At 40.3% G+C, this 144,179-nt stretch overlaps 4 protein-coding genes across 14 annotated transcripts; 3 read left to right on the forward strand and 1 right to left on the reverse strand.

Moving 5' to 3' along the window:
* The first annotated feature begins 468 nt into the window (after positions 1-468).
* On the forward strand, positions 469-71,655 carry tead1b (TEA domain family member 1b). Of its 7 annotated transcripts, XM_049604189.1 has the most exons (15): positions 471-730; positions 1,206-1,347; positions 18,835-19,087; positions 48,244-48,308; positions 51,639-51,701; positions 51,792-51,854; positions 54,797-54,808; positions 57,375-57,506; positions 57,796-57,842; positions 57,941-57,999; positions 59,615-59,739; positions 61,916-62,089; positions 65,776-65,916; positions 66,050-66,202; positions 68,319-71,655. In XM_049604189.1, the coding sequence occupies exons 3-15, from the start codon at positions 18,931-18,933 to the stop codon at positions 68,430-68,432; spliced, it is 1,305 nt and encodes a 434-aa protein (XP_049460146.1). In that variant the 5' UTR covers positions 471-730; positions 1,206-1,347; positions 18,835-18,930; the 3' UTR covers positions 68,433-71,655. The 7 variants fall into 7 exon arrangements, with proteins under 7 accessions (XP_049460129.1, XP_049460123.1, XP_049460136.1 ...); XM_049604172.1 differs by having other exon boundaries at positions 469-730; positions 18,772-19,087; positions 51,639-51,854; XM_049604166.1 differs by having other exon boundaries at positions 470-730; positions 51,639-51,854.
* A 4,668-nt stretch (positions 71,656-76,323) lies between these two features.
* rassf10b (Ras association domain family member 10b) lies at positions 76,324-79,168 on the forward strand. The gene has a single exon (XM_049604228.1). It carries the CDS (start codon positions 77,255-77,257, stop codon positions 78,590-78,592), a length of 1,338 nt encoding a protein of 445 aa, XP_049460185.1. The 5' UTR covers positions 76,324-77,254; the 3' UTR covers positions 78,593-79,168.
* A 27,591-nt stretch (positions 79,169-106,759) lies between these two features.
* Positions 106,760-107,876, forward strand: arntl1b (aryl hydrocarbon receptor nuclear translocator-like 1b; the record flags this gene model as incomplete). Its single annotated transcript, XM_049562568.1, has 4 exons — positions 106,760-106,859; positions 106,988-107,234; positions 107,406-107,512; positions 107,752-107,876. Coding segments are annotated over 4 exons (579 nt in total), but the record flags the coding sequence as incomplete, so codon positions are not given.
* Positions 107,877-110,885: 3,009 nt separating this feature from the next.
* btbd10b (BTB (POZ) domain containing 10b) lies at positions 110,886-119,721 on the reverse strand. Of its 5 annotated transcripts, none has more exons than XM_049560142.1 (9): positions 119,550-119,721; positions 118,904-119,051; positions 116,584-116,780; positions 115,920-116,235; positions 115,669-115,771; positions 115,065-115,185; positions 114,591-114,788; positions 114,390-114,500; positions 110,886-111,949 (listed from the first exon to the last, which is right to left on the reverse strand). In XM_049560142.1, the coding sequence occupies exons 2-9, from the start codon at positions 119,002-119,004 to the stop codon at positions 111,618-111,620; spliced, it is 1,479 nt and encodes a 492-aa protein (XP_049416099.1). In that variant the 5' UTR covers positions 119,005-119,051; positions 119,550-119,721; the 3' UTR covers positions 110,886-111,617. The 5 variants fall into 5 exon arrangements, with proteins under 5 accessions (XP_049416099.1, XP_049416116.1, XP_049416108.1 ...); XM_049560159.1 differs by having other exon boundaries at positions 116,584-116,777; positions 119,550-119,716; XM_049560151.1 differs by having other exon boundaries at positions 119,471-119,563.
* Between the last annotated feature and the right edge of the window lie 24,458 nt (positions 119,722-144,179).

Raw genomic sequence — 144,179 nt, forward strand, 5'->3', positions numbered from 1 at the left:
ACTTATTTTTGTATATTGTTTATATTTCTAGATTCTCATATGTTTTATTTTGATCTGTTTTGTCTTCTCGTATTTTACTTTTTTAAAATATTTTTTATTTGTATTTTTTTTTATTTTTCTATCTATCTAGACATCTAGACATATCTCAGATTGTGAGTACTTTAAGTATATTTTAATGTCGATCATTTCAGTTGTAACTGAGTATTTCTACGCCACAGAGTTGCTACTTTTACTTTTAATAGTTTAAATATATGTTAATGTTGATAATTTCAGTTGTAACTACAGCGTAGTGTTGCTACTTTGACTCAGTGTAAAGATGTGAACACCTCCTCCACCCCTGTCAGAGAGGGACTTTGTTCTGCACTGATAAGTGTGTTCGGATCGATGCTGTAAAATCTGAGCTCGGCGGTGTCCCTGAAGGCGTCAGTTCTCGGGATGTTTTGTACCCTCCCTGTCCCTCCTGGTGCTGCCCGCTGCCCAGGCTGGCTGCTGGGCTCGGGATGACGCCACCTCTCGCTCCGCCCCGGCGCAAACTCGCTCTTTGCGTTCATTTCATTCCTCTTCTCATTCCGAGCATTCTTCGCATCTCTGTCAGTGCGCGAAGCGATTCACCTACACCTTCCTGGCTGGCCCAGAAACACCAGAATAACTTGACATAGTGAAAAAAAATACCCCGTAACATCCCATTACTCAGAAAAGGGACATTTGTATATGAGATATCAATAACGAGGTAAGTTTCAATGGTAGTTGCAGGTATCCAAACTGGTTGTAGACTTCTGCTCGTGGAGGTTTTAGTTGACGTCTTTGGGAAATATTGGACTATTTATTTAAGGAAAAAAATGTCGGCTTATTTTAGGTGTTTACTCTTTCTCCCATGTCGTGAAGTAACGTTAGGTCGACTGTTTCCATCGCTCAGATACATGGCCGATTCCGGTCGCTGTTTGCAACAGGGTGCTCACTTTGAACACTCACTGTTGTAGCTTTGACATAGCAGCGAAAATCTTTGACATTTTTCACATTTTTTGTGAAGAAGCCCGACCATACGCCCCTATAAAGAGCCTCGCAGGCCGGCTGCTCCCGTGTCGGAGCCCCACAAAGTCCCAGCGGCATCGGGATGAAGTGAAAAAAAAAATACACGGTACGAATAACGAATTTTTTGGACAAGATGACGATTGAAAACGTTGCTGTTCTCCTCTCCTCCGTAGTTGGCTCAGCCGGGAGTTGTTGGGAGATTTCACCGGAGCATTTACGGACCACCTCGGAGGAGAAGAAGAAGAAAGCACGGTGGAGAGACTTGTTGCTTCAACACGCTGCTTTTGCTTTTTTAAGTCGCCGTCGAAGTTTTGTGTAAGTACATGTTTTAATGTTTGTTTGTCAGCGCTTTCGGCACTGTGTATGTGTGTGTATGTGTGTGTGTGTGTGTGCTCCATGTTGTTACTGTAACTCTAAACGGAACCCAGTGAACTGGAGGGAAAGGTTAGCTTAAACTCCTTGTATTGTTTGCTGCATTAAAGCTCCTGTCTGAGCAACTTACACCCCAAAACTTACACTTTAAAGAAAACAATGGTGTATATTGCTTTATTAAGCATGTGTTTGCATCACTTTAGTACTTTAAAATCATATAAAAATAGCTAAAGTCTGATTGAAGGTGGAAATGTAGCATTAATTTGTGTTTGTGCAGCTTTTATTTGAGGTTTCCTTCATTGTTTCCCTTTTCCTTCCTCCACTTTGGGAAGTGCCTGCTCAGCTAAAACTCCCTCCAACTGTATGCCCAGCTGTGTGTCACTAAATTTCACTGCTGACAATGATTTCATAACTTTTTTTGAGGACTCTGGGAAAATTACACAGGCTGTTATGCAAAGGCAAAGGGAGGGATGAGAGTAAGTCCCAAAGCTTTCATTAGCAACAGTAAAGTTGGCTTAAAAAGTGGGTGTACACCCTGTTGCACCAAACACTGAAGGATCTAGTCTTTGTGCCAGACTTTTTGGTTAGTCTCCACTTGTTTGTTTTTTTTGTACCCCTGACACCTCACTGGATATTTGCTGCTTTGAACAAACAGCCTGGTCAGGTCATCAGGCCACAGTTTACACATCTCAGATATGCTGCTGTGATTCAATCAAGGTGTCTCTCGTTAATTTAGCTGTGAGTTATGAAATCCATTCTCCTGTGAGCTCTACACTTGTGCCATTCGTAAGTCAGCTGTAGTCACACACATCTTGACATCTCATGGCTTCACTTGTGTTCAGGAAAATAATACCTCTCTTAAAAACAAGATTGTGAAACTTTGTGTTTTGTGTTATTGCAAGCGTAGCAGACGAAGTGACACAACTGAGCACAAGCTTGAACAAAATCCACTTTCCATCCCTACTACTACTACTGCTGCTACTACAAGTTTTTGGCTACAGTACCTACAGTCTCCCACCCCTTTTTGTTTTTAATGTGTAAGCAGCTGGTTATGGCAAGTGCACACGTTCTCTGCTTTTATAGTGTAAAACGTGCTTTTTCTTACAGATAACTGCTGCTTATGAGACAGAAAAAGACAATGTTTTTATATTTAATTAACGTGAAAGGGCTCTTATCATTTCCAGGAAACAGTCTGAGTTGCAGTCAGGCGTAACCCCAGACATGTCACAGTGTAAATCTGCTGGCTTGGGAGAAGAAAAAAAAAATTAGGGGTAGAAATAGATGCTTTGTTTTCAGCTTATGCAACCAGTGGACTTGTTGGACGAAAGCCTGCATAACATTTGTGCAAGAATAGGATGTTGTCTTTGTTTGACTGTATGAGACTTTACCTTTGGAACCAGGAGTTTCTTAACTCCCTCTGCTTTTTGATGCCGCACATTAAGCATCATATGTAATTTGTTAAAGAGAATTCGACATAGATATGTTAGCAGCTATGATGAAACTGAGCCTGTGTGTTTGTGTGTATTATGATACGGCTATACTTTTAAATAATTTGGAATCAGTCATGGCAAAAAATCCCAGCCCTTTACACTGACTTGTATTTATTTTTTAATGACATGCACAAGCGAAATTTAAGCAGACACAGACTGTGGATGTATTGCATCATAGGCTACACAGACGATAACTTTACTACAGTGTTGGTTCAGGTTTTGCTGCCTTGGTGAGCTCTGTGTGGACACAATAATGTGCTAATGTGAAGCACAGACTGAACTGTGTTACTAACTGGAGCAGGATATTGTTTGAGGGTTGCTGACTTTAAGAAAACCATATTTTGGCCAAACATTTATCGCACGTCTTTGCTCATTTTATGCTTCGCAAGAAAGCATGGCAAATATCAGTGCATGCTTGCGTTTGTCTCGTGAGCCTGGCATCATGTGTGCAGTCACATTAGTCTACTTATTTTATACACTTTCATGTATTTGAAATTATTTAAACTCTTATTTCAGTGCAGGCTTTGCATACACTGACAGAACACGGCTATTATGACACCAGGGAATATACTCAGTGTTGTAAATAAACACTGATACTGCCAGTGAGGCTAAATCTATGAATGACACCGAAGAGACAATCCAGACTGTCCCTTTAGCTCCTGAAATTGTCATTAGCTTAATTTTTTAGAATAACCACAAATGGTTCCTGGCTGTCTTTAATTATAGCACATTAGGAGGTGCAGTCTGTGTATGAGCGTCATAACTCACTGCTGAGGAGAAGCACCTGTGTCGTCCGTGCCCTGTGCAACAGGTGCCTTAGAGCAGTGATGTATTCATACTCTCAGGATGGAGTCTCGTTAGAAAATATCATTTTAATTCCACTTGTAGTAGTTTAAAAATTATTATTTTTACTGGAGTTTGGATGGCTACATGCAAATATACATTTTATACAAAAGTGTAATAATTGAAATGGTAACTGCCGTTGGGTTATCAATTAATTTGGCACACTCTAATGTGAAGCAGTCTTATTTCTTATTTAGCAGGTGTTTTTTGTGCACAGATGAGACATCTTTATTTCCCTGTCTTCAATTTTGGTTTGTCGGTTGCACCTTTGTCAACACTTAAATTAGTTGTTATGTTTTTGATGAGATGTTTTCACGTCTCAAATTATATTTGTTACTGTCGACAGTTAAAAGCTTTTGTAGTTCTCAGCTTTTGCATTGTTTTTTGGGCTGCACTCTTTACCATTCGGGTATGAACGGGATATTGATTTTAGAAATAAAGCCCTCACCCGACTGAAAATACAAACGTACGTGCAACAAGGCATGTTTTCTATTTGTAGTGAGGGGCCTGTGAAATTCCTCATGGGAATGTGAGCGCATTATGTGTCCCACGTTTTAATTGAAATGATAATACACGATATATTTTTTTTTTTGTTATGAAAATTCCAGGCTAGAAAAAAAAAGATCTGTGATCTGTAATTGAAGCTGGACACAGAGTCATTAATTGTGTAATTAGATGTGATGTGTGGCAGGGATAGAATCACATCAAAACATCAGTGTTCTCTGCGGTCAAAGCACGCTTTAAAAAGAGGACACTCCTGCAGGCTTCCAGACCGTGTGTGCCCTGAGGTAAACCCTGGTCTAGAAAGGGAATTTTAGAGTATGCGCTGCTGCTCAGCAGTTTGAGCAGGGCCCACTGAGGCCAGCGGAGAGTGCCACCAAAAAGGAAAAGCTGGCTCAAAGCCACTGACGTCATCTTAGTAAATCTGCTTCAGTACTGCAGCCATAAAATGACTGCCAGCTACCGAATGCACTTTGGCCCTGTCAACCACCTTAGTAAGTGCAACACAGTTTTTTTTCCTCTTTGTGCATACTTATGGAAGACAGGCTGTATTTTCATCTGCTCCTGTTTTTGCTCAAGTTATAGCAGCGTCCGTTCATTCAAAAGGAACAAGTCATGTTTTAGCCTCTCTAGTTCTACATAAAGCACCGAATGATTAAACTTCTCTGACCCTTTTGAAGGCTTACCACTTTAATATTACAGCCTTGTAATTTCTACCATATGGCAATCAAAGTCGTTCTTGGAAAACAGCATTTAGACAGCGTAATGTCTTAACCACTCATAACTGACATGTAGCTCCTCAGAAGTTATTAAGAAGCCGGGACGTGTATTTTTCTACCTATTCCTCTTTGGAATAAAAAGACAAATAAATGAGCTGCCTCATGATCACACACAGATGAAAAAAAGCAATATGTACTCCATGAATCATTAGATGAGTCAGTTTCTGAAACCACTATAAACATTTTGAGTTCTTAACCACAATGAAAGCAGGAAATCTCAGCTTCAACAACTTCCTTTCTCAGTGCTGGCCATGGTGGTGTTCAGCTTTCCACTAGTGAAAGGAAACCCATGGAACAAAGACACACAGTCACTTCATTTACTGAAACTGTGTATAATTTGTGGCTTGTATTCAAATGTGGGTTATTCAGTCTCTCTGGCACAGTGTTCCCCAGTCGTTGCTTGTAATAAATTTCCACAAGACCTTTCATCAGTGGTCGCTGTATTGTTATCATGGCTGACACAGATCAGGCAGGCTCTCTCTCTGCCCTGAAGGTGCCCTGGATTCAGTGGAGGCACAGATAGACTGGAGGGTAAGCTCCCAACATTAATATGCAGGCTGTGCCCGGTAAATTAGTTTGGAATCTGAGCCGGGACACAGCGATGGAGAGCTGCATTGTCCAAACTTTTCTGTCTCTGTTTAGTCTGTTTAATGGACCCAAATAGACATTTTCAACAAGGAGTCTTGTTGGTTTGTAATTACATCATCAACAAAGGTTAGCTGTGCTGACAACAAACAATACATCTTCATTATCCCATGTTTTTTTTTTTAAAATAATTTGTTTAGTCAAATTAATAGATAAGCTGTTGATATTGTATATTTTGTCAAAAAGCTTTTTTTTTTGCTTTTTTTTTTTGGAAGTGTTATGTTCGACATCATGGCTGGAAAACAGTGTAGTAAGCAGTAGAAAGCAGCATGAAGGCCAGTGTAAATGCCACGATGGTTACTTTTTTTTTATATCAGTGACTTTATTCACTCTCTCTCAATCTTGGTTCAGACTTAATTTTGAATGATATTCGATTGCTGCTTGAACGGAGAAGGATGGTGTTTTTGTGGTGGCACGTTATTGTATCGCATCGGCAAAGGGGCTAAAATTAGCACGTCCACCTGGGTGTTGTATTTCCATCTCTGCTGATTGGTGCTGGAGCCAGTAAATATCCATGACTACCCTAGAGTCATTTATACCAGAAGTGAATGCCAATTGTTACCTTTCTCATTAAATACAAAAGCCAGACGTGAGTGTTTTTTTTTTTTTGTGTGTGTGTGTGCAGTGGGATCGTGTCTATATTTCGCGACTTCCTGTCTGTGGCCCTCAGTCTATTTGTTCCTATTAAAGATGTAAATCACCAGGTCACAAATATATATTTTAATTTTCTAAAAAGTCTAAATAATTTTCTAGAACAGCTGGGCACTGTAGTTTTTAGCAGAAGTTCCTTTAACAGGAGTAAGTGACATATCTGTTGGAGACTATTTTCAGCTGCGGATTGATACACACTTGGTGCTTTCATGAATACGCAACACAGCAGAATGTTGCACATAAGTCAAAACTACAGTGCCCATGTTCATAAAAGGAATATATCATCCAGCGATGTGACCCATTCATGCGTTTTTACCAGTTTTAGCACAATAATAGATAGGGATGCACCGAAATGAAAATTTGTGGCCGAAGCCGAATATTATTAAACGCTTGGCCGAATACTGAGTACCGAATACCGAATATCATTGTTTAGTTTTTCATTAGTTTTTGCAGATGAACCCCCTCCAGATTAGTGTTGTCACGGTACCAAAATTGGGACCCACTGTGCGATACCAGTGAAAATATCATGATTCCGAGTAGTATCACGATACCACAGCGAAAATGAGGCAGATGTGCCTTTTGTCATTTATGAAAAGATAAATCACTTTTCTATAATACATCAATGATATTTCAATGGAATAAATTACTTACTGACTTATTCATACTTCAAAAACAGCATCAATGAGTGATGAACATAGGGGGGATCAAAATAAAATAAATAAATAAAATAAGAATCAACCAGCCACCCTCCTGCCCTGACAAGTCCCTTCTTAAGTAATGAACAGTCCCTAAAGTGCAGTGAGGTTTGTGGGCCGTGAATGGCTCGTTTCTCCTCTGACACGTCACATACCTGTGTTCGGCGGGCTCGGCCATTCAGGTACTTTTGGGCAGTCATGACGCCAAGAAGAGGATATTATTGAATCTGTAGGCTGCTCGCACAGCGTGCTTAATGATTTAAGCCTATTCTGCTCGCTCAAAACTATTTTTAGTCGCAAATGCGAGTGCTGTGACGGGCGGACCGCCACACTGCCGACATTTTATTCCGCCCGTCACGACACGCCGTTTGATTGCGTTATCAAAACACGGCGCTATTATTCGGCCTTGCTTTTAACTTATTCCACCGAATACCGAATGTGTGTTTTTTGCAATATTCCGCCGAATATATTCGATTACCAAATATTTGGTGCATCCCTAATAATAGAGTTTTATGGCACAGCAGGATAAGCAGTGATGTTGATAGGTTTTCAGTGTAGTGAGCCCCGGGAACCGCAGCTGGTCACTTGAGAGGTTTCCAGTAAAATTTGTGTTTCTGACAAATTGTAGTTTTAAACTCATTTGTTGTTATATGGCTCTAATAGCGGTCGTATTCAAGCATGTTGAAAATGTACCGGAAAATAAAAAAATAACTTTAAGCACCTTTGTAAAACCATAGGCTGTATATGTATCTTTACATTAAGTCTTCTTTGTACAAACCATCATACAAATGTCACATCTTGAGCTGAATTCAGAGAGCACCAAAATCATCCCCCACTGACATTGCAAGAAAAAGACGGCGCACCAGCTTCAAATTGCAGGAGATGGCGATGGGTGGATCGACGGCCAGTTATCAGATCTGTGCAGAGCGCTGAACTAAAAACACCAACACATCACCGACAGTATGATAATAACATCCAAAACACACGTTTCACTCTCAGTACTTTCTGTGACATAGGCAATAGTTTCAAAATAAGTAAGGTCATGTGACGCCAGTGTCCTCGATGTAGCTTTATCAAGGAAAATAATTTTTGATTTAGCTTTAGTTTGGTAGAGTGTAGTGTACTGCTGGTGAATGGTGAGTGGTGAAAAGGGTGGCTTAAATACCAGAAAGTCACAGTATTTTGATTTCTTTTTACATAGCTGACCTGATCAAAATTTCTAAGTATTTTGAAACTGTGCATGGCTAAAAAGTTTAAAAGGCAAACAACCCGCACTGAATTGGTATACTGTGTGCAGACATTATTCATTTCCATGGTATTTTGTGTTCACAGTCTTCATTTATTAGTGACATTTCCCTTGGTTATTCTGTTTATACTTGTGAAAAGTTTTAATAGGCCCTTTAGTGAGATTTATAAAATTTATTATGTAGCATAACTTAGTCTCAACTGTCTACACCAACATTTAAGGTCAAACAATTTTGTTTAGTCTGTGCTTCAGGTACAAATAAACAGATGAATGGCCAAAAAAAGCTCAACTTCCTAGAGCTAGGCAATATGTTGTTTTAGCATCAAATGAACCTGTTGACTATCATATCTCAGAATATATTCATTCCCAAAATACAGTCACACTATGTGTAATTGGGACGTAATAATTAAAAAAACTACAATCATTTGAATCAGTTGATTTTGGCAGTTTCAGCTGCCTGCGTAGCACCTCTTAGGAGGCTGTTTTATGACTGATGAGTCCAGTGTGAGAAAAATAAAGGAGAGAGAAAAGATGGATGCTGAGAGACAGAAAAGACAGAAGTATATGAGGGGATAAATGATGGCTACAGAAGAAGAAGAAAAGAGATGAAAGTCGGTGTGAATTGGCAGAGCCAAATGCAAATGGTGGCCTTCATGCTCATCACTGTGATTTGTTTTTTCATGCCCATCCGCACGCGTCCTGAATGAGCCAGCGGCCAGCTCTCGGCCTGCTCTGCTCTCATAACTGTCAGGAGATCCTTTATCTGACGGACCTTTATTTACAGCTTTAATTTCCTGAGCTTTATGTGTTCCGCTCGCACTCCACACCACGGTGACATGGGCGTATGCTGTCTGGAATGCACTGCAAATTTTTGATAGGCAAATGTCTTCTGAGCTTTCATTACATTTCATGTTTGAATGGTGAATTGTGTTTTTTTTCTATTTTGGCAGGACGAGGATGAATCCTCAGAAGGAGAAATTTTTGTGTCTTCGAATTACAGTCAATCTTCCCTCTGTTGTTCAGAGTGAAAGACCTTTAGCCGACATATCTGATGTTGTCCAGGTCATGTTGTTGCTACCTGTTTCTCAGTCTGCAGCAGGTAGAGAGGGCTGCTTTGACAGAACCTGTAAATCAATCCTATTCTCTGGCAAACAAAGATTGATCCCACAGTGGCCTGATGGTTGTTGGGCGGTGGGATCCAGGCCTCAGATTTGAGTGGGATGATATCAGACAGATTCACGGCATCTCAGCCTGCAGGTTCAAAGAGGCATGAAATAAACACTAGGCCATTGCCAATAACAGAGGTGGCATAAGTAAGCTTTCTAGCCTCTCCAGTGGACCTGCGGAAATTGGTATTGAAAACCTTGTTTATTCATTCATCTGTACTCCAAACCTGTAGATTTATTCATGAAACCTAAAGGAAAAATCCAATACAGAATCAATAGTTTTGTCCTGACATTCTTGTGTAGTTTGGTGACATACTGTAGTCCGTTTGGAGATGTTTTCGACATGTTTGTGGTAATTAAAAATTTCCAAGCCATACACCCCTTTATATTTTCTTAAATGAAATTGCAGCAGGTTAAGTGTGTGCTCCAGTTTTTTTAAATTAAAGTCCAGGGCTCACATTCACCTGTTTAGTTGATTTTTATTTATTTGAACACTGGCTGCATGCCTCAACTTAACCTTGTGTGGTAAAGCTCTCTAAATAAATTCAAAGGGTATTTCCATAGATTTTTGATTAATTTTATTTTGCCCTGTAACAGCATCTCAAGGTCCTCAAAGACCTGCTGTCAAAGACTTCATTCCACAAACATGCTTCTCCTGAGGTAATTAATTTGTTCAAAATCTAAATGGAATTTCAGTCATTGCAAATGTTCATAGTTCGTTACTTGTATTTCAAAATGGAATATTTTTAATAATTATGCAAAGGCTGGGATATGTCTTTACAACAAGCTGAAAATGTTGAGTTTTGAAATCACATGGTAATTATAGTTTTACACACTGTGGCCTTAACTACTGTGGGCCATTATGGGGTGCACAAAAGTCATTCACAGAATCATTATTGCACCCTCTGAGATAACGGCACAAAAGCTCCACATGGAAAATTACATTTGAGACCTCTCATCTGCTATTTCATTACCTTGCTCTGTCTGATGGGTGAAATGGGTTCTCTTAATTTAAGGAGCTGGATTCCAGCTTGGTGAGTGGTTTATGTAATCTCACGGTAAGTGTAATTTCCCATAATGCCATGTCACAGCTACTACTCTGCTTAGCTACTACATTCACTTATTGCATTGCAGGCCATCTCCATCCTGCATCTCACAAATAAGACCATTTCTATGGTGTTCGCCCTGCGAAGACAGAAGTATGCAATTATCTGTAAGCCACAAGTGTTTCTATGGATGACATTCATACTTTCTTTTGACGGACGTAATTAGTCCGCAGATTCTGAGGCACTAAGAGACCGTCTGCATTGACAACCCCGCACGTTAGATACATGTTGCACACGGCAAAAGCATCCAATTGATGTCATGGGATTCTAAGAAACAAATCCTTTTTTGAGGATGGGGATGACATTTATCCTGTGTTATTTCACTGTCTGTACGGGGACAAGTCAACAAACCCCATCCTCATTTGACATGAGAAGATAAAGACAACAGGGTTACCAGTTTAATACATCAGTCGGTTGATGTTCTGTTTACTGGTATGTAAAAGAAAGTACGCACTCACCATTTTCTCTGCACACATAAATAACCCTACCCCACATCCTTTTCCTCCCTCACTGCAAACACTCATTTCCTCCTCCACATCCCACATTATATTGGTAATAATTTGACATTTTATAAACAACGTTGTAGTTTTGATAGCACAGCATTGAGGAACAAGAGTTGAATGAATGAAAAAGGGTGGAATAATAAGTAACAGTAAAATCCAAACAGGAAAATATCTTGAACCCATGTACACTATATAAGAACTGGTTCTAAAGTACAAAGCACAGTGAGTTAGTTAATGTCATCATGAAGGAATATTAATTATTAATTTGAACATATAATGTCAACACATGTAACCTTTCGTAGCAGAAGTTCTCATCATGTTACGAACAATTTATGATTCCATAAGTTAAATGATTATCAAATGCTTCAATGACTTATTCATGACTGCTAAATTGTTGCGCTCATATTTTATTCTTGTTCATATAAACGATTAGTTTGCACATTCTCCAGAAATCTGTTATTCGCAGCCACCGAGCTAAAGTTAAAGTTAGTTTTTATCAAACTGAGGACACTTTGTGATTTTGTTGAAAATTAATTTTCAGTGTTTATGAAAGGATCAAGATAGCTTGAAAGAAAAAGGAGCCAGAAACATTATTTGGACATCTTTTGAGGCATTGTGCTGCTTGAATAAAAAACAGCTACCAGTTTGATCTAAAGGAAAGAGTAGATGTGAGGTGATGTGTGACACACAGCTGGGTTGTTCTTGGACAAAATGTAAAAGTGATAGTTTGAGAACGTCTGTGTGGCTTGCAGGTTAAACTTTTATTACTTCACTTGTGACTGAAACTTCAGATTTAGCTGTAAAGCTTGAATTTCTTGGGTCTTCAGGCTTGTTGCCCTATTTACACAAAGATTGTGCTAAAGGGCCGCTACAGGTCCCTTCTTAATGCAGCTTTTGCATTTTTACTCAGAACCAAACAATGGTGGCATCATGCAGCTCCAATGTGTGAACTCAAACAGTATATCCCCTTTTCCATACACAAAAACCCACTAACACCTGCTAACATCTGCCTTAATAATGCAGTGGCAAAGGTTTTAATTGGCATTCACACCTGGGTCAAATGACTCCGTAGTAGTCACAGGTATTTATCGCCTACGCCTCTGATTGGTATTGATGGGAACTCAACACCTGGGTGAACGTACTAATTTTAGCTACTTGACTAGCGAGATGCAATGAGGTGCCACCACAAAATATTGTCCATCTACACCCAAGTAGTACTCAAACATTGATCCAAATTTATCTGCACCGAGTTTGAAAGAGACTGATTAAGTAAGAGATATATAAAAAAAGACGTAATCACAGTTTTCAATGGACTCTATGCTCCTCTGTACTGTTTACCGACCTATGCTGGCCATGACTTTGAACGTGACACACCAAAAAAAAAAACATACACTGAAAGGCTTATTGGTCTGCTCCTGAGCTATGTATGCAGCGCTGATCTACTGGCAATGGGAAAGGAGTCTGTAGGCTTTTTTTAGTGGGTTTACAGAGGTTAAAAAAAAACAGCTAACACGTGCTACTTTTGGCGCAAAAGGGAGGAATAAGCTGGCATCCCGGAAGCAAAAAAGGTGTGACAACAGTGTCAGCCTCTGGTGTGACATATGACATGTGTCGGCAGTGCTTAATAAACCATAACAATGGCATAACATGGCAATAACCATCCTTTACTGTTCGCAGATGATCTCGTCCTCTTCTCGGAGGGTAAGGAGCTTCCGTATCCCATAGTAATTACAATTTGCGGACATGTTTTGCGATGTTCTTATTCTTTGAGTTAGCTGCTCGCTGCTGCTAGCTGCTTTCAAAAACCTCCATGTCACACCTGTCCCGTCCATGGCCCTGTCCTGCCGCCTGTCCTTTTTACGCTGGCATTGATTCGGTGTTGTACTGCCCCCGCTATTGGCTTGAAGACAAGACAACTCTGTCCCCCCATTCAGCGATTTTGCCTTTTATAAAGAATGGTGAGGCAGAAAAATGGAGCAAAATTCCCACATTGAACAGGCACTTTAAAAGGGTAACTGATACCCCATCAGGTACATTTGAAATTATATGACGAAGCACAGTTGTTGCTTTGGAGAGAGTGAGGTGGAAGTTGAAAGTCATTTTATCCAGTGTTGTCAGGCTTGTTGTTTGTGCTGGTTGACTTGTTTTATTTTCCCTCAGATGATAATCAGCATCCTGAAGACACATTTGATCTCATGTTAGAGAAAAGCCCTCAGGAGAAACATTGTTTATCAGGTCATTTTTGTAAAAGAGAAGTATTAATGTTTATCTGTTGCATGTTGAGTGATTTGGGGCTCAGTGATCTAGCTACTTCAAGATTCTTGACATTTTACTTGCCTCGTTAGACGCTCTCTGAAACAGATTTTGGTTTAGGCACAATGGTTATATTGTGGTGTTGCACAGCCTTTGTAGCTCCAGCATTTATTGATAGGAGAGCTGGTGCAGTTTTATACAATAAAATGGAGAACCAGTGCTCATAGAAAATAAATGCTGTTTTTGAACGAGCTTAAGAAGGATACACATAATGTTTGCCAACTTTGGGATAAAAGTAGACTTATAGTTTTGAAGTTGTGGAAATGAGTTTGTGCTCAAGGGTGTTTTAGTAGAATAGACATTATAAAGCTTTATTCAAACATGCTGGCAGCAACCCTAGAGAAAGAAATGTCAGTGCAATGTGCGCAGCATTTTGAACAGTGCTTTAGCTGTTACAAGTATCAGTGGAATTTAATGTTTGGACTTGATGATGATAGAAACAAATATTTTCTTCAGAGCCCCATCTTGCTGTGAAAATGTAAGCTGGAAGTGATTATACGAGTGCAGTTCATCATTTGGTTGGGATGAGAGGAGCACATCTAGAAAGAGTCCCAGCCTGTTAGTGGTTGAAATGGGAATTTTTTTCCCCTCCCTCATCAGTTTGTGAGTTAGTTCTGCTGTGTCAGCAGTCGGCACACAAAAACGGAATTCAGTAAAAGCTCTCTCCGCTCTCTGGGAGTTTTTTTTTTCCCCCAACAGCTTGCTCCCATCCCCCCTTTCCCCCTCATGAACTGACATGCTGGAAGAAACATATGCTACTATTCCCACTTCCTGACAGCTTGTGCTGCTTGAATAGGATCCTGCTCAGGGAGGAAGCAGTTGTCTGGAAAGAAGGGAGAGATTGAGAAAAGAGAGAGACCTCAGTGAATTGTTAGCACAGGAAGTAAAACATAAAAGTATTTTGGATCTTGAATTAAGGCAGTAACAGTTTGACAGCTGACACAAACTCTGAGATGTCTTGAAATATTGAAAGTCCAATCTGTTTCTGTTTGTCTTGAGCTCGACTGCAGATAAAGTCGCTCTACTCACAGTCGGCATGTTACTGAATGTTAGCGTGACTTTGATTTGCATGTAAAAATGCAAAATGGAGGACAATGTCACTTGATTTTACACCAGATGTGTGTTAAGCTCACACATCCCATCACACACTGTGCACGCTGGAGTCGTTCAGCCACAGTGTTGTTGTGCACTCAGAAACATTTGACAGTGCTCACAGCCCTATTACGATCCAGATCACTAGGGAAGGGGAAACAGAATAAAACTAGAGACCATCTTGTGATGAGATCACGAAATGGCAATCCACAACTTAAAACGAATGTGAGCCAGGGGCGTAAAGTGGGGTGGCCAATGCCCCCTTCCCTACTTCCTTTACTTCTGGCCCCCTTGCTCAGACCACACCCATCTTCGAACTCTGCCTTCATTTTGATCTCAATGACACCTGTAAAGTTTCATGCCTGCATCTTGAGGCTATTGCAATGACAAAATCTGTCCACAGACAGATAGATATATAAAAATAAAAAACATGGGGCAAAATACTCACAACGGCTTCTGTGGTAGTTCCCTCTACAGTAGGTGTCTCATGCCATAATGACACACACTGACTCACAAACTGAAAACGATGCCAGCCATTGCAGCGCTGTTGCAGCTGGTAATCATTTACTTGACATTTATTGACAAGGAATTTAGAAATTTACATACACAAATAAAGAGGCATACTACGAAGGGAAAAGAAAGGGCCAGTGGGTGCTGTTTAAATCAAAACAACAAATATAACCAAAAAAGGACTATTTAAAATAAGAGCGACTACCAACTTTGTCTAAAGCAAACCAAAGGAGAGCTGAAACTTCACCATGTGACCTTACGAAACACAGTGGAAACAGCACCCCTGTACCTAGTGTTTCCAAACATGGGACTATTAATGGTGTGTGCGATCAGTGCTTCAACAGTGGAAACTATAAATAACCCAGTCTTCGGATAATCAACAAGTGTCTACCTGGTTTGACACAACACGGAGAGACATAGAGGCGGGCTGTTCAAATAAAATCTCAGCCGCAGAGAAAGTATTTATAACAGGTCCCCTGAATTGTTGCTCCTATTGGAGGGCTGGACAGGTACTGCTCCAATCAGGATCTCCAGATATCCAAGCAGGAAGTGGGATGGGCAGAGCCCTGCTGGAACCAAGCCTGAACAGGGAACACACATCCTACTTGGCATATGCAAAGAAAGCATTAAACACAAGAGAGGGTGCCAACAGCAACTCTAACACCCATATAGAATCATGTACTTACTGTTTCGAAGTGAATATAGACGTGAAACGAAAAATAACACTCCCTGTAGCACAGTGTGAGCGAAGCAGGAGCAGCTACACTAGACAGCTGCACTGGACAATGAAAAACACAGCCTAAATGAGTGTTGAGTATGAAGCCTGTCAGAGACTTCCCTCTTTAGTTTACTCATGGATGTCTTATCCACTTGTTGCTTTGCCTATTCCCTCTGGGAACTTGCCTTTCAGACGACGTGCCGTCATTGTATTCTGTCATGTTTTTGTGTTCAGTCGCTGTGCCCCGGAGCAAGCTTTTTCAAACATTCATTGCCCTGCATGCATTATTTATTTACCCATAATTAAGACAGTTTTGTCTTACATGCTTGGAATTTGCCGGTTTGTTTGCTGTTTCCTTTTTCTTGCATGGACACATTCAAGATGCTCATTTGCATTTGCAAGATAATCTGATGAAAAAACTGGAAAGTCCTCAGAGAAAACTTTTACATTCCTTCTATTTTTTCTAATAACTTTATAGCACTTAATCCCTTGTAAAGTCAAACTTGAGTTTCCACACATGCATGGCTGCAAAGGCCTGTGTCCCATAAAGAGGGTCTGAGCAGACTCTTTATATGCAGCCCAAAATGTATGACCATGCACAATGACTATGCGGACCATACATGTCAACACAAAACAAATTGACCCATGCGCAGACCCAGTGAACTATAAATAGAACTGTTGGCGTGTCTGCTGTGTCCAGTTTGGGGATTTATCCACCCTCTGAGCCAGCACACCTCTGCCTCTAAAAGTTGTGCAAGTATAAACGCACGATAATGAGTTATATTCTTCTCACGGCACACTCAACACAAAACATTTGAATTAAATTCTGATGTTTCTGTCTTATGTAATTCAACCACCCCAATAAACTCTGTCAAAGTCTCTTAAGTCCCGGGTCAGACTCTGTGGCAGCTTAAGCCTTTATGTGCAGAATGCTCTCCATTCATGAGGGCCACACAGTTTATACTGACCGCAACACTGCTGAATCTCATTTTACCACACACACACACACACACACACACACACACACACACACACACACACACACACACACACGGTTCTCTGGTGCCCAGCATTCATGAAGCTGTAGTGTGTTATAGTCATTTCCAATAAAATGTGGGATATTCTTCTGTTTAATGTTACTGGACATGCAACTCATTGGGCTCCAGATGCTGTCACCGCATAATGATGCAGTCTTTAGTTTATTAGCTGCAGATTCACCCAGGAGCTTGTTGGTCTTGTCAATAGCCACTGGTGAGATGAGACTTTCTCCAGCTGTGTGAGCAGCTTGGTAAGATGCACAAAGGGGGCTGGTTCTTGGATTGAGCCACAGTCTGCAAACGGTACTTTTCTTGTGATGCCTGCAGGTCTCCAGCCTTTTTTCCCCTTCTTCTTAAAAAAGAAAAAACCTCCTCTGGCTTCTCTGTGTGGCTCAAGTGTCTGACTTGTACTGGGGCTGCACAAACGATTTTTTCATTTTCAGATAATCTGCCCGTTATGTTCCTGTTTAATTGATTAATTGTTTTGCAGATAAAAAAAACAAAAACAGAAATGGTGAAATATGCTGTGTAATTCCTCAGAGCCTGAGGAATTGACATCTTTTCAACCAACCAACATTTCAGAAATGCAAAAGCCATTCAGTTCATCATGTTTGACAAAGAACAACATGAAATTCTCACATTTCAGAAGCATGAAAACAGAGTTTTTTTGGCTGTTTTGTTTAAAAAAATGATTAAAACAATTATTCAATTATCAAAATAGTTGCCAAGTAATCTTCTGTTGATTGATTTGCCAACGTGTTGCACCTGTAGTTTCTGTATGCCGTCATGGTGTGATGGCTGTGGCTGACTGGTGACATGAGCCATAACACTGCCTTTTTCCCTTCATTGTGAACATTGTGTTTTTCTGTCTTTTACACAGTCACAGATTTCCACACATGTACACCTAAGGTCACGACTACAGCTATGGTCTAACCTGTTGGGGAAGTCTTAAATGCTGCTCAGCAACTTTTAGGGTGACAAATCTGATGGGATACTTGTCACAGCTTGTTAAATTACAGAAATCTCAAAGCAACCACACAGGTGAATTGACCTGCTCCATGGTTTTTTAAACTGTACAGTGTTTCATGGATTCACCTAGTCTCTCAGGCAGGTGGTGCATTACTCAGAAAATCTTAAAGGTTTACGATGCAGGGTTGTCGGTTTCTTTATGTAGACACCTGCCAGCGAAAGTGAAAGTAAAAGCCTATCCCAGATTCACTCTCGTTTGGCGTTTTGCCTTGCTAGATTTGCATTTTTTCTGCGCTGTGTCTCTTGGATGCCTGCGGCTTATGGCCTGGCACCTGAGGTCTCATTTATAAACATAGCATACGCACAAAACAAGGCCTGAAAGAGACGTACGCCATTTCCCATGGCAAAGGTGTGAACTTTAAATACAGACTTGATGGGAGAAACTTTGTCCCATGTGTATGAACATTTTGGAGATGGGAGATTGGTGACAGATGGCGAGGTGGAAGCCTGATTGAAGTGCACACCATTTTTGGTTTTTGTCCATACGTATATTTTAGTACGGATCCTAAGCACTGTTATAAATGTAACCCTGGTTGCTACCTCTTTATAAAGCCCCGCCCTCACCTGAGCGCTGTGGGGGCACACGCCCATAAACATCTATAAGAAGAAACTAAGAAGGCAGAGGACAGATTGTCTGCAGATAAATACACTTCGACACAATTCTAGTGGGTGATAAGCGCTGATTTAGAGGGATTACTTCAGTATAAGTCCGGTCATTGTTTTTTAGGAAAATCCTTCATAGTCTATCTTTCAGCATTTCTCTGATCTCGACACAAGTTTTAAATGTAACTATTTAGTGCTCTGTCATTTAGTAAGAATGGATCAAAATATTAAAAGTCCATGGGAGAAAACGCTCAATTGTTTAAACCCATAACATCCAGCGTAAATCAAGTCAGCAACATTCTTGGCGATGTCCAAGCTTGTTTGGCTGCTTCAGCTCCATATTGTGCTCCAACTAACAGAACTAACAGCGTGTTCTGTTTTTTTTTTTTTCTTTTTTCTTTTCTTTTCCATCGTGTGTTTGTGTGTGTGTTTGGAAGCAGATGTCCGCTGTTCTGTTGTGGAGGGTGACCGTTTGGTTGTGCTTGTTTATTTGGGAATTCCAGGTCTCTCCCTAGTCTGCTCCAGGCGTCAGCTTGGAGAGCCCAACCGCCACAATTGATCCCAGCAGCTGGAGCGGTAGTGAGAGCCCTGCCGAGGACATGGAGAGGATGAGTGACTCGACAGACAAGCCCATGGACAACGATGCGGAGGGGGTGTGGAGCCCTGATATTGAACAGAGCTTCCAGGAGGCCCTGGCCATATATCCTCCTTGTGGACGCCGGAAGATCATCCTCTCTGATGAGGGAAAGATGTATGGTGAGTACAGATGTGTGTTCATGTGAGTTTTAACCCAAGCATTGTTTGTGTAGTTGCATGTTTTTTAAAAGGTGAAAACTGAGGGAGCTTAAAGGAATAGTTTAACATTTTGTGGAATACCTTTATTTGATTTCTTGCTGAGAGCTCAATGAGAAGATGGACTCATCAGTGCTGTTTTGCATGTTCACACTTCACAAGAGTTTGCTCAAAGTTCAGTTCACGCAAATTAAAATGAGTTCATGTACATAGTTCACATTTTTAGTTTAAGTTAACAATCCCCAAATTCAGCTAGTTTAATTTCTGATGCGATTTTTTGTTTTGTTTTTGAATTTTCAGCATTGACTTGCAGGTATTTCTCAAGATGTGTATGGGATGTTTCAACTCAATGTGTCATTCCAAATTCAGATTTGAATGTGGCTTCATTCAGACTTGTGTTTTTAAGACCCGGTGGGCACAATTTGGATAAGAAATTTGTTTTTTTTTCATTAGTCCTTCAAATGTTCACATGAACTGGCTTTGGCAGTACCAATGGCTGCAATGTCTGAATTGCCAGTTGCACTAGCCATGCAGGTGGCGTGTAAAAGTCTGTTCCCACCCTCAAACAGCGTTTCCTTCCTCTTAAAACGTGCAATGGATGTGCACCGGTATGCCAGTTGCCGTAAATTCAGCGCACGAGCGTCACTGACTGTCGTTAGAGTTAACGACTTCTACATTCATTCGTTGGAAACAGATACATTTAGTTCACTGTTCACCAAAAACATGACCAAGTTTATGCACATCACTGCTACTCATGTCACAACCAGCAGCTCATTAGCTTAGCTTAGCATAGCATAAGGACTAGGAACAGCTAGCCTGGCTCTGACCAAAGGAAACAAAATCAACCTAGCAGCACCTCTAAAGCTCCCTAATTAACATGTTGTAACTCATTATTTTTTTAATGGAATAAACAAAGTGTAAAAAAGACAAGTTGTGCTTTACAGGTGGTTGTGCACAGGACTGTTTTTTCTGCTTTCTTGCTGTAGTTTTTTTAAATCAGAAATACATAAGAGTGGTATCTATCACTTCATTTACATTGCGGCAAGAAATGTAATAAGCGTTTTTAAAAAATATTCTTTTAAATTAAAATAAAAGCATCAGTACGTGGCTGTGTCCAGTAAGGTAATATTCTAAGACTGTCAAATTCATCTGTGATGTGCTCTGTGATGGTGACCACTATACTGGTTCACAGAAGTGCAAGTTTATAAGTAAAGCAGCATGAACTATTAGTCAGTAGCAGATGGTACTGCGGCTGCCACCAGCTGTGCCCCCTCTCCTCCCTCCATTTCCCCCATTCCTGGCTGGGTGATGTCATGGAAAGAGGGAATATTTTCTCTCTGTGGTGTTGGACCGTCTCACAGCCAGTCAGTCAGTGTCAAGTGAAAGCAGAAAGCCCCTCAGAGCATTCGCTTGCAGCTGTCATGTGACCCGCTCCGGCCAAACGAAATGTAAATTGTAGGAGTTGCAGTGAAACCCCTCAGCTGCCACTACAAAGATGTGGGCTCAGACAACAGGACCCTCCCCACTGTCTCTTCCTCCAATTCCCTCGTCCCCACACAGAGCGAGGCTGCCAGAGAAGCTGTCCCTCTGCTTTGGATTAAAGCATGGCAGGTTTTTTTTGTGGAGTTATAAATGAGCAGTGCTAAGTGCAAGCCTTGCTGTTAGTCAGGGGACATCCTCAGTATGATGCAAATGTTCAGCTTCCTGGTAGACATTACATTTGTCAGATATTCTTTTTGACAGTTTATGAGCAAGTAGAAACTCTATTTGATTTACATTTACTGCATCAAATGGCAAAATGCAAGAATTTAAATATAGATTTTAGTTGCTTATCTTTAAAATTCTACAATCAAATTATAAAGAATTACTGTAACTGGCATTGATTTTAACATTAACGGAGGCAAAACACAATCCACTGAAATCTACTGTGTGAAAATGCCCTCAAGACTTAAATATATAATTCACAAACTGAAACGGTCAAGTCTTCTTTCTCAAAACAAGGATCGTTGCTCAAGAAACATTCAAACCCCCAATAACAAACCCAAAGACGTGTTTAGTTTTTGTGGTGTTGAATCTACCTTAAAATGTGCTGAAGAGACAACTGCAGTGTTGAATAGAGTTGGGTCCTGCCAGATGTGCTCTGTATCTGGTTACACATTGTCTCACCAGTAGCTGAATCACAGGGCTGTCTGTCCTACCGTTACTGAGTCAGAACTGTTTGACACAAGAGCAAAATGATTTTATTACATCTTCGAGTGTGCAAACTGAAAAGATAAGATAGTTTCATGATGCAAAATAATGACAGCTGCTGACTGCCGGTGTTCAGCTGTTGAATGTGACAAGGGAGGTACAATTTTTAATGTTTTTTATTATAGATTAAAGGCAGAATTATAGATGCATTTCCCTTTCTTAACATATCAGAGTTTTGCTGTGACTGTTACAGAAGACAGATTGGTATCAGTCTGATGTAATGGTGCTTTTTCTGGGGACCGGGGCTTTTTGTTCTGCCCTGCAACTGTTGCTGCAGCCCAGTGCCAATCCTATCATGCCATGAACTGTGACAATCCCCCAAAGCTAGGAAGGCATTAAAGGTTCCACGGGTCTTTTCTTGAAGGAAAAAAAATGCAGCCACAGTTTATTTTAAATATATTAAGTCCGTTTTTAGAGCACAATATAAAATTAGAGCAGGAACAGTACAGTGTGTTTTGGATAGTTTCATGGTCTCTAGCACTACAAATTGTGTCATTTAGAGGACAAGTTAGAAATGACTTAGCTGTAGGGAGCGGCCGGCTGTATGGATTACCTCTGTGTTAAAAACAAACTCAGTTAAGGGTGCTCAGATTAAGCCGCCGATTGTTAGCAGCCGCCGATTGTTAGCAGATGCTATTTGTGCTTAATAGTTTGATTGGTAGTCTCTATAAAGGCGGATCAGATGACGCAAAACAAGCGAGACAATTTCTCTACGTGACGCTAAGGTTGGGTAATGTTTACCAGTACCCTCTAAGGTACACTGATACCCATAGAGTACTTCATGTGATACCTTTTTCCTCTTCAGGTGTATAGTAAAGCTATACTGTCGAATATTTTGGTGACATTTCGGCACGCTAAACTGCTGAACTCAGTTAAAAACAAAGTGCTCGACTTCACCACACCACAGACTGTATGGGTTGTAGCTGCTGCTGTAGTAGGTTTATCACAAATTGCATTAAATCAAAGCATGCTAGTGCTAGCAAAATCATACAAATAGTATTTTTTTATAGATCTGGGTACGAAAAGGATCAAACTCAGGTAAGAATACAAAAATAAATAAATAAAGATTGCTACACAATAAATAGAAGGCTTCAAATAGACCCAATAGGCACAAAAATCCTGATCGGAGCACCCCTATACTCAGTGTTTTGAATCTTTTGAGGAATGCTTGGAATGTGGTTCAATTCCTTATTTTTCCTCCTATTCCTTAGACATATCTGTATACTGTTTTTGTTGTTAGAAAAGGTTATAAAATCTCTAATGGTGTTGCTTTTGACTCAGTTGTTCATTTTCTTATTTTTCTTTATGTCAAAATAAGCAACAGATGTTTAAATTTTCTCTAAAGGCATTCGCACATGTTCTGTTACATAGAAATGGTTTAATTTTTTTCCTATTTAACTCTAAAGTACCTCCCCTGTAAAGATTAAAAATGTAACATCTCTCACTGCAGCATGTGACTGATCAAATGCGTGAAAATATATACTAAAAGTCAGATTTCAGTATTTAATTGCAAAATAATTTTGGTGCGTGAGGCATTTTTGACATGGTTAGTGTTGTAGATTCAAGTACTTTGCTTCGTCACCACAGACACCAAGTCTGACAGGTGAGCCAATACAAATCTCACGCCTATCCTGTTCACTATGGGGTGCAGGACGATAAGATGTATTGTTGTAAGAAATTAAAAAAAAAAAAAAAAAAAAAGGCAGCCGAATGTATGAAGGCAGCTTTACTGTAGAGATCTCAACTGGAAAAAATATTAAATGAAATCCACACCCTGGCTGCATGCCCCCAGTAAAAACAAAGATGCTCTGTTTGCTGCATGAATGTGTATTCTTTTTAGGATGCCTCGGATTTCCATTTGCACAGGGCTCCTTGCTAACAGTGCAATTCTTTGCAATGCTGTCAGAGATGATAAGTAACCTATGAAGTGGTCCTTCATGCTGCTACAAGGGATTGATTTTTGTCTAAAACATCCAGCGATTTGTCTTTTAAGAGAGGAAGGGTTCAGCTAATCATGGCGAGGCTGATATGGGGCTGTAATCCAGGTCCATTGGGTTTAAAACAGCCGTAGACCGACACCACACAAAACCTCTCATGGCATCTGAGATGAAAGTTGGCTACAAGGAGACAGGTATTTTGTATTTGAGAGACCCTGGGGATGGCATAGTGTTCCATACACAGAGCTCATCACAAGAGGAGCCGCCCTGAGTGCCCTTAAGCCCTTTGTTATCCTGGGGTAGAGTGCAGTTAATTAGCAACAGTCTCTATAGCAACTGTGTTGCGGTACAAAACAATTTCTAATTTCTGCTTCTTAGCTTATTGTGGTGTTTACCTGAAGTGTTTTGGATGTGCTGAGACCAGTGTTGGCTGGCGTCGTGCCCATTCTCTGAGGCTAATTGTGACTGCAATGGAAGACACCACATCCGCATAGGCTGCACCAGCCGGCACTTGCCACAGCCCCAGAGTTAACTTGGGATAATATTTTTAAAAAAGTAAAGGGAAATAGAGGGCACTGGCCCCTAGCCGAAGGCCCAAGACTCCGCACTTGCATAATCCACCTGCTGTGCTAGGCTGCATTCATTTATCCCAGAAATAGAGTTGATAAATGAAACAACACGCTTCACTCAAATTGTATGTTTATTCATTGAGTTATGTATTTGCACTTGCCCCGCAAGCTAAATGACATTGGTGAATTTTTCTCAGTTACTGTTGAAAAAAAGGGAAGAACTGCTTTTTATTCTATCTACTGACAAATAAATATGTAAATACATACTCTACTTGAAGGTTATACCACACCCATGTTGTGTTTGTCTTGTTTTTGCTGCTGAAGAGGAGAGTCCGCCTGCTGTATATGATGCAGTCTGTTGCCTTTTCAAACACTTATGGCAGAGGCATGGAAATTTTAACGTACTTTTTATACTGTGTCACTATACCTGGTATTAACCTGGTTCTGACAAACAGCAGCATTATTACCATTAATTACATGTTATCCTGAAAATAAATGCTGGCGCCAAGTAAGTGTGATATCCCCATATGTTGTAATATTCACGTCGTATGTGGAGTGCTGGACAGTATGCATCTGTCCGCATGTGTTGTCGTTTGATGTAAAGCTTTTCCTATTACCACTCTGCTGTTTGCTCTGCCATCTCGTCAGTGATCCAGCCCAGACCCCTCCTGTGGGAACTAAGTGGCACTTGGTTTGCAGAGATGCCAAGGATGAGTTAGATATAATGAGCAGACCTGGCTTGCCCCCGATGGCCCAGCACTGTGCTCCTCTGGGGCTCGTCTCACCGGGCCGAGCATGCTCTGAGACAGAGCGAGTGGACCTGATCCTCCCCGCTGGGCAGATAATGAGGAATTCTGGGATCAGCTCAGGCTCTCCGAGTCACCTACATTCACGCAGAATGGAGTGTGAGGAACTTCATTGCAGGAGAGGCATCACACACCTCCAGAATAATCCCTCATTTGTTCCCCTGCCATTGTCAGTGCAAGACTACCGTGTTTTCACACACATGGTAGTGAAAAAAGTCCAATTATTTTATGTCTTCCTCAAAAGGAGTAACTGTCGCAAGTGTAAATAGTATTGATGCAGGTATGATGAGGTAGGGAAGAAGTCATTTTGAATATGATTTTTAAGGACTGGGTTGTGACAGACTGGTTATTTATTCAACCTGGGTCGCTATGGAGATGTCTTTCAACATGACACAGTGACAGGGATCGAACATGCAGCTACAGTTGAAGCGAATGGGTCAACAAGCACGAATCGACCTGGTTTTGTGACTCTTCTACCTAACAGGGTGGAACACACGTCTGACACTTCTCTACTCAGCAGGTGTTTCTATTACGGCAACACGGTCACCAGAAGAAAATGTTAGAATTGTACGTGTCTGCAAACCACGAATACGTCACATTGCACGTTTTACACTTATTACATCAGTATTTCTAAAGCAATGTATGGAGGGGATGGATGGCTGCCAAGCTGTAAACTACCGTGGACTACTGTTTGAAACCAGCAAACAACAAATATGGTTGTGTTTTGGCGAGTCATTGCTGTTTCTGTCTGCCTTTTTAGGCTCCAGCCGTGGGGTGTTGTAGTAACCCATGTTTCCGCCAGCTTGTTAGGTTCATGGGAGTTATGTAGTGACCTGATGGGAATAGTGCCACAAAAAGCCGTTATTTTTTACAGATACATTGCTGCTTTTCCTGCTGGGATTGCATCCCCCCAAACTAGGCATTTTAAGCCAAAACACGATCTCTTCCCATCCATAACCAAATGGTTTTCTGGCCTAAAGTGAACCACACAACAACCACAGTGTTTTGGTATATAAAATTCCAACGTATCTGTTATATAATTAGTTGCAAATGTAACATATCCATGGTTTGCAGAAATGTCCAAGGCCAACATTTTCTCTGGCCAGTGGGTTGTTTACAAATAGGACTTTGGTTTAATGCTATTGATGTTAATATGTTGTTTATGAGAAGAGACAGAGCCGATGAGCGAGAGCATGTCAGAGATAGAAACTAAACAGAAACTCAGTTTTGTTTGATCTGATTTATGTAATTCTGCCATTCAGCAGTGATGTGTATGGAAACTACAGACTTCCAGAGATTAACCAGTGACAGCCGTCTCATATGAATGGTCCACATCATTTGAAAGCATGTTCAACAGAGAGTGTCATACATAAAATATGAAAGGTGCATCAGTTTGTCTTCCTGTCTCTCCACTGGTGTAAAACACTCTTTAATTTGGGCTGATGCATTATTCAGGGCTCAAGGCGCACACAACAGCTGACCTGTGTGATTCAAATAATGTATGTTTTCATGGGATCTCTTCAGGTCTCTTTGGACAAACCTTTTTGTTGACAGTCCTTCTGCACCTGTTGTTTTGCACTGCAAATGAGTTGCACACATGGGTCTAAAATGCCCAGTGGACGCTAGTCAGGATGTTTGGACAACAGCCGACAGAAACAACCTGGTAATAGATGATTTGAGATCTGGTTGATTTCACTGTGCTTGTTTTGTTTGATTCCTACATAGTATCTTTAGCTTATGACCCATGTGTGTGTCTGTGGCTCTGAGAAAGTGCAATTAATGAGACTCAGCCCCAAAATGGATCTACATTTAGAAGCTTCCCTGTTGCTGAGCAGCAGAATTGATTTTGAAGTGCATATTATTTCATGGCAGTCTGTTCAGACGGCCAGATTTCAGCTCTTACTCATGTCCATGTTGTGGTGACCAAGCATAACATGTTGTGGCTCGTGTGAGATCCAGCCCACAGCCTCGCAGGGGTGCTTACCATATACAGTGGTGATGGAGGGGCTCAAGGTGTAAGCAGGGCTGATGCTGAGCAGACTGTGAAGAGATGTTATTGGGAAAGGATTTGATGTTACGAAAAAGATTACTCTCTGAGGCAGAAATTCTGTATTTTGCTTTGCATAGTGGATATGCTCTTCCCATGTTTATCATGTTGGGAAAATTTGCAGTACAAATCTGAAATGGCAAGTTTGTAGACTTAAAGAGGAACTATGCCCATTTTCAGTATTCATACATGTTATTCCTATGGTCCAAGACTGTCCAAAAATACCAGAAAACATGAACAACTCTCTTCCAAATCCAACAACTAGAGTGCTAGAAGTCAAATATGTGATGTCAGAGTATAAAGTCTTGAGCTGCTCCATAGACATAATTGGGAAGGATGTCATAGATGACACTAAGCACACCCAGGGGAATGTTCTGAGTATATGGGTTCATTTTCTGTTTCAGAACAACACATTCTCACTCCGATCTCGTCACATATTGACATATTGGAAATTCAAAATAAACCCACTGCGTTGGTACAACACCGCAAATTGATGTTTTTTTTTTTTTTTTTCCCAACAAAAGCACGTGGTTAGGTTTTGGAAAAAAGAACAGGGTTTTGCTGTAGAATCTGACAGGATGCGAACAGCGCTCTCTTGGGTAAAAGTCGGTGTTTGTTGGACTCATCCACCATTGCTCCCACCCGCCGCAGTTGGTGGACTTCCGCTGCGTTTTCCCCTCTAAAACTATAACAGCAACCGGCCGCGTATCATGCCAGCGTTAAAGGATGCCTTTTGTTGGTTTCTGATGCCGCAAGTCACTGCCCAAGTGCTGGATTTTTTAATGACCGGGCTCTTCAGAACTGAGAACACCACAATAGAATAAAGTTCATATGAGTATAAAAAAGAAAACAAATTCTGTGGATCCACAAAATCAGGCTCCCATAAATTGTCTACGGAGCAGCACCAGACTTTATACTTGATGAAGTTTGAGACTCACCTCTCCCGCTTTGGCCTTGACAGAGAGTAGTTCATGTTCACAAATATTAATTTAACTTTTCAAGGCCATGGAAATAAGGAATTGGAAATTTTCATTTTGACAGCGTTTCCCTCTAAGCCCTTTTATACAGAGATTGTGCTATATGACCGTTATGAATTCCCTTTGTGTGTGATTTTAGATGGCACATCGGCATTCTGAATGCAAAAGAGGCGTGACGGGTGTGAGCTGTAACACAGCAGCATTGGCCTCTAATGTGACATATAACACATGCATTGGCAGCACTTTATAAACAATAACAATGGTATAACATGGCAATAACAATAATTTAGCATCTCTGTTATATGGAGGCTGATCTCATCCTCTGCTCTGACAGGAAGGAGCTCTCAGACCTCTTTGCGTACATTTTCAGTGCTGTTATTCTTCTATTTCTTTTTTTTCCTGATCAGTTTTTATCAGCACTATTCATTCAAAACAGTTATATTACTGGTACTGAAGAGGTATCAAATGTTGTGAACAGTCTGTCTCCCACCCTTGACACACATACCTGCCCACAAACACCCACCCACATGATGTCCTTCTGAACACCCCTGCGGTCTCTTTTCAAATTAAACATATCACACTTAACTACTGGAGCAATGAGTCCTCAGGCACTGAGATTATTAGGTTGGAAATCTGTGATGCTGCATCTCTTCAAAGGCTGAGAGTTGAGGACTTAGCTGCTGTTCTGCTTCTTTGAGTTAGCCGCCAACTGCCTTTAGCTGCTTCATCGATCTCCCAGCACTGGGTTGCACACATAACTCGTCATCAGAATGTCACACCCGTCCCGTCCTGTCCATGGCAAGACAACTCTGTCCCTCCATTCTGCAATTGTACTTTTTATAAAGAATAACGGTATGACATTTCCGCCTTCAACAGGCAGCGTAAAAGGGCTTTATAATTGATACAGCATGTCCAGTCATCATCAAAATGCTGCTGAATGCAAATGTGTAGCCCAAATTAACATTTTTTGATTATGTTTCAGTACTTTAGATACATAGTCTGAGTATTTTTTTTACTGTATGTATTTCCAGAACTGCATTGCTGGAAAGAAGCAAGACAAAATGATCAGTGAGTCCATGTTTGTGATTTTCTGACCGTCTGTGTGGAAGTGTTTGCACTGAATGGTTGGATAGCAGGCCGTGGCTCTCTGCCTGCCTGAATCAGGAGTACACGGGGTGTGTCCCTGCTCTGAGGTCTGTGTGAGGCCCTCTGAGGCGGGCTTCTGGTTTCAGGTTGCACGTTCCCAATTGGCTGCTTTTGTTTGACTAAAACACAGTGAGACTCTGGGTTTCTTAAAGATGCAGTGTCACTTTAGTGCTCTCTTCAAGAAATCATCTGTTTCGTGCTGATTACATCATATTCCATTGATGAAACACTTTTATTCTGATGAGATCATCTCATACTGATGGGACCATTTTGTGTAATCAACATATGAATGGAATCTGAATGCCAGTGTTATTCTCTCATCTAGAGCACAGGGACTTCACTCCAGCGCTAACAGAGACAGTCATCTCTTTCTCTGCTGTTTGTGGAATAGAGAAAGGTCTCTCAACACTGAACAGCATCCCTGGAAACAAAGGAAGACTGTAACCATAGCCATAAAATTATCATACTCAGTGCTGTATTATCCTTGTAATGTAAGAATAAGTGCATGTTTATTATGTCGTGACTATCAGGGGTATTTCCATTAACTATTTTGAGCCTTGCCTCTTTCCAAACTTGGATTCAATTACAACTTTCAGCCGAGACTCCCTCAGCTTGTGCTCGTGGTTACAAAAGAACGTTAGACAGAAGAGCCCATCATGACCACAAAGTTTGACTTTTCATTTATACATATTGGTCACAGCCGACATGTCTTCCTTTGTGCTCAGATGCTGAATTGATCCTGAGAGATTGAAAATATTGATTTGACTCAGTGTCTTACTTTGTTGTGGAGAAGGGGGGCAGTGCACCTTCCTGACTGTTAGCGCCATGTTCACACATTGGACTCGCCACACAACCAGTTCCTCGGGAGACTCATAATTACAGCCGTCCTTTCAGATTAGTCCAGCAGCCTGTCCAACTGTGGCTTCACTCCCTGGTCGTTTATTTCATCCCTTTCCCTCTCCTGAGAGGCACACCTCAACACAATGGCCAGGCCAGCCTCTACAATAATGTATGTGATGATAAACACAGTGGCTTCTAATTGATAGAGTGATTCAGACAAGGGCTGCCTGTGCAAATTGGTCCCCTGTGAGTATATTGCACAGAGTTGGGACTAGCGGGTTTCAGCTCTGGCCTCGTTTGAGAGGTGTAGAGTGGGGAGAGAGGAAATAGAATGGGCTGGACCTGCTGAGTGATAAAGAGGCTGTCTTTACCTCCTCAGCCCCGTCTGAATACAGCCACAGTTCAGCAGAGGTTGGCTGCTGTAATCCTCTCAGTGTCTCCAGGAAGGCTCAGGTTAGTGACCTGCTGCTTTGTGATGTCTTGTAAGATTTTGAGAGAACACCTCACCTTTAAGCCCCCACTGTTCAACCAACACATTAGCTCAACTGCTCCTGACCCAGCCCCTGCAATAAAGCCTTTTATCCAGCTCAATAAGGTCATTTGAAGTTAAGTATTGATTTCTTTTGGTGTCCAGAGAAAAAAAAAATGGATTTTTAAAGAGCTGTTAATTACAGTTGCACACTGCATTATGTAGAGAACTCAAATGTGTTGCGGCTGGATTTTTAAATCCTGAATGGTACTTATTTACTTAAAGTCTAAGGCTATAACGTTTTTCTCCAATTGATACATGAAACAAACCTAAATATTTCCATCACATTTTTCGCATCATTTTACTTTTGACCAGCACTTCCTTAATTATGCCATCTCGTTGTGCCCTCTTTTTTGAGGTGGTTTTAGGGCACGCAACTGGAGAATTAGCGCCACCAACTATTTATCTTAGTTCACCTAACTCCTAATACGTGCAACAGTAGTGGATGGAAATCACGCATTAATTAGCATTTTCTTTTTCTAATTTTCTAGAAATTTGTGAATTCTTTTGTGATAACGACTGCGGTTAGGTTAAGGCATCAAAACTACTTAGTTAGGTTTAGAAAAAACATCATGATTTGGGTTAAAAAAGTTTGTTTGTAAGGTAACATCAGTGTGTGACGACACTGTGTGAATTTTATAACATCACATGAAATTGTGTGACATTACATTAAAGCATCATTGACTTTTGGTGTCACACAGGACACAAACTGTAGTCTCCTGGATGAAAGTCCTATTTTGTTTGATCCATTCATCTCCACTCCCTTCTGTCTTATGCAGACTTCTCTCTCTTTACACTACATCAGTTGCTCTCAGTGTCAAGTAATGCCATGGATGTTTACAGTGGAGTTACTTGACAGCCCAGGGTGTCTTATAACAACACCAAAGCCTGCCTTTGGCACAATACCACGCCAAAGGGGTGTGACAAAGCATCTGTATTTGACGCCCTGGGAATGAGAACTGGCTGAAATGATTTTTGTAAATTTATTTGCAGATTTGGGCTCTGTAGTACCATTTTATGTTTAGGAAACCGATACAAGTTGATTGAAAAAGCTCTTTGTTCACCAGACAGATGTTTTATTAGATGAAAAGACAGTGGCCTTCTGTGCAAATAAAAGCACATATGACAAAGAATAAAACCCCCCAGGCAGTGCTTCCATGGTCATGAACTAGAGTCAGGTTTTTAAAATCACAGTGTATGGAAAATGTATTGTCAAGAGTAAAAATAGATTCACACAAAATAGCAAACCCCACACAGTGTCTTTTTTTTTTCTATCCGTCTTCAGTTCAGAAATTCTCAGGCTGGATGGAGTGCTCTTAATTGTAGGCTTTCTTGTTTATATGTCCCTGCTTTTCTTGTCTAAATGAGGACTGAATAGAGTTGTTTCCTGTGGATATGGGAGGAACACCCATGTTCATGCGAGGCCAGAACTGAAAGAGCTTGTGAGAATTTTACGAGACATTAAAAACACTGCTATGTGTGTAAATTAGAGCATGTTAAGAGATTACCATAATAATCACCTTTCACTGAATCTAGAATGTGTGAATTCCTGACAAGTTAAAAGCCAAAATCATACTGTGTGTGTACATTGTACTGCCTGGGTATTACATTTACATGACTGGGGACTGAATCAAATACTTGATACATAAATGCAGAACCAGTTTTTATTTGCTTCAACTTTTCCGTTTTAGCCCACAGGCATTGGGTTTGTGTGTGTGTGCTTGTGTGTTTGTGTTTGTGTGCGTGCGAGAGAGAGGAAGAGGGATTTCCATTGTGTCTCACAGAATAGGTTAAGTGTTTGTGATCGTCGTGGCGTCACACGAGACATCTGGCCTTGAAGTCTTTCTTAGGGACCCACGCTTCCAGTGCGAGGGTCCGACAATACGGTAAAGCTCTTTTAACAAGCAGCTGGTGGACTGGAGTCAGATGTTATGATCAGCAGATATTATCTTATCTTTTGACTTCCATAAGACATTTCATTGCTAAAGGGCTCCCGAATGCTCTGTCGCTCTGACCTGCATTATCACTAAACGGAGAGAAAAGACTTGTAAACACGCTTAAAACAAACACATTGGCGCTACATTTCAGGAAACACCTGCAGGGTCTGGCCGGCTGCAGACCTTTTTATATTTAGTTGTAATTGTTAAGCTTACATGACCGACATGTTGTGTTCTCACCATAGCAGCAATGCTTTATTCATTCCCATGAATGAAACTGGTCGTCAATATAGCCTTTGGCCTCTCAGCCAGGGCCAACACAATGCTAAACTGATAGCATGGTGTGTCCACCCCCCTCTCCCCCCCAAAAAAAAGAGGGCACTGTCAATTTTCCTTCGAGCCACAAGTCACAGGTTCTTCTCCACTTGGCAAGCGGTGGTTTCCCATTGATGTTGCAAGTAAAAGGCTTCCTGCCCTTGCCTGCTATTCCCAAAACCTGGGACGAATGCCTTCATATTGTTGGTTTAGCCTATTGTGATGCTAATGTCTGCCTGAGACCCTTGAGTCATCTATCACGGATGACAGGAAAGCTGGGGCCATTGTGTTGGCCCACCACACACACACACACACACACACACACACACACACACACACACACACACACACAGAAACAAACACTTATTGGGCTCTGGTCTACATAACTTTAAAGTGAAAGAAACTGAATAGAAAGGTTCGACCAACAGACTGAGTCAAATTTTTATTAAAAATTGAGAAATGATCTTGCAGAAAGATTCCTGGTGTCATTATGAACAGTTTGAGGTGATTTGATGAGGGCTGAATATTATTATAAATATCAACTCATTTGTTGATCATATTTTGATAGATTTACTATTATTTTCTCTATAAATTAGGGATGTACTTTTTAAATAACTTCCATATTCCAGTACTCTTGTTAAATTATTATAGAGTGCTTGAGTACTCACAAAAAAATGTCTAATGTAAGAATAGGAATGCAAATAGGCCAACAACCAAAAACAAGTGCAATTTTAAACTAATTTATTGAACATCCAGGCGTCATTTAGCTTATTTATCCATACATTCAAAGTTAACATAAGAAAAATCAGCAAACTTTCTGTTGCTGCCATGTTAGACGCAGCACTGTAGGACTGTCGCTGTCCCTCTGCCCAGTTAGCACGAGCTACACAGCAGCAGAGGCTAACATCCGACACCAAGCCGTTTATTATTCCAGCAAACTCACATGGATACCGTAATGGCTCGACTCTAATGTTAGCCATGTGACAGTTAGCCCCATCACTGTGTGTGTGCGTGTTGCGGGCAAACTCCCAGTGCAGAGCTCACATTCCTGCAGCAGTAATCTCATGATATACAGAGAAAGCAACAGCGGGATAAGTGCAAGCAGTTCTACCAGGAAATAATATCTTACCCAACTAAATGGCAATATTTTTTTTTTGTAAAAGTCATGTTCACATGTGGGAGGTTGAGCAGTGAATACTCGGTACTTTCAATGAATACTGATATCCAAACTAAGTGCTTGAGCACTCGTACCCATCCCTGCTGTAAATAACTGTGAAAAATAGTGACAGATGCCTATCACGAGTTTTTGGAGCTCAAGGTAACATCTTGATGTTATAAAAAGTACAAAAACTCATCTTTGGGAGGCCTGAAACAGCAAATATTTGGTATTTTTCCTTGTAAAAATTGTTGACACTTATGTCAGTTGACTAAATGATTATTTGATTGTTTCAGCAGTACGTATCAGTTGCTCACTTTAAAATGAGTATTGTTGAGGATTTAGTGACATATAGTAGGGCTGCTACTAATGATTATTTTTATAGCTGTCTGATCTGCCAGACGCTTTCCTGATTTAATGTTCGGTCTATAAAATGCCTACCTAATTCCTAAATTATAAGGTGATGTTATCAGATGTCTTGTTTTGTCTTACCACAATCCAACCCCCAAAAATAGTCATAGTAATAGTTGTTTGACTCCCTGACGGAGGCTTGTATGCTGAAACGCATCAGAGTTTTTAAAGGTTTAAGATGACCAAGCCATAACAAAAAAGGCTTTTTATTTTTTCCAAAAAGAGTACCTTGGAGTTTCCTGAGTTTTCCCAAAATAGTTACTTTACAATAGGTATGTGTATCGGCAAGAATCTGGCGATACGATACGTAGCACGATACAGAAGTTATGATTCAATATATTGTGATACTGCAAGCTAGGTGATATACTGTGTTTTGTTATTTCTTAAATCTAATTTTATCAAGACAATGTCATAGTATAAAGAACACATCAACATATGCATTTTTTATGGAATCAGAACACTGGGGTCTGTATTTGTATTTATTACAGTCGCTGTAACATCCAATATTAGAGCACTTCTTTTTGTGCAATTAGAGCAAAGGAATTAACATTTGGCTATATCAATTAATCAGGTGAATCGTTGCAGCTTTAGTGTGCAGTGTCAAAATATTAAAAGAAATAACAGTGGATAACTTTATCTTTCCAAACTGTCCATGAATGATCTTAAACTATAGCTTAGCTAGAAAAAATTACATTAAATAACATGTGATAGTAAAGCATGGCTGTTACCAGGTCATAAATATTAGTCCAACCTGTTGCAATAAAACATTTCCATCACATGAACTGTTTAATCATTCTGTAATAAGTGTTGATTAGAAAATGAGGAGTTGAATGAAGGGTTAATGATAGATCAGTCCTTACAGTCTGGGCAGCGTCACATGTGTACTCTCTGTTCTGCGAGGCTGCCCTCTCAGGCCCTGCAGAGAGAGAGAGACAGCCGAGCGGTGGAAGCCACACACATGTAGGCAATCTGCCGACTGATTCTCGGCCAGGCCCAGCACCGTCTCATGGCAGAGTGCTGGGCCAGATGTGACTGTGGTTGTGCCTGCATTAGTAAAAAGTGCTGTTACAGGAAATGGATGCTTTTAAAAAGAGGAAAAGAAAAAAAACTGGAGCAGAGCAGTAAAGTATTGTTCTTGCAGCTCAAAGGACGAAAACCAAGCCAGTTAAATTGTTTAATATGCCATTACTTAAATTAGCCTCAGTGTTTATGTTGCACAGGTGCATAAAGGCTCTGCTCACGAATTCAATGACAGACCTTTGTGTTTGATTCAATGCTGCTTTACTGTTATCATGGAAATTTAGACTTTGCTAATGTAAAATTCATCTGTGCTATGTGATTTTCTTTTATTTTATTCTGTATTGATTTCACAAAGTCTGTTAATGCACAGATGAAATAGTGGGGTGAAGGGGGACATGCAGATTAAAGCTGGATTTAGTTTTTCTTATTCTGTGTCTGATGGCTGTGAAATGATCTTTTTAGCTATTCTAGCACATTTAATATGTCTATAAGCTAGAAGATGTTTCAAAAAATGCATATTATTTAAATTAATTTACAAGGATTGTAATCACAGCCCCTCATATCTTTCAATTTGATTTGATAAAGCTTTGTTAATATCCCTTTTACAGCTGCAAAGAGTAGTCACGCAACAGAAAATTAATCTGCAACTATTTGGATAATTATTTTAGTAAACATTTACTGGGTCCAGCTTAACATAAGTAAGAGTTAGCTGCATCTTTTTGTCATATAAGATGGTAAACGGAACATTTTTGGGTATTCAAATAAAAAAAGACTTTAAAATACATTTAATTTTTCACAGTTTTCTGATATCATATCAACCAAATGATTAACATAGGATGGAAACTTTGCCATAGTATTATTTAATGTTATTTACCACACAGAAACTTCAAATGTTTGTCCTGATGAGAGCTGTAATGATTAGTTGTCAACTAAATTAATTGCCAACTAATTTGATAATTGATGATCTTTTTGAGTATATTTTATTTAAAGAAAAAACATTACTATTCTCTGATTCCAGCATCTTAGATGTGAATATTTTCTGGTTTCTTTCCTTCTCTATGACATTGAATGAAATATTTTTGGGTTGTGGACATTTGAGTACATCACTTTAGGCTTTGGGAAACACTGACTGACATTTTTCACCATTTTCTGGCATTTTATAGATCAAACAACTAATCCATTAATTGAGAAAATAATCAAAACATGAATCAACAATGAAAATAATCAGAAGTTGCAGCTCTCATTCTGATTTGTGCACAGACATCTGTGATCAGACAAAAACACAAATACAGAATCCTTTCATGTGAAACATCCAAAACTGGTGAAAAAAAAGTAAGGCTTCACGTAGGGCCATATCGCTAATAGTAAGAGGGTGATTGAGAATACAGATTTTCAGGGCCTTAAAATATTTCCAGTGCAGCAACAATAGAGATCAATAACAGAACGTTACAAGTCAATCATTAAGGTTATATATTGGTGTCAGTCCCTCAGAACTGACAAGGCTCACAAGGCTTCATACAGGTTGTTGTAATCCACTGTAGGAATGTCAGGATGCACCAGTTTCTTCACTGGGAGAAACCTTAAGAAACCAGAGTGCACCACATATGTTGTGCTGAGATTAAACAGTGAGACTCTCACTATCTTTTAGTGGAAAACACTCATTCTTTTGTACATGTCTGTGTTACTGTGAGGCAGCTCACATCCACAGGGTGAACGAGGGAGAAAATTACAACAATGTAAGAAGAAGGCCTGTAGTGGCTCTAATAGCTCTTACAGTTGAACTGACTATTTCTTGAACACAGTTGTTCCAGGATTTGAGAGTATAAATGCATTTTACAAATAACTCCAGTGAATCACACCTTTATCAGCGGAGAAAATGATTGCACTTTTTCCATCTGGAGTTGGTAGTGAAGAAGGGGAGAAGTCAAGGATGAGAAAATCTTTTTGTTGTGCTTTGGATGGATGTCTTCAGAGTGGACCAGCTCAGTAAATGTCCAAATCGTGGTGCCATTATTTGGATTCCACCAGGTCTTTTGGTGGCCCCCAGTTGTGAATGATAATTGACATATGTGCAGTTAAATTGTAGAAAGACAGTCTGAATGGGATTGCTGTGTATGAAGTAAAGTCATTTACAGTTGGTAAATATTGGACGTATGTGGCAACCTGTTTATGAGCTTACGTAGCCGCTCTGTTACTCAGTTACTATCAGGTAGAGAGAGACTAGGGTTGTATTCCAGAAAGCAGGTTTAGTGAAACTCTGAGTTAGTTAATCCTGAGCTGAAGGAAACTCTGGGTTTTACATTGAAGATCAAGATTAAGTTAATTGTCCCACAGAGTGAGAAATTGCACATACTGTAGGCAAATCAACATTATACCCAGCGTAGCAATAAGAAACACAAAAAGACAAATAAATAAATGACACCATACACTCAAAATACCTCTATAAAAATGCAAATCCGCAAATTGTCATAATCCAAATTCAGTTCTGTCTTTATCTGCCATTGTTTAAAACCTCTGCATGTCTCTTTTTTCTGCAGACAGTTCGGTTTGTTAGCGCAGCTCCACTTAAATGTTTATTTCACATAGGCCTAATGTGTAATTTCAGTTTAAACTGTAAAAATCAGTATGAACTTTTAGCACGTTGGATCAATGAATAATATCTCTGTCATTCATGATGTGATTGGTCGCACTGATGGAACATACTGTAATTCCTTCAACATTGGAGACTATATGTCACTATTTCTGAGTGAGCAGGATTGTGGTGCAGCTGCAGAGTGTGGTTTGAAATTGAGAATTTTAAAAGTCTGAACATGTTTTAACAGCATAGCAGTGACTATGTTCAAGTTGAAGCTACTGCATTTGTTAAAGTAGCTGAAATAAAGTCAGTTATTGCATCTGAACCAAAGATCCAAATAGATGTCTTAAAGTTAGAATCTACTGTCACCAACCACAATAACCAGCCACATTATTCCTGGATCAGACTGTGACCTCACAATCAATTCTCTACGTCTTTGATTGATATGTTTTTTTAAATCTTCTACTTTGTTCATCTTCAGCTGCTGGTCCCTGTGTTTTGTCTGCATCAGATTAAAGCTGAACAAATAGCCTATATCTAAATCTTAATGAAGGCTAGGGCTTAATGATGAATTAATGGAACAGTGAATTAAATGTTATTGTGTTAACTCATTGACACTTTGCCCCGCTCTGACTTAGACTCTTTTTAAAGATAAATGAGCACAGTCTGCATATACGTGCATTAAAAGTCTGTCTCTACATCCACTGGTTTACAATGAAGACAGTGCCTTTTATTTACCTGTTACCATGGTGAATCATCGTATTGGCGCTCCATTGATGATGGCTCTTTCATTCACGGCGCACAAGTTTAATTCAGAGTTGATTTGAACAAATTCTGATCAGCAGTTCTGCAACAGAAATCTGAGAGTTGATCAACTCAGAGTTCAGGGTTAGACGTCAGAGAAAATCTAATAAATTTTTGACTAAATACCCCAATATCGATATTGTGACAATATTGAAGGGTTGAGTATTAGTGCCTTCACAAAATATTCACACAATAAGATTTTTAATAAATGGGCCGATGATATGCTGCAAATTTGGTTTAGTTAAATATAAAGGGCGTCCACAGGTCCTTAGTAGCAAAAACATAAGTAAACACAAGTGATTTGTTCAAAAATCTGTCCTAAATTTGTTTAAAAGGTGTCTTGAACGGGTTTTAAAAACCATGTAATTTTTAAAAAGCATTAAATTAAATGTCTGATACATTCTACATACTTTTGGTACCTGGTCTAAAATTTCAGTTTTTCACCAATTTTGAGATGTGGTTTAACAGAAAAAACTTTGTTCCAAATAATTAAACTTGCTTTAACAAGGAGAAATTCTCAATAAAAGAACCTGTTAACTAGTTTGGTATAATTTTTCATTAGAATTATTTAATAGTAAATAACAGTAATGAAACACCATTGTTTTTCTGAATATTCCAAATGATGTGAGGAATACTGTCAGTGGAGTCAACTTGCCGAAGTGTCACACTGGTGTGACCGGCATTCAGGGAGCCATTTTGTTACAGTTGTACAAAAAGACCAATTGTCACAATTGTACAGTTAAGTTCACAAAAAGTTGTTTTAGACTCTGGAGGTCTTTCGGGAGGTTATGGGAAATTATTTCTGGGTGTGGTATCTCTGAGGTTGGTCCACAATACACTCCATTGTTATTCACAACAGAGGGAGCCTGTCCCAGGTTCCTTGGAGGAAGGATGCTGAGGGCCAAATTGGATTTCTGACTGAATGAGGAACCAGCTACTTGGGGACAGTCTAGAGAGGGTTGAGCCACCATTTCTTTGTGGGGCTGCTGCTGGAGTGCCTTTCACAAGTCGCAGATCCTCCAGAGTCATTGAGATTCAGAGGAGAGTTCAGTCTGGCCAGGTGGAGGGTTCCTCCAGCTGCTTAACAGCACGGGTCTGCTCAGGGGTCACACTATAAATATTTAATCCTTTTCCTGCTGCTTTGAGTGACAGGAACACCCCAGAAAGAGTTAATTTTCACAGCCCTCTCCAGGGCTCGCTGCAACTGCAGGACTTCACTTAACATTCACAAATGGGCTCAGTTGTAATGCAAACTAATGCAAGAAAAAACCATCGAGGCAAAAAGTAGACAGGACGGACTGTAAGATCTCTCTTCACATTCAAAGTTTAGATGTTCAGTTTTGCACTGTTTTGTTTTTCCTGAAAAACCTATAAAAACCTAAGAGATGTTTCTAAGTTTACTGTCCCAAAAGCTAAGAAGGGAATTAAAAGAAGATGTATTTCTGTTGTTGGGGTTAGATTTTGGAATGATGCTGACTTAAATTTACGAATGTGTAACTCATTGTTGATTTTTAAACAAATGGTTGTTAAGGCTTTTTTGAGAGTTATAAATTGGAATAGTTTTTTTCTTTTTTCATATAAATGATGTTTGATGGGTAGCTTAATTTAGGATTTATGTAGGGTAGGCAAATTATGCTTCAGCCTATACCTTTTCAGTCATTACCATCATATATTAATTAGCATTTTTTGTGTGTTACCTAGAATGTTTATATTTATGATTATTGTTGTTGTTGTGAAAATCTGTGTATGTTCCTATGTTGTATGTGATGATGATGACTGAATAAAACATACTACTACTACTACTACTACATACTACTACCTATTGAAATTATACCAATGACATATTGCATTGCATGAACGTGTAATCTTTAAGCCAATCACAAAGTGTAAAAAGTCAGTTTAAGTCAGGTTTTGCTGACGGACACTATAGACAATGTAATCTAGCTAAAGTTAATGAAAATGTTATAAAATAAAAAGGCATTAATGCTTTAATATTTTTTTGCAGGAAAACTTAATCTAACATACTGACTGACCATTTTTCATGTGATGAATCTGACATTAAATACAGTTATTCAATAGCTGTGTTAAAGGTACAGTTCAGCCCAAAATCAAAAATACACATTTTCCTTCTTACCTATAGAGCTAAAGGAACTATTTTCTTTCTACCGGACTACACCTGCTAACTGTATCACTGCACATAAGGAAGCGTGCATCTACTCATGGATGGCAGGCTCGTGCTTGTGACAGCGCCAGATGTAAACATTGATTGCATCCCCCTCAGTTGAGCTGTAATGTTAGCTAGCTTAGTGGTGCTGGGTGAGCTAGCAGTAGATGCATGCTTCCTTCTGAGCAGGGATACAGTTGGTGGGAGTAGTTTGGTAGAAAAAAATAGTTCCTACATGAAACTGCTCACAACAAGGTCTGTAGATTATCTTGAGGAACCGGGTCATGATTTCTGGAAAGAGACATTGCTGTTGAATCTATGCTTTTGGTGCTTAAACAGCACAAGCCAAGCATCTAGTTCCATTATGTCTGAGAAAAGGCAGACATCTCTATGGTCGATATTGCCAAAGCTCAGCAACTCAGTCTGGACTGATAAGTAGCACTACAGATAGGAAAATTATGTATTTGTGATTTTGGGGTGAACTGTGCCTTTAAGCGGTTAAAGACTTGAAGTAAAACTCAAAAGATCTGAAAACTTTGCTGCTTCCATCGTACTCTATAAGGTTACACAAATTTACTTTTTATATCACATTAGAGTTCTCTCTACTAAACTCAGTATCCACTGATGGTGTTTGTGGCTCCACCTGGCTGCAGGTTCAGGATCCCTTCCTATTAAACAATCAGGATTTCTGATGTTTTGTTGACACCAAAATCTCCAACAAACGAACAGTGAGATGTTAAATTAATCAGCAGTGCTGGTGACCGTTATTATGAGCATTTTCATATGTACAGCCGTTACTGCAGAGTTAAGGAGAGATCTTAATTTTCAGACAAGGATTTGATAAAATGACAAGTGCACAAACTTTCTTTAATGCATGTGAACTCATGGAAGTAAAGTAAGAAGACTTCCATCAAACAAAAATGTCAGAACCTGAAATGTCTCTGCATCATAGAACTTTGAACCAAACATATATGACAAACCTGTGAGAATAAAATTGGTCCTGATCTGGTTTTCTTTTTTTGGAAACCGTTAAAGTTTGATTACTAGTTTGGGAAAGCAGATTTAGATTTAAAGTTACTATTGTAAATTATAAAATCAGCATATCAAGATTTTATGTGCCACAAAGACAAAAACAACAAAAAACTACCCTGTTTTATTTGTGGAAGACAATTTCTTTATTAGTTGGTGGGAAAATGTTGCACCTCATGAATTTCAGGTGGGATAAGCAGAGGTGTGTCTTCAGCATTTTTAGTCCTGTGTGTGGACAGTCACAATTTTTTCACCAATTGTTGTTTTGCAGTGCAAACACAGGCAAGAAAAAAAGAAATGCAGGCCAGCCAGGACCCACTGAGCTTTTTTTTTTCCAGCCTGGTGAAAAGAATGAATTATTCAACAGTAAGCAAGCTTTCAGCTGGCCATTTGTGTGCTTTGATCTAGGAATCAGGAGTTTGCATGAATGCCTGTATTGTCATCTTATGTTTCCACAGTGTGTGTGAATGATTGAAAATAGTGCAGGCCCCCGCTTCATCTGGTAAAGTTTACACTGCAGGCGCTGTGGACAGGCAGGCTGGCATTGTAAATCCCCAGATGTTGTTTATTTGTCCTGTGAGGTCACGTGGCTGGGTTCAGTCAGGCTGGCCTTGCCTACATGTTCAGTGTGAAAACAGCTTCGGGGTCAACCTTTAACAAACTGCAGCTTAACGACAAAGCCAACCCCCCTCCCCCCTCTGTGCTCAGTGGAACAACAAAATGTGTAGGTGTGGCACGCAGCCAGGTGCTGCAGGTATCAAAGATCTCACGTTGTTGACAAGTTTTTACACTGTTTTTATTTAAAGCCTCAGAGCTTTGATGAAAGATTTTTACCTTTTACTGGGCAGGAGCCTTTAGAATACTACATCAGCCTGAAAAATTGCTATACTAAAGACAATTTTAGTAACTTCTCCATGATTAGAATTAGCATATTTTTTGAAGTGGTTTAAATTCGTGAAGTCGACTTTTAGCTTCAGAGGAGAGGTGATATGAAGGAATCAGTGTGGTACAGCTGAAATAGTTGGTTGATAAATTTAATAGTTCAGGCTTTCCCCAAGCATGAAATTCTTGTAAAAGTTATGAAATTAAAAACTTTTCTAGGCTTGGAGATGATTTGGAATCAACAGAATGTTTGGAAAAGTTTTGAAACACATTATTTTGGCTGTTATTTGAAATATTTTCATAAAAATACCAAAACATGTCAAATGTGTGGCATAATACATCCATTGTTAATGTAAAAACCACTGTTTCTCAAATGCCTTAAGAGATATGGCAACGCTTAATCTTAATTGATTGAGTTATCAGGAGCACTCAGTTTCAGGCAGGATTGCAGAACAATTTGTAGACATGTCCACAAAAAATGTTTTTTTTAACAAGAAGTAAATACATACAAACTTGTGAAAATTATAATCTAAACACAAAATGCATTGACATCTATATGATCAGTTATCTCTTCCCCATAAAAAAGTGCGTTTTGTGTATGTGCCACTCAGTTTGTTGGCATATGCAGCTAGTTGTTTAACAAGTGAGTAAAGGTGGTGTTTAGTGGGAGTGGGAATCACCAGAGGATTGCGATTAGGGCTGCCACGAATAGTTGACTAATCGATGACTCATCGACTATTAAAATAATCTGTGACTATTTTAGTAGTCAACTAATCGGTTTGAGTCATTTTTCATAGAAAAGTACTATAAAAGTACCCCAAATTACTCTTACTGCAGCTTCTTACGTTCAGATATTGGCAGCTTTACACACTCTCCCGTGACAGTGAACTAAAACTCTTCGGCGTGAGTATGAAACAAGACATTAGATGACGTAATTTTGGGGTTTGGGCGAGACAGACCGACATTTTTCAACATTTTAACACATTTTTCGATAAAATGATTAGTCGACTAATCGAAGAAATAATCGACAGATTAGTCGACAATGAAAATAATCGTTAGTGGCAGCCCTAATTGCGATACGATATTATCATGATACTTAAGTCACAATACAATATTATTGCGATTTTAAATATGTTGCGATATGCTGAGCATTGCAAAAAAAATATTTTGTGATATATTGCGATTTATTAGCTTTTTCAACTGTAAATTATGTCCCCAAAGGAAAATTTTTTCCATATATATATTATCTAATAGGATAAAGTTTTCAGTCTGTTCATCTCACTTCAGCCATTTTTTTCCTAAATGTATCTAGTGGATTAAAAAAAAACAACTCATTGTATTATTGTAGGAGGCTACCTACATTTTAATTTGTATTTTTAATATTCACAATTTATATAATTAAAAAAAATCCATACTGTGTGACGATACAATATTGCCACACAAAAATATTGTGATACTCTGCTGTATCGATTTTTTTCCTCCACCCCTAGTGATGAGCAGTTTGCTTATCTGCAAATGCCTGGGAAGTAATTTTTTTATAAATGTATGGCTGTATCTCTCTCTATATACAGTACAGGCCAAAAGTTTGGACACACCTTCTCATTCAATGCGTTTTCTTTATTTTCATGACTATTTACATTGTAGATTCTCACTGAAGGCATCAAAACTATGAATGAACACATGTGGAGTTATGTACTTAACAAAAAAAGGTGAAATAACTGAAAACATGTTTTATATTCTAGTTTCTTCAAAATAGCCACCCTTTGCTCTGATTACTGCTTTGCACACTCTTGGCATTCTCTCCATGAGCTTCAAGAGATAGTCACCTGAAATGGTTTCCACTTCACAGGTGTGCCTTATCAGGGTTAATTAGTGGAATTTCTTGCTTTATCAATGGGGTTGGGACCATCAGTTGTGTTGTGCAGAAGTCAGGTTAATACACAGCCGACAGCCCTATTGGACAACTGTTAAAATTCATATTATGGCAAGAACCAATCAGCTAACTAAAGAAAAACGAGTGGCCATCATTACTTTAAGAAATGAAGGTCAGTCAGTCCGGAAAATTGCAAAAACTTTAAATGTGTCCCCAAGTGGAGTCGCAAAAACCATCAAGCGCTACAACGAAACTGGCACACATGAGGACCGACCCAGGAAAGGAAGACCAAGAGTCACCTCTGCTTCTGAGGATAAGTTCATCCGAGTCACCAGCCTCAGAAATCGCAAGTCAACAGCAGCTCAGATCAGAGACCAGATGAATGCCACACAGAGTTCTAGCAGCAGACCCATCTCTAGAACAACTGTTAAGAGGAGACTGCGCGAATCAGGCCTTCATGGTCAAATAGCTGCTAGGAAACCACTGCTAAGGAGAGGCAACAAGCAGAAGAGATTTGTTTGGGCCAAGAAACACAAGGAATGGACATTAGACCAGTGGAAATCTGTGCTTTGTTCTGATGAGTCCAAATTTGAGATCTTTGGTTCCAACCGCCGTGTCTTTGTGAGACGCAGAAAAGGTGAACGGATGGATTCCACATGCCTGGTTCCCACTGTGAAGCATGGAGGAGGAGGTGTGATGGTGTGGGGGTGTTTTGCTGGTGACACTGTTGGGGATTTATTCAAAATTGAAGGCACACTGAACCAGCATGGCTACCACAGCATCCTGCAGCGACATGCCATCCCATCCGGTTTGTGTTTAGTTGGACGATCATTTATTTTTCAACAGGACAATGACCCCAAACACACCTCCAGGCTGTGTAAGGGCTATTTGACCAAGAAGGAGAGTGATGGAGTGCTGCGGCAGATGACCTGGCCTCCACAGTCACTGGACCTGAACCCAATCGAGATGGTTTGGGGTGAGCTGGACCGCAGAGTGAAGGCAAAGGGGCCAACAAGTGCTAAACACCTCTGGGAACTCCTTCAAGACTGTTGGAAAACCATTTCAGGTGACTACCTCTTGAAGCTCATGGAGAGAATGCCAAGAGTGTGCAAAGCAGTAATCAGAGCAAAGGGTGGCTATTTTGAAGAAACTAGAATATAAAACATGTTTTCAGTTATTTCACCTTTTTTTGTTAAGTACATAACTCCACATGTGTTCATTCATAGTTTTGATGCCTTCAATGAGAATCTACAATGTAAATAGTCATGAAAATAAAGAAAACGCATTGAATGAGAAGGTGTGTCCAAACTTTTGGCCTGTACTGTATATTTTCAACTACTTAAATAAAGTCATGGAAATGGGGTAAAATGTTATGGAAACATTTTGAAAATTCATTATTAAAAATGTTTGGGAACCCTGTTGGTTTATATGCAAAAAATAACAACAAAGCCAACTATGAAAACTTTATAAAGATATCAAGAGATTGATCAATTATCAGACAAAATTGGCAAAAATTCACTGGTTCTTGATTCGCTAATGTAGACATTTTCTGATCTTCTGAAAAAACTGAATATGTTTGTGTTTCCCAGTGTTGGGTTTGGAGTCATAATGAACTAATGAGAAGTTGCCATTTTCAGTATTTGCTCATGTTTTATGGACCACACTACAAGCCTTGAATAATCACAAGTTGAAGCTTTACCATATGGACATGAATGCATTTTGGGGGTTGTATTTGAAGCTGCTATACCCAGACCAACATGTCTTTCATTTAGCACACTTGATGAGCACACAAGAGCCCTGAACATCACAAGATGATGCTCCCACTGGCCGCCTTTTGTTTCCATTATACAGAAAACAAGCAGAGAGAAACATCGATCAGTGTTTTCTTGTCTTGTCTTTTTGTGCAACATGTCTCCTACATCCTGCTCTTTTCTACCTTTTGAGATGTGCTCTTGTGATCTGTTGAAAACCGTGATGGGCTGCCATTGATGGAGAATGCCTTTTCTCCTGATTACCTAAGATACAGCTCATTAGCACATGTGCGGGACATTGTGGTCTCATTGTGTCATTACAAAAGTAAGGTCTTTAATTGATAACGATGTGAATGTAGAAAAATGTTTCATTATATTGAGGGTTTGGTGCATTTCATAGAGGAGCACAGCAGATCCGTGGTACTGGTTGGCTACAGCTGGACACATAATTAGAATGCCTCCTTACCTATAATTTGTGTAATAGTTTTGGTTGGCGGCATGTTATTACCATATGAAAGGGCTAAACAGGGGTCATGTGCATTGCTGCAGCAATTAGAGCAGAGCTGAGGGCAGAAGAATGTTTGGAGCCGTTGTTAATTGGAAATCTCTACAAAGCTATGCTTTAATTATAATTTAGTCAGAGCTGCACTGTTTTAAACCCAATATATTCAGTTGCCATTATTTTCTGTAATAGTATGAACAGCTAGGTCTGTTTCCTTTCAAAGCGTCAGGCTTTGAAGAGAATGAGATTGAATTAGATTAATTTGAAAGGCTGTGCTGCTGCGAGTTTTTTTCATGCTAATGTCACATGGTGTTCTCACAGGGAAGCTGGATCTGGTTTGTTTAGGAGATGCACATACCGTCTGATTTGCATACACTCGAAATATGGTTAGAAACCTCATGGTTTGCTTTGTAGCTTTGTGTGTGGTTCTATAACTACTTCCTAGATAAGTTGTAACTTATGAATTAATTTACTGGTCATTTCGTATCAACTCACTGAGACCTCCTAGTTCATGTCATGCATTTCTTGGGGAAAAAAAAAGATCTAAAAACTTCTATTAAATTCACTGAACCTGGCAAAATCCTACAGCTCAACCTGAAGTTTGACATTTTTAATTTTTTAAGCTAAAAAAAGCATTTAAGTAGAGCTAAAGGATTTTGTAAGGTTCAGTGAATTTACAGGCCCAGTGTGTAGGATTTAGTGGCAGTGTTGCGGCTGCAAAACTGAAACCAAGTGTGCAGGAGAACTACAGTGGCCGATATAAGAAAAAATCACATACCAGCCCACCAAGGAAAGAAGAAGCAGCACTGGGCATGTCACAATAATTATGACTCAACAAAAACAATCTAGGTAATGTCCATATATCGTATGGTTTTGCTGTTGTGTTTACACGTGTTCATTTGCATAAAAATGTCACCAACATTTTAAATGATACCAGAATAAACAGCAGGATTTTTCCCAACCATTATAAGATGTGGACGCTGTGACTGTTTCACACTGCCAAAGCTGAACAAAGAGAAAAAACTATGCTGAGACATGTTTTCCTGTCATTTCCTGTCTAATTAAAAGTTAATTGCTCTTTGAAAGGGTGTACTTGTATTATTATCCCATTATATTATCATTATATCACTGGCGTCAAATGACAATAATGTCATTTATGACATTTATTTCAAGGACAATATGTCGTCCAACAAAAGTAGTTAGTGTGACGGGCATAAAACAGCAGTGCTGTTTTTCAGGTGGTGACAGATTCCAGCCATAAACTCACTTATCTGTTTTTATTTTGTTTATGGTTGATGTTTTAGTGTGGTGTTTGCTGTCAAACCGAAACTCAAATATGTTGCTCAGCATTTGCGTTTGTGTCTAAAAACTTAAACAACAAGCCTACAGGCTACATGAGTTTACGTCACAGCAGTGTTTGCTGCTATGATGTGGTTTTTCTGTATGTTTTCTAAATTTCTTGCAAAAATATTCCACTCCTGCCTTGATATTTAATTTTATTTCAAAGTTTCAAAGTTTATTTCAAATGTTTAATGGTTTTTGTTAGAGATATTTTGTATTTTTTTCATTAAGCAAATTTCTCATGTTTCCCTTCACACAGGTCGAAATGAGCTGATAGCCAGATACATCAAGCTCCGGACCGGGAAGACGAGGACTCGGAAGCAGGTAAGACAAGAGAGGAGACGTCTCTGTTGCATGAGTGTCAGAGGGCTGTCAAATCTGAATGTGTGCAGACTGTTGCCTTTGTTTCCCGTCAGAAAATAACACAATGCTAAGCTGTCGAGGGGACTTCTGAGGCTGACAAGTCCCCTGTCACTGCTGTGTTGCATGAACAGATGTCTCTGCATTGACATTCCCGAAATTGTCACGCTTAAGTACAACTACTGTAAAAGAACTGTAGAAGTAGTAGTGTTAAAAGCTAATATCATAAAATGCAGCTTTTCATCTCCCACTGTAAAGCAGCTACGATAAATTTATGAGCATTTGAAAAGCTTACCAGGGCAAGTGTTCTGCCTCATGACTAAACCATGGAGGTCATGCACTTGGTCAGTGTAGAAGCCTGTATTAATAGGAAGGTGGGAGCCTTAATAGATTGGGATCATCTCTGATCACAGAGAGTATTTGCTGAAAGTGCATCCTGTCTTCTGCAACACACTGTGTGCACTGCAGACTCTAACCACAGCTCAGATTTCTGAATCGAGCTGTGATGACTTCATTAGTCTGTGCTGTAGTATGTCATATGTAATACAGACAATATAGAATTCAGGGTCTTGATTGTACTCATGGGATTTGTAGTACTAAAATAAACCAGAGCTTATAGCTGATTCTTGTCTTCAAATGAGCAGATAATGAGCAGCTCTGATGGTGCTTCAGTACCAGTATGAAACCCACAGACTGATCTTCCCTCTAAACAGGAAATCCCCTGTATGACCACTGACTTGAATGACAATGATAAACAAAGCAATGTCTACAGTGACATTCGATCACTGTGTGAATTGATCAGTCTGGGGCAGAGAGGCGTTTGGTTTCTTTGTCTGTGACGAGTCACCTCGACACACAATCAGAACAAGGGAGTTGTTTACAGCTACGGGGAGAAACACACATCTGTTCCTATGGTTAGTTTAAATGCATGATGCAGTGCTGTGTTGTTTATGTTAAAGATGCAACGAACAAATTCTCATTAGAGCTGATTGGTAAGTCCATCAAGATTTAACTAATCAGTAGCAGTTTTGAATTATCGTTTGTTGATTTTTAAGCAAATGTTTTAGTGATGCAAATTTTTGGACTGTTGGTTGGACAAATCAAGCGGTTTGAATATGTCAGCTTAGGCTTTAGGAAACACTTCTTGATATTGTCTGACATTTTCTTGTCTAAACAACAAATCAATTAACAAAAAACATATTCATAATAAAGAAAAAAATAGGGAGTGCTGCACTGGGTCAAGAAACCAGATGTTGGTGATTGCAAAAAATAATCCGGTGCTTGTTAGAACAGGGCGAGTAGCTGAAAAAGAATAAAAAACAATGACTGTCCAGCTAACTAAAGCACCGTTCACACATGCACTGCAAACCTGAAACTATCTAGACCAGTGGTTCCCAACTGGTGGGTCACAGTTCACATGTAGAAAACAAACTTTATTTTTAACTACAGTGTATTTCTGGAACAGCGTTTTTATTTCAAAGTTTCCTGCCATACAGTGAGTGGATAATGGACAGCTACTTGACAGAGACAGCGAACTAGCTCGATGACATGGCGAAACACAAGTATGACACTGAATGTATTAAACTGCGTGGACCTTGAACTAATGGCTAAGGAGAAATCTGGACCCTGTGGCTGGACCATTTGGGAACCACTGATCTAGACATTACTCAGAGTAGCTTCATGTGAGAACGCAAATGTCCGAATCAGTTGGATCGGCCACTTTACCCTGCCAGCTCCTTAGTACAAAGTCTGCGTAATGTCCGATTGAACCCATGTATGAAAAGAGCAGGCAACAGTCCAGAGAAAGTGAGTGGGGGTGTTAATGACATCTTTGTCATGTGGCATATGTGAAACCCAGAAAAATAAATAAACATCCAGGGGTAAAGACGAGGTCATTTACACAAAGACGGCAACAAGAATATCGAGAACTTCTGTTGGTGAGGGCCAAAGCTGAAATCGTCAGATAAATTAAAGGAACATCAGAATGCTCTGTTATTTACGATCAGATTATGAACCAGCAATGTGACTGTGGTTTAATCTGCGTCATGTCCTGCCTTCTGCACACTCTACCCAGGCGCCTAAACCAAACAGAGTATTTCCAGTAGGTGAGAACGCTTCTGACACCTGTTGTGTGCTACATGTGTGAAAGGGAAACTCCAGACAAGGTCAGGACCTGATTCTCTGGATATTGTCTTGAGTTCATTTGAGAGAACAATTTTAATGTAGAAGGCCATGATAGTAAGTAAAAAATAATATATTAGTACATAAATTAATAAAGAATTTCCACTTAGAGTGCATCAGATGTTTTCAGATAGCTATCCTATAGCATGGGCTCCTATATTAAGTTAAGTAGACAGTCATTGTTTTGTACTATTGATGAAAACCAGATTTGTAAGTTTAAAAAAAAATGAAAATAAACATTAGTGGCAGCCCTAAGCTTCATTATTAGTTAATCTGCTGATTTTTTTCTTGATTGTTTTATTAATGAAATGCCAGAAAATAGTGAAAACTGTCTTAAAATGCCTAATTTATTCCAACCAACAGTCTGAAACCCAAAGATGTTGAATTTATAATGCCAAGAATCACAGAAAACCCTTACATGGAGAAGCTACAACCAGAGAATGTTTGAAACTTTTGCCTGAAAAGTGAGGAAAATAGAGCTGATGAATTTTGTCTTCATCAACTAATGACTAGTAGTTTCACCTTTCGTTCATGTGTCAGCCTGAATAGCAAGAAAATGCCGGATTTTAAATCACGTCAATATTTATCTGCAGTGAAAGCACTTGATTATAATCTGTTAAATCACCTCACTCCTGCCAGAAAACTCACCTTGGGTGTGATCTGCGTGAATAGTGTCAGAGACACCCCTGAAACCTGTCATCAACACACATTACCTATCTGACTAACTGCTGCTTGCACTGCTGAATGTTTCATGTGAGAATATTAAATAATTTTGCACTGTGTGAACGTTGGAGGGTAAACTTGGCCGGTGAAATGCCTCGCCCAGCTCCCGTAAGAATACTAGACTAGCCAATTCTCATTCAACACACAGCAGATCACATCTGGGTGCTCTTAATGTGTGCTAAAGGGGCCTGCATCCTCCTTAATCAGTTCACTTAAGTGACGACAACACACAGCATAACGCTTTATTGGCTGTTAGCTTGGTGTGTGGTTTGGAGATGCTTCTATTATGCACCTTTTTCTCCCTCAAGTGTCTTTAAAACAAAGAAATGTATAAATCACTTTGTACTTTTTTTTCTTGTTTTTCCCGTTTTCTGTTTTTTTTTAATGGAGGTGTCTAGTCACATACAGGTCTTAGCAAGAAAGAAAGTTCGAGAAATCCAAGCTGCCATTAAGGTACGTCTGGCTTTGCCCAGTTGCAGGGGGCTTTTCATTGCCATGGTTACAGGCTCTTCCTTTGTTTTCCTCCCCTCCCCTACCCCGCAGGTGTCTAGTCACATTCAGGTTCTTGCCAGAAGGAAATCTCGTGAGTTTCATTCCAAGCTAAAGGTATGCGCTTTTCTGCTTTTGGGCTTGTTGGTTGCTGTGAGTCTTAACTTCCTGTTTCCCGTGGTGACAGAGTGAATGCCTGGTGCTCTGATTCCCTCTAACCCAAATCTTCTGTAGCCTGTTCACATTTTCTAACCCCCACCCCCCTCCACCTTCTCAGTCCATCTCTCTTACCCTCACTCAGACATGCAGTCACTGTCCTGTCCTCTTGGTTTCCTCTACATTTATTCACTTTTCTTTACGGGCCTTTGCTCATCATATCCATGACTTAGTATGACAATTATTGAAAGGATTAATATCAAGCACTTTGACGCAAATAGTACTGGTAGTTTATATTTTGGTTTTATAATTTTACAAGAGCCTGACTGATATTGGATTTTTGAGGCTGATTAAAAACAAATCTGATGACACGTAAGACACAAACATTTTTGGTCTACATCCCCTGAATTTTGTTTCTGAAAGAATTGTGGCCAGAACAAGAGTAAAGGCCTTTGGACACCAATTCTGTATTTTTCATCCGAAATCGGCGCACATTTAGGAATCAATATAACCTTACGTTGTGCCAATCACATTTACACAGTGACTCAAAAACGTTCGTCTCAAATTACGGTTTTTGGAACAGGTTAGATTACTGCATTTCCTGTATCCATCTTTGTGTGTGCGTTAGTGTGTCTGCCTGACATACTACCAGCTGCTGTTCTGGATCAATTGGATCGCAGAGACTGGTGGTCTTCTTCTGAATGTGTGATTCCGGTATTACTAGCTGCGTATTAAACTGGACTTCTGAAATTCTAAAAAAAGTCACCTGGAAACAGTAACACAACCAACATAATTCTGCAGCTCCTTTTATCAGCAGGTAAAATCATCCATGCCCTGGATCTCTTTTCGAGATAGTCTGGAGGCAATATTTTGTTTTTTGTTTTTCTACTTTTTAAGACGTGAAAAGACCACAAGATAATCCTCGCCGTTTAACGACTCCATTTCGTGTCATATTGCGCATTTTTGCATTGAATAGAACAATAAAACACATCAGACTTCTTTGCGTAACTGTTTTTATGAGATGACAGATTAAAAAACACACGTGACGAATACAGACTTGGTGTGCAAAGACCACAAGTCTTCAGCCATGTTAGTGACTCTGTGAGGCTGTATATCAGTGCTTTGAGATAAATGCTAACATCATCATGCAAACACGCTCACAAAAACAATGCTAACATGCTGATGTATTGCAGATACATTTATTAGATTCACCATCTTAGCTTAGTCTGTTAGCATGCAAACATTAGCTCATCAGCCCTAATCAAAATGTGCAGCTGATCATGATTGGAATGTCTTTGGTTTGGCATGGTTTTTTTTTTGGTAATATACTATAGTATTGGACTGATTTTTACCTGATGGTGACGCTAAATGAAAAGCCAGGGATTACCAAAGTCACCACAATTCATCCTGAGGGGGACATAAGTGTTTAGACCAAATTTCATGACCATCTATCTACAATTCACTGACAAACCACAAATATGAACCTCATGGTGGCGCTAGGAAAAAAGTCTTATTCTAAAGATTGATCCTCTGAGGACCATGAACATTTGTACAAAGTGTTGTAGCAGTCCATCTAGAATTTTTAGGTATTTCTGTTTGGACCAAAGTGGTGGACCTTCCCTGAAGCTCCTAAAAATAAAGTAAAAAAAAATAAATAAATGTCAGAGCTCTCTGGTGGTAAAGAAACGTAATTATCTTGACACTTTCTGCATGTTTAAAATATTTTCTGCAGTTTTGTACAGAAATTTTCTTGACCCACATACCAGTATATTGGCTTGGTTTACTTACTGGTCAGGCACTGATTTCTAATTTGTGCAAATTTGTAATAATTAAAAAAGTAAAATCCAAAATGTCGGGAAGCATGCTGGCATTGGCTGTTGGTGAGTGGCTGAGAGCTGAGGGTCCGAGGCAATCGGTCTGATGGCTGACTCTTTCTGAAATGCTCTCTCTGCCTCCTTGTTCCTCCTTCAATCTGTTGATAACTCCAGACTCTCACAATGCCTTGGCTGTCAGTTGCTTTCCTTCCTTCCTCCCAGTTCAGATGTCGTCATTTCAGAGCGTTCTTGTCACTTATTTCAGCAATGGTGAATTCTGTTAAAATCACTGCAGAAAGCTTTTCACAATGGCAGATTAAAATGGGAGAAAAGCATTGTGAAAGAAGTCATCTTGAATAATATTGACCTGTAATTTAAGGTATTTTATGTAGTAATGCTTGTATATCAAAGGACAGCCCAGCCATGTGCCATTTTCTTCTTTTCTTGGGGAGCCGACTATACATTTTGACTTTCACACTTTGCTCCACTCCCAGTATTCAACACGAATTAATGACCCCTCATTAATCTCTGTGTGTGTGCAAGTGTGTTAGTGTGTGCTTGCGTGTGTGTGTTGAGAGACAGAAAGAGTCAGACAGGCAACTAGCCACACGAATGCCTGGTCTTTCAAGGGCACAGGCGGCTGTCTGAAGAAAAACAGACAGCTTTTGTATGAATCCCTGTCTTTTCTCATTTAAAGCAAATTAGAGTTCAGGGGCAAAAAGAAATACAAGTGTGCCCTTCATTTCAGGGGGCATCAGTGAAAACCTGCTGTTTCTGGTCTCGTCTAAAATTACAGTCATTACATTACTGTTCTGTTGTTTTGTCTCGAGTGATGACTACTGATCAGATTGTGAAAATTATAGAGAGCAAGACATTCGCCACAGAGACCAAGAATAATTTGTAAATACAAATTTCATAATCCTTTGTTATTAAGTGTTCATTACACATTGGTGTTGTGTTGTGTGAAGAAGGCTGGACGTTCTCAAATTAGAGTGTTATTTTCTTTTGATGTTTGGACTTTTCATGCAGACTTAAACAGTTTAAAAGTGTTAATGTACTCACAATAAAACCCTGTTTGTTTGCATTTAGGTTACAAGTATGGTAAGTATTTATCTTCTGTTTGTGATGCTGTTTCTGCTTTTATTAGGGCCTGCCTCCTTCAGCTGCTAGTTTTGCATTTGTGCTCCTGCCATAGTGGTACAATAGCTGCTGCCCAGTGTTTTCCCAGTTTATTGGTGTCTCTTTGTGTCATCATACTATTATCATACTGTAGCTTGACTCCGCTCCACCAGCATCTGTTGCCAGCATGCTTACCTTTAGCTTCTGCCACCAGTGAGTCTGCATGGGTTTGCTAGTGTGTATGGGTTGCCCCAGTGTGCACTCTGCTGCAGCATTTTCACTGAATTCAGAAGGTTCAGTAGGACTTTAAATAACTTTGTGAATGCACGTTAACAAAGAACTATGTCCAACACAACATACAACATACAGTGCACTTTTGCATTTGCTTCTGTTGATCTATGAATTACTAATCCAATATGGTGCTGTATGTAACTCAGAAAATCCTTGTTAATAATGAGAATGGTGGCTGTTAGTGACCTGCAGTCAGGATTCTGTTCCTCATGCTAACACTCATCAGTCACCATGGATGTAGAGAACTGGATACAGCGTTCAAGTCGGGGGTTGTAACTACTTAAAAAAGTATATAGGAGAAAGTCTTTTGGGTCCAAATGGCATCACATGCTCAACCAGGAAGTTACAATTCCATTGTTTGGCCATTACGAAAAGTTGCATCAAAGCCCAGCACACGTCCTGTGGGCCTGGCAGGCACAAGTGAGCACATGGATATCAGTCAAAATGGTGACATAACATACTGCTCGTGTTTGACCGCCGTCATGTTTATAGAAGGCTGGAAAATGAATTATGATCATATTTAGAATGACATTACTATCTGTAATGTTCCTAAATTGAAATCTGCACCAGTGGATCCATGGTACTAACGTGGGCAGTTAATGTAAAGACTATTTTTTAAATTAGTTGATTAATCTAATGACCATTTTATCAATTATTATTAAGATAATTTTAATACTCAGTTAATATAACAATGAATTTACCCCAAAGTGATATCAAAAACTTGACTTAATGATATTTAAATAATTTTATTCAGTCATCTTCTCTTAAAAATAATAATACATTTTTAAATTAGTCTATTTTCCACTTCACTGCTGTGTAATAGTATTGATAATAATAACAAGAAAATACCCTATTTCTCAGATGCCTGATCAAAATCAAAAGGATTGCTGTGAAACATACATTAATTTAACCACTGTATGTCATAGCAGCCATTTCCTTGAACTGGAGAATTGGTATTTTACTGTACTTGACAGAAAATCTAAAATGATTATGACATGGATTTATTTCATCACTGGGCTAAGTTTAGATAATTACTGGCAAATGTATTTTTGCATCAGTGTGGGACAAATAAAATAACTGCAACGATTTACAGACTGTAACAACAGACTGTGACATTGGTTTGAGCAGTTTTTATCACTCATGTATGTCCATTAAAGTAAACAGAAAATATAAAATGGCTGAACTGCTGCAGTTTGCACATGTGCGATGTTCAATGTATCAAGACTGGATGGGGACAAAAGTAAACCAGTCCATCTCTGGGCTGCTGCTGCAAAATGTATATAATGGAAACACAGCATGTGTGTACTCTGTGTAGTGGAGGGTGCCCGTTGTTTGTTGACGTTAGCGGACTCTATTTCTTAGCTACCCTAAGCCAGTGTAGCTCCAGTGACTGTACATAAAAATCGACAACATGTCTTTACTTCTTGTTACTGTGCGAAATGAAGCTAAAATATCCCAAATATGGCCACTGCTATCTTGCGCTGGTGATGTCATTTGGAGCTAGAGTCCGCGCAGTAGTGATCTCCACGTCATCAAGTTCCTGCCTGTGCACCTTTCCAACCAGGAGCAGCCCCACTGATTGTGACTTTTTTATAGCATCAAATAAGTAATTACAACTCAACTTAGAAGAAAAGTTAACACTTAAACACACATTAATGTGATACGAATGACCTGAAATGACAGAAACCATCGTTGGGAAAAATTTAATTTAATGAGTACTTTGATATTTTAATTTGGCAAATGTCTCATCTGCTGACATATAGGGGGCGGGGTTTATGACCTGTACTGCAGCCAGCCACCAGGGGGCAGTCGAGATGTTTTGGCTTCACTTTGAGGAAGCTATAATGTCATCCATCTTTATCCTCTAACCAAGTGGGGTCGGTGTCCTTTAGTTTAACTTGAGAAATTCTTTACAATGTTCAGATGTGTTTTGACATGCAGACAAATGCAACCTTGATAGAAGCGCTGCTGACTGAGTTTTTTTTTTTTTAAAACAAGCAAACTTTCATTTAAGTGCATACCACTGCTATTGCACTGTATACTGGAATTCAATTGCCATTGTTTGGCACATTCCTATATTAAAAAAAAGCCTTCACTTAAATAGTGATGCACATGTATCTCCTTTTAACCCGCCTGCTGTTTACTGTTGTGAGAAAGGTTGATGGTGCTTTTAGTGTGTTGTTTGTTGCTACCTCTGCAACATGCCCCACCTCCCCCTTCTGTGTGAGTGCTAAGCCTTTTGTGACTGCTGTTAAAGGACCAGGCCGTGAAGGACAAAGCCCTCCAGAGCATGGCCTCCATGTCCTCGGCTCAGATCGTTTCTGCCACGGCTATTCACAACAAGCTGGGCCTGCCAGGCATCCCGCGCCCAGCCTTCCCTGGAGCAGGGGTAAGAGCCTTGTCGGCACCCCGCTATTGATCCATCCTGTCCAGCTTCACCCAGGGCAGCCATGGGGCCAACTGCACCGACACCCGGGCCAAATCACATTACACACCACAGCTTTGCACAACTGCCCCTATCAGATAAGCACATGATCAAAAGGAGTGGTAGTGAAGATAACTGCATCCACTGAACACGGAGCTCAGATCCATTTTGATCTTGTTGCTAACAGCTGCTCACAATTGTATGCTCTTTGTTGTTTGTTCTTTGGTGTCTATTAATGAACGTTATTCTCCAGTTATGGCAGGGTATGATATCGGCTGGTCAGCCAGGATCCTCACAGGAGTAAGTATCACACTTCAGAAAAAGAGAACTTTGATTTACAAGAATCTAGTGTACTATAGTCATGTTTTTTCTAATGGGTCTGTCATTCTCTGTTCCAGTATTAAGCCTTTCACCCAGCAAGCCTATCCCATCCAGCCAGTCACAACAGCCATTTCAAGTAAGACTTTACCCTAAACACTATCAAGGAAAAATGACCCAAAATGTACATTAAACTTTTTACAATTGCAAAATTTGAAAAGCAAATTCACATTTCCATTATTGGACAAAGTTCCAACAATGTGCACAACATACCAAATGTGCTAGCTATTTCCTGTATTCAGGCTCACTCCATCTCCACATGTGCATTTCAGAAACTTCTGAGCACTTAAATCTGTTCCTTTCATCTCGCTGTGACAATTGGCAGACTGTCTCGCTGTAAAACAAACGTGTTGATAGAGTGAGGTTAGCGCTCGGGAGATAGCAACAACAATAAAGGCAGGATTTGATACTTTGAACCCACCTACATTTCCCCCCAGATGACCTTATCTACAGTGCAGCTCCAGGAGGGAGGAGGACAGTAAATGTTGGGAATTGAGGATCTGCCTTGAGACTAAAATCAAAATCATCTCAGCAACTGCAGTTTTTATCAATTAAGTTTTCTTAGCAGTTTTTAATCATTAGAATTTAAGCATGAAATATTGCTAAAATGTTATTATTGGAAGGCAGAAATGAATAAAACTGCAGAAAATCCTATCATGCAGCATATATAGCCCCATAATATTTATATAATTCTGTATTTTTTAAGTAAAAAGGCTGCACACTGCGTGTATTGCGGTTGTCCTGTGCAGTTATCAATCATGGACATACATTATCTGTATAGGCAAAGGGTATATATAGATTTTATATTTTATTTTACCCAAATTTTTGCAATATTTTTTATCTTATTTAGCACTCAATCACTTTCGTAAAGTTATTTTAACCTTAATCTTGCTCATATAGATTAAATAAAAATAAAGATAATCAAGAAAACCCAAACAAATTCAAACAATGTGCACAGATCACTGATTTATTCTTACCTGTGTAAAGTTTGCTATGATTTAGGGCTGTCTGTAATTCAGATGGGTACTCCTGTGTCAAAGTAAAAATAGAAATGTTCTGTTTCCAAGTTAGAAAGCAAACCATCTGTCAGCCGTGGATACAAATTTCATGGAGATGTTGGAGACTTTTTTTTAACACAGTGTGACTATTTTTTGTTCTTACACTAGAACACTTGTGATTTAAAAAAAAAAAAAAAAAAAAAATGTTGAAAAAACAAAACTTTTATAATTGGTATTTTTCCAGTTTCAGTTGTTAATCTTTCATTGCTTGCCTAAAACTTGCCCAAACAATATAAATATTTGACCAAGACTCTGACCAGTTGTGTATTTTATTCTTACATATATAAATATTAGAAATAAAGAAATTCATTCACAGGTTAAGAGCAAATCTGTTCATACAAATTTCTCCTGAGAGACGTCCCCATGTATTGCACTGCTGTGACCTGAAGGGCAGGTGCAGTTGTAATTTACATGTAAATATTTATTTAATTTTGGTTGTACAGTTTGTGATTTACTGGTAAATGTTTTGTGAAGTAAAGAGGCCTGTAGCCAGTAACATCAGGACAACTTGGTCCTGAAGCCTCTCAGACAACACAGAGGTTTTCTTTTTGTTATATAAATGATCATAATCTTGCTGTGGTGTAAAGAGAGCCCACAGTCTGGGGTAATTCTTCTCTTATTGTTGTGTTACTGCAGGTTACGAGCCCACAGCAGCTCCAGCTCCCACGGCACCAGCATGGCAGGGCCGCTCCATCGGTACATCTAAACTCCGACTGGTGGAGTTCTCTGCCTTCCTAGAGCAGCAGAGAGACCCAGACTCAGTGAGTGGAGAGTAATACTAAAGCATGAAATAATCACTATCTCATGGTGTTCATTCCCACCTCTTATCATCCAGTCCTTTCCTCTATGAATACACTGGGACATTTTCCCAGGCAGAGAGTCAGCTGAGGGGAGGCCAAAACAAGCTGAGAGGGGAGAAGCCTGGCCTGTAGGGACACACAGCATGAAAACCTGCAGAAATAATGAAGGACTGTATATTAATCAGTTCCTTAAAAGGCGTGCCAGAACTATATTTATGCTGCAGACTTCAGCTCAGCAAGACAATCCACAGACTCGCTGAGTGTGAGCTGACACATCAGCAGCTTCTAGTCTCACGTTTCTTGTTTGCTTTAGCAATTTTTTAAGTGTTACTCCACATTTTATACTGTGCTTTATTTTGGTATTAACACCAAGTGGCAACAGTCTTAAATCTTATATTTATCTTAATGCTTAACATTGAAGCATTTGCCCAAAAGGCTACATGACAGTGAGGTTGCCCTGTGAGTGCAGCGCCACATGACAGGGTTTCATACAGTCACGACAAGGGCAACGAACCTCTGAAAATCCAATGTTATTCTCTGATTTGCTCCTTTTTGTGTTTATTGTGATGCGTTGTGGGTTTGTGGTTCAACAGACCACAATTTTTATCCACTTTGTAAAACCAAATCCAAATATTCTCAGTTGAAAAGTTAAAGAAATAGAGCAAACATATTTTTTTTTAAAATAGAATAAACCACTCACCTTTCATGAATTGTAGATGCCTTTGATGCAGAAATGTTGCTTTTCATGTGTGTCAGGACTGGATTCTGTTTATCTATCATTAGCCTTAGAGAAAATCAATAATTTTACTCTGTGGCCTTGTTCAGACTGCCAGCCCAAATCTGTTTTTGACGTATCCACATTGTATCCAGATTGATTGAAAGTCTGGACAGCAAAAAAAAAAGAAGAAGAAGAAGAAGAAGAAAAAAAAAAAAGCGTCAAGTGCAATATTTGCAAATTAGTTCCAAATCACATTTGGAGGTGGTTTGAAACATGATTACAATCAGATTTCTACAGATGCTTCTCAGTCCAGATGCTGTAGCTGCTTAAATTGGATTTCAGAGTGTCTCTTGTGTAACGTTACTTTATCGCTGATGCAGAGCTTTTTCAGCAGAGCTGCGTTTGCGAGTCTGTTTCACCATCAAGCGCTTAACTAATGAGAAATATACTGGACACTATAGAAGTTAACCCGGGGGTTGACTTTGTCTTATATGATATGATATATATTGTTACTAACGTTACGAATCTCTCGAATGCTGCATGAAGAAAGAGACTTAATTTTTCTTAGAGGCTAATGCTACCCTTCATATCCCTTTTATAGAATTTGTAGTCCAGCCTTTACCTGCAGTGACTTTCTGGAGTCTTTGAAAAATAAATCCATTTAATAAATCCGACACTAAATGCCTTCCCATTATTTATCCATATTTTCCGTGTTGAAAACAGTCATTGTTGTCTCGTGCTTCTGCATTGGAGAGCCGAATCACCAGCGTTACTATAAACCACATCGTAAATACAGCAACCCATGCAAATAGGTTGGTGTTGTCTGGACACACAAATCCGATCTGATCACCTGCAAATATCAGTGTGAACAGTCTGTATTAAAATTCGATTTGAGAAACAAATTTAATATGACGGCAGTCTGAGTGTAGCCTATGAGTTTGCCGAATGTAACACACAGCTATAGCCCTATCTTTGTCAGATAGATCTAGATTTGTGGTTTCACGGCTTTCTCGCCTGTAATAAATTCACAACTTATGAGCTTATAGAATTTGGCTGAGGCAGTCGGGCATCCCCAGCTTGGTTTAATACAAATGTGGGGATCAGTGTGTTTTTGGCTTAAGTGGAGCAGAATGAGATTTCCTAATTTGTACATCATAAAAGCATGCAGACAGCCAAATAAAAAGCAATGATGCGTAGGGTTATCATCATGAGGGTGTATTGTTACCAATCTAATTCTAGCTGCCTTTTGTTCATTGTGGTGGTTGTTTGTCAGAACTGGCTTATTTTTGTTTGAGTAAACCTTTCTATGTTCTCTGGATACTGATGTTTTACTTTTACAGATTATTTTTGATACAACCTAAAATAGAGCACCATGCTGTATATGTATGTGTTTCTAATATTTCTTATTTTCTCTTTCAGTACAACAAGCACCTATTTGTACATATTGGACAGACAAATCATTCCTACAGTGACGCCCTGCTGGAGTCGGTGGACATCCGTCAGATTTATGACAAATTCCCAGAGAAGAAAGGAGGGCTGAAGGAGCTGTACGGAAAAGGTCCCCAGAATTCCTTCTTCCTTATAAAATTCTGGGTGAGTGCTGTTTGTCGGCCACATTAACAAGATTAATAAGTATTATATAAAATGGCAGTGTTGCAGCAGGATTGCGTTTTAGACACATCAGTGTTGATATAACTGTGAAATGTTTGATGGCAGAATCAGTAGCTGTGTGCTCAGGTTCGTCTTCAGTGATTGGGTGTAATCAGTCTACACAGAGAAGATTGCTCTCTTAATGTTTGCAGAATGCACTCTGCTATATTTGGACTTGCATAGCAGGAGAGCTTTTGATCAAAGCACTCACTAATTCAATGTAATATCTCCAAACAATGGAGTGACCTGGTTGCACTCCTAATGGCTGTTTAAACATTGCATGTATTTCCTCCCTGATGCAAAATGCTAACTAGCGGCAGCCAACAAAGTAGGGTCGTATGCACTTGGACCAAGTCCCCTCAAATTCCTTTTGAAGTGACCGACCAATCTAAATTTCAAATGAAAGACAGAATCTGCACAATAATGAATGTATAACTGCTTTGCTTAATGAAGGAGGAGAATGTTGTAGGAGGATGTCTCCTCTTTTTGTATCCATAATGAACAGGATGTTCAGGGCATAGAAAGGTTGCCCTCCGGGAGCAGACCAGTTCAACCTTGTAAATCAGTCCTTTAACGTAACTTCATTTAATCCTCTTTAGAATCTCGTTTCCAATATGGATACATTTACATGCTTATTCAGAAGTGGCCCAGATCCTCTAATTTGATATGCGATGTACATGTTTAATCTCGACAGCTCTTGATTAGACAGTGACAAAGAAAGTCTTAATGCAGGGTTTAATTAACATTTTTGTCCACATGTACAAGGGTATTTTTGAAAAAGTGGTTTTCCTCTCATCCTTCCTTCATTCTCAAAAATAATGCCATTCACAGAAGCACCGTTTCAAAAAAATCTCCATCCAAATGAAGTCACAAAAACACAGGGTGCGTTCTGAATCACATACTTTTTCTTTTTACTTTTAGTAGGTACAGCAGCTGCCCTTAAAAAGTATGTACTGTTGCATGCACTATGCACACAACTGGGACATACTGCTTTACTCATAACGTTACGCCCTGAACTTTGACCCTGCTGCTAATACATCCTCGGATATAAATCAAAACGCCATTTACCTCACTAGAGATGTAGGTCAACCCAGAGAGCTCTGCTGTTGTTACTTTGCAGTGTGTGTAGTTTTAACTTTTCAGTAATAACTACATACATTGCAGATTCTAACTATTAAAGTCACAACAGTGTAATTACGTATGTATGTCTAGTTATGACCTTTTGTTGTTGGTAACCTTATGATTATTTTGTTCACTCAAACATTAATATTTCTATTATTAGGCTACTACTCGACAGTCACTTAAATGTGCCGTCATCTATCATTGCCACATCTAACAGCTGTCAATCAGCCGTCAATGAGCTGTCAAGTCATCTATTTGCAGCTCAGTCAATGTGGTGGTTTTTTCCTGCTGCGCTGAGGACTGTAGGTCAGAACAAACAGAAAAGCATGCTAGCTTGCATACTGCAAAATGTGACAGGATGTAGTAGAACATCTTGGTATTTTTGGCATACTGCATTTGACCTAACTAGGCTTTAGGACATATAGTATGGTAGTATGGGTACTTGAACACACAGATAATTGAAGCGCTGTCTAGAGCATGCCAAACCATCAGGTGGTGATATAACCTAATCTTGCAAATAAGAATAAGAAGATGTTAGCCAATCAGAAGCCTGAAAAAAAGCTATTACAGGAAGGCTACCTGGAGCAGTGACCTCTGTCGTGCATTCTGACACCTCTGTTCCTTCATTTAGTGGAAGAGTGAATGTACATTCATGCATAAGCATGTACAACGTCCCGTTAGCAAGGTTAGAGCCAGCACTACTTTGGCGTTGTTCGCCATTGCACGTAATGTAGCCTCATTTGTGATGGCTCACAAAGGAGATAACAGCGCACACTCTGACATCTAAAGCCAAAAACTTTTTTGAACATCTTCACCCTGAAAAGGGGTTTTAAAAAAGATCCTTTTTCAGTGACCAAAAACACAGTTTGCCTGCTTTTTTTTTTAATTTACCCATGTACGTGTGAACTAAGTTGTAAATACCACATTTAAAACAAATTCTTACTTCTTCTGAAAGGCCAAGTAAACACAAAGTAAATGTACACAGTATGTATTATAAACTCATCTTTGCAGGGTTTTTTTTTTAAGAAGGTAGGAGTCGGTAGAGACCAAAAACAGAGCTAAAAGAGAGTGAATATTAGACTTACACTCATCAGGTGGACACAAACAAAACTCTAAATGATTGATAATGTTGCTCCATGATTATTGGATGTGTAAATAAGCAACTTTTAATATGAACTGCTAACATGAACACCATATCTTCATAGCTAACTTCATAGGTGATGATATGTTAATGTTGTGTTCACAACTTGTTTCTACTGCCCCCCCAGTTACATATATATATATATAAATTAAAAAAAAAAAATCAGCTATCGTGGTTTTAAAAAAAGAAAACCACTTTTTTTCCCTCCAGAAACTTGGAGGGAAAAATAATGTTCCTTGAGTTGTTTCACCACCATCCACTTCTTGTGTTTATTTGTTTGAGCTATGAGCAACTCCTCAGTTCCCTTTTTACACTGCATTGTGGGAGGATAATGTGCATCAACAGCACATTCAAAAATCAGGGGTTTAGGTGACTCTTAATATACTTGATTTTGGCACTTTCCAGTGTGAACACACGACATGATCAAAACCTGCTCACTAACAGTACATAGTACAAAAATCAGTCAGGCCAGCATATCAGCTGATATTTGGCTCATGGCAGATACATTGGTAAGACACTGTCGAACAAAAATGCTAAATTAAGTTTGAGGGACTTTAGAAACAGTGTCTCCGTGACACTCCGTTTGTCCACCAGAGAGTGCTGACATCCGTATTTTTCAACTCTAAAATTTCTGACTCCTGGATTTTGGTCGTAGTTATTAAAAAGAAAACTAAGGGATCCATATCAAGATAGTTTGTTTATGTAATGTGTTTTGGTTTTAAAATATTACCATCGGCCAATATAGTTATAGCTATACCCTCTAGCACATGTAATCTTTTTGAGCAGGCCAGTGAGTGCTGACACGGTGATTTGTTGCACTGTTGGGTTGAGATCTGAATCATGTTATCAAATGGCATTTTATGGATTTATTTTCTTCTTTTTGGGGGGTTTAATCAAAACATCGCCCACAGACTGATATCCGTGGGCGATTACTGATATCTTAAAAGTTTAATTGGGTGTGTTACAGATAATGTACATGAATGGGTCTTAATTCTATTTGTTCTTTGATCTTTTTGTTAATTGTTTTAAATTTGTTTTTCACTCTAACAAAGAATGATTACATACACAGGCCTGTTGTTACTTGTTATATGAAATACTTGACAAAGTTGCTGTATCAAAACAGAATTAGCCGCTGACTGCAACATAATCAGTTTCGCTGTAGTTTAAGTGTTGCCTCATCACTTATTCTCCTGTCTGGTGTGCAAAAAATGGCAAGAATATTGCCAGTGTCACTATTTTATTTCACCACTTCCACACACTGTATTTACCTCTTTTAATATGATTGTGTGTATTTATTGCTGTAAACTGAACCATAAATACAAATATTAATTGCCACTGAATGCTGTCTTATTTCTCTGGCCCTCAGGCTGACTTGAACTGCAACATCCAAGATGATACTGGATCTTTCTACGGAGTCACGAGTCAGTATGAGAGCTCGGAGAACATGACCATTACGTGTTCAACGAAGGTCTGCTCCTTTGGCAAGCAGGTGGTCGAGAAAGTTGAGGTAAGAAATCGAATCTTGTCATCCTATGAATCAGAACAGTGGCTAATGAATTACAACCTAACGACACTGTACCTTTGTGTTTTTAGGCTACATACTACTTTTATTAACTCATTTTTGTCCACCTTTTCCTCAGACTGAATATGCACGGTTTGAGAATGGACGCTTTGTCTACCGGATAAGCCGGTCTCCGATGTGTGAATACATGATAAACTTCATCCACAAACTAAAACATCTGCCAGAGAAATATATGATGAACAGCGTGCTGGAGAACTTCACTATCTTATTGGTAATCACCACACTGACCTGAGCGGGCGAGATCCCTCTCCAGGGCTCCCATTCTTCTTCTTCTCTTTGCTGTTAGGGTGTGTTGGTGGCTCCAGCTGGCTTTATAAAAAAAGGGTGTGTGTGGGGGGACTGACTGGACCTTGAGATGAGATCCTCTCGCTGGTTTTACATTGCTCTCATTCCACAGGGGATGAAACACAGTGTGAGGAGCCTCATTATCTGCAGGGGAAAAGGGAGGATAAGAGGGGCAGGAACCCCCGTTATTAGCCATCACATGGGGTCTTAAAGTGTCATTCAGCACCACTGAGAGAGCAAGAAATACACAAAAAGACAGGCATAGATCTTTACATGGGGATGTGCACCCAAAATAGCAACCAGGGCCCAGAGGAATCCTCAGCTTAAAAGGGTTTCTAAGATTTATACTCATCCTAGCCCTAAGAGGTATTTCCCAAACCTTCAGGTTAGAGATGATCATAGATTATTAATGAGAGCCTCCTGTCTATTTGTAGAAGGTTGAGAGCGTCCTAAAAAAGCTCTGAAATCTGCAGCATAAAAGGCTGCCTTCACCCAGAAAATAATGATCACAGTGTCAGAATAAAGGATCTTTACATACAGTCTAATAATATGTTAATCTCTTGTAGCTGAAATGGCATTTTCCTCATGATCTGATTCCAGTGTTTATATCTTCTTTTTAATTCCAGGGTGTATATGCTTTTTACTATTAGCTTATGAAGCTTAATACAGAAATGATGAAGTGCATATTCATTAATATTGTGAGGACATCACTGCTAGATTTTAGGTTTAATACATGGTAAAAGGTAATTGTCCTGAACAGCAGCAACTACTAACTGCTCATTAAGCTACATTTTCATACTGAAGGATTCTACATATAAAACATTTCTTTTGTATCGTTTACCACAGTTATGTTTTTGGTATTGAGGCATTTTTAATACAGTGTGGCCTTACAAACAGTTAAGTTACTTTTAAGTGTAATCATAATTAGTCTAGATTACTTTGGAGTGAGTAGCCAAGTTAAGATAGTGGTCACAGAGATGCCTGCCTTCTCTCTAATATAATGGAACTAGAAAGCACTCGTCTTAAAATACATTTTAAAAACTCAACAGCAATGTCTTGTTCGAGACATCATGACCTGGTTACTCAAGATAATCCACAGACCTTGTTGTGAGCTGTTTCACGTTGGAACTATTTTCTTTCTACCAAACTACACCTGCCAATCACTGTGCAGAAGAAAGTGTGCATCTGTGCTAGCTCACCTAGCACTACTGAGCGAACGTCACAGCTCAGATTAGGAGGAAGCCATTAATGCTTACATCTTGCACTGTCACAAACATGAACCTCTCATCCATGAGTAGATGCACGCTTCCTTCTGTGCAGTGATAGGGATGGCAGGTGTAGTTCGAGTAACCAGGTCATGATTCCTGGAAAGAGACATTGCTGTTGAGTTTATCAAATGTATTTTTGGCACTTTGAGCACCACAAGCTGAGTGCCATCTACTTCCAGTATGTTGGAGAGAAGGCAGACATCTCTCTAGCTGATATCCCCAACACTTGGCAACTCAGACCAAAACTATATCGATTGATAGATAGCACTATAGGTAAGACGAAAAATGTGTTATTTTTGGTTTTGAGGTGAACTGTCCCTTTAAGAAACTCGTACCACTTTGAGAAATGTGTAAAGATGTTTGAAGAAAAGCTGAGCAGCTGAGCCCACAGCTGGGAAATCTGTAACATGGCAGCAGCAAAGGAGAGTGCAAACAGGAAGCATCAGTAGAAAAAAATAAAATACAAAGCAATATGTAAAGATGTAAAGTAAGTAAACTGTAAGAGCAGAACAATAAGCAAACAGCATAAAAACACAAAGCAATATAATAAGAAGCAGACTGACTGATTTTACATTATTGACTGATGGAAATATAGATATTGCACAGTTTAACAATACTGATATTACACCTGAGTCATTGATTGTAAACAGTAAAAAATAAAAGCAAGATGTAATAAATAGACAGGCTGTGTGGCAGAATTGTTGCATGTATCAGTACAGCATCTCCTTCAATACTTCCGAACCAGAAACTAAAATAACGACTCTTCTCTTGCAGGTGGTGACGAATAGGGACACCCAGGAGACGCTGCTATGTATGGCGTGTGTGTTTGAGGTTTCAAACAGTGAGCACGGCGCCCAGCATCATATCTACAGACTGGTAAAGGAATGAGAGGCTCCGAGCTTCCCCCCTCCCCTAATCCCTCCCCCCTCTCTTTTCATGGACTTAACCAACCTCAAAACAAGTGGCAGTGCCTCTACCTGAAAGTCACACCTACAATGCTTTTTGGTCATGGTATCGGGTGAAGTCAGTTGTTAAAAATTTGTTTTAATATAAAGTGTTTGTTATTTGACTGCAGCTGTGAATTGCGGTACAGTTGTTTTATGTTTCAAATGCGGGAATTCTCGTTTTAAAAATATGCTGAGTTGGTCTCTGTTGGGTTTAAATGTGGCCGTTTTTAAAGAATTTACTAGGCTCATTTTGGTAAATGGAAATGTGTGTGTCGTCTTCTTCTGCTTTATTATGTAGACTAAGAAAAAAAAAAGGATGCTGGCCTTTTCTTTCAGCAGCCTGATGTGGTCTGTGTAATATGTTTGAGTGTGTTTTGTGTGTCTGTTGTTCATGAACGTACACACTGTAGATATACAGACGTGCACCCACAGCCAATAGATTTTCCAAAGAAACTAAACTAACACTACATAGACAGTTGGAAGCAATTGGTTGTGTATACTGCAACTATTTCTTTAAAGAGAACTTTCAGTAGTATATTTATTATCCCTGGTGACGCACTCCAAGTCTTAGACACTAACAACAGAATGAATGCACTGTGAAAATACCACAAACATTTTGCCTGCATCTGCTCCATACGTGTATGAAGTCTTACCATCTGCTAAGCATTTCCGTGCTGCAAACCTTTCTCTGTAACAGCCGATAGGAGAATTTGTTAGATTTAGGTCGGGTGAAATTACTGCGAAAATTAACCCAAACCGGACTCCCATCTTGTCCAAAAGCACTTTGTCCCCCTTCCTGGACTTGCCTTAGTGATGCTTACTTTTTTTTCCTCGTTAGATCTGTGGTTTTAGAATAACACTTTAAATACTCACAACACTATAAATCATGTGTAGACAGCAGGCCTTGTTTAGTGTGCTGTGGCTTTGCCCCCCCCTTGAAAGACTCAGAATATCGCTCCCCTCTGGGAGAAACTCCAAACCAGAGTGTTGCTGCCTTCACACTACGTTCACATGTTTCTGTGGCCTACGCCGATCCCGAGCCTTAAACATGTTATAGCTGTGAGAACTCCAAAAGATGCCACTTAAACTGTGATCTCTACGCGGGAAGACTCTTTATATGTTTGCGTGATTGTGTGAGAAAAACACAATACTATCTGCCAAAGTGTAGATGTACAGTGCCTTAGAATACACTCTAACATTACCCGTCGCTTTGTTTTAAGTCTAAAATCAGTCTTGTGGATCAATCAGGCAAAAATAACTCACCGCTATATCACTTGGTACATCTTCACATCTGAGAAATTATGTTTTGTATGATTGGTACAATCCAAGAAATACAGTTTTCTATTGTTGTTAAGAGGCAGTACACTTATGTTAAATAAAGCAAATTTAAGCTCAGACAGTTACAACACAGGTTTATTTTTCTCTGACGCTACGTGTTCCTAAAATATCAACCTTCTTTCTCAGAGTGTACTATAAACACAGACTGACTGCCTTTCCTGTCGTAAAAGACCAAAAATACAGAGATACAGTCAATCTTTTGTCCTGCATGGTAGCAAGGAAGTGCCTTTGGTTTAAAAATTTCCAGCTTAAAAAAGATCAAACAGAAATTAAAAATTTAAATGTTGCTAGACCAAATAAATGAGACATAGGCTAAGTGAAACCAATCACCACATTGCCTTTTTTTAAAGGATAGTAATGACAGCGGGAGGAAAGCTGGTTACAGGTGAATTAAAGAAATGATATATTAATTTTTATGGCATTGTAAATTTAATTCACAAATGATGTATTTGAAGAACCTTTATTTCTTTGCTTGAGGTCAAAGACTGATAGACCTGCTGATAACGTACAGCCGCTGACTGCATGCAGGATGTTAGCTCGTATGAATGAACGCCGCAGCTGTCTGCTTTGTGCACACTTGCAGGTTCAAGTGTTTTTTTGTATTAAAAAAAAAAAAAAGGTTTTTGAAAACATTATGGTTTCCTCTTTCCTGCGACCTCGCGTCGCACGGTGTGAAAACCACAGAAAACATCACCATGTTACCTTTGATGATGCAGACGCAGCTGTGATGTTGACGAAAGACCGACACAAGCTTTTATAATTTATCTTTCAGGACGAAAAGTGAAAGTTTATTTAATAGTGATTCTACACTACAAATCCTAAAACAGCTTGGGTGAATCTGAAACCCTGTGCGAGACGCCGTTTCAGAAACACATTTTTCACAACTGCTAGAGTGGACGAGGCCGTCGAGGTTAATACTTTTCACCGTGAGGACCATAGCTACTCAAACATTTACTGTTTCTTACAAAAAAAAAATTGTAATCATCTAAAATATTTTAATGGAAGAAGCTCTAAATAATTGCAGACAATGTCTCTGGTGGATGCAGAGTTCAATCATTCAGTATTTTGCCACAGTCCTGTGGACGCTGTGGAGTTTAATAGGCTTTTTTTTTTCTCTTACGTTTACCCTGTGTATCTGTTCACATTTATTGATTACTTAGATGTTTTCTTATTGTACTTGTATACAGTTGTACTTGGTTTTGTGATGACATTGTCCGTATATTGCAAGCCCAATAAGATGGTAATGATGTTGCTGCTGCACTGCTGGTACATTTTGACATGTCGTTTCAACACTAAAAACAGCAGGACTGATGCCTTCAGTGGCACGAATGTCTGGTGGACCATTTGAAGAGAAAATGGACACATTAAAAAAAAAAAAGTCAAGGAATCATGCTACAAACATATCAGCAGTTTAGCTCTTGTTAATTGTAATTCTGTCGAAAGAGTAGGTACTGGTACCTTTTTGTTTTATGACCATTTTCAGATGGTGGCTTTAAAGTGATTTTTCACATAGCTCACATATAGTTGTCATACACACATTTGGGTTTTGTGTGCAGACTTGTTTTTTTTTTGTAAAAAGGTGCTTTGTACAAAATTATATATCTTAGCTTTTCTTGGTACAGATGTGTGATATCTTTTCGTATCCATGACAGCAAGTGTTGGAGCAAAGGAGAGAAAAGAAGCTCTGCTATGTTTCTGTGTTCTGCATATGGTCTTGTCTTTGCTCCGTAACATTATGATGCCTTCTTGATAATAGTAGATATTTTGTAGCTTTCTAGATACTTTGTATGTATGCAATATTGAAGTTAAATAAATCTGAAAATATATTGCCCTCTATTGTCACTTCAGTTTTATGTAATTATGGCGCTGAAGCAATCAGTGCAGTTCGATTATTCAATCAGAAAAGCAGTGTTAGGTGATGGCGTGCAGACTGAGGCTCCATTTAACTCTTTAACTGCAGAAACCTCATATCAACAGCAGATGGAGCCTGTCCCTCGCTTTATATTTAACTGTCCGTGCCCCTGTTTCACCTAAAGGCAGCATATTTTAATGTACATCACTGTAGTAACAGAAACCATCACCAGAGGGAGACATTGTTCAATTAAAGGCAAATGCATTATGATCTCTGTTCTGAGTTGAACCCATTGAGTTTAGGCAACAGTAAACTGTATTATATATTGTGTAATTTAAGTGCAGTCACATGAGATATTTAAAGCAAACCTCTTGCACTGCTATCAAAGTATAGTGAAAGCAGAAATAGTTAAGAGATAAATAATCAATAATTATGCAGACCATCTGAACTACAGGTATCACCGGATAATGTGCTTGTCAACTAAAATACAATATAATAATAATAATAATAATAATAATAATTATAATAATGAAGCCTGTTTTCCTGCTGAGTTCACAAACATTCATGAAAACAAAACAACAATGACAACAACCTTGATTTGGTTGTCAATTTAAAGCCCCTGTTTTCAAACAACTTTCAGATAATTTGGGACAGGGGCGGAAATCCCAGGGGGGACAGGGGGGACATGACTCCCCCTTCAGTAAAGCTGTCCCTCCCTAGAATCATTTGAGACACAGTTAATAATTTTTGAACAATGCAGTAGTATTTATTGAAAGCACAATGTAAGCGGTGCTCATTATAATCGCGCAATAATGTGCTATTTAAATCTTAAAAGATTTAGTCCCCACCTCCCATTCCTAGTAGTGGTATATCCTACACTCTTTCCAACAGGCGGGGCTGCTTGGCAGCAGTAGCAGTGTGTGGCTGGAACCGCTGCCCACATCGCGCATCGCAGGGTAAAATGTTCACTCACACAGACACAGTTTAACTTACACATGTTACAACACATCCCATTTACTGTTACAACAAGCCCCAGGCCCAGGCTGATAATATAAACTGTCTGCAACATTTCTCCTGCATTGTTCAAAAGCTTACTCAATTACGAGTGCTGCTAAGCTAAAAGCTAATGATTAAGCTCAGAGTTTAATGATAGTCAGAGAGGACAGGACAAGAGCAGTCAGTGGTGGAGCAATGGGTACCTGTCTGTAGGCTTTCCACCTGTCAGTGAGACAAACATGAATGACATGCAGTCTAACTGACAAGGAGCGGTCATTACGCGCGACTATTACGCACGGTTGTGGCGGAACGGCTCGTATGGGTACCTGTCTGTAGGCTCTCCACCTGTCACTGAGACAAACGTGAAAGACATGCAGACAAGGAGTGGTCATTACACGCGACTATTACGCACGGTTGTGACGGAGCGTAGCTAATGGGTACCTGTCTGTAGGCTCTCCTCCTGTCAGTGAGACAAACATCAAAGACGTGCAGACGAGGAGCGGTCATTACACGTGACTATTACGCACGGTTGTGAGGTGCACAGCGGCAGATCTCACAGCACACTGTTTATAAACCAGTTTAATTGAAATAATAATAAAAAAAAGTTGTAACATGACTTGGACTACAACACAAATGACTCGTGACATCACATGGACTTGAGCCTTTGACTTAATAACACTTGAAACCTTCCTAAGCCCTGAGATTATAAAGTAAAGAAAACTTAGAATGTGTGCCATGAATCTATTCATTACCCTTCATTTCCTGAATCATCTACTATTAACACTGTTCATCTCCAGCAAGACAACAATTAATTCCCCAGATGGTCAATTTTGTTTGAACCAATCTGACAGCATCCAATCAAGCTGCAGGAGAGAACCAGGAAGAACTTTCATAACATTACTGAGCACCAGTTGGAAAAAATGATAGCAAAGAAAATTTTGTTCTCATACAAACACTACAGGTGGTCAATTAAAAAAAAAAGCTGCAGCACTCAGAAATAAAATCAAATAAAATGATAAGAAATGACAAGACGAACACGCAACAACTTTCAGTTTTATTCAACATTTGAAGATGCACAAAGAATGGTCAGTCAAGGCTAATGTTAACATCATTGGCAAGCTAATGCTATGCTAATGTTAGTCAGCTGTTGTTAAAATTGTGTTATATTTTGTGAAGAGCACATCTTGACTTGTTCAGGACTTGAAACTAAAACTTAAGGACTTTGGACTTGACTTGAAACTTGTGAACACACGCACGCACGCACGCACGCACACACTAACTAACTAACTAACCCACCAAAGTCTTAAAAACAAAATCAGTCTTACACAGTACCACCACAAGATGCTAGTACAAAACTGGCACACGTCTTACACCAAAGGTTTTGGCTATAGATGTTAGTTATACAGCCCAAAGTGCTATCACCAGAAAAATGTTGGCATTGTACATTTCTCCAAACCGTAGCTACGTTATTATATGGCAGATACGTTGAAACTTTATGTTTAACAACACAGTGGTTAATGTGTGGTTAGGTAGAGGCACAAATACTGCTTGGTTTATGGTTCAGAGAAGATCATGTTTTGGATTAAAATACCCAGCATTGGGGGCATATCCGAGCTGGAAACACAGTGATGGGTCACTAAAACACACCCACATCTGGGGGCTAAAACATAGCGACAGTTCCCTAAAAACACCCACATTTGGGGGCTAAAAAGCTACAGAAAACACAGCGACAGGTCACCAAAAAACAACCAATTTTGTGGCTTGTTGATCTCAAACACTGGTCTACAGTTTGGCGGGTCTAGATGTCACGCTGTCCACCCTCTCCTCCAACTTCAGATGACAAGTCAGCTCATGTAAACTGCTATGTCACTTCCGAAACATATGAAACGTGCAAATGTAATGTATTTGTGGTTTGCAGAAAGATAAAATGCCAACATTTTCTCCTCACGACTAAGCTGCACTATAATATCTTAGGATACGTTTGCCTCTTGCGGGAGCACATGCAGCAGCATCAACAACCCAACACACCTCGTACAGGCCTTTCTTGAAGACGAAGTGAGCAGCCGTTTGTTTTGAAATACAAGCTCCTGCATTCAAGACTCACCAAGGCTGAAATCTGAAAGCTGTCAGTGAGAAAGAAAAAAGGTAACAAATTAAAAACAAACAGGGTCAAGAACGATGAATTAGGCTAAACCATTGTAAAATAACATCAGCTGCCTTTAAACACATCACTGCTGAGTATCAAGGACAACCAATTAAAGCTTCACAGTCTTAGCTGACACTTGTACAGCATTAATACTCAGCCACTCTCCTTCTTTCATACTTAAATGTTTCCAACCGTTCAGATATCTTCACCTGAATCTGAAGGTGACATTTACACAGTCTAATACGTGTCCCCTCTCACTCATGTCGACAAAAGCAAACTGGCCCTGAATATTCAGATCACTGAACACAAAGTGAAATCCAACAGAAGAGAGGTCATCGCTGCTTCACTCACATCTCTGAATGACTTCGATCGTAAGACTCTTTGTGTCTCTGCTACGCAGCCTTGTACTGCAAAAAAATATTTATTTTTTTTGGCTCCTGTCTGAAGTTACATGACGGATATTCATTATTTGAATATGGCACTGGGATGTTACAATGTGCAGAATCACAAACTCAACAATATCTGTTTAATGTTAACATCATCACACGTCATGTCTCTGTGCAGCTTTACAGGGCGTGTCTTTTAAAGGTGACATGTCTGCATACAAAGTCAATAGAAAGACGAGAGGACACAAAACAGATGTGAAATGAGGTGAAACTGTCAGTTGAAAATTTTTTAATAACTTCATGAGTGTACAGAGATAAGAGGAAAACAGAGAGGCGTCTACAGGAAGGAGTTCCAGGTGAGACACTGATTTAAAAAGGTGCTATATGAGATTTATTATTTATAGCTTGTTACCAGCTCTGTAGTGTCTGCATGTTCGCTGTTTGCAAATGAACACAGTCGAAACAAGCTGAGCCAGATGTTTCTCTCATGAGTTGGCAGACCAAACCAAAGCTGAAATGCTAGTGAATTACAAATGATGATAATAATAATAATCATGACAAAATCACTTGTATGCAGCTTTAAATACTTTTAAGGTGCAGTATGTCATTCTGAAGAAAGACAGGTGATTGTTGAGTCTCATTCCCAGGGCGTCAAATAGAGTGCTCCAGGTATGATGTTTTTCTGTAGGCAGACAGGAAGTTAGCCTTGCACTGGTTCCCTCATGAGATAGCCAATGAGATTTTCCCATTGGATTATTACAACCATGTTTTTAAGACACATAACAAAACATTAAAGTCTCTTAAGCTTGTGTTGACCACAGACCTTTATTTCAGACATCTAAACCAAAACCCCGTTGACTTTGAGACGAGGGAACCACGAGTGGTAATATGCCAACTCATTCCTGGGATTTAGAACTCATTCCTGATGGACTCTATACTGATGACCTTGGGTTGGTAGTGGGACTGAACTGCCAAACCATCGGTATTTGACGATCTGGGAATGAGACTCAACAAACACTTATCTTTTCAACACATTCTCACTCCGACCTCGTCATGGACTTTCTACATCTAGATACAACATGAAAGGTGCCCTGGGTGCAATGGTTGTTGACTTTCTGGGACACTCTGTCAAGTTCTGCCTGTCTTCTTTCAAAATACACTTGGGTTTTCACAGGAAATTTACTGTTTACATACAGTCTCTTTCAAAATAAAAGCACTACTTCAGTACAACACCGCAAACTGGCATTTTTGTTCCTTCAAAAATTAACACAAGTGGTTGGGTTTAGGCAACAAAAACATGTCGTTGAGGGGTGTCAGTGGCTTAGTGGATAGAGCAGGCGCATACCTGATAGCTTTTGTTCATCAGTGTCTGATGCCACAAGTCACTGCCCAAGTGCTGGATTTCAACGACTTCGGAGTGAGACTGGGTTGATCTTTTTCCAGAATTACATACTGTAGGCCTACCTTTAAAAAATAAGTTTCTATATTTTGAACTTTCACTGCCATTTGACACAATAATATTCAGGTTTAGTAGTGCTTGTCATATACTGCTAAATAATTATGTTCTTTAATATATGATTCATAATCATGTGTCCATTCATTTAAATCTGAACACATGAATCACAATAAATCATCTTTTATTATAAATACTTCCATGATGTACACTGAAGTTACCATTTCAAGAGCACAATGACCCTCATGAACTCCCAACCTGCCTCAGAAATCACAGCATCTGGTTACTGACCCTTGCTGGTGGCAGTCATGTGACCACAGCAGAGGCAGTCTCGTGAGGGCGCAGCATAAACGCACCCGGAGTGTTTCCTTCCTTGACTTGGCCTCAGCAAAGTGCACAGGAGGACGCATGGAGCTCTAGACCTGCAGCTCCATCAGCAACTCCTCACATGCGTCTGGGGCGCAGCGCGCATGCACACAGAGATGAGCATGGACACGGCTGCGCTTTTCTCCGGACATGCGGATTTAAATCTATTTTAAGAATGACTTTTTTCTTATTTCTGTTTATAAGTAACACAGTTTAGCAGACATTCATGATGGAGCCGGAGGAGAGTAAGATATCAGTGTGGGTCTGCCGAGAGGAGAAGCTTGTCTTCGGCTTGTCAAAGCGCACAACCTGTGCTGATGTTGTCCAAGTTCTTCTGGAGGAGCAGAAATCACAGCACGGCCTCTCTACAGGGTCATGCCCACAGTCTTACTGCATCGTGGAGAAGTGGAGAGGATTCGAGAGGATTTTACCAAACAAAACCAAGATTTTACGGCTGTGGCTGGCGTGGGGAGAGGAGCAGAGAAATGTGAAGTTTGTGTTGGTGAGAAGTGAGGCGTCTTTGGCGAACCACGGAGCCCGGAGCGCAGAGGCGCGTGTGGTGCCCAGCAAACACAGCCCCTGTGTCACCAAGGGGACCGCCGGGCGGTCTCCCATGAGTGGCATCTCACCTGAGAAACAGCGTCGGATCGTCCGGAAAGCTTTCAGAAAGTTGGAGAAGATCAACAAGAAGAGGGCGCAAAGAGACGCGTCCTCTGCTGAAAAGATGGAAACTTTGGTTCACCTGGTGATTTCTCAGGATCATACAATCCGCCAGCAGATCCAGAGGCTCACAGAGCTGGACGCAGACATCGAGAGGTGCGAGGCTAAAGTGCATTTGGACAGAATTCAAAGACACGGTGTTAATTATGTGCAGGACACGTATTTAGTGGATGCTGCTGCGGCGGGCAGCCGGGAGGGAGACACAGTGTGTTCACCAGAGACTCTTGCCAAGTTTGAAGAGTATGTCCGGCAGTGTGAGGAGGTGGTTAGACTACAAGAGGAGCTGTGGGAGCAGGAAGCCCTTATAGACATTTTCACGGTGCAGATCCAGGAGGAGCTGAACCACCGCTGGATGCAGCGGAGGAAAGAGGAGCTGCAGAGCAAAGACGCAGAGCCTGGCGAGGGCGCACCGTCCCTCCCCGGCACAGGGGCAGACACAGCACCGGAAAACGAGCTGCTTTTGGAAGAGGAGAGGATCAGGACACAGCTAGATGCGAGTTTGTACATCGGTCTGCGCCTCAACACGGATTTAGAAGCTATTAGGAGCGATTTAGAGCTGACCCAGGAGATTTGCGGGGCGAGGGAGAAGGAGATGAGGGATTTGCTGGAGAAAGTGAACACTTTGGACATAGAGGAAGGGACAGTCAGTGAGGAGAGATGTAGCCACGGGACAGATGATAAGATGGGGATGATGAGCACTTTGGAGAGGAAGAGTGAGTGGGTGGAGCAGGCCAGGGGTCTGTCCAAAGCTCACAGTGGGAACGACGACGACTCAGACACTGGCTTAAGTTCTCTGCACAGCCAGGACTCAGACAGCCACCCTGTGTGGGAGTCACTGGTTTAGGATTTTACCAGGAAGCTTGCTTTTCTGACTGTTTATCAGTTTTCAGTGAGAAAAAGACCTTCTACAGTCTCAGGGATCACATTTACTCTGAAGTAAACTAAAGTTTGTGATAATATTTCCACATTGATAAAAACTGCATTTATTTTACACACATATTCATATATTTCTATGACATCTTCCTTAAACTGGTTTAAGAACTATTACAGTCTTTATTTGTTGGGGTAATACATTTTAATCTCACAAAGAAAGTTGTTTGACATACAAATAAATCCTGTTTTTTAAGCTTGACTTCATTTGCTCCCTTTCTTTCTGTTTGCAATGACCCAAAAGCTGAAAACAAAAGTGACATTTAAAACCTGTTGGATGTTTGAGTCAGGACTGCAGGGTGCACAGTTAAGACATGACATGAGATGACAGTATGAAATAAGCCAAACTCACAAACTGTGCCAAAAGCAGACGATTTCCACAACCTCTGCCATGTTAAGACACACCTCTGAGACAGCAGGGCGACGCAGCCAAAACACAAAGTCAAAGGTCTTTAGGATTATTCTGCAAGACTGTAAACAACATCTCAGCTTTCACTGTGACCCAGACGCTGACTGATAAAGACAACCTCTTTGCTGTGAATCATAAAGTGATAATAAAATCTGAAGTCAAAACAGAAAGCTGCTCTGCTCTGTGTCCTGGACGACTCACAAGCAGAAATGACCTCTGACAGATGATAAGACATTTTTTACACAGACAGTCTGATAGAGACACACACTGTGAGAGCTGTACTCTCCAGATGATTATGCGTCCTGACACAGAATGATTGCTGTTGAGCTATACTGAGAGAAAATTGTCTCACAGCTGAATTCAGCTATTCGTGTATTTTACATGCGCCATTAAAGTTTTGGGACAGCAGCACACAGCGTCCACTTTTCATCTGCCAGCTGCTGAAAAACAAGAGAGGCTTCATCCTTCATTTACCCAAATGAAAACACAGCACAGGCTGGTTTAGGTCTTTGATGTCTTATGAATCACCAGCACAGTCCCCCTGCCTTTTCCTAAGTCTAACACAGCTGTGCCAACAACAACATCTTCAAACACACAAAGAATCAGAAAAAAACTTTTATCGCAGGAAAACTTTTGTTGCAGTTAACAGATATGTGCTCGGAAGTTTTTTGATCCCTTCACTTTTCATTTCCTCACACTCCACAACTAAATATTCAATTTTTTCTTTTTATTCTGAAAAAGACAATATTCACACTAAGCTGTTCACATGGCTGATGACAATGCAAATTCCACGGATATTCCCATTTACATGCAGCTGTGCATACTCCAAGTCATGTGCCCTAGCATGTTTACCACGTCAAAATATAGAAATGGCTGGAGTCACTTGTAAGTTTTCCACCAGTGGCGGACTTTCAATCGTGCAAACACAGCCTTTACTTTATGAGTTTATTTGAGCAGGGACAATGCATACTAATCGACAGTGACAGACAGTAAAACATGCATAAAACTGTAAGCTGCAGTCCCTGGGCTAGATGTTAAAGCCAAAAACATCCCTCTCACTACATCAACCACCTGCTTGAAAAGGTTGGTATTGAGATTTTTGCACATATTCAAACCTGTTGATATTCAAGTTTTTCATAATGTTTAAAAGAAGTTGTGTTTCTTCTTCCGACCAGAAATGTTGGCTTCTCTCTTGGGCATGCATCTCTACTCCGCAGCTTTGCAAACTGTTGGTTTCTGTACAACGCTTTCATTACAATGCACAGAAACAACCATAAACAGACAAAAAACAAGTTTAAACAATGCTCCTTAAAATGGAATAATACCAGCATATCCCACGTCTTAATCGGAAAATGCTTCATTCAGAAAAAGGCCAAATTCTAAATATCCAAACCAAATATGCTGTTTACACGACCCCTATCAAATTCAGAGTACTGTCATATTCGGAATAATAGTGGAATATTAGTGTGCGAACTTAGGACATTGATAACTATTGATGCCAGGTTGGTATTGACGCAGACAATGGCCCTGGTGGATCAGGCATCAGCCACGATGACACTCAGCCACATCAAATGCAGACCTACATGTTGTCAAAAGGGTTCAGTGTGATTTCAGCTTTGTATTGTGGTGCTGCTGCACACATATGAACTCTGTGACCTACTGACGACAAAGCTCTGAATATGATTTGTAGCCCTGAGACACTGTCCAAGGCCTTTTTACATAAACAAAAATGCTTTGTTTATACTCAGTATGGTGCAATCTGTGACTTCCCTGCTGCAGCCACTGAAAAACACCCTCCATCTGGAGTTAAGACAGAAAATATGATACTACTGCTCATTTCTTTAAAGTCATTTAAAGACTGTCAGGCTTGGTGCTACAGAACAAAAAACATTAAAGCAGGATTAGAAGCAGTATAGAGTATAGAGTGTCCGCCCTTGATAAACCCGCCCATGTGCTGCTTTATACCTGAATACACAGTGATACACAAGACAACACTGAAGTCTACATTACTACCTGTGTCCCAGGAGCTGTATGCCTACTAAATAAAAGGTGTATTGAATTATTGAAAACCACAGGAAGAAAACAGGAGTGGTTAAAAGTGGTTTCTCAGTATATACAGTGACGGAGCAAACAAACTGTTACATAACTGTCAATGTGTGTGAATACTGGAGGATCATTTGGGGTAGAGTGTGTTCTCCCAGTGTGCTGTGTTACACAGCAGTGTGGGTTCGGCATTATTTAGTATCACAATATTTTAATTCTGGTACTCCTCAGAGACTTAGTGTTTATCATCAAATGATTGACAGGCAATGTGTCATCATCTATTATTATTATTAGCAAAACAAAACATAAAGGAGTTCTCCACCCAAAAAATTACCACTTGTTAATCAATTCGTCAAGCCATGTTACCACAGATACTGTCCATAACTCACAGACCAAACAACCTGCTGTGTTAATCCGCTGCCAGAGCAGCAGATGTGACTGACAGAAACCCAGCAGTTCCACACAGCAGGATTTACATTACTACCTCCAAGGCGAGGCACATCTCTCCATCCTGTCAGCAGTTTGTAACCACCTACCGTCAAAGTGATGGTTTTTAGCCCTCGACAGATCAAACAAAGGTAAATCTCTTTCTCCAAATCAGTTTGGACAAGCAATTAGAAAGATTTTACTGCTCACAGCTCCTGTTTTACTGTGCACTGCATGAAGATGTTACCTGTTGATCACAGAGACTTAAACACAGGTTTTACATTTATGACGCAGCTCATATTGTCTTTAATGTGCTTTGAGATTCTGATACAAACTCTACCAAGACAGTGAACTAACAAATAGTCAGTTGGGACTGGTATTTCAGATGAATGTTGTATTTTAACAACCCAGTTACCAGAAGAAAATGTTGGCATTGTATGTTCTGCACTCCTGCACGATTTATACGGATCAAATCAACCTTTATAAAGATACGTAGTATATGAGCTGACTCCGTCATCAGGAGGTGGAGAGCGGAAGAAGGCTATGTTTTAAAGAGTCATTGCTGTGTTTCAATCAGCTTTTAGGCTCCACAGTGGGTGTCTTGGAGTGACCTGTCGGTGGGGACAGCGTTATAATGATGCTGCATTTACTGCCTAGATAGTGGTACGAAAATCGGTTGTTTTCTATAGAGATGTCACTGCTTTTCCAGTGGGGATTGTGCCCCAAAAAACCCTGTATTTTAAGCCAAAACATAAACTTTACCTTAGCATAACTACATGGTTATGGGCCTACACCTAACTGCACATTAACCACAGCATTGTTTTCACTGCCTTAAGTAGGGCTCTAACAAGACCTGTATTTATACTGAACCATTTGGTACAAGGTTTTCGGTTTGGCACGCATCTCAAACCAAGCGATTCTTAAAACTAGCATGTCAACTCATTTACTCCTGCTGCACCCAGTGTGTCAACAGCTACAACTAGACGAAAACAACGAGCAACACGCACTACATGCTAACGTTATCCCCATACAATTAGGCAGCCATTCCCAGCTGATTCAAACAGAGCAAAAGAAATCATTGCGATGATTGGTAATGTTACATTTATAGTCGCAGATGTGACCAGAGTCTGTGGTGGAAAACGCAGGCTTTACAAACATGCTGAATGTAATGTATGTAGTGTATATAATGTTCACTATTCCCATTACTTTACGATGGATGTTTAATAAAAATGGTAAAAATCAAGCAAATTTCTCTGGCATTTATACTTGTTACAGTATAGAAAATGCATCCCACCATGACACCACCATGTTGTATTCGAGTGAACCGTGAAGTTTGTGAATCATTCCAACCCTGGTCTCAACCCTCAAACAGCTCTTGGTAGCAGTGAGGCCAAAATATCCTCAGTTTCCTAAAAATGTCCTCAGTGTCAAGGTCTGAAACTCAAACTGGTCCTTACAAAGATGGAAGTACAAGTGCGCGCGCACACACACACACACACACACACACACACACACACACACACACACACACACAGCCATCTCAAGTGTCTTTGTCCTTTGAATTTAGGGCAGCATCATTGTCAAACAAGGGGAAGTACTGTATTACATGCCCTGTGAATGGCAGCCTTCCTGCCTCTTGACACACAGCAGCACTCTCTTCTCTCATGTGGCTCTCTTTTCATTTGCCACTTTGTTAGACAGAGGAACATAAATTAGCCTGACCTGATAGAAGAAAACCCTTTATGTGACCTGTGATGAGTGTGAATGTAATACTACGTACAGTATTCTCAGAGGAAAACATGAGCACATTCCTCGTCCTTTGTTTCAGAGCTGAGGTGAAGTCTGGAGTGTTTCCCACATTGCTGAATGGGGGTTGCATAAATGTCTACTTCTGACTGTGTGGAGGAGTGTCCCCGAACTCTGGAGCCACTCAAGAGGAAATTCAGGAATCTCAAGTGTCCCTCTCTGAAGCTTTTCGCTGAGCTGGCATGATTAAAAAGACAAAAGGTTTCGAGGAATGTTACTCCTAATTTTAAACATTCGTGTCTCTGGTCAGAGCTTCCTGCAGCCTGTCTGATAGCCTCTTTGTCTCCCTTATCACACAAGTATATCCAAAATTTGGCCCTTTATTATAACTTCCTGGCATGTGCATAAACATCCCTGTGCATGCTAACAAAAACATGCCAGACGCGAACAAAGAAAATGTCACAGTCTTTGTTCTGGGGTCATCACAGGGTTCACGGGTCATCTTATCAGAGGTTAAAGTTACTGAAGCTTCGCTGCCATCTGACTCTTTCTGCTGGGAGGTCATGAAGGTGAACAGTAGGGAGGTAGGAGCCAGTGAAGGAAGCACACTTTACTCTAGCTCTTCATGGACAGAGTGGAGGGTTTCATGTGGTGGTGCGAGAACAGCAGGAGACCAGAGGTCTCTGCACGGCCACTAAATCATTATGTCACCTCGGTTAACGCCATAAAGAGCTGTGGGACTCTCTCCATGCCTCAAATCTGTCTAAATGATGGAAAGACAGCCTGAATAATATCTTCTTCAGAGGAGATTTTCACATGTTGGCAGGTGCTGTGTTTACACAAAGGCTGATAATTCAATTATAACCTGATTACAGCAATATTCCAATGAGTTATCTTAGTAGCAGCAAGTCAAAATCAAAGGAAGCGCAGAAAGAAACCTTGGCTACTGCTCAGCAAGGATTAATCTGAGTCCATTAATCCGAAAGAAATCTGAGTTTCTCCAATTTCTGAGAGAAATCTGAAAAATTCTTGAGCCATATCAGGGATGCTGTTAAGCATCTGTGTGAGATGCACCCAGCTTTCCACCAACTCCAATGTAAACCCATCCACCTCATTATTAGATGCTCTATTAGAGCAACTGACATAGTTAAAGAGCATGGACGTCTGCTAAGGGAAGGCACGAGGGGAGGTAAATGGGCCCATCGAAACACCAGGCATTGACTCTGGAGACTGGTGTTTTAGACCATCAGACAATAACATATGTTACAGCATTTGTGCCACACAAAGCCCAGTGTTTTTTTGGAATCCGCAACTTTTTCCTAAACACTGCTGACACTGGGAGAGAGGCAGGGCACACCCTGGACAGGTCGCCAGACTATCACAGGACTAACACACAGCAACAGAAAACTATTCATGCTCACATTCAAACCTACAGCCAATTTAGAGTCATCAACTAACCTAACCTGCATGTCTTTGGACTGTGGGAGGAGACTGGAGTATCCACAAATCCATGCTGACACAGAAAGAACACGCAACACATAGATGTACTCCCCAACCCCCTGGTTCCAACCAGGAACCCTTTAAATGTGAGGTGACAATGCTAACTGCTGCACCACCATGCTGCCCTTAACATATGCCCATGATCAGCAATTAGGTTCAATAGTGGGCCAGTTTTTTTTCAGCATTATTCAATGGGAGGCAAACATAGATTTTAAAGATGCAGTCAGGATGCAGCCAAATGCTGTAATGCATTTTGTTTTTAACGTTTTATTTCTTTTAAAAATAAAACAGATTTATAAAACATGTTGTTTTTGGGTTTTAATTGAGGGCAGTTGTCATATTCTTTTAGTTTGTGAGCACTAACAGAGAGACAGCAGCTGCACTACGAGGCTTCAATTGTAATCATTAGGTTATCCACACTCAATAAACAGTAACCTGTAACAGTTATGGTTGAATGAAAATGCTGTTCTTATTGTTGCCTTAAATCAACTTTCTTAACAGTGTTCCATGTCGACAGCTGACTACAGTGTTGTGCATGACTGTGTTCATATTTTTGGGGAACAATGAATTGAACACACAAGTTTGTAACTCATGAACTTGAACGTGAGCGTTGTTCACTCTTGCAACATTTAACAATGCTCGTTTTACAGCAGGATTTACGGCAACTGGTAAGCCAACATAACACCAACATGGCTGCAAATAAAAATTCAGACTAATCACCTGTTGGTCCTGCTGAAGCCAGTACTTCAAATACTAGTGAATCAGTACAGATTCTAACTAAAAATTTGTGGCCGATGGGTCTGGAAAAAAAAAAAAGTCCATGTCAGCCACATTGGTGATGAATCTGAAGCAACCCACCAGGTTGAAGATTCAAAACGGCTTGGTTGTATCTGCAAGTGAATGATGATAAGATTTTTTGGGACTGTGAATTTAGTTTAAAATTCAACGGGTGATCTATAATTTGATGCACTTTGGCTTTTGTTGAGGGGCCAAAGTCTTTTGATGGATGGACAGATTTGGCTGACAGTTTGCCATTTGCTATTTCCTAAAAAGTCCATCGACCCGTTGATTGGTTAAGATGAAACATAGTATTTTGTACTATTTTGTACTTTTGTACCAGCTAAAATGAATAGTGATTCTTAAGTCACGTAGCTAATGGACAGTAACAACCTCAGAGACCCTGCTAATGGTGAAAGCTATGAATAATAAAGCATCATGTACTGGAGAAAACAGCAGTATATCCAAAACACACAAAGCAAATTTTCCATTTTCTGCCAGTGTTATGTGAACTTTCAACTTTTAGGATGTGTTGAGCACAAAAATGACTCGGATATGTTGAAATATGTCAACACTACTTCAAACTACATCAAACTCTACAAAGTAATTACACTGAAATTTATTAGTTTTGCTGTTGTCAAAGCAAATTCCTCGCACGTCAAGAAAAAAGAAGAACTTCTTTTAATGGCACGACCTGCCGGAGTTCTCTAATCCCAGGAATGTGTCACTTTGTGTTCCTGTTGTTCCTTTGTTCGGCCTCAGAGAGTGATCTGCCATGAAGTCACTAATGAAGGTATTGACTCGAGAGCCAGGACTTCAATACCGGCGCTGAGGTGTGAGCCACTCAGAGAGCACTTAGCCTGCTGCTAACAGACTGGAGCTGCCAGTGTGCGCTCATTAGAACTCATTGTGCTGGTGGCAGGTGTGTTAATCCTGTAAGGCCGGGTGCTGACCCCGGGACCTCGCCTGTGGGATACTGTACAACCTCTTTCCGAGCGTTTTCAAGGCCCGTCACCTCCTGTAGGAGCTGATGCAGCCCAGATCTGTCACCAAAGGGCTCATTACCCTCCAGTAACCTTCATCAGAGGAGCTAAGTCACAACTAGTAGAGTGACAGAGTGTTTAGGGCTTTTCTTTACCAAATCTCATAAATCCACATCATGACTGGTGTTGTAGATATCTAATCTATCTAATCCGAATGAGCCATTTAAAGTCTTTCACAAGGAATCAGCTGCTTTTTGTGTGATTCACTTCTGATTCATTGTTCTTCCGATAGGCTAGTTGTCCTTTTCCTTAAAAAGACAAATATACGGCTTTAATTTGAAGGAGTACATAGACTGTACGGAACAAAACATTTACTGGCAGCAAGCCTGCAGACGTAACACCGCAAAGAGACCTCCGGTTATCTTTTTATTATTTTTGTGAGAAGGCCAGCGATTGTATCAGGCTGGTCATGGCACCCCTGGACACCCTTTGGCAAGGTGGCCAACTTGTATAACAGTCACAGTGGATTCAAATGTAGATTTCAAGTTTTCATGGCAGAAAATTGGTCACTTATCAGCACTGGAGTGGACAAAACTGTAAAGTGATCGACATAATCCCAGCTGTCTAGGGGGGCGTTTCATCGACAAAAGATGTCTCGATGTCTAGGTTACAGTCCTCCTCCATTGTTCAGATGCTTTGTTAGAAACGAGAGACCCGCTTTTGAGAATGGGTGATACAACAAAACTGTGTTGTGCTCTCAAAACTTTTCATATCATCAACAAAAATAACAAAAAGTCCACACTCAAGACATCAAATAGGAGAAAAGTACTCCATATTTTTTCCAACATATCATCACCTTGGAATCATTGTGTTACAAATTTGACCTTTGCAGGCCTCCGCAAAGACGTTCAACACAATCGACAACCTCACTGAGCACGACAACTTTAAACGTGGGGGAGACGGACCTACAATGTTTCTGGACAAGCTTATGAATCCTGAATCCTCAGGTGAAATTCATGCCCATGTGCCTATGTGCTTACTATGTCATAGTCGTGCAAAAAGTGAAGACAATTGTGCAACAGGAACCCAAAATAATTTAAAGTTATAGTAATGCATTTGACGTTTTGATAACCATGTCACTACATTTGCAGTCTTGGACCACAGTTTGCAGCAATACATCTGAATTGGGCAAAAAAGTAACATTAAGAAAATGGTCTTCACAGTAACAAGAGTTTTCAGACATGCTAGTGACTTTATGCAGATGCACAGCAGTGCTTTGAGTTAATGTTAACTGTAGCATGCTAACATGGTTGAGCTAATTGCAAAGCACAGCTGAGGCTCATGGGACTGTTGTTGGTTTGTTCGTAGACACATTTAAATTATGACCTGGTGATGCTAGACGAAAAGGCAGGGAATCACTAAAGTCATAAATTCTTCCTGAAGGGACCATAAATGTCTGTGCAAAATTTCTTGTCAGTCCAACAACAGTTGTGGAGATAAATTAATCTGGACCAAAGTCAGTGGGTATTCAGTTTGCCAAAAGGAGCTCTAGTTACACTCCCTTTTAGACAAACTCTTCTCAGTTGGCTCTCCATGGCTCCCTGCCTGGCTTCCCTTGGTGGCACTGTGTTCAGTTTTTTAGTGGAATGATACACCATATAACATCTTACAAGTGTTTAACAGCTTCAGGTCGTCTGTGGAAAAAGCTGCCACACCCACAAGTGATGAAAAGAGAGCTCTAAGTATGTATATTACAGCCATCTCCTCCAACAACACACAGACACTCTCTTATCGTGCATCACAGAGGGTTTCATGGGTGTGCTTGGTGTATCAGTTACAGAAAAACTCATGAAGATGGGATCAGGTGTTTGTGAAATTCACTGAATTATCTTCCTCTCAATAAAAATGAATGCTTTCTGCTTCAGGCAAAAATCACAGGATCTTTTCTTCGGAACAATTGCTGTATCCCCCCTCTCCTTATCACCTAATGGGAAAGTTTGGTTTCACATACAATGGGATGGATTGTGTTGCAGTACTTTTGTGGGTCACACCATTTCTCCTTTTGAAACACACACTGTGTACAGCGGAGACTGGAGTACAATCAAAACAGCAAGTTTGTGATTTTGTTGCTCCTGTCCAATGCAAGGGGCATTTACATATGACAGGAGCAGTTCTTAATGAGCACATTTAATGAGGGACATTTACCCCTTTAACTTGTGTTATGTACATACACAGTAAAGATTGTCAATACAAAAGGCTTCAAATCTCAGAAAGATCTTAAAATATCTTTGGGCAATATTTGCCGACTGTCTAAAAATCCACCTGCATCAATGAAGATGCAACAAAAACATTACATAGAGTCTTAAATCTGCTAATTCAATCACTGAAAAACTCCCTGCAGAAAACCCTGCAATAACCAGTCATAGTCCTTTTCCACTGAAGGCATTTTGATATGTCATGTCAGCAGGTAATGCACAGGTGTAACTACTGACATCAAGGACTATGTTTACATGCATACTTGCACACGATGGTAACTTCTTCCACCTTGCAAACACAACCTCACTCTTTCAAACACCTTCTTAAAAAAGGTCTCTGTTTAGATATTTGTGCATACCTCAATATCTAAGTCTTTCGTAATGTTGAAATGTAGGTATGTTTCTCCTTCCGACCAGAAATATGGGACTTTCCTTTGAGCATACATCTCTATTCCAGTCTTTTAAACTGTTGGAGAGTTGGTTTGTGTACGATGTTTCCATGACAACGCACAGAGCTCCCTGTAAAAAGGTAAGAGGCTGTGTGTCACAAACTGCAGTAAAAACCCCAACTAAGATTCATAATCTGAATGTGCTGTATACAAGCCCAAAGAATGCCCCTAAACCTGAGTAATACCGACATATCCCACGTCTTAATCGGAAAATACTTCATTCGGACACAAACACTGCGCTATCTATGGGTATATTTTTCAACTGTAAACATGTTTTCAGTTTACATTAATCACGTTTTATGTCCGGTAGCATTATTCCGATGCAACATCATCAAAAATACTTGGTGCATGTTGATGGTCGAGCACTAAGAGCTACAATACACTCAAGTCTTTCCTTTTCATCACAGGACTGTGACAATCAAGCCAAATATGTGTACACCAGGGCAGTGTCTGAAATCACTGCCTAATCACTATATAGCACAAGACTGACTGACTGACTGACATTTTATTTGAGTGTCCGAATTCTGAGTGTGACATTTATCCATTAGTGCCCTCAACAATTACAGTGGAGCAAAAACAGTTTCCATGGCTGAGTCACTTTTAGCAGTCCCATACTGACACTTCTGTCAACTCTGTACAATACAAAAGTGTCTGTCATTTAGGAAACCATGAATGAGTGATGAAGAGAAGGACACAGCCCTGGCCTCATTTTACAGATTTGTCCAAACCGTCTGATTTTCACAAGACTGATCTTTAAACAAAACAAGTAAATAACAAGTAAATAATAGTGATTGACAACAAAGTTTGGAGGGAGCAGGAAACATGTCTGACATTTACAGATTGGACTGAAGTCCAAACCATTGAAATTGTACACTCTCAAAAAAATGTTGCAATACAAGTGTGGTTTTGTTTTTGGTTGTTTAGATACTGTACTAAAGACACAACACTCACTGCAACATGCTGCTTTCTCATTGACTGGAACTGACTGGAACTTACTTTCTGTCAGTGATCTCTCAAACAAAAAAATAAACAACTGTCTGGTGTCTGGAAGCGTGGAAAGCCACACAATCACTGAGCTCAATAAAAAGTCCTTTCACATGTCTGGAAACTGATTAAAGCCTGTTTTGTTAACGTCACGTTACACACAGAGAGACTCTTAATCTTTACAGCTTACGTTGTCAGATAACCGATACAGGAGTCCTGAAAATGTGTAAATGTACAAAAATCATCATGGAGCAACATCGCTGTAAAACTGTTGGTAAGCAGCAACCTTCCTTTGTCAGAAACTTCAGGCTGACAAATCACACAAAAATCCAAAATCTATATGAGCCCATCGGGACCATCTTTATTTATTCTAAATGAAATATATACACTCATTTCAAATATACCACAAAAGGCCTCTCACAGTCACCTTTTTCTTCCTATATTCTATACAGAGTGTGTAGTTCACAAACGTCTTATATTGTGTCATTGTTTGTGTTTTTATAGTTTAGAAAAAGGTGCCCTGATGGAAAAACTCTGCTTGAAGGACAATAAGAAGATTATAGCTGCTGCGTAGCGATGGGTCGGGTCCGGGCATTTTTAGGCAATTCTGAGCAACAAGCAGAAGAATTGGAAAACATTTAGGAATTTAGCAACACAATCTGCCTTTTGCATCAGCTGAGGCTTGAACTCACAACCTCTGAGACTAAGAATCAATTTCTATCTCACTGAGCTAATTAGTCATTGACAATTCATGTGTAGCTTCACAAATTGACTAAGCCAGACGTGCAGGTTTAGCAGTCGTCCATGCATGGAAAAGCAGATTTCAAACCACTGTAAAAAATTCAGTTATCGAAACAAAAATCTGAAAATACACATATTGCATCTAGACAGCATGGAGATGTTGGTAATTTATTTTAACAATGATTGATTTGCTTCATAAGTGAAAAACTGATGTTTAACTAGTTGAGCTATGTGCAAAGTGAGAAGCCTCAGATGGTTTCACACTGAAGTATTGACACTGGATCTTTGTGCAAAGTTTGGTTTATTTTCATGAAGGCAGATTTTCTAGCAGAAAAAAGACTTGAAGATGCTGCACAGTGATGAGTCACGCTCAGGCAATTTTAAGCAATAAGCTGGAGCACAAGAAGATGACTACATTACAATGTGGATTCTGCACCAGCTGAGGCTCGAACCCGCAACCTCTGGAACCTAAGACGGTCATCTACCGCTAGCTAACTGGCAAGTAGCAGTGGCTTCACAAATTGAGTAAGCCATTCACTGTAGGAAAGCAGCCATCCGTGCATGGAAAGGCAGATTTGAAACCACTGTAAAAAAATTCAGTTATTAAGACAAAAATCTGAAAATACACATATTGCATCTAGACAGCATGGAGATGTTGGTAATTTGTTTGTAACAATGATTGATTTGCTCCATAAGTGGAAAAACTGATGTTTAAAATTGCCATTTTTACATTGACTCCAATTGTTCACATTAGAGCAAAATTCAAAATGCTGTCAAAAATTCAGTTTGAGATAAAATTCTGAATTTGCCACACATCATCTACCATGACTCTAGAATTTTGTCCATTTTTTCATGAAGATGAAGATTTATTTAGCAAGAATTTGCATGTATATGTTTACAGTACCGTTTACAGTCAAACATTTTGATGCACTGTAGGCTCAATTTTTGATAAATCAAAAATCTGAGAAACGTAGTTTTAGAATCTGAGAAGTTTTAAATCTGAGAAACTTTAAAGTGTATAAAAATACTCCTTTATGGTCTTCCAACATAAAACATATAAAATATTAAATAAAAAGTAAAAACTCTGATAGGTTCTAAAAGCAGATTGAGAAATTCTGGATCCTGAGGGCTGCTTCAGTAGATTCCACTTTTACTCCCCGCCTTCACCAGCGCTGTTACAGCGCTACCTGGGCTAGTTTGGTGACTGGTTGACCAATGAAAGAGCAGTGTGCATCAAGATGGGTAGCGATAGCATTAGAAGAAACATTAGAGAGATCCAGCCATACATGTTTGAGCTTCAGTGAAACCCAAAACTCAGATGAGGAATCTGTTGTGAATCAAAATCGGTTATCAGCAGACATATCAGAATACTAAGTTTTGTTCTTCTTTAATTTGCTGATATGGTTTGTTAGCTTGGCGGCTAACTGAAAGTGGCTGACACAGCGTGAGTGGTTGTGAAACATATAATAATAAATACTATGATGTTATATTGTGTTCACAATGGTCCAGTTTACACCCAAAAACTGAACACTCAAACTCTGACTGTGCCTATGCAAACTCGCTCTCTGACAATGCCGCTCTGCACTGGAGGATTCAGGTGTCTTTGCTGGTGTTGTGTCAAAGTCTGTTCCCCTGGCGATACGTGTTGCCTGTATTAGACGTCAATTGCCGCCGATTGGCTTTCGTATTTGTGACATACCAAATCTAGTTTGTTGCTTTGAATCTCAGATTTTAGCGAAGTGCAGAGACATCGCCTCCTTCAGTAGATGAATGTGAAACACTTGTTAGTGACAAACTGCACAGATACAAGTCAGTACAGTGGAGGTCAGACATTGTAAGGAACATAAACGGAGGCACTGAAGCTAAAATTTAACATTAAAATCGTGATGTAAAAACTAGAACTGTTAAAAATTACTGCTGAGAGGGTGAAAGCCTTCATACAGATTATAAAAAAAAAGTAATTCATGCTGGACTGAAGCTTTAATGAATTTCTTTTGTGCTCACTGGCTCAGCAAAGTAGTAGAAGAGGCAACAAGTACAAGTCCGTGCTGTGACTGGTGGAGCTCCACAGATGGTCTGGCCTGAATAACAGGCATGCTGATTAGCATTTAGAAACAGCTGACAGGAGCCCACAACAGAATTCAGTCATACAGAAATACTCTCAGTCTTTAGAGAGGAGGGCTGAAAGCTCTTTAACAGCAGTGGGGTCACATCTAAAATGTATACTGCATGTCTGGGAAGATGGAGGCCTCTTGTCCCTTATTACTGAGTATAATTAACATATGTGCACATTCTTAGCATCTCCTCATAATCATGAAGCTCTGCTCCTCCTGGATAAATTGGCTGGGAAGATGGAGCTGCTGCTTGCTAATTAAGAAGACATGTTAAACACAAATAACTGCTGTAAGTTGACACCAAGTGTGTATGACAAATTTGGTTTGTGCTTTTACTTAATTTGTCACTGCCTCATATTTCACATAGTATGCATGTTGACTGGTATTATGGTATTCACAGTTTTAGAATATGAATGAATGAGATTCATGTAGATTAATTCAATTTGTAATGCTTATTTGAAAAAATCAATCTACACAACATTAACACAAAACCAGCTTGATTTATTTTGGTTTGGTGTTCAATGCTAGCCTGGTAAAACCATCCTGATCTCACAAGCTCATATTCGATTTCATTCTGGCATCGGTTAAAGCTTACCGGGCCAATCACAACCGTTTATTACTTTAGGACAGGCACGTCATCGGAATAGGGGGGACAAGGAGCGGAGTGAATGCATTTCATAAACAACCAACATGGCTACTGATTTTGAAATTGCGATGGTAAATGTGTTGAGCGATTTGTAATGTATATTTTCTTTAAAAGCACTGAAAGCTTTTATTGAAAAAAAAAAACGATGTGTTTGCCGTCCTTCCTACGGGGTTTGGTAAAAGTTTAATTTACCAACTGGCTCCGTTGATCGGGAAAAAGATGGGGCTCAGTGAAAACCCAGTGGCTATTGTTGTTTCTCCGCTAGTTGCTCTCATGGAGGAGCAGGTCAGGGAAGCGACCAAGCTGGGAATCACAGCCATGCAACTCAGAGTCCACAGCGAGGAGGATATCTGCAAAGACGGCAACACTCTTTCCCAGACATCATCACAGCTCATCTCCGTTGCATGCTGCACACTGCACTTGCTTGCTGGTCTGTTTACAGTGGTGTTGTGCTAGCCTACGTCACACATTTTGTTTACTCTGATTGGTTTTCCGTCTTTCCAATTGCGTGAAGGGGCACTTTGAGTGACAGCCGTTGATACCGTCCCTCGGGAATAGAGGAAATGTACACTCCGTGTCCAGACCCATTCGCGTTTTGCGAATTGGGTCTGGACACGCCTGGCTAGTTCAATGCAACCTGACAAGCCTAATTTTCAAAGTTTGCTTCTTAAATTGCTCAACACATTCCTGAGAGGCAAGTCCACTTATTTTTAATTAAGAATTTAGTAAAAGGTATGCAGGATTGCCAGTTAAGCTGAAAACACACTGGCGTCGCCGCCAAGCTTGCCGCCCCTTGCACACACCTGCAGCTAGTCAACATGTAAAGTTATTACTGCTTTTACTGAAAGATCTGTATGTCCTCCATCTTTGCATTAGCTTAAAATCATGTGTGCCCCTAATTAAACTTGATTTCTCAACTGAAGTGCCAACCTCCAGAGCTATGACTCGCCAGGCAATATCTTTTTGCCCAATGTCTTTATAACGAAAGACAACCTCAACAATGAGTCTCTCGTCAGGTCAGAATGTTCATTGTAAAACTGACCAACAAGTTCAAATTAAACACAGCAAAAACTGGGTATTTCTATGGCCATTTTAACCCTTTGAAACCTAGAGTGACATCACTTTTCCTGTGCTGCCATCTTTTGCAGGTGTTTAAACCTTGAACACCTCCCTTAAATCTAATTAAGAGATGAAATATACTGTTTGTTAATGCCTTAGTTTGTTAATGGCGTTAGTTATAATAAACTAATGCCAACTGTAGGTAGCTGGGATGCGACTGATCTCCACTGTTAAGGTCAGACACTTAGCAGCAAAACATAATAAAGGTGATTTCAGGCATTTGAATCAATGACAGATGGTGGCGTTTTCTGGAGGAGACAGAGTCCTTGATTGTTTTAGCGGATTTTGTCTCTGTGCATTACCACACCAACAACTGCAATGAACATTCCCATTAACAAACCACACACTAGAATGAGCAGGGAGGCACTGCAAGTAAAAAAAAAAAAATAGAGCATAAAGTCAAAATGTAACCTCTTAAAACTTTGTATCAGTGGTCTCTACAGTCCAGAAAAGTCTAACACAGTGACTCAAGTACAAGTAGATATGGAGGAAACAGATGGAGCCTTGCTATGGATAATACCTCAAAATGCAATTTTCTTTCAAAGCCCTGTCCTTCCTCACCCAAACCACAATCCTTTCCCAGAGAGTTTTATGCTGTTGCACACTATTCCACAGACAGAGAAGCACAGAAATTATTGTACTCTATCTCAGGAGATACTCCAGCTACAGAACCACACTAATACAGCAGTTTGGGTTTCCTCTTTTGGATCACTCAGAAAATAACTCCAGACATGACGCTGATCAAAGACACCTCATCAAAGATCATACGTCCAGCCTCTGAAGTGAGGTCTCTACTCGCTGTGTGGTGAGACACACAGCTGTGAATACAGATACAGCAGACGGTCTCTTAGTTTCTTTCTTTTCCTGATGACATTCCTTATTGTTTGTTTGTACTCGGAGAAAGCACAAATCCATTATAGGATCACTTTTAAAAACATAAAAAGAACTACACTTAAAATGAAAGCTTTGTCCGAGATTGTTGCTCCAAGGACGAATTATAAATGCTGCGAGACTCGTCCTCATTTTACTCAGTGTGCAAATAAAGAATAAGGAATGTCTGCCGGATCAATATGTGCAAGCAGGAGAGCACTCTTGACACTCAAGTGCAAACCTCCCTGATACGACAAAAGGTGGGGCCTATTCTGAGGTGAAAAGGAGCGTTGTCATGGAAACCAGTCATCTGGACATCTGTGGGAACCCAAACACAGACCAAACACAGACTCTTAAAGTGCTGAGAGAGTCTACTTAGAAACATTAGATTCATTTTACCTTTGTGTTTTCTTTCAAATGTTTTAATGTGGGCTCTTAATTTTTTGGAGACTGTTTTTATAAGTGCACTGTAATTTTTTTTAAATTGGGGTCCAAAGGTTAAATTACAGGAGGTCATATTCAAAGAAGAAGCAGTGTGACAGTTTTGACATATTTAAACCACTGAAAACATAAACTCTGAGACTAAGCGCTCTTTTTAGCGAGTGCAGAAGCCAAGTCAGACGGGTCACCTAAAGACATAAGGTATAAAGCGAAGACCATGTGTCATGTGACCAACAAAGTCCAGTAGCAAACTCAATATGAAATGTTGACATTAAAAGAATGAAACAATGCACATATCACAGATACATGGCTTACATGTTGCATCTTATTTTAACATACAAAAATAAGTCTGTGACCACTGTTTAATTTCATCTGCAAAGTATTCTCTCAAGTAAACATTTAATCAGTTTGTCAGTAAAATGGAAAGTGTCCATTATAACTCCAGAGCCCATGTTGATATCTTAAGATTGCTTGTTCCGTCCAGTCATTTGTCCGACATCCAAAAAGTTGGTAAAGAATATCAGCACATCTTCACAATACTTGAGCAGCTGGAACCAGCAATGTTTGACATTGTTGCTTGAAAAATTGACTTCAACCATTGTCGGAATAGTTGCGGATTCATTTTCTGTTGATGGATTAATCCTTTAAACCAGTGGTGTCAAATTCATTTTAGTTTGCGGGCCACATACAGTCTGACTAGATCGCAGGTGGGCCGGACCAGTAAAACCACTGCATAATGTCCGATAAATAACAAAACCCCCAATTTTTTTCCCTTTTTTGTTTAAAGAAGCACATTTTAAAACGCTAATCCAATTACAAAGCAGATGACAAACAGTCTGATGTCTCCAGAAGAATAAATGCAATTTCAACAATATTTCTTAGTTTTTCCACATTCAGTCAGTCGACTACTCACTGTCACTACATGTGCATTTTTCTATACATTTCCACCCCTGTGTAGTAAACATGACATCACCACACCAAACTTAAGTGAAAGAAAAGAACTGTATTCTGGGCGGGATGGAAAAGCCTTTCACATGAAACAGCATTTTACATGAAAAAACTTGCTAACTTAACTTGCTCCTGAAACCTGGCACCTCTTACCCTTCACAAATACATCACTATTAGGTGTGCAAGGTCATCCAGTGGACCGGATTGGACCCTTTGGCAGGCCGGTTCTGGCCCCCGGGCCATATTTTTGACACCCCTATTGACATATACAGCCTACAAAACTCCAGCACAATACAGATCAGTACTGAAAGAGACAGAAGACTAAAAACATCCACAGCTTTTAAAATTTATATGTTATTAATGCACGTATCAAACACATGACTTACACACCTTTATGTCTATGCATGAGAAACAAAAACAGTCTACAAGGCCTAAGTTAAAGTAGTATAGTTAACAGACTGGAAAATACACACCCAGCTGGCAGACCTTCTGCACAGGCTCGTTCACAAATCACTGAAAAAACTAAACAACCAACAAATGATATTTCATTACTAATGTCCCTTTAACAGTGTACATATCTGTATCCAGACAAACACGCTGCAGTACAGAAGTTGCTAAACCCTCCATAACATCACCAAAAACAAAGCAAGGAGTGAAATACATACACGAAGCCATAAAGAGACATTTCATCATCATGAAAGACACCAGCAAAGACAGAAAAATGTATCTGACTCACCACATTTGATGTAAAGGCCACTTTTTTCTTCTTCATGGTGGTGAACTGGTTCCACGCATTAGTCTCACTGCACCTGTTGACAGGGGGGCATCTCCCTCCATCTTGGCCAGCTGACATGTATCCAAATGTTAACATGAATTCAGCTTCTGCCAGGCCGAAGTACGACACTTAACTTGACAGTTTAATTCCAAGAGTCCTGTCAGTTCACAGTATGGTGACAGTGACCACAGCTGTTTGATAATTACTGTTTAATCAGTTTCACCTGGATTCACCTGGGCCCTGTTTCAACTGTCTGCAGTGCATGGTCTAATGTGCATTTACGGAGTGTCTAACTCCACTTTTACTATTTAAACGGCACATAATCTGAGCGCAAAGTAAGCCGCAAAAGGCAAGGGCGATATAATGTGTCCCTAATTACCGCACGGTTAGCACACCTGTGTACGCCTGTGGTGCGGGTGCGCCAGGTGGGCGGAGTCTGCTCACCTTCTGACAGGGATCGTTACCGGAAGATCGTCCGGTCGGCGTTTACGTCACCACGACCACATGTCCCATACAAACACAAACAAGCACAGGGAGATTAATAAAACAGATGACAGTTAACTGATGAGTGTCATTGAGGCTTACACAAAATGATATTGTGACCATTGCTGTCCATGCAGGCAATTATTTGTCAACTATGTAGCAAAACTAAAAACTGCAGGGTAAGATGGGGGAAGATGCCCCCTTAAGAACAAAGTCAATTTCATGTAAAATTAAAATGATTTGGATATGATTTGGGCACGTGCAGGATGATGATGCATAATCCAACACACTGTCAAGACAAATAAATCGGTAGAGTGACCAACTTTGTTGTTATAGTCTAGAAAAAAAAATGAAACTAATATTTAGGGGCAAGAAGCTCTCAAGCTCAAAACAATCTTGCTAACTTAATTTAAAAAAAAAACACTAAAATTCCAACCCTGACCCATTAATGGACTCTCTACAACAGGGGTGTCAAACATATGCCCGAGGGCCAGAACCGGCCCTCCAAAGGGTCCAATCTGGTCTGCTAGATGACTTTGCACACCTAATATTGAAGCAGTTGTGAAGGCTTAGAGGTGCAGCTGTCAGGAGCAAATTAAATGAGTATCCTGTTTCATGTAAGAAGCTGCTTCAGAGGCTTTACCACTCTGACGTGAAAACAGCTCTCTGAAAAAGACAATAAATACTTATTGTTGTCTTTTTTAAAGATATTGAACATTGTGCAAAATATTGTCAACCAACAACTTCAATGCAAAAATAATCTGTCTCAGACTTTTATTTTAAAACACATTAGGTTGAACCCTACAGCTAAGGTACTGCCAAAACTTAAGATATGTAAATGGTTTGTGAGGCACAGATAACTTAACCTGCTTTCTTAATAGCTTCCACGTTAGTTTGGTGTGCTGATGCTGGCATTACCACACAGGAGTGAAAATGTACGGAAAAATGTAATGACGGCGAGTCGTAGACTGAATGTGGAAGAACTGAGACATATTGTTGAAACTGCACTTCTTTTCTAAAGATATCTCAGGCTGTTCATCATCTGTTATTAAATATATTAATGTTTTTAAAATGTACTTGTGCTTTACACTCAAAGAAAATGAAAAATGTGAAGGTTGTCATTATTTCGAGGTTATTCTACAGTGCTTTTACCGGTCCGTCCCACTTGAGATCAAATACGGCTGAATAAGGCCCATTAACTAAAATGAGTTTGGCACCCCTGGTCTATAGGCCTTGCAGCCTTTCTTTGAGGCTAATTGTTTATTACTTCAGGATGTCCTCTGACTAATGGCTAATTCATTCAAGACAACTAGCAATGCCATATATTGGTTAGGAGAGGAATTAAAGAGGTGTGAGCATCTTTCTCCATCTTACTCTAGTTATAAACTTGACAGAGGAAACACAAGTATATGACTAGGTGTTAAAAGTGATTTAATGAGACATACAGATACTGGGATTTACAGATCACATAACTGAATTAAAACAACACATTAAGACATATTTTGGCAGTTAAATGAGAAAAAAGCAAACAGTGAGATGACTACAAGTCTGTAGGCCCAGCTGTGGACAAAAGCATCTAGTCATAAGACTGTTTTGACTAGTTTTTGATCAGATAACCACGTGATTCAGTCTCTTATAGGCTATTTTACAGCCACACAGTTCTCACCAGCGTGACTTTGACAGACAATAACAAAAGTTTGGTCATTATCTGATCCTAGTTGCCAGAGAAAGTCTTTTTGAGACAATTTTTTTCCTTGAAAACCAAAGTCTCAACATGCTGATGCACCCCTGGATAAAAAAATAAAAAAAAAACGTTCCCGTCATGTGACTCATTCCTGACAGATGGCGTGGTCGCAGTGTTTTAAAGGCTGGACAGAGAGTTTCCACCAAAGTACTATTTGACATGAGCAGGTTTCAAGTGCAAACCAGGTATTACACAGTGCATTACAAAAGCAGACAGCGATGAGATCTGTAGAACCAGAACAGTATGCCAATCACATGATGAATTTAAGCTCTTAGCTTTGCCTCTGTGTGAGACTGAGACAACACTTATCAGACACACACATGGCATGCAGCTGAGATGCACCTACTACTGTGTAAAACTGACATCACAAACTTATATTTCTCTGCAGCAGAGTATGAAGCCTTTAATGTGATGGGTGTTCTGATCTGGTACACTCAATCTGCCCATTAGCACATAGTCTCAGGTGATTTTGTCTGACTCAGACAGTTAACCTTTTGTGTTGTTGCCTCGTGTCTGGTTTCACATTGTGTTGCTATGTTTTTGTTTTGTTTTTAAGCAAGAATACAAATTGCTTCTTGCAACCTTTTGGTTACAGTAGGCTGACAGGGAGGCTGAATACATGACGCCTGTGATACACAAGATAAAACAGAATCTGATATGGTTGCATACATGTTTTTACATACAGTGTCCCTGAGGAAAATTTTGTTGTTTTTTTTTTTTTTTGGTCTCATCAGAAATAAATCATTTTCTTATTTGGAGATCAATAAACTCTGATCTGTTTCTCCTACGCACTGGTTAGCATTGTCACCTCACAGCAAGAGAGTTCTTGGTTCGAAAGCCAGGGGTTGAGGGTTTGAACCCCGGGGTGGGGGAGCCCCTATATTCTCCCCGTGTCAGTGCAGGTTTCTCTGGGTACTCTGGCTTCCTCCCACAATCCAAAGACATGCAGGTTAATTGGTGATTCTAAACTGGCCCTAGGTTTGCATGTGAGTGTGAATGGTTGTCAGTTTCTATATGTCAGCCCCTTGATAGTCTGGTGACCTGTCCAGGGTGCACCCACCGCTGGTTTCCTATTTGCATAAACTTCTTGAACACAAATCTGAACTAAAATAAAGCTAAATGTTTATTTTGGATGTTTTCTTTCCACCAGTCTGAAAGGAGACATGTTATGGAGGCAAAATAGCCAAAATTGGCCTGTGCATGAAACATTTACACCCATAGTGTCTCCTTGCTACTTGGCTACTTATCATCTTTGAAACTAAAACCCAAATCTACATTTAACTAAATCTTAAGTCATCCTTTATGAAACTTGTTTTGCTTCATTGACTCCAGTAGCATTGTGTGCCCAGATCTGCAGAAGTATTCATTACTGTTTTGTCTTGAGTATGACTTTAGAGATGACAAACAGCTGAGTGAGCTCTCAAGGCTAAATTTGTTCTGCTTCTCTCGTTATTTCCACTTACGTAGGTCTGTTCTGCTGAGCAAACCTAAAATGATTTCTCAGGATCATATTCCTCTTAATCCTGAAGCATACACTGTGAAATGAAAGCAAACAAAATGCAATTTATTGTGGGAAACACTATAAATAACAACACGTGAGCGTTCGTCTGTGATTGAATTATGGAGAAGACTTTTTTTTTAGGGTTCAGAGAATGCTGCACTAAAAAAAGGCCTCATGTTTTTCATTTGATTTTACACACGTCAATATGTGGTACACTGACACTTTATCCCACAGGAAGAGCAGATGGTTGGATTGGGCGGGAGTCAAATAAGGTATAATGTTGCATGTTCACATCTCTCTGCCTGGATTATATTAAATTAGGAGACATCACAGCCTGTCCTCACCCAGCTGTTAAAAAGGGGTGAAAACAGCCAAAAAGCCAAACAATTAGCTCACATGTCACTTCTGAATCCACTGCTTATATTTAAAACCACAGTGTCATGTTTTTGCCTTGGAGCTAAAAGACTGATCACAACCATTTTTATACCACAGATACAATGTGATGATTTAATATTCACTTGACTTCACAAGATGCTTGTGCCTTTAATGAAGCACAGAGGTTTACATCTCAATATCTTTTTATTTTGTATGTCTGCTATGTGTTTTCCCATATTATTAAAAATAAAAACCATAGTCACGGAGGCTATGTTTGTTTCTGAAGTGTGACGAGTGCTAATAGCATCAACTCTGTCCATTTTAAGGCTGACTGATGTCTCGTCACTGACTGCACATACATTTCAAGGCCAGTTAGCACATTTATCAGTGCACATGTTTGTTCATCTTGAGAAGTTCCGACTCAGTCAAGCCAGCCATGATTTTATCTTCTAAACTAAACAGGAGGAAAGAAGTGTATAATGAAAAACAGTATAATGCTGACGGTTGCATGCACAAAAAGCATCTGCCAAGTGAATATAATGTAATGTAGCGGAGGTTGTGCCAGGAAATGAGTGACGCTGGACTGGCTGACACTTTCATTTACAGTGACACTGGACATCAACATCTTCTAATGCACAGAGACTCCTTGTGGACTTACAGCAACATTATCAATGAAAACACAAGACTGGTTTAAACTTACAGTGGAATTAAGCCGGTCTTTTCTCCGCTGTCTCTGTGCAGTAGATGAGGACAAACCAGATTACACACATCATCCTAGATTCAATAGTTCACTTGAATCACACATTTGAACATGTAGCTTAATTCTTGTGCATAGTCTGAATTGTTGGAACGTGCATAAATCACTTTGCAAAACATGAAAGAGTTGTTGACATGTTAGTTAAGAAGACAGGATCATATGCATCTGCAGAGTCAGAGCAAAAGTCAAAATGTCTGCTTATGCAGCAGACAGCACTTGTGTGTGTGTGTGTGTGTGTGTGTGTGTGTGTGTGTGTGTGTGTGTGTGTGTGTGTGTGTGTGCAGCTTGTAATATAAGATGTGTGTTTGATACTCCATTTTTAAGCTGGTGGAATTGCAGAATTTGCTGATCTCATGGGGAAACTGGATACCAAAACATATCAAGCATTGTCATACAATGAAACTGCATCAAACAAAAATGAATTATTCTTCTTACCTTCCTATTCAAATACTAATCTTCAAGTATTGTTTCTGATGACTAAAAACTTAACTAACAAAAATGTGATTAGTGGATTCAGAAAAGACAGACTTTGAGACACATTTTAAACCTGTCAGACAAATTGAATTTACAGTATCTGTTTGTTGCGCTCTGCTGCCAGCATGTGGTGAGAGGAGGTGATGGCTCAAAAGTCTCTCCCAAAGGATGATCTCTTCTTATGAGGTCACATGACATCAACACATATGTTTGAAAGACAACATCTCTGATTTCTTATTGGGTATGGTTGTATGACTTTTTGTCTTAGCACCTGTGACTCACAGAATTTCTGTGTTAGAGCTCTTAAATTTTGGCACAAAGTAGTCTTATTTGTCTATTACAAATAGCAATGTTTCCAACTTCAACAACACCACAGAATTTATTAGTATGATGTCAAATACAAGAAGTTTGTTACAACCTGCCCCACTGGATATGTTGTAAAAATAAGAGTAAAGATGTGGAAGTGGTCACACAGTATGACTCACAGGTCATACCTTCTTGGTGACAGTGGTGCTGTTACAACCCCTGTTTGTTCTGCCTTTTCTTTCTCCTCACAGCATCAGACCTACTACAACAAAAACATTAACTACTACCACTTAAAGACCAGCCTCTACGACGTCTGTTGCTGCTGCTGCTGCTACAAACAATAACGATAATCAAACAGTCAGACAGCCGTCATGGTGGACAGTTAACGAGGTCTCGCAGCATTAGCCGCTCTGATTCTTATCAGAGATGGACTGCTTTCTTTTGAGATTGATCATTTTTTTCCAAATGCCATTAAAGAAGCAATTTCCTTGAGTCAAATGAAAGTAGGGGGAGGTTGTTCATTCGTCTGGGACATTTGTTTTTCATCAATACAATTTTAATAAACCCTGTCTTGTGTCTTTTATGAAAAGGCGGAGTAGATTAGTCCCCTAACGACTGGCGTACAAGACATATCAACCCCAGTGACCTGTTCAATCCCTGTATATCTAGGGTGGAGCCTTTATTGTTGTAGTTTCACACACTCATGATGCACATGGATCACTGACTTCATTTTGAACTGTCAGTCCTGTACAATGATGTTATACTGTAGGAGAAAAGGACAGAGACTACCTGAGCCCCCTCATACCAACGTTTTATCATCTCCTCCTGTAGTTTGTTAGTGTTCCACTAGCTTCTGTGACCCAGTGAGTTCTCAGAGGTTTTCTTTCATCATTCCTACCTAAAAATGTCACGACAAATTGATCAGTGCTTTGCAGTTTGCTTGTGTTTATTCGTTTGCAACATCCCTTGAGCTCTCTCCTCCACTGTAGTAAAATGGTTTACTGGAAGGATTTTAGAAGTTCATTTCCGATGCAGTACTTAGTAACAGTCTGCACCAAAAGAAAATTCAAAACCATAAAATGAAATCATACCACAGAGACATTCAGTTTGATCTGATGAGCAGGACTGACTGTTGTAGAACAGTTAATGTTGAAAAACAGGCTAATGACAGTGTTGTAATGGGACTAAAAAAAAACAGGGATTATGATGTTTAGTAATATGAGGATGTTGCGTTGGGAACGAGAAGGGCAAAATGATGCTTTAATCCCCAGAGCCAACAAAAAGCTCATATTACTGACTTTGATAATGTGATTACTGCTGCCATCTGTTCCCTCCGCTCAACTTTTAGTTTCAGGCTGACTTTGACCCATGTCTCTATTTTAGGATTTAGCTGAAAACATATTTTTAGATCAATTTGCAAAAGCTTTGCAACAGTTTTTAAATTCATTTCCTACTTCATGAGATCAAATAGTTTCTAAGAATACAACAATGAATCACAGACTTGAAACTTGTTACATGAGCTACAAAACAGAAGCCTTTTACATAATCACCTCCGACGAGGATCTCTTAACAGGAAAGTTACATCAGATCCTGTTTACTATCAAATGTGTCTTATGCAAGGATGATTTTGATCCTCAGTAAGAAATGTATGTGTCCTCTTAAATCATGATTCCAGATAGTTATTTAATTCCAAAGTTCAGATTGCTCAGTTCAGTTTTCACTTGTACTGCAGCCTGTGTGTCATAAACTATTCTCCTCTGCCTGGTTCAGGTGTGTGTACTGACAACAGAAGAGATGTGTCGACAGCCCCTGCCTCTATGAAATCCTCTGGGTGTCATGTGCTGTAAGCACCAGCTGTTAAAGCTGTTGGTGATCATGTTGCTTGAAGTTTGATATCTAAATTTTATTCTTGTGCTCAGTCGACTGGTGATGTAATACATTCAGTACTTGTATGAAGTTTCAGATTAAAGTATAGACTTTTCATCCATGATGAGTAGGCTCATGCCCTCATGATCAACCTGTTGTAAACACAGGAGGGACCCACTGCAGGACACAGACAGGGTGGTGGTGATAAGAAAAGAGTTTATATTCTAGAGGAGGATCTGGATGAGAGGCTACTGGGAGGGAGTCATAAATCCAGGAGGGAGGAATGGAGTTAATGGAGGACAGGAGAGGTGGGTGATGATCCCTGAAACAAGGGGGACAGGTTAGTCACACTGAACACAAAGATAGTGAATCACTAGAGATATAAACAAAGTTGGCCTGGAAGTGTAACTACCACTTTGGTTGACATAACAACCTGGCGAGTAATGGTCAAAGGGTCGGGGTAGATCTACTGCAAGCTGATGAGACGCAGATGAGCAGGCTGGGAGAGGTGACCAGTCAAGGAGAATGAGGAAGTTCAAAATGCCATTCAACACATCAACATACATTATACCAATATGCCTGTGTTTGTGTGTGTTGTCTCCCACAGTGTTGTTCCTGTCACGTCTTTCACTTGTTTTGTACCTGCATCACCTAAAAAAAATGTTATAAACTGTGATCATCCCCATCTTATCTCCTGTATTGTCCACAGGCAGCTGATGGCTTTCTTTTTGTTGTTGACTGTGATCGAGGCAATATTTGTTTTTGAATCGGTGCTGAGCATTATTTCTGTAACGTTAAATGATGTATGAAAACTGTGTTTTGTGACTGAATGGACGCGGGTACTGGCTTAAGGGAATATGGCCCTCACTCTTCCTCCTGCATTTCATCTTTGTGTCTCCAGAATGACCTGAAGGGCCAGAGCCTGTTTGATTACCTGCATCCTCAGCGGTCACGGCACAACAAGAGGGACTCACCAGTGTGAAAAGTTATCCACAGTAACAACAAGAGCGTCTTAATGAATTTCTCTTTAAACATAAACATGTAATAATACATCCAAACACTTTATATACAATTTACCTTACGTTCTAATGACAATATTGTATGGTTACTAAGTCTTTTTCCCTTTACCCCTATTTTGGTTCTGGTAGATACAGCTGTGTACTTATTAGATGTAATATAATAAACTAAACTAAACTAAACTAAACTAAAATAAAATAAAATAAAATAAAATAATAAGATTACAGTGTAACTTACAGGCTGCCATCTCCACTGTAACATTTTTAATTGTTTGTTTTTTAGGTGGTCTTTTCATGAGGCCAGATGTCAATCCAAGTACTTTATGACTTTTTTCTGGGGTGAGATGCTCATTTTTCTGCAGGATGAAGTTTAACCCAAACATGGAAGATGAAGATTTTCCCTCCAGCTGCTTAAAAACATGGGAGCAAAATGGTCTGTTGGTTAATCAGGGTCTGACAATCATAAATTAATATTACTCTTCAGTGTAGAATATTAAATTTATATCACATAAAATACACCTGCACTTAGAATACACCTGAACCCCTTTCCTTTACTCGCAGCATATCTTAAAGACTTCTGCACCATTCACAGCACTGGTTATTTAGAAAGATGGTCTCCCACTGAGGTGGATATGGATGAAAATAATGAGGCAGACACTGATGGATGTCACTTAAGCTGTCTTGTAGCTGTTGGCCGCCTGCATCCCCACACTGTTTCTCAGCTGGTGCAGAATCACATCAAGGTCAAGCCCGTGGGGTTTGTTACATGTCATGTTGTTGATGGGACATGTGTCTTTGTAGATGGAAGGTGAGAACTTTAAAGTCTGATTTGGACTATTGAATATTCCTATGTACACACCTGTTATCAATCATGTTTCAGATAGTAATGCTTAGATTTTGTGTCTTGATCAATAAATTATCCAGTATCACTAGAATATATTGAAAGACAATAAAGTGAGCATGCTGTTTTCTCTTAAAGGGCCACTGTCATTTTGGCTTATTCACCTCAAGAGCTGCTGGGAACATCATTTTATGAGTACTGTCATGAGGATGATATTGTTCATTTAGCAGAATGTCACAAACAAGGTATGTGTCTTACAGAGGGGACAGCACTTGATTAACCGTTATTGCCCATACACAGTGTACGAGGCTCTGTCTGCTGTCTTGTTAGAGCTGTAACACTAAAGCAGTCTGATCTGCTCTGGTCTGGTGGAATTACAGCGCTGTGCTGCAACGGTTGAAAAAATAGCGCTGTAGTTCATCTTACCTGTGGACAGTTCATCCATTACCTGTCCTTGTCCCCCTCTGTCACTGTCTGCTCTAAGTGCTGCAGATGAGAGAGAAGATCAATACAAACTGCTACAGGTTAAAAATAAGAGATGGCTCATTCATCACACTAAGAAGCTGCTGGTTCAATTTTAAGAGCCCTTGGACCAAAGAAGTGTGGTAGCTACATGATCTCTACCAATACTGTAGTCATCTAAGTGAACCTGCCCTTTTCTTGCTTACAATGCAACATCATGTTGTATTATCCTGTTATATCATATTCTTTCTAGGATTATTGTTATTATTAGGCATTAGACTGCTATCCAGGTTTATATTACTTGTATTATTTTAGGAGTTGTAGTATGTTTGTATTGTATTTTATTAAATGTATATTTAGTAGTTTAATAAGAGTCTAGTCACGTTAGCGGCTCTTTGAGGCTGTAAACTAAATGCTCACATCACCATGCTAACATGCTTACAAAGACAATGCTAGCATGTTGATTTTCAGCAGGTTTAATGTTCACCATGTTGGTTTAGCTTGTTAGTGTGCTAACATTTGCTAATTAGCACTAAAACACAAAAAACAACCGAGACTGATGAAAGTGTCAGTGGTTTTATGGGTCATTTGGACACAAATGGACCTGCATTAGATAGGGCTTTTCTAGTCCTTTGACCACTCAAAGTGCTTTTTACACCACGAGCCACATTCACCCATTCACACACTGGTGACCAAGGCTACCATACAAGGTGCCTCCTTAACAAACTCTCACAGTGAAGGAACAGTCATTGGGAGCAATTTGGGGTTCAATATCTTGCTCAAGGATACTTAACCGGAGGAGCCAGGGATTGATCCCCTAATCTTCCGATAAGTTGATGACCCACTCTACCTCTGAACCACAGCTGCCCACAAAACAAAAGCAGTTCCTGACCCAGACTGACCTGGTACTAAAATGAGTTATTCAAAAAGAACCATTCATTGGTTTTCGCCCATCACTAATTGGTACCAAGTTAGGTGCCAATCCATTTAGTGGATGTTGAGATATTTGATAAGTGAGCATTGTGACCTGCTGGTGGTGTTGGAGGAAACTAGAGGATCACAGAGGTCATTAGAATACATCAGGTGAAAACCATCTGTACCTAATTTTAGGCCAATCAATCATGTGGATGTTTGACTAAATATATATGAGCCCATCCAAGAGTTGTCAAGATACCTGGACCAAATTGGTGGACCGACCAACCGACAGACTGCTAGCATGGCTACACAAATTGCCATCAGTGGCTGCTGGCTAAGAAGAGCAGAATAGATGCAGGATATCTGCAAAGCCACTGTGTGACAACTAGGTTACATTATTTACAGCCAGGCCTCTTTCCTCACTCTTCTACTTTTTCATTCAACAAAACAGTCCTTCAGCTGACAGACCTGAGAGCGGTTACCATCATCCTGCTGCCTCCTTACACAACATGGACACTGTACTGATGCCAGGTGACAAGCAAACAACCTTTTCTTATTTGCTTATTGTGTTTATGCAACACATAACACATCGCACACGTTACAGCCTCGTCTTGTTGCAGGTGAAGAAGGGAAATCGGTGCCTGGAGTTCCAGATGATATGAGGGCAGGCCCTGGTGTGAAAGGGTGGAGAATACGACCAGGAAGAAGGAACAAGGCAACCAAGCACAGGAGTACTCAACAATGCAGAAGGTCAGTGGTGTAGTGGAGGGTATACTCGGGTATACAGGGTATGCCCACTTCTTTTTTTTTCCAGTTACGGTATACCCACCTATCACCTAAAACGCCATTGTAATATATAGGAGAGTGTGCCCACTTCCTCATCAGTAACCTACCTATCTACCTAGCCGTACACCTACCTCATCAAATACCACTACACCACTGCAGAAGGTCACAACATCATGTCAGGATGGAGAGGATGTTTTTGAAGCACTGGACTGTTCTATGCCTCTGTCTGCAGCATGAGCTGTAGGTGGTCAAAACTTGAACCTGGTATGATTATAGATTAGGTGTCCTACATGTCTGACATACCTGGAATGCCCTCATCATAAAAAACCTGCCTTCATACCTGCAGCAGAGGATGATAAAGCCGAGAATGGCAGGAGGAGACTCAAAGGGGGAGGCAAATGTTTTCAGTGAATCAGCAGGTCTGACCACTGACTTCCCTCAACACCTGATCCTACTGACAGCTGACAGCTCTGCTCCTCTCACAGGGCCATATGTCTGACAATATGCCAACTAAGTCAATCATCAATCTTTGAAAGGTGTTCTGGTAACATAAGAAAGTGCTCTAAGACTCTGAGATTGACTGCTACAAGACACGCTGATATCTGCCATAAAAAATAGAGTTAAAGGAGGAAAATGATTCAGAACTAAAAGAGTCTTTCTTTACGTGAGGATCCTCTGTACATTTCCCTGTGCAGTCTTTTCGCTGTAGCCTGTCCTGATTTGTTCAACTTACAATAAGGCTATAGTGAGGGCAAAAACAGGCACGTGCACAGACAGACCAAGTGGTGCTTGAGCACCTGCCCCTTGACTCAATAAGTGCCCCTTGTTGCAAGACATTTTTTTCAATTTCATTCTGTCACAATAATTACGTTATCAACTTATCGAGGTCATGTCCATGTATCATGAGCTATTGCCAGTTGTGTTTACATGCCTGTTGGTTTACATAAGAGTGACTCTCCCTGCAGGGCAGCATCCATGTCTCCGACCTGCTTTCACTGGTGACAGCCAGTCAGGCAATGATCGTTTTGTCACTGCTGCGAAATTAAATCACTACTGCATGAGTGTATGGGTATCAAAATAAATAAATAAAATAAATAAATATGTAAGTAAATTAAATTTTGAAACAAGTATCAGTGGGGTGCCCTCGTTCACTTGAGCTCCTGCCCCTAAAACGTCTGGGCACAGTGCTGACAAAAGCCTCTCTGGTTTATTCTTGTATTATTTAAGCACCTGTTCAAATATTCATTCTGTATTTCTTGATGTTTTATTCATTGTACTAACATAATTGTGAAAGCTCCGGATCCATCTTGTGTAAGACGTCCCTCTTCAGTGAACATCAGTGTTCACTCACTTTGTTTTATTCATCACATCAGAGCGATCACTCCTGTGAGGGGTCTTATTAAAACTATCACCAAATTTTAAAATTAAGGATTAAATATACAAAAAAAAAAAATGTTATTTTGATGTCTTTATTTGATGATTTTAAGTTTTATTTTTTAACAACAATTTCAAGCTTTGCACAAAAAGATTCTGACCACAACAGCCTGTGCTCTGCTTAATATCTTGGCTGTGGGAGGAGCATAACATCACATATCAGATCCAGCCAATGACTACATACCCAATTACAAGATTCAAAGACATCCGAAAGGAGTTCAACTGGAGATCATGACACGATGCGGTGATAACTGATTTTCTCCATGACCAGAAAGTCATGTTTTCTCCATATCAAGTCTTGTATTCTTCCCCCCAAAGCACATTTAGTTGTTAGGCCACCCAAGAGAATCAAAATCAAAATGATCAGTGAAATAAAACCTGTGAGAAAACAGTGACACCACAAGAGTGCTCAGCCAAACCCGTCAAATTAAGGTACGATAACATTGTAAATAATAATGTTAATAATAATAATAAGTGTTTTACTGATTCTTTTTCCCCCAAACAGAAAAATAAATTCCTTTGGTCAAGTAAAAAACAAAATTAAAATAAGAGTGAACTCTTCCTTTCACCAGTCTTATGTCCCTCGAGTTTCTTTTTCTACAGTCAACCAGGTTCTTGAGGCTCTAAGGCTGCAAAGGAGGTGTCAAGGCAATATGGTTATGGTGCCCCTGGCGCTCCATGCTGCAGCATGCTGGGAGAAGGACTAGAGGAGTAGGAGAGGGGCAGAGGCATTGAAAGAGGACCAGTGTGTCCTCAGACAGCAGGTGAAGGTGCATCAGGGTCAGGCTCGTTGCTGTAGTTGTTGCTGTAGTGATTCCCACTAGGTGGGTGATTAGGGAGGATGTCAAGTTCATCCACTTGGGGGCCAGGATGCATCACCACCAGCTGGTCCTGGGGGATGTCTGCTGCTGCAGCCGCCAGGTTTGTGATGGACTTGGACTTGACGCACTGGAAGTCCACATGGCGGCTTTTACCCTCTTCCTTTTCCCAGGACATGCGGATGAAGGGCCTCTGGACGTAGTTGTAAATGACCTCTGGACGACCTCCTGGTCGTTTTTTGACTTTCTCTTTATATGTAGGGTAGCCTGCCAGAGGAACAGTGTGGACAAATCATTAGCTTGGTTTTTGTTAACGAGCTCTTTTCAGCCAGAATACAAAACAAGAGAATGATGAGACGAGAGCTTTTCAACCATTTGGCCAAGTGTTCAACACACTAATGATGTTTTAGTACTTTGAAGTATCTCTGATATATATATATATTTCCACTATAACTATGCTTTAAATGCTGAATTTATCAGTGAATACAGGTATCAGACAGTTACATTTTATGCTTTTTCCTGTTCAAGACATCTTATGACCAAATTTAGGACAGATGTTTGGACAAATCATGTTTTACTTATTTAAGCATCACAGATAAGCATTACATTGCAGGCAAGTAGTATATATGTGGTCTTGTGCAGAGTTAAGTGTTACATAGGAATATGGTTATTAGAGTGACGTAAGTCAGTCTACATTCTGCCAACAGGTAAGTGCAAGAATTAAGTAAAATGACAGTATTATAGTTTTTAAAGATTTGTAACATTAGAAATGTGGACTTTTACATAGAAAGGCTTCACTCGTTTTCACAAAAAAAATAAAAAATGGATATGTGAAATTAGATAAAATGCTTGTAATAGTTAAGACCTCACAAATTTAAATTAAAGACTATTTAATGACTTTTAAGGCCTTACTATTGTAACATTGAATTTAAGGCATTTGAAGACTTTTTTAAGGACCTGTAGTCCTTTAATTTTGGTTTCAGGTTAGTAAAGTACCTGGATAAGGCAGGATACTGTTCTGGTATCCAGTAGATGATGAAAACATCCAACCCCAAACCAAAGAAAATTAACTTTTTAACCAGTTAACTTTGGAAATTTTTGCCTTGTTTTTGCTAAGTGGATACTTTACTTTACCCTTCATCATGCCAGCACCCAGATCCCCCTGCTCATCTCTCAGGTCAAATCAAATGGGATTTACCCAGAATTTGCTTATGGCTGTTGCTTAAACTACAGATTATACTTTCACTCCTCCCTCTCTCTCAAACTCAAATCAAACTGGAAAACTAAGCAGTGCTGATCAAATCTAAACAAAAATTCTGTTACCGTATTGTGTATTTCTTTCCTAACATGTTTTCAAAAACATATTTTAGTGCATTGTTGTGCTGTATTACAAGCTTGTGAACAGGAAGTGGGTGCTACACTGTTTCCTGTATTAAAAAAAACAGGCTGCACTTCAGTGCTGATCAAATATGAACAAAGATTCTGTTACTGTGTTGTCTGTTTGTGCCTAAAATGTCTCCAGAAACATATCACAGCTAACTGTTTAACAATAACATGAGATTTTTCGTTAGCAGCCAGCTGCGTTATTGTTTTTGGATGGGAAATTCGCTTAACACCGCCACCAGTTGGAATGGTTAATGGTCCGGTGTGACATTCTGGTAGTTGGAGGTGTTCTATCTCTTGTGCAAAAGCATATGCCACAGCCCTTTCCCTCCGTTTTCTATGGTCATAAAGCACCAGTTTCGAAAGTAGTCGTGTCTTTTAACTGCACAGACAGCCTTGTCTCACAAAACACCATCTTTCCTGCAGTGAAACACTTCATTAACTGATCAGTTTCACATCATAAATTGGTTAAGTGAAGCAGCAGCAGAAACAGTTGGGGGAACATCCAACTACAAACATTAAAATCCTTTTCCTAGACATTTTGTCCATTAGTATGACACACAAACACACACATCAAACAGAGGCAGAGCCATACCAAAGAAGTGGTAAACTGCTTTTGATGTCCTTGAAAACTCTATGCCTTCAATATTGCAATACACTGAACTAATTTGTTGTGTCTCATGCCTGCACAGATGTTTTGTCTGACTCTGTTGATAATAGCGAGCACAAGTAGCCTGCTAAAACCAATCAAACCATCAAACAAATCATTTCAAATGAGCTTCCATCTTAGCAGACATTGTTCTCAGTAATATAAAAAGCATCCCTTCTTCTTGTCGTCAGATGTCTTCCCTATCCTTCTTCAACTGTTTCTTTGTTGCTGGCTTTTATACTTTGTGCTTCTTTTGTTCTCAGTCAGCCACCATACCATTAATTTGAATGTTTGACGTTTTTTATATCACTGTGCCTTTTATTCATTTGAGACAGATATACAACCAACAAAGTCTTTTAATGCATATTCAAAACTTTCCTTCCATATCCAGTCTGCAACAAACTAAAAGATCTGACATGAGTTTTCCCTTTGTCTTTATCACTTTGTTTTCTAGATGATAGCCGTCTCATGAGAGCCTCGCTGCCCAAAATTAGCACAACTTTCAATGTGGTATTTTGCTTATGCATTATGCACTGCTATTACTGAAACCTCTGGCTTGATTTCTGTGTCTGAAGTTTTGCTGTCAGCACTTCAAACTGTAACTTGCCTGGCTCCACTGACAAGGGAGATAAAGGAAAAAAAAAAGTTACTTGATTATTTGAGAGTTAAACTTACCTTCGATGCCCAGTCTTATTTTCTTTAATCCTCTCTCCTTTAGAACTGATTTGGCAACATCTCGGTTCTCAATGTACTTGAAAAATCTGTACAGCTTGGTGCTGTAGATGACTGCGAAGACAACCAGAACAACACTAAATCATACATCTGCACATCTGCAGACCTGTGCGTTTGTATTTTGTATCAGTGTGTACTACTCACTCTGTGAATACTCTTCTCCCATTTGTGGTGGATATTCTTCATCCCAGTCGACCACATCGTCATCAGTAAGGACTACAATGTGACACTCCCTCTCTCCGCTCTGGGCACTGGCCACCATCAAAGGCAGAACCATTTCCTCCAGGTAAAACTCAAATTGCCGCCGAGCTCCATCATTGGACAGCTCATGCATCAGGGCACCTGATAACAAAGGAGATTAATCACTTAGAGGATGTAAACTGTTTAATTCTGACTCGCAGAACTCTACACAATGAGTGAGATAAGCTTAAGAATCCATAAATATTACCTACAATATAATAAGTTTGTGATTAAATGATTTCTTTGCTGCTTGACATGTTTTGCGTTGTGTAAGACTGTAACAGTAAAAGCAGTCTCTTCTTCATGCTGACTCAAACTGCCACTGTTAATGTGTACCCGTAGAGTTAATAGCTTCAGTGCCCAAGACAGAATACTCACTGAGGTCTCTGCATTTGATGGTGCTGTAGTCAAAGGAGATGCATAGATAGTCACACGCCTCCCGCAACTCAGGGATGGAAATTCCATCAGGACAGCGGATTATCCCAGATTTGTAGTAATCCTGTCAATTAGACAGAAATCACACAGAAAACAGTCATTTCAAAAGCTGTGTTAATCCATTAACTCACATTATAACATGAAATAATCAAGTGCCCAAACTTAAACACTCAAAGCTTTAAAAATAAGAAAAAAACCCCTCTGTAACAGTATCTTTCTTTGGCAAAGCATTTTGGCACCAATAGAAGATTCAGAGCTCCACACTTTAGACTTTACAGGCTGCTGAACTCGTTCATTACTAAATCTGTTTAACTATAACAAGATGGGTCCTCAGTAGGCTGAGAGGAACACACAGTAAGCCAGTAAAACAAGATGTGAGGTTTTACTACCATCTTTGATTTAACCTGCTTTGATGCTGTTAACAGGTTGCATGTATGCATAACACTAAATGTCAAGTTTAAAACTATAGGGTATTGTCCAGTGAGGTGTTTCGTTTTAAGTCTACCATTCTTGATTTAAACACAGAAAACGTTAGAAAGGGACTGACCAGAATTGCTCGGAAAACTGTTGAGCTAATTCCCTCAGCCACCTCGTACTCCCCCTTCTCGTTGGGCCGGGTGAAATTATGTTCTCTTCCAGATCCAAACATTCTGAAATAAAGACACTCTGGTTTATTCTCTGAATCACAGACAATGAAAACCCAACATGTCCAAAGCACTTTTATACCTACATTGAATTTATACATTGCTAATTAGTAAAATACTTTCAGATAATAATGAGGGTGAAGGTATACTGTACCTGCCCAACATGGTGTTGGGTTGCGCAGTGAAGATGGAAGGATCTACTACAAAGCGTGTGTTGTCAACAATCAGAGTGACTCTTTCTGAGGTCCTAATGTTTCGGTTTCCCACAGTGGCGCCCACTCCTCCCTCCTTGGGATTCTCGTAGACAAAAACCATTTCTCCGACTCCTAAGCTCTTGAAGGTGCCTTCAGTACTGGACAGGCTGCTGTTGCGACTGCTCACCACCCCACTGCTGCTGGAGCCGCTGGGAGAGACTCTCTGAGGCCGTGGGCTACTGGGCCTCGATGACGGGCCACCATCTCGTTCACGGTCTGCACACAGACAGACAGAACAATGATAAAATGCATTTTCTATCATTTTGCAGCTTGATTTGTAGGTTTTGTATTATGTGATACCAGATTTGTTACCATCTTAGGCATCCACTGCTAGTAATAACTAATCTAAAACAACCAGACTGAAAAGGACCCTCCTCAGAACATGTGTCTCCTACCCAGACAACTGACTTGATCCATTTACAACCAAAAACGGCAGAGATATAAACCATCTCTGAGCTGCGAGTTGATAAATGCAGTCAGCTGTTCTCGACAGTAGCTGCCAAGAGCCGTACGCCTCTAACATGATATCCATATAAACCCTCTATTCTTTCCATGCACACTCACCACTGTTGTGTTGGCGGGTGGGTGAGGTGACGTTGCGAATGCAGGGGGTGAGCTGGCCTTCTCTCTCATGCGAGGAGTCCCTGGAGCGATCACTGGAGCGGCGGCGGTCACGTGAGCGGTCACAGCCTCCACTGGCACCATGCATGCTCATCTTCCTCTGTTCTGCCTCCACTCGAGATGCTCGGGCCTGACTTCTGCTTTTCAAAACAAAAGCATACTTAACATTCCTCTCTTTCTTTCTCAAGGCCAGAGGAGCCAAGGCGTTTTAATTTCACCTTTAATGTCTGACATAAAACAAATATCAGAGATGCCTGAGCTTTGAATCACACAAGAGGTTTGTAACCAAACCTTGTACTCAAAGTTACAGAAAGACGTACACATAGAGTCAAGTATAAAAACACTGCAAAAGCACCGGAAGACACTATGTAACTCTTCATTTTAGATTTGTTTCTGACAGGTCAAATCTGCTTACTGACAGAAAAAACATCAGGATACAAGCTATTGATTTCATAAAGGGGAGAAAAGGCGGAGGTGACAGGCACAGCTGCAGGGTAATAATGTGCAGTCAGTACAAATCCACCCGCTGACCACAAGCAAACATGACAAGTACAGGGTACATCCCCCTTGGCACTGAGACCAAACCGACAAGTCTCAGCTCTTCCTGCCTATTCTGTTCTGCCATCATATCCGCCTTTCTATTGTTCCTCCAGTGTAAAAAACACAAACAAAACTAGAACGCTAAAGGAAAATGAGCTCACAGGGCAGGAAGGAGGAACCGATGCCATAAAACAGATTAGGTTTTAACTTTAGTTAAAAGGAGTGGAGAGAAATACTTTGAACACCTAAATGAACTTTGTTGTTCAGGTTAACTGAATTTCATTTTAATTTGAATTCATTTTGATACCAAATCGTACCAATTGTTAAAGTTTTACCTTAACCACACTAAAGGTGCATGTGGTGGTCTTTCTTGGCTATGACTAAGAGAAAGTGGAACATGTATACATACATGATGTATTTTGCACATTGGTTGATATCTCTTGTAACTTTGTGTCATACTTAAAGCCACTTACGCTTAAGTCAACACATAATCATTTGATGCTTTTGAAAAACTAAACTGCCATTTTGGAGAATTGTTATCTCATCAGTTACTTTGACATATATCATGACATATTATAGATAATCATCTTCACATCACAGAATTACATCCCAACCCTCACCTATTGTCATGAGCTCTGTGAAGTGACTGAAAGAACGAGATCGCGGATGCAAGCTGCTGAAATTAGTTCCCTCCGTGGGTGGCTGGCCTCAGCCTTAAAGACAGGGTGAAGAGCAGAGACATCCGGAGGGAGCTCGGAGTAGGGGCGCTGCTCCTTCGCATCGAAAGGGGTCAGCTGAGGTGGTTCTGGCACCTGATTAGGATGCCCCCTGGGCCCCTCCCATTAGAGGTGTTCTGGGCACGTCCCACTGGTAGGAGGCCCCGGGGTTGACCCAGAACACGCTAGAGGGATTACATAACTCATGTGGCCCGGGAACACCTTGGGGTCCCCCAGGAGAAGGGACATCTGCCCCCATGACCCGGCCCCGGATAAACGGATGAAAATTGATGGATGGATATCACAGAATTATCTGTATCATGATGCCTTCATTCTCATGGGTAGGTTTGGGTATTGTGAATAAATCTATCAAGGCATGTACAGGGCGTGTCCGTATGAAGTTAATCTCATATAAACTAACCTGATACACAACATGTCAATAAAATAACTCATGTGAATCCAATGAATTTAATACCCGGCCATTCAATGAACAAGGAATGTGTTATACAAATGTTAGAGATATCAAATATCGCCATCACAGTCCTGTTAACTGATCTGTAACATTACCCACATTGGCCTTATACAACCACTGATATCAAAGGTATTCTTATCTTGGTAACTTGGTTTGGCAAAATCAAGGCAAATTTATCACTGTATAAATTTACGTACTGCCTTATTCTTGATGCAGAGCTCCCTATCATCTGGTTACCTTGTAATAACTTCACAGACAGTTGTACTCTATACTAAGGTTACGCCTCTCACATAAGGAAAACAGGAGTCACGTACAACATTAAGTCAATAATCAGATATGCACACACCGTATGACTGTCATCTGATATTTGAAGCAGCTGTAAACAACACCTAATGTTTACTTTAATGCCACATCATCCCATATTATCATTCCACGTTTCAAGTAACAAATGTGTGACTAATCTATAATCCAGCATCAATCCCGTCCTGCCCTGTCTCCTGACAGTGAGTGACACTACATATCTGCCATGGCTCACCTCGAATGCTTGCAGAGTTTGCGAGGTCGGCTTGTTGCGTTTCGTTCCCAGTTTTCGGTGTCACTGGAGTTACTGTCATATGACTGCAGACGTGCTGCCATCACCCGTACATGGGGGAGTCTGGTCTGGATCTTTCACCGTTCATAATCTGGTTAATGGCGAAATCAACAAGTCAGATCCTCTGATCAGCCCCGAACAAACCACGGGCTAACGTTAGCAACTGTCAACTAAAAAAATAGTTTGTCAGTGACTTCACGTGTGCTGTCGACTAGACTATAAAAGAAGCTGGGGTATCGCAGTTGTCGTTGACGTTAAATGGCTGGATAAGTTTTTAACATCTCAGAACCAAATCTTGTCAACGTTGCTGTCAGGCTGAGTCAGCCTACGATTAGGATAGCTAGTTTGCTGCGTTAGCATACCTAGCTAGCTATTAGCTGGCGCTGCTAACGGTACAATACAACACTATTAGCATCATTTTCTGGGACAGCTGTGTGGCTAGTGACGTTGTCCCACCTAACGGCTGTTATATACGAGGCAGATATGTCAAATAACATGGAAAATATCTACCTAGATGGCTACGTTTTCCGCTGTAGTGTAATCCCAATCTCTCACCAGCTAACCAGCCATCTCCTTTCAAAACACTCACCCAGCTGACGTCCGACGTAACGACCGTTAATGGCTTGACGTACTGACGCACACAAAGCTAGAAACGACAATCTTAAATTAGCTGTTGCTAAACTTGCTAATTACATTAGCTTTGTCTGAACAGTCATCTGGATTATAAAATAAAAATGTCTTGAAGGTTGTCGATTTGTTTTCCACAGCTGGTTGAACCAATTTTACTGCTTCCTAAAAAGGGAATCGAGCGTTGACTGCCTGCTTCTCTCAGATCTCGCGAGATGTTGCGTTTCCGTGCGACAGTTACTTCTCTTTTTTTTAAACTCACTTTATTTAAAGTTTCTGCATATACAAAGGCATTACATCGAGTGAAATAAACATAAAACCAAAGATATAAACAGCCACGGGGAAAAAGAAAATGAACAAAGGTACATGAAAAATTAGACAAATTAAATAATCACACAACAAGTTACGAACAGATGAAGCTGAAAGTCAAAATGCCTTAACAGATTTAACAGTTGATGTCCCTATGACTTACTAGGTAAGGGGTTTTGGATCAAATGACGAATTATAAGGAAAAATAATCTTAAGAACTCATATGTGATTGCTTTACATATACATATGTGATGAATAGTAGTTTATAAAAAAAAAACTAAGATTAATTTACTTGGAAAGAAATAGAAAGTGCTGGTAATTTTTGTTCAGTAGTTCAGAGTGTGGTTTCAGAGTCCTACTATAGTCATGGAGATAAGCTGATTACAAAATGATATAAAATCAGGTTTATTTGTAAGGGCGTAGCCCAATATCACATACAATGTTGATGGTTCCAACTCACATCTTACAAGATGACAAAAAACTCCCCAAATGCTTATAAAATTAAAGAAACCTTTGAAAAGGAAATTCCTAAACCTTGCAAAGAAGCCAAAGATATGTAATAGATATAGTAAATTCAGTATCAAAAGGTCCTTTATATACAGTATTGCAGTAGGATGGGACAAAGTTCTGAATGTGGGCCCAGTGTATTTCAAGGTGGGATGGGGGGTTGATTGTCTTTGATAACCACATGGAAACTGGTAAGATTGGCATCAAATTATTGATTTTTAAGCAAAATCACCATCAGAGAGAATTAAAGTCAAATATTACACTACAATTTAAACATAATTTATCAAACTATTGGGCAAATTTCCACATGAAAAATCTAATGCAACACAGCCTCAAACAATAAGAAGCAACAGTTGAAAGGATAGAAAAGCAAATATTTATTAGATCAATTTGTTTCAACTGTCACATCATCAGACCCTTCGCTGTTTTATCAAACATTTTTTATAGAGATCCAGAGAGATGAAAAAGTAACTGAAATATGTAACAGAGAACCAACATAAGAGAAAATAAGAAGAACTTTAGCTTATTTATCAGAAAACACAGTGGAAATGATTGTCATTTCAATGTATTGATTCAGACATGAAATGTAAATTAAATTCTAAAGTTATTTGTTTGTAATGCAAGGCAAGATGATGGGATGATGATTTTAGACTCAATAAGCATCTCCGTTGAGCTTTTGTAGGTTCCAGCTCATGACAAGAAAACAAAGAGGTGACGGCGTATAGTGTTGAGGATAAACGGCTATGAGAACTATGAGTCTCAAGCAAAGTACAAGCAAAAATGACATGCTGATCAGGACAAAAATAGAATTAAAAAAAAAATTCTCTCCCTAAAAGTAATTACATGAGTGGATGCATTATGTGCAAGTGAAACAATAACATACAGTGCATGTAAGACTAGCTGCTTACAGTAGTTGGTCCTTATTTTCACATTGCTATACACACTAAACTGCATTTTTAAAAAAAAAAAATAGTTAATTTTGACACCTGTAGTCAGAACAGGAGAGTATGAGGTAATAGTTAACTTTTTAAACAATGTGTGTATGAAATCTTTTTCTTCAATATGGCCTGAGATACTACCTTTAATAGTTGCAAAATATTGTAAACAAATTAAATAAATTAAAAATGAATTAGATATTTAACATACCTATGAGAAATAAATTAAAAGAAAATAACAAAAACATGAATGAATAAAAAAAATGAAGAATGAAAATATAAACATACAAAACAGTAACAGCTAGAAAAAATATTCTCACTGCCACATCCTCAAACTTTGCATGAGGCCTCTGTTTGGTGAGATTAAAGATAACAGTTGGGTTGTATTCAACCTTTCCGCATGTGTGGTCCAAGAACTACATTTGGGAAAAGATTTTTAATGTTCCCTGATTGTCCATGTTGCGGTTTGACACTGGCAACAGTTATGCCCTTTAACTTTTCCTGAAGCCAGTCCTGTCTGTCTCCCACTTGTTTGTGCTCCCGAACGTTGTGCATAAGCTGCACCTCACTGATGCTTCTCTTTCTGTAGAAATAGATGATATACCAAGGAAGAAGTCCATTATTAATTAAAATTATTCATTGTCAGTCGGTTATTTTCACTGCAAAGTCAAAATGATGATATGACGTCATGACGTTTAGACACAAACTAAAAAAAGAATTTACCTCAGTGGTTTAGCTTCTATCTGTAAACTGGTGAGGAAGAAGATCAGAACCAATGTTTCCAAGTACCTCAATGAAAACATGTTAAGTATCTGAAACAAATTAAATAAAATAGTGGTTAGAAAATTTATTTCATGGCCTCCCAATTTAAAACTTAGTGTTTTTTTTTTTAATCATATCTATCTGTACAATGACATATTCAACTACTGATCCACTGTCATGCCATTCTTACCAGATTTTCTGTCCTTAAATCCAGAAAAAAGTATGACAGCTTTTCTTGAAATAGTACTGTATCAGTGCGGCAAAGAAGTCAAACTTGTTGATCAGTCTTTCGTGTGAGTCAGGTTCTCTCCTTTAAATACAGCGTAGCCCTCCCCTGGTCATCAATGAGCCATTTTCACGGTTGATGTTGATGTCACTTTTCAAATGCATCGATGGGGACAGGCATCTGCATGACACCACCTCCGCCACCACTCACTACTAACTCATCTTTCAACACCTCTGAAACTGACCTGTTGGTCACCCTGTTTATGAACTCGTTCCATTTTTTACTCTTCATACTGAATAATGAGACTTTTGTGCATCAGATGAAACACTTTCTTCGCTGATCTCTTATTAGATATATCTCATGCAGTGGGGCTACAGTGAAAACATATACTCTTTGAAAAGGCAATGACTGTCAAGCTTTATTTATTAGCAATGCAATTTATTTTATGGTTCAACTCATGCAAGCATCTAAAGGTCATGCAAAGGTGCAACTGGGCCAGCCTGAAGGGAATAAAGCACAGAGACCAATCCAGTAATTATCCTCAACCACAGACGACCTCAAAAAAGATAGCCATGACTACTTAGTGCAGCGTGATCATGAAACTGCACCTGCTCTTTGACTGAATCTCTGCAGAGTTCTCCCACACTTTCCAAATTTCCTGTCACTGACAAAGTCTCACTGTAGAACCTGTCAATTACTACATCTTGCATCAGCTGTGGAGTGGTCACAGGCATCTGGTCTTTATCGAAGAAGAACTTATTATTCACATTTTGATTAAAACAACACTTCACTATAATGAAGGTCTACTCGTCCATGTTTGGGCCCAATTTGAAATTATACATATTTTCTCTTCAGCTGTTTGATGCACACTTGTTGCAGTACGACTGTGGATTTCCCCTTTTTGTATTTTCACACATGATAAGACTAAATTGACAAGACATTTGAGAAAAACATGCCCTGTCAAGCATACATTTATTCTTATTAAGTGTGTGAAGCAGCATTGCGGTTATGATGTATGGGTTGTGGATAACCTTGTCACTGTGTCACAAGATGCATTAGGTAACCATGAAAGACATTTTCTAAATGTGGCTAAGGAATGGCTATGCTATGACTGGAGGAATAGGTTGCTACAAAAGGACCTATATCTTTCTGTCATTAAGCTCCCCTGCACAATATGCTTTGTATTTATGTGTCCTCTAGCAGTTATGCATGTTTTCAATTTATATTGTTTCTTTTTTGGAGGGCTTTAATTTTGCTTTTACATTTTAATTGATGCTGTAACCACCAAATCATCATTAAAGGCTTTTTTTTAATATAATGTCCCAGTTCACTCTACTAGTTCATGATCGAATGTGTTATTTATTTTGATTGCTGTGCTTGAAGTGGCTCTATACGATCGCATCATTAGAATATATCATCATGCCATTTAGTGTCAGAATTAGTCCAACCACATGTATTGGAAACATCTCAGATCCTCCAAAGAAATCCATATACGTTGTAAGGTTGTTACACCTGCCTCCGACTGCTCCTTGGAGAAACAAATAGGTAGACTCATGTGGGGCCATGCAGTTGATGCTGACCTGTGTCTTTATCAGCTCTCTCCATCGTGCACGTAAACAGCACACAGCACCACCTGTGGTTTCAGTTAGGCTGGATTTTTTGTGCATGCGGAGTATGCTCAGGCGAGCTGCTCTCATTACCTCATGCGGTCACAATGTGACTCATCTCAGTAATGGTATGCAGCTGGTGTGCAAGAGGACTTGACAGGGATTGACGGGAAGAATTGCACGCAAATCATTAACTTGGGTCACCCCCATGTCACAAAGAAAGTAATGCACATAAAAGTAGCTTAGCTCTTTGATCTATTTATAAGTGTATTGGCTGTAAATAGGCCACCTCTATACATATTTGGGATTTGAAAGCTCTTTCATTGATTTCCAGACGGTTATATTTCCCGTACTTCCTGCTCATTTTGTCGTACCTGTTGTGTGCTGTATAAGTTATTGATTCTAGAAAGCAAATAGAAAGTAGTTACATTTGTTTTAATCCAATCTGTGGGATGTGTTTTCTTATTGTATGTTTTTTTACATATCCAGGGAGCAAAACATTATTTTCTCTGGCCTCTATATTACAAGTTTAAAGGTCTTATATTGAAGGACACCAGGACCCTTTAATACGTTCCCAGAAATCTATATATGGAATTACTTTTTTTGTGAAATGAGGTCACCTCACTATCATGTAACGGAATAGGATATATTTAGATTGTTGACATCATCCCACCTTTGCTTGTTAAACCAAACAAACACATAGGATACATATCTAAACCATACTGCTTGTATAACAATTATAAATTTTATGAGGGGGGCAGAAGCAAGTGCAGCAATAAATCATTCAGATGTGCATCCAAGTCCTCTTGGAGCTCTTCAGCTATTTGCCAAACCAAACGTTTTTATTCTTCCATGAAACATGTTGGGGTATATGCCAGTCTTGTGAGTGTCAGTTTATGTGGATACCCACACTCACATCAATCTATCACATACTTTTCAATGTCCATCTGACTACCCGGCACAGGTGGTGGTGGTGTCAAGTTAGTAGTTAGTATCTCTTCAGTGTTGTGCACATGAAGCACATGACAAGACAGAAAGAGCCTGACAGGACATGGCCAGCAGTGAACTGGTCACTTTTTCTCCCTTATCATCGCTATTATAATCCTTACGCTCAACATGATAAACATCAATTAAATAATCTCTAATTAATGCTGTAACATAATGTAATATTTTTCTTTAAAGGGGAACTCCACTAATTTTACACAGCAAAGTCTCTTTACACACCGTGGGAAGTACTGGTGCAAATGTGAATAAAGTTGCATAAAGCTTTTTGTGACTTAAAGGGATAGTGCACCCAAAACTGAAAATTCAGCCATTATCTACTCACCCATATGTCGATTGAGGCCCTGGTGAAGTTTTAGAGTGCTCACATCCCTTGCGGAGATCGGCAGGGGGAGCGGCTAGCACACCTAATGGTAGACGGCACCCCAGACTAACGTCCAAGAACACAAAATTGCGGAGTATGTATCTTGTATCTTAGAATACTTTGTATTCTAAGATACAAAGTATCTCCATACTGCTCATCCATAGTGATCCAAGTGTGTTGCAGCCGCGACATAAAAAGTTGTTTCGAAAAACATCATATGAACTCACTGTAGCCTGCAGCTCTGACTGCTCCACCCTCCGATCTCCGCAAGGGATGTGTGGACTCTAAAACTTCACCAGGGTCTCCGTTGGCATATGGGTGAGTAGATAATGGCTGAATTTTCATTTTTGGGTGCACTATCCCTTTAAGAGGAAGCTTTGTGAAATCTGATAAATGTCCCAAAGTGATGTCACTTCTTCCAGCAAGGAATAAAAAAGATGATATCTCTGGTTCTGCTTCATAGATGGAGGAGTGCAATGCTAAATCTGTGGAATATTCTATTAAGTAGCTTTGATTTAGGAAAAAGCATTTAATTTAATGACATGTGACAGTAACAGTGCTTCAAACTTAAACAGACAGTACACTAGGGCAAACTATCTGACCACTGTAACAGATCAGAAACTGAGAAAGATACTGACCATGTACATACTGTATCCACAGCCTGGCCATAGAGACACAGGCAGTCCAGGGGCCATATTCACAAACATTCTGAGAATATTCTCAGAGAGCTCCATATGTAGCCTAAACATTTTTAGTAAGGAGTCCTAGCTTGAGTGTGATTTAAGAAAGTTCTCAGAGCAACTCTGAGCAAGATGGAGACAGGAACCTTTACCTTAGTGAGGAGGTGTGGTTGACCCCATTGCTACGTGTGACACATTATTTTAACATAATGTGATTGGTTGTCAGAGACACGCCCTCGTGTCATTCCTTTGTCCCTGCTGCTATTGCTCTCCTGAATAAGTGACTGACCTGCTCTTCATTTTTTTTTGTTGTCTCTTGTTATTTATTGTTGCCTGAGTGATTGTTGTTTAATTGTTTGTTTATTACTGCTGGCTGTACAACAAATTGCCCCACGGGGATAATAAAGACTCCTTGAACCTTGAACCTTTTGTGATCCTGCAAGGTGTGGACACCCAGTGGAAATGAAATGAACTGCTGACTGTCAAAGTGTTGCTATTGTTAGTGTGATCATTCTGCTGATGGAAGGTTGAGACTGACTCAAATCATCACTGCTGCACTGTTGCATTTTTCCAGTTTTTCAAATATCTTATTATCGTGATCATTTTATTTCCAGTGTTATAGCGTTAGGTGGGAAATGTGTGCGTGTTCCTAATGACATCAATCCATTATCCATTGATGATCTAATCTGTAGCATTTCATTAACTCTGTGTCATCCAGCGTTTGGAGAACACTTCTCCTTCCTCTTTGTCTTTCTTCCATTCAAGAAACTCTTACACTGCTTAAAAGTCCTCCTCCCTGCTCCTAACGGTTTTTGACCTGAGGAGCTCTTTTAAGGGTTAAGACACTGTGAATAAGTTGTATCTTTACAAGAACCTAGTCTTAACTTTAAAGGGAAATTCTAAGAAAATGTCACAATTCTAAGAATTTTAAATATTTGTTTTGTACTCAGTACTAAGAGATGACAAATAAAAAACCTTTGACCCTTGACCTCTGATATGAAGACATCAGGACAAAGTTCTTTGCAAAAATTAAATGTAAATTTTAAGATTTTGATTTACTCTCTGACCAGACTAAAATGCAACATTATTGGAGATAATACTGTCAGCGTCATAGATGCAGCAAGACATGTCAGTGCATGTCACAGCCTAAGAGACAGCCAACACAACAACATGTAGTTCATCTCATCATAAATAACACTCTGCCTTTTTATATACTATATTCACATTTGTTAGGTCATTTTTGAATGGCTGCACTGCTCCATCAAATGGAAAAATTCTTGATGTCTTGTGCAGAGTTTTCATATTTCCCCAAAATTCAGCCTGACCCTGATTTCTACTAAGTTCTGCAGGTTTAGTTTCATGTGCTGAATAGCCTGAGTTAATGAGATAACTGCTGATCTCGACTGCACAGGAAAAATATGGCAATCTGCAAAGAAAGAACCAAAACAAAAACATTGACATACAAGATGTATTGACACAAAATAAAACCTGCAGGAGGCTGGTAAAGCAGCAGTCAGAGGGACTGTTTCTGCTAAGTTTTCTTACACCTTTATTTATCCAGGGGAAGTTAGGCGTGTACACATGCTCTTTTCTGGTTATGCTCTGCTGGACGTTCATACCTGAAAGCTCCCCAGTGAGACCTGTTTTTTTTTTTTTTTTTTTTTCACTACTGTACCTAAAACAGCTTTAGAGGTGTAGCTTTCTTAACGATCAAGGTTTAGGGATTAAGGGTCAAGGATCAATGATTCTTTGTTGTCATCCCAGCCATGCAAATACATGAAAAGAGAGAAATGCATAACTCAGGTCTCGCTGATCATTAAACAATGAACATTATAAGAAAACACTAAGTCAAAAATAAGTAACTAGTTAAATAAACGGATAAATAAAGTGAGCAGTGCAGCATGCAGTCAGCATACACACACACACATACAACAGCAACAATGGCAGTACATTGGTAACTGTAAGTGTTGGGGCTTTGTAACACGCTTGTTTTGCTCTGTGTTCCCTTCTGAAACAAACTCAATTGTCACATTTTCCTACAACTGCACATCATAATTTTAGGTTCCATCCACAAGATGTCGCTGTGGTCCAACAGTTGAGTTAAGAAGCATTCTCTGTAATTCCCCTTTAAACAAGTTATTATCAAAACACTTTGATGGAAAGACTTCTAAAATCAATGTGTTTAGAACAACGCTGAGTTTGTTCTCTGCACTTCAAAGGCGATTCAAAAATGATAAAGCACAACAATATGAAAACACAGAGAGGGGTGATAATAATGACACAAGGCTGACAGTGCAACAACAATAAAACCAAGGGCAGAGAAAGAAAGAATGACAATCTAAACTTGTAAATCGAATTCTCCCAACATCCTGGCCCAAAAGGATCACGTCATCTACAGTCACTGAATTTAATACCAGGCTATCAAGGGGTGTTTGACCCACACCAGCTGCGGAAACCTTTAAAACTATTACAATTACGCTATTACAACTATGGCTCTGTTGGAAGGTTTGTAAGATACACATGAGATGACACACCTTACTGCAGTAAACTGTGCTTCATGATATCATGCCACCTGCATGATTGCTCCTGGACTGCAAATCCAAGTCTGTATAGTGCCATTTTCTATAATAGCTCTGATCAACAGCAGCTGTGCCGTCAGTGGTCAGGATTTGCGAATTTGTATTTCGTACATTTCATTTGCGCTTTATAATAAACAGCACTTTTCATCAACACCAGAAACACCACAGCCAATCCAAAATGGTGTGCTGTACATATTGGTTGATATAGACATATTAAGACAAAGCACGTTCATTTGTATTGCATGTTTCAACATCATTGCAAAGTGCTTTACAAAAGACAGAAAGGTATTAGAATAGACAAAAGAAAACACAACAATATAGAAAACATATACATAGGATTTTAAGGTAGGTAAAATAGAATAAGATGAACGGTAAATTACAATACAGCTACAGAACAATATATGAATAAATACTTAAAATGCAGTGGCAAACAGAAAAGTTTTAAGCCCTGGATTTAAAACAACAGAGAGTTTGAACAGACCTCAAGTTTTCTGGGCGTTTGCTCCATATATGGTTTATAAAACCTGACGGCTGCTTCTCCATGTTTAGTTTTGACTCTGGCTGACAAGCTGAGAGGTCTGGACGGTTCAAGATGTAACAGCAGATCAGAAATGTACCGTGACCCTGAACCATTTAGTGCCTCACAAACCAACAGTAGTATTTTAGAATCAGTTATTTGACAAAAGGGAAGCCAGTGTAAAGATGTAAGAGCTGGAGTGAATTTAACCACTCTTGGTCTTGGTGTTCTGAATCAACTGCTGCTGTTTTCTATTGACTTTTGTAAAGACAGCATTGCAGTGGAGTCAAGTGAAGATAAATGCATGGACAAGTTTTTCTAAATCCTACTGAGATATAAGTCCTTTAACTCTTCATAGTTTGTTTAGGTTGATTTTCTAATTGTTTTAATGTGCATGTAAAGATCTTGTAACATTCTGGATTGTGTTATATTTTGTGTTTTATTTTGAAGTACTAACCTCTTGTGTCATTGCAGTTTCCTGTGTTATCCTGCCATTTATCAACCATACCTGCTGCCAATTACTCACCTGCCACTGACTATCCTCTTAACCATCCCTATGTATATATATACCAACCAGCTCCTCATGTCAGATCGTCTTTGTTCCTTTGTGTCATAGCATTATAGCAATCTCTGTGTTTGGTTCCCGGGATTTTTTTTTTACTTGACCTGTTTTGGATTTAAGGATGTTTTGCCGACTCCCTGTCTATTTTGTTAGCTTTTTAAGACTCCTTGTTTGTGTATTACCTTTTTGGACTGAAGTGAAGACTGTGCTTTTTTAAAACCCTACTCCGCCTCCTGTGTGTTCTCTGAATTTGAGACTGAGTTTTTACCAGAGTTATTACAAATTTAGGCCTGAGTCCAACACTCCACCAAGATTTCTGGCTGGGTTTGTGGTCTCTAACGGTAGGTGAACACAAACTTTTAATCATTCTTTTTTGGGTGCAAAGACAATCACTTCTATGTAGCTGGTGGAAATTTGGTCTTGTATAGGACCATACACACTTGGTGATATTGTTACATAATTATAGTGAGATACTTTGTTGTTTTCCTCTATACAATATCAGGGGCATGTAGATTTGCAGAAGAGGCCGAGAATGGAGCCCTGGGGAACTCCACGTGTCATTTTTGCATGCACATATGTGTAATTGCCCATTAACAAAAAGTAGTCCCTGTCGTATTAGGATTCAAATCAGTGTAGCCCAGTGCCAGAAAGTCCACCCACTTTCCCAGTCTATAATTTAGGCCTACATCGTATGCAGCGCTGAGATCTAGTCCTGAAACTTTACCACTTTCTATGTTTCAGTAGATGATTTTCAGGATCTTAAAGGTCCAGTTTGTGGAATTTAGGGGCATTTATTTGCAAAAAATGTGTATAATATTTATAACTATGTTTTCATTCTTTTATAATCACCTGAAAATAAGGGCCTTCGTGTTTTCGTTACCTTAGAATGAGTTGGTCTGCTCCCACAGAGTCTGCCATGTTGTTTCTACAGTTGCCCAGAACAGACGAATCAGAGAGTGGTTCTAAATAAGGCCATTTGCATTTTCATGTTGGCCACTGTAGTTGCCTAAATGCTTGTCACATGGGAGAAGTTAGTTCTGCAACACTTGATGCAACAATGTCCCACACACTAGACCTTTAAAAGAGCAGTCTGTTTGGCCTAGTTCACTGCTGACTGGAAAACATTAAAACAATTATTTAGGGCCAAGAGGGTGTTATGCTGTTGAAAACAGCCTTTGATTTTTCTTAAAAGTGAAAGGTTTGATATGGGCCTGTAATTGTTGTCCAGATTATTCTCTTTAAGAGTGGCTTAATAAGTGCAGTTTTTGGGGCCTGCGGCAAACAGTGTGAGCGTAGACAAGTGTTGACTCTGTAGAAGATCTGATGCCACAAAGTTAAAAACATTTCTGAAAAAGCCTGTTGGTGGAATATCAAGGCAGCAAGAGGATGATTTCAGATGTTGCACAGTTTACTCCAAGGTTTTGTAGCTGAAGGGATTGGTGTCATGCAAATTAAACTAGCTTTAAAAGTATAAGAGGACAAACTCTATACTTGGTATGGAGTAACTGACAGCCTGTCTAATTTTCTGATTTTGTCAGTAAAGAATGAGGCAAATCCAGTGCATATGTATAAAAGTTAAGGGGCTACTGACACAGAAGGGTTTGTTCTCCTGTCAACAGTTGTAAATGAGTAAGATGTATAATTACTGCTTTTGGCAATGATATGAGAAAAAAAGGACTACCTTTAATTTCTCAGTTCACAATTAAAAAGCCAAAGTCTCTACAAATATCACAACACTTGCATTCAGCTGTTCTACTCTCTCTTGTATTCAAATTTACCAGCATGGCATTTCTCCATGGTGCTTAATTCCTACCAGAGACCACCTTTGTCTTAGTGGGGGTGATGGCATCAATAACATTTTGAATTTTAGAGCTGAAATTATCTCCAAGATCACTGAGCGAGACTCAAGCAAAGGGCGGGTGTGCAAGAGAAAGCCTGAATGAATAATTCACTTGTGTTTTCAGTGATACACTGAAACTCTGATTGAACATTTGTGTGCACAGCAGTACTCATCTCAAAGAAAACATGGGAAGGATCAGAGAGAGGGAAACATTAGTCACCATAACCAATCAGAAGACATTCCAATTACCAAGGGATTCTTGCACAATGGCAACCGAATGGTTTAGCAGTTTAGGCTTGCATGTTATAGTGGAGACTACACATCCTGTACAAATTGGTAGTACATTTGATTTACATTTACATACACTGCGTTTGGTGATTAAGTTCTGCAACGGAGGTTTAAAACTGTGAGATCACTATTTGGACCCTATTTCCCTGTAAATAATCATCCATGACACTGAATATCTTTTAGATAACACAAAACTATGTTTACCATAAAATACTCCGGTTATTATTCTCTCTCCAGAGCTCACACAGGTTCTCACTGTTCTCACTGTAGATAACAAGATCTAAACCAGGATAACTAGATATATGGGTACTCGTATAAAAAAACAGAAATGTTTGTGAATAAGGACAGAACTGTAACTCAATAAATTGGGCATTACTTACATTGGAAGACCTTCTTTTGTTGCTTTTCGGCCATTTTATTTTTACCCTTTTTCACTGCCTGATAGGCCGCAATAATAAAATGTATTTTCAGTCCCTCTCCAGCCTGTACTTAAACATATTTCTGTATTGTGATGTGGTTGTGATGTGGTCTGCTGAAGTGTGCACCCCAAGCAGACTCTCTGGAAGTCTGCAGAAAGTCCACTTGAGGCCCCTTGTGGACTGGTTGAATTGTGGATTTGGACAGCCTTAAACACTCCCAGACTTCCCGGGAATGGGGCCGCAAAGTCAGCGAGTCTGCAAGTGTGGACATTTGGATTCAGCCAGTGACTATGTTTAGTTGCTCCATGTGCTTCCATTGCAGCTTGTTCTGCTGCTGCCAGTCGCTGCTGGCTCCCTCAATACTGGACCAGTTTCAAAAATTGTCAGTCTCTTTGATCAATTTACAAAGGGAAATAGGGTCCAGGTTGAAAAATGCAGAAGTTGTCCTTTAAAAGTTACCTAATAAACGATTTAATACACATGATAATCAAATTAGACTCTTTTTTCTCACCTTAAATAAACCACCCAACAGTCCCCCTATATATAGAATGGTATGTGAAATAAGGCAGGTAGGACTGCGGGGTGAGTCATGTGGGTTAAGCAGTGTCTGCTTTGAGATGAAATGAAAAATGCCACAGCAGTATTGTCTGGGGTAAAAACAGTGCAAAAACTGAATACTGAAAATACTACAGTACTGTGCTGGCATCCACTTTTAGATTAAGTGAAAAACACCTCCTGCTGGGCTCCTCCAGAACTCCCATGTGGTTCGATAGGAGAGAAATACAAAGGTAGTGAGAAGGTTTCAGAGCAAATGTAATTTAAAGTAGAAACAGTGCATCCAGGTGTATAAATATATGAGTGATTTCATCAAGGCACAGTGCATTTTAGCTATCATTGCCAAATCATTTATTTCATGATGTATAGTGTTTCCTGTTCACATCATTGCTCTACACTTGTTTGAATGCATGCTATAGTATACAGTACCTCGCACCAGTCTCTACCATCCGGGTGTTAGTGGTAGCCTTAGATTCCTAAAGTAATATACCATGGCGTGCTTTGTTACACCCTCAGAAACACTGGCATGCATTTGTGGAATAGAAATGTATTAAAGTTTACTTTCCTGCCTTAAGGACAAACTATTGTAGGGAATAAATATGAGCAACAACAAAAAACACTATAACAGCAAAATGTAGCACTGTTTGTGGTGCCAAGGCCGTGGTGATTGCTGGAGGAAAAATGTTGGGTACAGATGAGGAAAAACATAAAATTCCTCTTCAGCAGGTTACAGGTGATGTAGCACTCCTGTCTACAAAGTCCACTTTATTTTCTTGCATGTGGTGCAACTTTTTAAATCACTTCATCTTGAATCACAAAAATTATATTAATGGATGTGATATATGACTCAACTTCATTCATTATTGATGCTACACCCAATGGTTATAAAAATGATTGCTAATTGATATTTATTCTTGATGTAGATTAAATAAATACACACAAAGGTGGTCTGACAGCTGCCACTTCTCCAGAAAGGCTTTTCATATATTTGTTTGGATCTGTGCCGTGTAAATGTTACCTTGATAATGATAATGTATACTGAATCAAGCTGAGCCACTGCTGTGCAAGCAGAATGTCAGAGTTGGCTCACTAACCCAGTTTTCCTGCTGTGTGAGACGCAGACCTCACTCACTGGTCTGATGGAGAACTACCTGTGGAGGTGCTGCTCTCCGCAGAGTGGGTCAATAGTTCATACTTGGGGTTAAAATTTAATTAGTTAACAGTGCTGGTGTTCTCATTTTGTCTCTTTTTTTTATAACTAGCACAAAATTTGCCTAAATCGCCTTCAGGCTGTTTCCACCAAGAATCATCACCCAGCCTTTACTGCATATTTTATTTATAAACCTGCAATAACAGACGCTTATGGGTGCAGCAGAAAGAAGGTATGAACACAACATTGATTCATTACCTTATAAGCTGTTATGGCAAATAGTTGCTTATTTACACATCCAGCAGTGAAAGGGAAACATAGCAGATTATTTGGATTCATGTTGTTGGTCATCCAACAAATATAAGTCCAATATTTTCCCTCTGTAAGCTCTGTTTTTTATCTCTACCAACCTGAGCGATATATCTGGCTCTCATGGTCCACTTTGTTCACCTGCTAATTGGTAACTGTGTCTGTGTCATTAGAGTGGTATGGATCTTCAGCCTGGTCTCACTCCTTGGGATGTTGCTTGGGCAGTGTCCCCGGTGTAGTGGCATTGGTGGATGGAACAACAAACACTGCTGGGTCTTTTGTGGGAACACATCGCTGCCTTTCTAGCTGCATTTGTGCCACTCAAAGCTAGCTGTTTTCAGCAACATCCACAATCTTTTCCTAACCATAACCAGGTTGTTTGTTGCCTAACCTGAGTGCCGACCCTTTCTTATTGTATGTGTCCATAGGAGCGTTTTTGGATGTGAAGGGTTGCACAGCCTGTTGGGAGTTGACACTTGATTGGCGTGCACTAGTCCTGTGGGTTGTCTACTCCTAGATTTCAAACTGGACCAACATGGCAGCTCATTTGGAAATTTTGGTCATATTTTTAAAAACAGTTCACAAAAAATGTCTCTGAAAACATCTGAAAAAAGAAATAAGCCGGTCATTTTTCATAACTGCTTATCGCGTTGGGAGTCACGGGGGCGCTGGAGCCTTGCCCAGCTGACATTTGGTGAGGGGCAGGGTACATCCTGGACAGGTCACCAGACTATCACAGGGCTGACACACAGAGACAGACAACCATTCACACTCACGACCAATTCAAAGTCACCAATTAACCTAGTCTGCATGACTCTGGACTGTGGGAGGAAGCCGGAGTACCCACGGAAAACCAAAGCCCCGTTTCCACTGAAGAAGTTCCTGGTACTATTTGGGGGGCAGGAACTTTACAGGAACGTCCTCTTGCTCGGCCCTCTCAACCGCCGTGTCTCCACTGAGAGGGCGGTGTAGGAGGAAGGTTCCTGTAAAATTACCGGGCTCTGGATGTGACGTAATCGTTGCGCGACCATTTTGACCGGGGTGACGCAACAAAGAAACAACCAAAGAAGAACGCTTTCTGCTGACGTCACATCCCACCTTGAGCATATCCAATCAGCACCAAGTAATCCCCAAGCCCCACCCAGGAGTTTTTCGGGGCCATTCTGAGTACCTACTCCAAGGCAGGGACTTGTTTAGCCCCTGTAAAAGTTCTGGAACTCTGTCCTTCGGGGGTGGTTCCCGCGGTGGAGACACACACCAACGGCCCCAGCCCCGTAAAATTACCCCGAAGTTCCTGCGGTGGAAACGGGCCTCAACACTCCCCTACCCCGGATTCGAACCAGGAGCCCTCTTGCTGTGAGGCGACAATGCTAACCACTGTATCACCATGTCGCGGAAAAATAAGCCATGCAGTTGCTAAATCCCTCTTCATTGCAACTCAACAACAGTTTTTCAAGAGTTTTCAGATCCGGCAAGTCGCAGCGGATGCACCATGGAGTAGTCTAGATTCAACTTTATGCAAATGGGGAGCAGACACCCCATCTCTCGGAACGCAGAATGCATTGCATGGCTGCTTACAAAGACAATGAATAGGAAGCGTGAAAATGATTCTGTGGACACGTACATTGACTGCCAACCTCTTCTGCATCCGAATACAACGCAAAGGGCTGCCCCCGTAATCATTTTGGTAACACTGGGACTTCTGCCCAAACAGCAAATTAGCTCTCTTAGCAAAACAGTGAATAAGCATGTTTCTCAAAATGTCAAACTATTCCTTTAAGTCCTAATTGAGTCTGTGTGTCCTCTGTGGGGAATACTGTCTCACAGTGAAACACAGGTGGCGTAAAAGACGCCCATCTCAGCACTTTCTTTTTGCCTTTAAGTTTAGATTTATTGTAGGTACCATTGTTTATCAGAGGATTATGTTCACGTTGCTGACTTCAAATGGAAGGTATATTTCAAAGTGGTGAACACACACACATCCTCATACCTCCAGTCTTTCTTGAAGTGTTGTTGTTAAGCCCGTATCAACATCACAGTGGCACGGTCTAACTATAAAACACACAAAAACAACATCAGAAGCAGATTAGCAAGGCGTTGTTTGAAATAAAAACCCTCCAGACTGTTCTCGCTGGTGTTCTGCATCACATATTGATTTTCTCTCAAATGTATTTACAGAGATTGGTGCATTGCTCAGAGCTGAAAATGAAATTCATGGGAGTCCAGATGGAATAATTGGGGAAAATACAGATCCAGACTGTAATTAGTTGCGATCAGTGTGTTTAACAATTGATTTTCTATCCTCTCTTGCATTGTAACTGTTTTTTAAGGAATCACCACTAACATTGATAGCCTGACACTTCTAATTTGTCTAACATAAATAATACTGAGTGAACATTGTTAGTATACATATTTAAATTCAGATAATTCCAGTAACTACCATGCAAAAAAAATGTGGTTTGTAAGTTCCAATTTTATACAGTTGTTTGGTGTTTGGCTGGCACTCTCCTCTTGTTTACACTCCTACACTGAACAAAGCTGAGAGCAGATGCAGCTTGTGTGTGATTCATCATTTGAAGCCCAGAATTTTTGATCATTTGAACATTTATGAATTTTAAAGTATACACATTTGATACTCTCAGTGCATTTCCAGCGTAAATAAACACAGCTTCTTCACAAATGACTCGTGGAGCACACCTCACTTAAATATTTGTGGCACTTCCTCAAAAACAAAATTTATCAAAATTTCTTAAAGCTCAAAATCTACTCATATAAAGTCTGGGACTTGAAATTGCCAAATGAAAACATGACACATTTTTCTTCAATGAGAACTGAAACTTCTTCTTTCTAGCCAATGAATATTTAATGCCGAGAAAGGTTGCTTTAATAAAATAGTGTGCAGGCCAGTCAAAGACATGTTGGACCACAAGTGTCTTGGGGGAGTTTCTGTTGCTTCTGTGAAAGAAAAATATTCGCCTGTGAATACTAAAAGGGACAATAACAAAGCAGGGAGAAAGACAGGGAGGAAAAAAGAGAGAAGGAGACATTCATCTGCATGTTTATGTGGGAAGTTTGAAGTAAAATCAGTTTTGAAAGCTGATAATTTTGGTTCTCTATAGGTTCAGCCACTGTTGTGTCTGTAAATTAAGCACCGCTTATTTTCTCATGGGTTATAGTGTGCAGCGGTAGGGAGCTGAGTTACATCAGCACACAGTCATTTCAAAGACGCGCAGGATTTGTCAAGTTAAAGGCACTTTACTGACATGAAGGTCAAATAACAGACTAATGCCTTTTTTCCACCGAAATTAGCGCATATATACAGGATCTTTTTTAACCTGGAAAAACCCACAAAAAATAGGTGATGCATTCCTTTCCCATTGCCAGTAGACGACAGCAGTGTACACAGCTCTGCAGGTGATAAATATGCCTTTTCTGTTTGTTTTTTTTCCCCGTGTGTCATGTTTGATGTCATGGACAGGCTGGAAAACAGGTAAGCAAACAATAGAAAGCAACATGGAGGCAACTGAGTCTCCCTTTCAGACTTGGTGCAGACCAAAGTTTGAATGATTTCAAGTGCTGCTTGGACAGAGATGGACAATATTTTGTGGAGGCGACATTGCATGCGTCAGCAGATGGGCTAAAATTAGCCCATCCGCCTGGGTGATATACTTTTTTTAACTGCCAGCTGAAGCTGATTGGAGCTGGAGCTGACAAATACCTGTGACTTAGTCCAGGGGCCAAGGCAGATTTTGGTATCACTTAAAGGGACCAAACAGTTTTGGTATTTTTGACTTCCTCTGTGTCTCTAGTTTAAATTTTGGTATGATAGACCTGCCTATCTAGTAGCTTAATAAAAACATTTGGATGATCTTTGGGTCCTCCCCAAAATTGAAAATAGTCAAAACTGAGACTTCTCCAAAAAGGACGGTGTCTGCCTTATCACATGAATCTTGGGAAATAATTATCAGAATGTCACCAAATTTGGACTGAATGTTCACAGACAGTTGCTGCACACAATGCAGCAAATATTTCATCAGTACCTTGCTCCTTTTAAAAAATGTATACACCTAAACACACATGAATTATAGGCGGACATGGAATAAGGAATAAAAAATCCAAAAGGCATGTATATATGTGTTTGCCATTATAAATGTAAATAAGCCAATCACCCCAAAATTGCATTCATATGTACCAAAGAATGTTACCTTATCATAAAAGTAGGTTATTAGATTATTCACCTCACCATCTGATGTCACCAGCCCCTGACAGGTAACTAGTGCAGCCAGAACTTCAAACAGAAATAAAATGGGGCCCTATTAGTCCAGGGGCTAAAGGGATCGTTTTCACAACTTGGTAGGCCCCTATCACTCACGGGTACCAAACAATTTTGGCATTTTTATCTCTCTACAGGTCTCTAGTTTATAGCCCTGCCTATAGTAGCTTAATTATAGTTATCACTCTGGAGACAAACTTACACCTGTGTAGGCAAAACACTACAAAGAAACACAAAATGACTACAGAGACATAAAACGATCACAAAGAGACCATAATGATGACAAACACACACACAAAATGACTACAAAGAAATTCAAAATCACTACAAAAAGAGGTAAAATGACTACAAGGAACCGGCTACATGGGCTCGTCCCCCTGCAGGCCCACCACCCGCAGAGGGATCCAGAAAGGTTTGGTGCATTGTGGACTGGGCAGCAGACCAAGGCGTGGGGCCTTGGCGGTCCGATCCTCGGTTTCAGAAGTTGGCTCTTGTGACATGGAATGTCACCTCTCTGGCGGGGAAGGAGCCGGAGCTTGTGGAAGAGGTTGAGCGCTCCCGGCTAGATATAGTCGGCCTCACCTCAACACATAGTTCCAGCTCTGGAACCCTTGTCTTTGAGAGGGGTTGGACTCTCTCCTTCGCTGGAGTTGCTCCAGGTGAGAGGCGGAGGGCCGGGGTGGGCTTTCTGATAGCCCCCAGCCTGTACGTTGGGGTTTACCCCGGTAGATGAAAGGGTTGCTTCCCTGCGCCTTTGGGTCGGGGAACGGGTCCTGACTGTTGTCTGTGCTTATGCACTGAACAACAGTTCAGAGCACCCACCCGTCCCTGGGACGGGTGCTGGACAGTGCCCCGACCGGGGACTCCATTGTTCTGCTGGGGGACTTCAACGCTCACGTGGGCAATGACAGCGGGACCTGGAGGGGCATGACTGGGAGGAACAGCCTGCCCGATCTGAACCCGAGTGGTGTTTAGTTACTGGACTTCTGTGTGGGTCGCAGTTTGGCCATAACTAACACCATGTTCAAACATAAGGATGTCCATCGATGCACGTGGCACCAGGACAGCCTAGGTCGCAGGTCAATGATCGACTTTGTAGTTGTATCATTTGACCTGCGGCCATATGTTCTGGACACTCGGGTGAAGAGAGGAGCAGAGCTGTCAACTGATCACCATCTGGTGGTGAGTTGGATCAGATGGTGGGAGAAGACGCCACGCAGACCTGGCAGGCCCAAACGAACAGTGAGGGTCTGCTGGGAACGCCTGGCGGAAGAACCTGTCCAGATGATCTTCAACTCCCACCTCCGGGAGAGCTTCGACCGCGTCCCAAGGGCAGAAAGGGACATTGAGTCCAAATGGGCCTTGTTCCGCTCTGCCATTGTCGAGGCGGCTGTTGTGAGCTGTGGCCGCAAGGCCGCTGGGGCCAGTCGTGGCGGTAATCAGGCAGCCGTCAGGCTGAAGAAGGAGGCCTACAGGGCACGGTTGGTCTGTGGGTCTCCGGAAGCAGCTGACAGGTACCGGCGGGCCAAGCGGAGTGCAGTGGCGGCAGTCGTGGAGGCAAAAACTCGGGCGTGGGAAGAGTTCGGTGAGGCCATGGAGGAAAACTATCGATCGGCTCCAAAGAGGTTCTGGCAAACCGTCCGGCGCCTCAGGGGGGGAAGGCGGCAACTTGCTCACACTGTTTACAGTGGGGGCGGGGAGCTACTGACGTCAACTGGGGACATCAACTGTTTTGTGGATTTGGAGAAGGCTTACGACCGTGTCCGCAGGGGCATCCTGTGGGGGTGCTCCGGCAGTATGGGGTTGGTGGCCCCTTGCTAAGGGCCATCCAGTCCCTGTACCGAAGGAGTATGAGTCTGGTTCGCGTGGCTGGCAGTAAGTCGGACCTGTTCCCGGTGAGGGTTGGACTCCGCCAGGGCTGCCCTTTGTCACCGGTGGTGACAAAGGGGGGAGGTCCTTCCTCAGGTGGAGGAGTTTAAGTATCTCGGGGTCTTGTTCACGAGTGAGGGTAGAATGGAGCGGGAGATTGACAGGCAGATTGGGGCGGCGTCAGCAGTGATGCGGGCAATTAACCGGTCCGCTGTGATGAAGAGGGAGCTTAGCCAGAAAGCGAAGCTCTCAATTTACCGGTCAATCTACGTTCCAACCCTCACCTATGGTCACGAGCTCTGGGTAGTGACCGAAAGAATGAGATCGCGAGTACAAGCGGCCGAAATGAGTTTCCTCCGCAGGGTGGCTGGGCTCAGCCTTAGGGATAGGGTGAGGAGCTCAGACATCCGGGAGGGACTCGGAGTAGAGCCGCTGCTCCTCCACATCGAGAGGAGCCAGTTGAGGTGGTTCGGGCATCTGGCAAGGATGCCTTCCGAACGCTTCCCTTGGAAGGTGTTTCGGGCATGTCCAACTGGGAGGAGACCTCGGGGCCGCCCCAGAACACGCTGGATTGACTACATCACCTGGCTGGCCTGGGAACGCCTCAGGGTTCCCGCGGAAGAGCTGACGGAAGTGGCTGGGGAGAGGACTGTCTGGGCTTCTTTGCTGAGGCTGCTGCCCCCGCGACCCGGACCCGGATAAGTGGAGGACGACGAGTACGAGTACGAGTACGAGTGTTACCTTTCTGGGCACGTTTCAACAACCGATTATCTATTCCACAGATTAGTGGAATAGCCTAAGGTGTAGGGATTATCTCAGGCATGGATGTACAAAGACAACAGGATACAGCCTTGGAGGTGGGGCCCTGTTCATTTCCATGAAAGCCACTCAGTGGTGCATGAAGCCAAAAATAGCTTGATTTACGTGGTATGACATTACCCAGATCTTCCACACAGGGGGCCCATAGAGCAAGCACACTATAGACTAATGGTGGCCGAGCAGCTAATTTCTAATTTAGCCTGAAGTCAGCTTCTCAGCTGATGTTATTTGACTGAGTGGATGAAATCCTGATAGTGAAACAAGTAATTTTGCAGGGGCTGTGATGCTCAATTTTTTTTTTATTTGATTTACAGATGTCTCATTTTCAATGTAAGTCTATGGGAAAAAGTCTGGCATCACGTGACGGACCCCATTGTTGTAACTTCACTTTTGACCACAATGTAAAATTAGCTTCGGAGCCCGACACACTTCCTGGGAGCTTGATATCAGGAGCATATCACTACCAAAGTGAGCTCTGTGTCCGCATACTGGGCATAAAGTCAAACACATTTTCAGTGGGTGTTGGCCTTCACCAGGGTTGTCCCTTGTCACTGATCCTGTTTGTGATTCAGGGGGAAGGAAGGGGTCTGGTTTGGGACCTCAGAATTGCATTTCTGCTTTTTGCAGATGATGTAGTTCTGTTGGCATGACACTGTGAACTCCAGCATGCACTTGGGCGGTTTGCAGCTGAGTGTAAAGCAGTTGGGTTAGCACCGTCAAATCTGAGGCCATAGTTCTCTGCCGGAACCTTTCTGGGTTGGGGGAGAGTTACTGCCCCAAGTGAGGGAGTTCAAGTAGCTCGGGGTCTTGTTCACAAGTGAGGGTAGAATGAAGCACGAGATGGATCGGCTTCTGCAGTGAGGCAGGCACTGCGCCAATCCGCCGTGATGAAGAGGGAGGTGAGCTAGAAGGCGAAGCTTTCACTTTACTGGTCCAGCTTTCATTTTACTGGAGGTGTTTCGGGCACGTCCCACTGGTAGGAGGCCCCGAGGTAGACCCAGAGCACACAGGAGGGATTACATATCTCATCTGGCCTGGGAACACTTTGGGGTCCCCCAGGAGGAGCTGGAAAGTGTTGCTGGGGAGAAGGACGTCTGGGGTGCTTTGCTCGGCCTGCTGCCCCTGCAACCCGGCCTTGGATGGATGGATGGATGGATGGATGGATGGACGGTACAAACAAAAAAGAGACCCACTTAAAAAACAATGTTCCAATGTGCAGGGAGGACTTGGTTTCATTAGAAATGTTCTAGTGCAGATACACCACCTCACATCTGGTACCAAAATTATTTTTGTGATACCCTACTTACAGCTATAGTTGGTAATGTTGGAGAGCTAGCAAGACTTGAAAGCGGCACCTCCTCTCAGCTCCACCCCCTTCCGTCTGTGAGCCGTCCAAAGCCACAGCCCCACAAACTTGAACGCGCATCCTACACTGCAGTAGGTCAGTCAGCAGGGCAGAGGAGAGCTGAGTAAAATAACAAATCCCCCCTAAGCAAACCAATCATTACCTATCCAACAGAAAGACAGCAACCTCTACATCACTTTTCAGGCCCTTGAGCAGCTGTCTCCACCTTTCAAAAGCTGCACCGATGTTGACGTCTGGTTCGTCCTCTCGCTTTATCCAAAGCCTTTTTCGTGGCAGCCTTTTCTGCCTCCGACTTTCTTTTCTCAGCCTGTTTAGCGGGGCGAGCCGTTACAAGTAACGCTGGAAGTGATACTTTTGGCTGCATTTGCTCTGCCATTGTTCAGCCAACTCCTGCTAACTCGGTATCTCTGCTGAGAAGTGTGCTGAGTGATGAGTGCACGCAGGGAGGAGGGAGGGACGGAGGGGGGCTCAGGCAGAACGAGACATGAAGGCATCTGATTGGTTCTTTCCATTTGCACCGAATGGCAGGGATTGGTCAGAGTTTTTACAGGCCTGCAGCTGCCACAGAGGTCTGATTTTTTTCATTCCTTTTTCTGAGCACATTATGTATTGACTACTCTCGGGATGGAAGGACCATTTCACCCAGTATAATAATAAGTGTTTCTGAACAGGACAGACAGTTACCAACTATAACTTTAAGGAAATATAAACACAAACTTCCTAAATGAGACATTTAATGAGACCTAAAATTGTCAAAGTTTGTGATTCTAAGTGCTACAGACGCATTTCAGTACCAAAATATATAAGGGTTTGATACCGAGCTGAAGCTCCACGGGGTATTTTTAAAAAACACCATGAAATTGACACTTCCTGGAAAATCACAGAGTAGGTGTGGACATAAGATCTAACCAATCATAAGCTTTTAGGTAATCCTGTATTGCATGAAGCAGCATTTGGTGTGCTGTAATGTTTTGGCTGCATTTGTGTCAGATGTAATTTGTACTTTGAGAGATGCTGTACAACATACAGAGGTTATTACAAATACTACTTTGACAGTTGGACAGCCATGAAGAGATTAGAAGCATCCTGTTGCATATATTGATGTGATGCTGTGTTTTGTTTCCAGCTGAGACAAATAGTGGATCTCCTGGGTTATCCCCCGCACCATCTTCTTGACGCTGGGATGCACTTACACAGATACTTTGTGCAAAGACGTAACGGCAGGTGGAGAATGAAGGTACGACAAGATTAGAGTCATTTCATCCACAACACTGTCTTATCTAGTTAAGATGATACTTTCTAACATTTTTCACAACTCGATCTCATAATGTGATGAAGAAGTTCCTGACATATTCTTAATCTTCTTTTAGACATTTAAGGAGTTTGGGTATCATTGGACTGTTGCCAACAAATGGTACTCCAGAATCAGCAACCTGGACAGTCTGGACACAGTAGGACGTTACTTCGATTGTGCTGTAGCTGCTGAAGATGGACTTTAATTGATTCTCTTTTCATGAATCATAAAGTTTACTGGATTTGCTTTTGTTTCCCACATTAGTTGCAAATAGAGTTAGGGGACATGATGGAGCCAGCTGAGAAGATAGAATGCACAGATCTGCTGAAGGCAATGCTTCGGATGGATTCAAGCGAGAGG

The sequence above is a fragment of the Epinephelus fuscoguttatus genome, linkage group LG2, assembly GCF_011397635.1.
Source record: "Epinephelus fuscoguttatus linkage group LG2, E.fuscoguttatus.final_Chr_v1".
Classification (NCBI taxonomy): Eukaryota; Metazoa; Chordata; class Actinopteri; order Perciformes; family Serranidae; genus Epinephelus; species Epinephelus fuscoguttatus.

Excerpts from the sequence above, each read along its gene's own strand:
- tead1b (XM_049604172.1), top strand. The coding sequence starts at position 18,931 with ATGGAGAGGATGAGTGACTCGACAGACAAGCCCATGGACAACGATGCG. Across the intron at positions 58,000-59,614 it reads AGTCACAACAGCCATTTCAA|GTTACGAGCCCACAGCAGCT; the intron begins GTAAGACTTTAC and ends GTGTTACTGCAG. Across the intron at positions 62,090-65,775 it reads TCTTCCTTATAAAATTCTGG|GCTGACTTGAACTGCAACAT; the intron begins GTGAGTGCTGTT and ends TCTGGCCCTCAG.
- rassf10b (XM_049604228.1), top strand. The coding sequence starts at position 77,255 with ATGATGGAGCCGGAGGAGAGTAAGATATCAGTGTGGGTCTGCCGAGAG.
- btbd10b (XM_049560142.1), bottom strand. The coding sequence starts at position 119,004 with ATGGCAGCACGTCTGCAGTCATATGACAGTAACTCCAGTGACACCGAA. Across the intron at positions 116,236-116,583 it reads CACCCGCCAACACAACAGTG|ACCGTGAACGAGATGGTGGC; the intron begins GTGAGTGTGCAT and ends GTCTGTGTGCAG. Across the intron at positions 111,950-114,389 it reads AATAAGACTGGGCATCGAAG|GCTACCCTACATATAAAGAG; the intron begins GTAAGTTTAACT and ends TTCCTCTGGCAG.